Raw genomic sequence first — 127,614 nt, forward strand, 5'->3', positions numbered from 1 at the left:
ATTGTAATCGTTCAAAATATTTTGTATAAACATTAGGAAAGCGTATAATTTATCGAACAGACTATAACCTACATACCGTTTGTTACATGACGAAATCGGTAAATTTCTCTTAGGTATCATTAAACGCGTTTCGTCACTAATATCTTGTGAACGTATACTTATGGGTATATATTATAATTTATAATCGATAATATAATGGCTATAACTTATAGAGCTCAGAAATTGAAATATTTTTGTAGGATCCCTATGCAAATAGACTTTTACAAGCATATCATATATTATTCAAGGTAGTAATATATTAAGACATTCCTTCTACATTTTTTGTTATACTTTTAATTTTTTAATTTTCAATGATATTTGCTGTGATGAATAATTATACTTTCAAATTCGATGTTATAATACAAATATTATCAACTTGATATAGTCAACTCTTGAATTTCACCTCATACATTTTTATGATTTTTGTAAAAAAAGAACTAGTTTGTGATTAATTATACTAGATGAACCCAAATTCATAGAAATAATAAAAAATACTTCTACCCAAGGTAAAAGCTAAGAAATCAAAAAATAAAAGTCAATAAAAATTGAATATAATATGTATATAATATATTCAATTTTTTTTTTTTTTTTGATACGAGCTATCCAAAAAATTTTTTTGAGAATACCCCCTGCATATATTCATGATTAATTATCAGCCATACTAAACAACCAACGAAGATGATATTTCTTTATGTAATATTTGTAATGCTTTTAATGTAAAATAGTAAACAAATTAAGTACGTTGACAAAATTAAAAAATATGTAAATATTCTTACACAGTAGTACAGTACGCACTTTAGTTACTTAAAAGGGATGCATATTTCAGTAGTTTTTTTTATATTTGGTAGACTTTTGAGTCCAAAGAGCTATTGGAGTATTATAAATTAAAGCGCCTATACGCAAATAGTACCATAATATGCACTGTACTGTGAAAGAAGCAAGTACATTTACGTCCCAATATGAAATAAAAAATATATTAATATTTAATATAATATTTTTCGAATCTACGTGCGTTCTTTTTCAACACTTTTCTCTCCTTCGTATAATCATACAATTCAAGCGAGCGCAAACAGTAATAATTTACGTTCAAATACCGAACCGTTATATATTTTTACCGTTGTCTATAAAACCCATAACGTTATTATTAAGTGTACGATAAAATGTACAGTTGATATTGCATGATGTTATTATTATACGCATAACGCATATATTCACATTTATCGATCTAAAGTAGACAGGCATATACAGTTTTGGTGCGCTTATATTAAAATCGGATCGGTCCATCCGTTTATGTGACGGTGCGCGGTTAACAATAATATAGGTATTTAATAGGCATTACCATATCATTAATGTATACATAACATTTTAATATTTAACAGATTATATTACAATACGACTTTATTCAATGTTAATAGACGAAAACGATACAATAAACTATTATTATTGTTATTGAACGATCTTCTTACTGTGTGTAGTTATTTGTTCGTTTATACGTCAATTTATTATTATAAAAACAATAATTACAGTTGCTGCAAAATAAAATAATAGTGTATACTGTTATAGGGCGCAAACAGCTGAACAGTTAACACTGTATACGAATATAATAAATACGATTATAGATTAAAATATCGTTTCATTTCATAAGTTTATGATGATTAATTTTGTTAATCAAACTAAAGTTCTGATAGACAGATTTTTCAATAGCTGAAGTTTATTTTTATTTTTTATACGTACTGCATATAGTTAACACATAAATTACTATACATTATTATACCAAAAATGTTAATTTTGCAAAAATATTTAAATATAAAATGTACTTTTTAGTTTTAAATTATTGTAGTCGTAATTAGGTTAATGGTGTATATCATTACATAATAACCAACCTATCAATATTTGTGTGGTCAGTGGGGTCAATTCACTGGTAATTACGCAACTGCAGAACAAATATTTTCATTACCCCCAATAAAAAATAAAAAATTCCCGAGATATCTTGTGTGCATAAATTGTTCAGTGGTTGTAAAATAACCCTATAAACCTCCAATAATAATATTTTAGATAATTCATACCTCCAATGAAAGGGATAAATACTCGTATATGAGAGAGGTACAACTCTATTGCTATTATGTGGTGTTTCTCGCATTGTTTACACGATCATTAGGTATTAATATTATATATTGTATGCAAAAACTAATCAGGTGAAAATAAAATTTGCATGGCATTACTACGTTAAAAACATTTAGATAACGATTACCAATAAATAAAAAAACAAATTGCAACTGCACACGATTTATGTTTGTATATTCCATGAGATATTGTTTAAAATATGTGTACCTGTATATTTCAAACTTAAGTACGACTTGACTCTCACAATACTTTACACGCAAAGCTAGTTAAATTTTTTTCTATAAAGGTCATAATAAACACCGACATGTATGGGTTTAATTAACAATTTAAATATAACATAACATAATAAAGTACCTATGTGGCTACTGGCTATGTATAATGCATATTATATATTAGGTATGTTGACAGTTATTATGGAAAAATATAAATATTTATTATTTCTGTATTTATACTACCTACCGTAGAAATAAAAAAAATATAATAACATAACGTTAATTATATTTTAAAACTATTTTTATCATAATATAACCTTTACAATTGTATACTCGTATTCGGTAGCAACTTATTCAACTAATATAATATGCGGTAGAAAAAAAAACCATATATTTTAATTTAATAAAATAACTCTAAAAAACTCGTGATACATAAGTCTAATCCATAACTTATAAAGCATATTTTTCAATTTTTTCATAATATGATTTATTTAAATTGCTTCATATTTTAAGTAGTAACTTTCAAAATATATTAGAGTCTGGAATCGCCTTCAATAGTTATAATTAATCAATTTCTATTCCAAATTACAAACATTAATTTTTTAAACTATTATCACATTTAATAAATAAAAATAATGCGTAATATTATATACATAAAAATACATAAATAATTAATCGATCTTAGTAAAAATGTCGGTTAATAAATAATAATTAATAATTATACACCTATTAATAAAATGTCGTGTCTTAATGTACCCGAGGTTTAAATTTATTTATAAATACTTTTAAATATTTAAATTTTAAAATTTAATTATAGTTTAATATCTTAATTAAATTAAATTTTAGTCTCACGGTTGACCTAAATTTTTTTGGTTTTCGTTATTATTATTTTATCCTGTCTAGGAAATACTTAAATTAAATTTTTGTACATTACGGAAATTGTTATAATAATAATTACTAAAATATATACTATCAATAATTAATAATCTAGATATATTATGGAGACAATTCAAGTAGACTGTTGGTTATACTAGAAATACCTTCGACAACGGTTGGGGAAAATTTGAGTGAAAAATGGTCACCTATCTGTACTTAAGAGGCAATTTGAGAGTAACCAATTCTAAGAGCGGAATTATTTTTATTATTATTATTATTATTTTTTTATGTGAATTTATTTGATCTTTACCACATTATCTGCGTTCAAGTCTCCTGGTCGAGTGTCTAGGTAAAACGTATTACTTTATTAAGTAGAATGCTGAAATTAGATGGAAATAAATGGATTGAAATGGGATGGAAAATAATATTATGAGCGAAACCTCTTACAGATAGGCTGTTTCAGTTATAGTACTGATGTGTTCTGATTTGAGTAAAGGGTTTTATAGATACATATTAAATGCATTTGAGTAAGTTGTTGTATAACTTGGCTTGCGACTTTAACTAATATTCTGTAATGGTTTGTAATATTTTATGTACGATTAAATTAATAAAATATTTAGAATAATAGCTTTATAAATACCCTCCTAAATATAGGATTATGATTATAAATATTATCATTATATTTTTATTTTGTAGATATATTTTTTAATAAATGTATATCATCTGATTTATAGGTGTGTAAATTGTGTTCATGATATATTTTATTGTTAGGTAAATAGCTATTCTTGAGTTAATATTTCCAAAAATATTAGTTACATAATTAAATCAAATGTAAATGTGTAAGTTAAGAAGAAAATAGGGTAAACACAGACCAAATCGATAAGTTGTATTTAGACTGGCGGAGTCGATATTGGCGCAATCAAAAGGCTTTTTTTAGACTTCTGTACTGGCAGATATATTGGCGAAATCAAATAAGTTTGGTATTTATGTATTGATACCAAATTAGTATTTTGTCCAGAGTAAGACAAAAGTATTAAATTGTCGTTGAGAAAAACAGGAAGAAAGAAACTTTATAGCCTAAAGTAAACGTGATATAGGATGATTTATCGTTGTTGACTTTAATTCTCCACTTTGCGTACCAGGCTGACATGAGGTCAAAGTGATTCTGAAAATTGTCACTTGCTATGGATGTTCAGCGTTGGTAGTATAGATAACTTATCATACTAGGATTCAGTTACAGATATATTTAGGTATATAGATCGTTCGGCAGAATTCATTTAAAAAATATTGAGGTATACAATATGAATTCAATAAAAAATATTATTTATTAATTTATTTTAAAACTTCTATTTAATGTGTTGCCACGTATGAAAGTACATATTATTATATTAAATATAATTCATTCTAAAACTATTCAACAATGCTATCATCTGATAACGGTAAAAAAAAATATTCACTTTTTACATTTTGTACTTTGCAAGAATTTTAATTGTATTATTACTTGTCAGTTGTAATTTATAAATTCAAGACTACTAAATATTTATTTAAGTACACACTCGGTAGTACAGTGAGTAGCAAAACTTCTCAGACTCGCGACATAGCTGATGATCTCTTACAGTAAATATATTGCTGTTATTAATTATTCGGACAAAATTCGAGCACAGGCAATCATCTACGTCGACTGTAGAAAACAAAAACAATCCAAAAATCGTAGCGTATAAAAACTTAAATCACGTTACGTGCGCAGTTGACAGCGGTAGAGAAGCGGCGCATCTGAACCATTTTTGTATACAGCTTCGACACACGATTCTGTTTTATATTTATTTTATGTGTTAGGTCCTTGTTTATCGGCATGAGATTTAAAAACATCCTCCGGCGGAGACGTGATATTCGACTCAAACGCGAGCCGCTTTCAGCCTGGAGCATCGGAAAATTGCATTTAGTTAAAATATATCAATATTATTGTATATCATTCATGTTAATAGTTATTTTCTCTTTATTTTTTTACATTTCGGTATTATAACCGTATTGCCCGATAGACGCCACCGACGTACAGGTTTGAGTGAAGTAAATCTTTGTAATAGACAAATTATGATATGTGTGCACCGCAGCACAGTACAAACTGCTAGTTTGGGTCGTGGACATACTGTATTTTAATTCTGTATAGATATGTACCTACGTGTATTCCGTGTGTTATTTTGTTTGGGTGAAAACATATTATTTAAATTTAGTGATTTATGTGATGTGGTATACGTTTGTTCATGTCTCTGTGTGTATGCGTGTATGTGTGTGATGGGGATGCTGACACGGTCTGTCAATTTTCGACCGGATATTGTACTTTGGACATTAGTATAGGATTTCCGGAGCATGCGCGCAAACCCTTCGACGGTACTTACTATGCTACTATTATTATTTTTTATTCATTTTTATTATTATTATAATGTAACAAGTCGTGTATTATAATGGCCATGCGTATTAGTAGGTAGTGTATAATACTGCAGCTTATATACACTGTAATACGTTGATAATAATTTTGAGCGATGACTAACTAACGGCGACGTGGTCGAATCTGATGTGGGTAGATGACTGTGTTATTATCAATGGCACGGTGGTTCGTTTAATTCTTTCACAGCGACACATATACAATACAGACTTCGAGTTCACGCACTGTGACAGCTCGAGTATGGTAGATAGGCAGTTGATTGTACATTAAAACACTAGTACGCACTGATTTTTTCTGAAAAAAAAAAACTTAGACAGAATATTAAAACCCTCGGTAAATAGCTTTGTCCTTGGAACGTGAAACATAAATTTAATATATATAATGACACATTTGTCACACGAATATAATGTATTACGTTGTTATACTTCTATCAGTATTGTTGCATATATACGCGTTTTACTTAGATTAACAGATTACTTTTATGAAAACTAATAAGTACTAGCTTTTATTACATTTTTAAAATAGTATTTATTATATTATGATATATTATTTAAGTTCTTTAAATCCATTGCTAGTAATAGTTGTAAATAAATAATGTGTATACAAATATTGAGTTTGAGTAAATAGTGTAAATATATATAAAACGTATTAATTAGAAAACTCGTAAATAATATTATGCATAAAATTATTTTTTATTTTTTATTTTTTTACCCAACTGATGCAGCTAAACAATACAATATTTTTAATACATACGTTCCATGATCTACAAGACCACAACTCTTCGTTTGATTACGGTATTTATGAATCCAACATTTTGACCATACTTTATACGTATACTTACATTTAAAGACCCCCTTTGAGCTAGCTCTAATTTTATACCAACGTTTTCGTGCCTGACTTGTAAATCATTCAAATCTCTTAATCTCTCAGCAAAACCCAGACGACAGTAATAAGATAAAATATTTCTGTATTAAAATAATTCAAATAAAAATAACTGAGGTAAAAGTCTTAAAAACAGAAATTAGAATATTTAGTTAGAGAATATTAATAATAATAAAATTATCTTATAGTTAAAATACTAAAAATAACCTTATTCGTTTTTTTTAAATTATCCGTAAAAAAAAAATTAATTAAGGGAATTTCAAAATAAATATAATATAAGATACCATATATTAAATTTTTCTTTTAAAAAATTAGAAAACAAATTAATGCACAATTGTATTAAGAGTATTCAAAGTTAACTGTTGGTAAAATAAAAAATATATAATGGCTACAAATTATCTCAGTGTCTATTTATAACTAACTTATAAATTTAAGTGTTAAAAATTATAATAAAATGTAGTTGTTTTTAAAATTCGTTGCTTTTGTTGTCTACCAAAATATTTAAAAATATACCCATGATAGTTTTAATCCAATATATTTAGAGTATTAAATTTATAGTTTAATGACTGATAATAATATGAGTATACAAATAATTAATATTATTATTTCACTAAATATTTATTATAGTTATTATAAAAATATTTATCGATCTATTAATGATGACCTATATTGGTATAAACGAAATGTGTCATTATAAAACAGTCAATAATGAGATGTGTCACGAAAATAGAGGACACGGCACGCCCATAATATATTTCAAATTGATTGGAATCATTTAATTTTAGATTTCATTAAATGTATAATATGGCAACTTTACAAAGTAGTTCGAAAAAGATCAGCATTCCCAATTTAGAATTTGCAGAGTGGAACAATGAATATGTATTGGCTTCACAATAAATCATGCATTATTTTTACCCGTTGAAAATTTTTTAATCAGTAAAATTACTTCAATCTTCAACATAAGGTGTTTTCTGGTACCTAAACAATTTGATCTTGTTGGAAATTTTAGGGATTAAAAATAGGTATTTTTCAGTACTCTTTAAAATAATTGAAAAAGTTTTTGTTATTTTGTTGTAATTATTATATTTGATGAAGTTCCTTAAACTCCGCGTTATTTTAGATCTTTTACACTCTTGTATTTGTGTCAACGTATAATACAAAAGTCGATCTAAGAATTTTTCTTTCAAATATTAAAAAATGCTTCTATTGTAGGTACCTTATGGAGCGTCCATATTTTGCATCCATACATCACCACTGATCGAATCAAAGCTCTATATGATTGTACCTTTAAGCTCTTAGACAACAATTTTGATTTAAATATTTTATTCAATCTTCCTATATATAATCATCCTAATTTTTGTTTCCTATTGTAATTCATTGTTCTGAATTATAAGTGCGCCTAGATACTTGATTTTTTAAATTTTTTAAATGTGTACGCACTGACTGCCAAATAACTTTAATAATAATAATAAATGTATTTATTTACTTTAAATTAAGTGACCTACTAAATAACGTGGTTCACTCAAAATCGAGATCACAGTAATTCGAGTTCCTTTGTTTTGTAATCAAATTATTCATATATTAAAATACTAATTGTTGGTATTTAAGGAATAGTTAAAACACCATATAGTTTATACTTTTATTGCTTATTTTCTACTTAAAATTATAAAGATATTTTTAAAATTATATTTGGTTATGGTAATGGATTTTTACAAATGTTTATATATAGAAATCAAAATTCGAAAGATCATAGATTCTAAATTATTAAACTTTGTTTTATAAATAGTATAGATAAATGATAATCCATAATACTCGATTTAGAAGATTATGGAGACTTTGATAATTTGAAAATATTATAGTAAATATTAATTGATATTAATCTATTAACATTATATATTTTATATAACGCGCCTAATACTGAAATGCATAGACAATCACTAAACATTTGATAAATATTGATATAGTGAACTAATGGTCAATTAAACAGGATTTAGTGGCCCATGATAAGTCATTGGTTCATTAAATTTTAGTGAACCATAAAATAGTACAATTTTATTTTTTTGCAACTCGACATAATTGTAGTAATTTAGTAATTACTAGACTAAATATTACCCTATTTTTAAATTTTATATTAAGCCATATAATTAAGGGATATTTATACACAGTATTTAATAAGTTACAACTACTTTTATATTTTTGATTTAAATGTATCAAAACTTATCAAACCGCATGCAAACAATATTTACAGTAAAACAGGGCGGTTATAGTTTTGATAAAATAAATGTGCAACGTTACAGCTAGAACACTTTAAAATGATATAAAATATCTAATATTATTTGAAAATATGAGCTTTAAATAAAAAAAATATACCAAAGAATTCCGATGATTAGAACTCGAGTAAATGCACTATTAAACAGTTAAAGCATAAAAGGGTAATGGCAAATGGTAAATTATCAAAGATCATAAATAACGAATCACCCTGTGTACCACACATAATTGTTAAATGTTCCTCATGAGGAATGAACACACACAAGGTGTTCTATCGTTGTTATACTTTATATTTACGTTTAAATATTTTTTTACGTCACATAATATCTTGCGACGAGTAAACGAGCAGCTACCACGCAGCTATGCGCATCTCTAGCTACCTGCTTTACCTCCCATATTTCGATATAACTTCGTTACAATACATATATCATCTGCGTAATAATACCTGTCGAAGACTGCCGTAATATTGATAATGTTCGATATATTATAATAGAAAGAGACAACCCCCGCGTTCGGACACGGTCATGTGAACTAAACGGCCGATTAAATCCGTTTCCAATTCGCTGCCGTCGACACCTGCATATTATTATTATTATTATCATCAGGAGCGAAAGGGTAACCAATATATATATATACTATATTGTAAAGGGTTAATGAGAATAAAATTATATCATATCGTACGGCACACATGTGGGCGTTCCATGCGTGTGCGCGTGCGGTTTACAAATATTAGCCCGTCACCGAGCACGTTCTGGCTGGTTTTTATTATTACCTTATGATTCTTATTATTCTCGTTCTACCGATACCGTCGCGGTCATCAGGCATGCGTATAAGAGGCGCCGACAGGTGAATATTACAGAGCGCGTCCCGGCAGACGGACCCGATGTACGCAGAGTACTCACGCATAATACTATTATCTGTGGGCACCATATACCACCCGTCCACACTAGTACGTGGTAAGGGACTACGATACCGACAAGTCAATGCGGCAGGTAATAGCGCTCAAACCGCCCGTGATTTCGTCTGTGTACAACGTGTAACATAATATTATGTAAGTAGTAATAAGTGTCTGACCATAGAGGGATGCTAGTCTGGCGCTGAGTAGGGTGTGTATAATGTAGATGGACACGTGAAACGCCAGTTAATCGAGTTCGTCCGCACTGTTTTCCTCCCGCTGGACCATGATGGGCTTGGCGTGCGGCGCGCGCGTACACGACGATGACGACGACGACGACGACGCTGACCGATGGACCGGAAAATAAAATCCACGGCTCACGATTGGAGTGTCATTGATACATAATAGACAACGATGATAACGAAAAAAAAAACAGATTGTCGGCTGATTAAAGAAAAAAAAATCTTCTAAAGAAAATGGCGTTTTACTACACGCGCGCGGTAGTGGCAGGTGTGCGCAGCATCCCAAGCGTATTAGACGCCGTATTAAATATATTTATACATACCCCCACGTTATTGAATCGTCGCCGTCGAACAGATCAAAAAGAAGACGCGTGTATAAAAAACAATTAATCTCGTCCGTAACAGCTTTTACTTCGGGGCCATATAGCCTTTACATGACTACAATGTTACACTATTACCGGACCGAGAGAATCGCTTTTCACACAGCTGCATCCGCGGAAATTACGTCCATAACGGTCGTGAAGTTTGATTATCATGCGATCATAATAACTGCAGTATGATAAAAATATTAACATTAATTATTTAATACGCTTAAGTAAATCCTGCGTAGCCATTCCGTGATAAGTAGGACAAAGATATTTCCACACTCTGGGGAATTGCCAGGTTGATGGTTCACGGAGTATTATCAGTGTTTAAATTGGGATAAAATTAGAAAAGAGATGCAAGAGTCTTAAAAAAATGTGCGTATCTGAATAGTTAAATATCTTGTTGATTAAGATATGTCTAGAAGGAGTACAGATAAATATTTTTTTTTAAATGAAAAGAAACTTCTTCCCTCGTATTTCCCTTCAAATCAATTACTGAATATTATTGTAAATAAATTTCAAAAAAAAAAAATAAGTAATAGCAACAGTTAGTGATAATTTTGTTTTTCATGTTAGTAAATCTTATTATCTAAGTACTTACTATTTTTTCCCTTCTTTACTGTGTTTGATGATGATATTATTATTTTGTTATTACTTATCATACTTTATAGTATTCATTAATTTTAAATTTATAAATATTATTGTTATAATAATAACTATAGGTTATTGTAGACAAAATATACATACAGTGATACATTTAAAAGTATTGTAAGTTTTTCATTAAATTTGTGTTTGTTTTAAAATATACACAAAAATTATAAATCTAATCTGAAAGGAAAATTATTTAAAAACTCTTATAGTTGTATACAATTTCGCCAAAATTATTTTATATTTTAAATTCTAATATTAATCATTATAATAAATATAATTTTACTATTTATAAATTATAAATATGAAAAATATTTAATAAATAGTATTGTCTAAATACACCGACAATGTGTATTGTTAAATAAACAAATTTAAAAACATCTTTTATAATAATATTAAACTACTCAAACATTTCAAATTCAATAGCTTCTAGATTATTATTTTATTAGCATTAAGGGCCATCACATCAATATATATTTTCTCTTTCCATCATACGCTTAATATAGGAACAAAATATATTTTTACGATTACAACTCTCTGGTCAGGGCAAAGGCACCTACTTCATAATGAAGAATTTATTTCTTGTGCAATGACTAGATAGTTTTTAATATTTTAATTTTTTTTATAAATATAAGCAAATTTTAATTTAAATGAATACATTTTGATTATTTTAACTATTAATAACTTATTCAAAAATGAAAATATTAAAAATCTACCCGGTAAATGCACAGAAAATATTCTTTTTTATAAAATATAAAATATTTAATAGGCGCATTTGTCCTAAATTGAACCAAACAGTTGTAATCGTGGAATTACGGAATATCTTTGTTCCTATATTATGTGTGAGATATACAAAAAAAAAAAAAAATTTGTTGTGGCGGTCCCACTATTAAAGCATAATTTAAAAATGAAATAAAATTTTTATAAAAAACTTTATAAATGAATAAAAATCATATTTTTTAAAATAATTAAGTTAAATGGCATACCGCAAAATCTACGATATTATAATAGTATAATACTAGTAAGTACAGTAAAACTACCAACACATAAATATAATCTTTAAATAACATTTACACAATAAAAATATTATACAAATTAAAACACTAAAATGTATTTTGTAATGAAAAACAAATACATACAATTATAAAAATCCAACAAAATAAACTCTAAGCACTTAATAACTTAAGCGCCAATAATATATAATGATACAATATATGCATGTACAATACGTAATTTATAGTGTACCTATACATGCATCGGTGGCGTATATGGGTAGGGTGACCATCTGGACAACGACCCACCCTGAAATGTCAGGTTCAATTAAAATATTTAATACTGTAATACTAAATCATTATTATATTTATCATTAATATTTATAAATATTCTATTTGTTTAGATGTTCGTGATGGTTATAAATTCATTTTACGAAAATACCAGATAATAGTGCGGTATTCCTAACTTTTTTTTTATTTTAAATGCAAATTCAATTCAATTTTTTATCACCCGCAATATTAATAAATGGTAACATTATCGTATAATACATTGATATAATTATTATTCTAATAATCTATTTTACGTAATACGTATATTTACAACAGTATATTCTGTGTAAGAATAAAAACTCTTACGGCACCATGTCCATGATCACCAACTGTATTTGAACCAAAACGACTACGTATGTCACTACCGATGCTATTATCTGAAAACACGATAGTTGATAATTATTATTATAATTCTGCAAAAAATGAATCATATCATGTAACTATATTAGTATGGTGTATAATTCGCAACCCTCAATAGTTATAAGCTTATCAATCGCATAGACATAAATATGATACGTCGCGTTAGGTCTAACAAAAGCCATATGTGCGTAACAAACGTTAATCACATCGTATACTTATTTGGGAAAAATATTTATTTAAAACTTCCTGTAAGAGGTTAAATACTACCATCCCAGTCCACGACGCATAATCTTGTACGTTATGAATAATACAAAATTAATTATCAATTAGGCAATGCATACCTGTATGAATAAGTAAAATCAACTCTTATGAGGATACGCGTGATATTGTGAATTATGGTAGTGATGATGTAAAGTGTTGTATAATTATTATTATTGTCTTTTACTTATTTTTACTATAAATAAAATATAAAATAGTTTATTAAAAATAGGCATGTCGTAGGGCACAAAACTATAACGCAATACTAATACACCTAGTAATAACAGCTCATATTTTTAGTTCCATTGAATTATTTTTCAATCATAACTAGCTCCGACGCTCCCTGTTATGTACTTAATTATTAATTATTATAATATAGCACTGGACAATTTAATCGTATATGCTATACTTCATTATTAAATCTTTATTTGAAGAGTTAATTTTTTTTTTTTTTTTAATATTTTAACTTATGCGTATTTAGTTAACGACAATAGTTAAAGCAACAGATGTATTCTTAAAAATAAATACATACCGATTGAAGAAGTTTGTAATCCAAATCGAAAAAATCGAGTACATCAAATACAACCGGATGATTCCAACAGTTTAGTATAATTATTTCAAACTAAAAAATTATAAATATAAATATTTTAATATGTAAGTATTTGAATTAATAATTTACGTGTTTCACAGTTGTGATGTCTGATGTGATATTCAATGCTTCGTGACCAATTAAAGCAGTATTTTTTGTCTGTGTGAAATAATTTTTTTTAGCATACACAATGCACACACACTATTATAGTACTATGTATACTGTATACTGTATAGTTGGAATTGCAATTGTTTTATACGTTTTTCAATTCAATAAATATTTGTTTTTTTATAGAAATATTAATAATTATTATTTAAGATATGGTTGTGATCCAGCTAATGATATTTATTGATAATAAAATATGATGGAATCTGTAAAAGTACTGAATTAATTATAATATAAGAAAGCCCGTAAATCCACTGGATCATAGATAGTATTGTTTAATTTAAAATAATCTATCGATAAATGTAAATCATTATTTTATTGTACTAATATAGTCTAAAACTGTAATTTATTATATATAAGCTAGGTACAAAATGTAATGTACTTACTTCGAGGATAGTATGATGGGTTTCTCGAACTAAATAAAACAAAAGCAAAAATCTCAAGGAACAGTGCCCAATGAAGTATCCGTTATGGACGAACTCGGTATCCAACCCGTTAAGGTAGTTGACTGTTAATGACGTTACACTCGATACAAGTATGATAACCGTTTCGATGATGATAATTATTGCGTGATAAGCGTAATAGGTTTTTACTTCCTCCGTCAGTTCACGAAGTTCAGTAAACAAATTGTTAATTTCTTTGGGATAAATGTATTTTGTATCAGAAAAAGAATTATTTAACATACCTGTACAATCAATATCAATTAGTGTACACTTGTAAATATATTTATATTAAAATCATAAAAAATAGTTTTATAATTTATTGACTATACACATATTATTATATTATTCTATCATACTATTATCTTTTGGACGTTGGACTATAATAATATCTAAGAAGATCAGTTGATTTTTCGATAATGCTTTGAGTTGACATTGAGGAAAAAAATTTTTGAAGAATAAATAATCACAGGACACTTCTTAAGTAAAACAACAAATTAAAATAGTATGATAATCCATAATAATATTTAGAAATTCCAAAAAGATTTTGTTAAATAAATAAATAACAAGAGTGAGCATCTTTGGCGAATCACTCAATATAATTAATAGAAATATTGATAAAAATATTTTTTAAATTTAATTTTCAATAAATAATTTAAATAGATTGATGAACTTTTATAATTTTAGCAGGAAATTAGTACATATTAATTATATAACCACCAAATAATTATATATTATTATCTGTGGGTGTTTTGAAGTTATCCTACAGTATTTACTATAAAATTAAGCAATATCAAATTCCGATTTAGCGTGTACATACCAACTATGCCTATGCTGAGCTAACCAGAACTCGAGGACAATGGATGTATAAACTATTAATTTGTATATTACTATATTATAGTTGTTTTCAAACAATTAAATATGAGTTTACTTTTTTTGAAAATTCTGTTGGCCAACTCGTACCTCTCCCTTAACATCCGGATATATATCATGAACTGAACGATTACCAGTGTTGTCGATGAACAAAACAGATTCCACGCCAACAATACGTACATAGGTATGCTCGTGTAATTAAGACTGCAAACGACATTGTGGGTACCGATGAATAAAATGTACAACAAGTAAAATACTTGAATATGCACATCCGGCGGGCATGGAATCCTCGACACCGAATCGTCGAATTTGTAGAATTTTTCCAGGAGCCGGAAATAGCGTTGGCTCCTATGCACTGAAATCGATATGCTGAAAATGGTCATGATGAGCTTGGTAATCACCTCAATAAAAATCACCTGAAACCGTGTTTGCAGTTATCTTGTCAACGAAATGTTTCAAACCTTAACAATGTCACTTAACACAACCAATGAAATGCACTTTTTAAAGTCATTGAATCAAACGAAATATAATTGTTTTAAGTGAAATAGTTATTATAGATATAATTCCAAAAATATTACTCAAAGAACAACCCGCAAATATTCCGATAATTGCATTTTAGATAATTATAAAAATAAAAAATAAAAGACTTTTGAAATATATCGATACTTAATCTATTCTAATAAATTAATGACTTTGTTTTAAATATTAAAGTTATTTGAAAATAGTATTCTTTGAAAATTCAAATTTCAAGTTATAACTTTATAAGTTGACAAATATTTGCAAGTTGTTGCAAATTTATAATATACATTAATATACCCGATGAAACGAAAATAGGAAATTAAAATTATCATATATGTTTTGTAGTATATTAGGTAGGCGTATATTTTATAAAATGAAACTAAATTTAAAAACATATCTTGTCTATAGTGTTGTACTCGTAATATATAAATACCACTAGAATTTAATACGAAATAAAAAAAATAAACGTGTTATAATGTAGATACAAGTGTACAAGTGTACAAGTATTACAATCAATAATATTTATAATTTATGTCTTTAGTTAGTGAATTTCGCCAGATAAAAAATAGTTCTTCGTGAGTATATAGAACTAGGTTATGCTGTCGCTGTTATATAATATTATAACTATTATAAGTAATATGATAAGAATTAAAAAGGGTTGACTGTAGAGAATAGAGATCGATTTTTGTGATTTGCGACAATCGTAGCTATATGAAAGTGTTTTTAAATAAAGAAAGAATATTGTTTATTTTCAGTTTCAATAAGTTTTCAAAAAATACAAAACAAAATATTACTAATAAGTAATAAATATTCATATTTCCAGATAAGTCAGCTCATTCACGTTTAGAGTCGTAGTAGAGAGTCACTACTCACTTTGTTTGTTATTTAGAACAACGATGAACATACCTTCGTTAGCATATTAAATCGTGGCAATACGTTTTGGTTTTTTTTGAAATGGTAAATGTTCACGTAAATCCCAGACAAGGCCAGACATATCCACAATAGCAAAGAGTACAACGATGCTATGATAACTCTCCTGCTTCCGGCGAATGGCAGAAGCCCGAAAACTTTGAACACGTAATACGTAACTTTGGGGTTGACAATCCACGGCGAGTCCATAAATCCTCTACGTAGATATAATATTTGAATATAAAATACTGCTACAACGGCAGTACACAATATGATATTGTACTAGCCCGTCGTCCCTTTCAAAAAAGAAAAAAAATAATATGATTAAAAACACTCTAGGGGACTGTTACGCGAACACTCGAAAAATACTCGACTGAAGTTAACATTGAGTATTGTCCCGTTGTTTTGGACAATAGAATGCAACTTTTGATATCGAGTACCTAGTCTAAGACCAGTTTTCTCACTTTTTATTTTTTACAATACACTTCCATTAATACTCAATATCTCTTTTTCATCGAAAACCATCGATCTCAATTATCGATTAAAAGGTATTCCAAGGGCCACACCTGTTGACAACGGTTGCGGCATCTTCAACACTTATCTTTTACCTATTGTTCCGTAATACCACAACAACCCTTAACCCTTTTGATCGGTTTTAGCTTGTAAAACAAAATTATTAAACTAACAACATAATAACGATAATTATATAATATAAATCATATTTTAGGTTACAAATAAAAAAAACCTTGTACCTTTCGGCTTTCTTTAAAATCGCATTTGGATGAATATGATCGGCGTTGAACAGTGTTGTGTTTATTATAAAGAAAAATCAGATTTTTGTAATATTTTATTGTAAAGGACCTAAATTAATTAGTTATATAAATCGTGATTGTATTAAAATAGCCTCAAACTAACAGTTTTATTTCTTATTTTTAATATTTCATTTTTTATCACAAATTGGACTTTTAAAAAAAAACTATCTGTGTTCGATAGCACAATTCATACATAGTCTGTGTTATAGACCACGATGAAAGTGAATTAGTATAAATGTATTATTAAAGATTACATTTTCTTTTTAAACACTGTAATGATGTAATTTGATATATTACATTACACAGTAACATATATTGTCTAATATTTAATCATATATTTTTTTTTTACTGTTTTGAGTTTTATTTCTCAACTAGAATCTATATTATAATTCAGTGCCGGGGAAGTGGTAGAAACTCTTGTAAAGTGTTGTAGGCCAGAAGAAGAACAATCAATAATAAAGTAATAAATAATATTATCTTTATTAAAATTGTTACCTCCGTACCAATTTAATACTTATGCTTAATTTAATATAATTATGTAACCGATGATTAAATTGTATATAATGCAAATAATATAAACCCTAATGGGAAAGAAAAAAGCAAAATACGTTTAGAAAAAATTATAAAATTTATCAACTAAAATGAAATCCAAAATGTTTAACTAAAAAAAAAAAAAAAAAAAAAAATAGGAAGTACGGTTTATATTGAAATGAATAACTAACGCCATCTGTTGTCGTTGTGTTCAAGCAATAGATCCGTTCTAAAGAACTATGCATCGAAAATGTGTAGACTGTAGATACAAGAGTCCTATTTAGTATAAAATAATTGTAGTATAAAAACAAATAACCAACAGCTATTGCATACAATATGATTACATTATAATATTTATTGTATTTTTTTAGTAAACCCATTTAGATGATTTTATTTAAAATTAAATTCACCTATATTTATTCTGTGACTATAATGAATAAGGATCAATCAATACAATATTTAATGTATAAACAAATGCAATGAAAACAGGTATATGTCACCTCCTATGGCCTTAACCACCGAAGAAGCAGATGATAAACAAACGCAGGTAGGTGTTACAGAATTTTTTCAAAATGCGTTAAAGAAATTGAAACTAAAACAATTTTTTAGGGAATAGATGATTATAGGTATATGTTGTGTAAAATGATTATCATCGCAAATTGAAATAAGTAATAGTAATATTACAATAAATTAATAATTATCAAAAAATGTTTGATTGACAAATAACTATTTTTGAAGAAAAACTAAATTTTTAATTTTCTTCAAAACATTGAAGATATTATGATATTAATTATTGTTATACCAGTTAGGTATCTACAAACTTTTCTCTAACAAGATTATTTTTCATACTTAATGTTATAAAAATAATTTACCTACTTTATAAGCGCTATTATTTTGGATGACCTCTTCAATATATTATTAATATAACTAAAATAACTTAATATCATATTCTGAATACTAGTATTTATAAATAATTACTGGAACTACTGTTGTCTATTAGTAAGGTGTGTGCATGTTTAAAACAGGTATAATACTTTTTAGTTTGACGTGTTAAATAAATAAATAATACATCAATCGATTAATACATTTCCATTTAAAATATGTATATATGTATAATAAGTATATATTATAGAATTTATCAAAAACATTGTAGAAACTTAAAAAAAAAATCGTGACAAAACATATCTTTTGTAGAATTACAGATATAAGGACTTGTCATTTTTTTTGTAAAATATAGAAAATTCCTCTTCAAAAATCAAAATAATTACTTATGTAAACTCTTTTTAGTACTTAAGTCAAGAACCATATTTATGTGTGTATATGCCAGATAAAAAGGGTGAAAAAGGAGGTTAATATTTACTAGGTCAAAATATGTGCATTTTAAATTTTACGTTGAATTAAAATATTTAACAAAAGTTTTATAAAATTTATACGGTGATTCAATAAAACTTTAATTCGTCCGTGTAAATGTATACAATTTGTCTTTATGTACTCGTTTGTTCAATGTATAGTCATTAAAAAATATTTGAAACTAATTATAATTAGGAATATTTTGGTACTATACTCGAATATTTTATAATAATTTAATAATCATTTATACGGAAGAGTGTCAACGTGAAAATGGCTATTTTTAAAGTAACACGATTTGAATGGATTCCGTTCAAAAAGTAGTCTCTCAAATATTTTTTTTTAAGTTTTCAATCTGTTCATATTTTTATATTCAGATGCAGAAACCTATAATAACATTATTATAGTATATAATATTTTGAAAACGAGTACTTATAATTTATATTTATTTATATAAATACTGCGCATAGGTACATTGCTTTAATAGTATAATGTATCGATTATTATTGTGATAACTGTGGACTGTAGTGCACCGGTGCCGTTAGCTACGTATACCTACCTATGTATATTGTACATGAACTATATTAATATCGTATTACACAATCTACAAATATAATGTTCGAGATATTTATAACCATAATTTTCCAGTTTGTTTCTATATTTATTTTCATGCGATTTAGAATGGAGAAAGTCAGTCGCTGTTTCTGGGAATATTTTATAACGATGTTGATAATATTACCGTATATTATTATTTTGTTTTTATTAGTTAAATGGTAGGTTGTACTGATAATTTACAAAATTTAAGTTACAATAAAGAAATACAAATCGTTATTTTCAATCAAATATTTCGTCAAAATTTAAACTTAAAAGTTGAAAGATATAAAAAAAAAAAAATACAATAAAAGATTCAAACAATTTTTTTAAGTATATTATATTCATAAAATTATAATATATTTGGTGAAAATTTATAGTTATTATTTTAAGTATTACAATAAAAAAACAAGATCAATTATGTTAAAAACTGGTATTACAAAAAAACATAATTCTGTTTATCCAATATTTTTTTTTAATTATTAAAAAAATACCTGCCAATTTTCTATATCTAATCCCTTATTTTTTAACCTTCAGAAAATTTAGTATAGTTGGTATACTCTATACTAAATTTGATGCCAGGAATATTAAAGATTGATTTTTTTGATTCGAAAAAGTTTCAACGGTAAAAAAAAACATAATTTAATGTAAATCTAATTTATTCCTTACTCTATTCACAATTAAAAATGCATAAGGTCCTTCATTTTGATCTACATTTTATATACAGACTTAAAGAATTTATTTTTGTATTTGAATATGGATTGTTTTACTACTTATCATTATTTTAATTTTAATAATTTAATACGCGTTTTAATTGTTTCAATAATGATTATAATATAGTAAAAAAACGCGTGTATAAGTATAACATTAAACAACGTAGAAAGATCTAAAGATTCAAAGTGACGCCTAGAAGCCTAGGAAACTGTAATCTTTAATTTAGTTACATCATTGATTATAGCATAGTCTATTATATATAATCAATAATTATAATATGCTAAATTGTACAACGTATTGATCGAATCAGTTTTTTGTTTAACGAAAAAAAAAAAATAGTTTAAAATCAAAATAAGAATGGAAAATGTTTTGAATTAATTTTAGATAAACTTTGCAAGTAAATTAAATTTATTTTATGCACATAAAACTGAATAACTATAATATTTATTATTTTTTAAATTGTTGTCGGGCCTGTGTAACTGCTTTTTGCTCATAAATAAATTGATATTGCATTTTGGCTTTAAAAAATAACATATTATATCTATACGCATTTAGAATATTTTATGACATGTTAACAAATCAGGATCGATCTAGGCATCTTGCCCATGGAATGAAAATTTGTCAACCTTCTTGTAATCTTCTTATTATACAGCAATTTATTTTTTAGATGTGGATTATGACACACTCTAGTGATAATTTATTACTTGCAAGTATAAAAAAAAAAAAATTGACCATGTATAACTTCAAAAACTATGTAATGCAAAGATCTTAATAGAAACTATTGTATGCATTAAGCGTTATTAATTATAACTTGATTATAAACTTAGTATTTTATAAATATATAATATTTTATTGGATTTCAAGTCATATGCGTAATTCGACTTATATTAAAATTATAGTTATAGGTGTTCAGAAATGAGAAATAACATCATACCTATACCTATGTTTGGTTATATAAAAATGATTATGCTGGTTATTAACACATTACATATTATTATGTATAATATACATTTTACCATATAATATTAGTCTTCACATGAAAAATTAATCGTTTAAAAAAAATATCCTCAATTAATTAATACATTTAATTTAGCGGTAAGGTGTTTTGTTCCCACGTCGTCCTTTAATTTTAATTTGATGAGCTACATACATCAGAATATTTATCAATTTTAATTATTGTCTTCTCGTCTTTTAGAACAAACATGTATACGTAGTTTTCTTTTTTGTAGCTGTCTCGTGATAACTTATCAATATATTATATCCAAATACACAACATTCATAACAAATTATTATCATACATCGATGTATGAGATATTAATACCATAAAATATTTTGTAGACAATTTTTTTTAAAAATAATACTGTTTTTTACTTTGTAAAAAAATCATAAACAGGGTATTGTTTTATTATGCGTTATAATTCGAAAAAAATAGGGGTACGACAAAATAACTGAAAATGTCCTCATCGCCACGAGTCAAGCACTATGTACACCTAAACAATCAGTATCCAGATAAATTTAATATAATTGCAGAGATGTTTTCATAAAGTTCCTAAAGAGTATAATAAGCCATAAAATGTGTCTGTTTATGTTTATTTTATAGGTGCTTTAATATGGTTAAGAGGGAGGAGAGGTATCAATGAGCCGTGAAAACTATCATATAGTATCAACATCACTCATTACTATGAGTATAATTTTATTATGATAATTGATAACTTATATAATTGTCGATTATTTGTGAGAAAAAAAATCTTTCTAAAAATGTATAAAATTAATTGAACACACATTTATTTATTTTCATCTAATTATTTTTTTATGTACGTGTTACCTTATTATAAAAATCCATTTTATACGAAAACAAATATATTTATTCTAATAATATAGTTATATTTTGGTTACATAAGTATATACTTTCCTTTAATTTTTTAGTGGAGTTATTGTAGATTATAATTAATTAATCAGCTAATAACAACATCAATTTAAAATCAATTATTGATTATGATAACTGATAAGAAAAACCTACTTAAAATTATTTTATATAATAACCATAAACAATGGTTTGTAAAAAAAAATTGTTTGCCTGATATTTTATTTGAGTTAATAATATCTGATCCAACCTAACCAGTGAATCGCGCACTTTTATTTTATTCGAAATATGCTATTTTTCTGTAGTTTAGCTCAGACTATTGCAATCACTATAAATCAAACACATTATAGACGAAATAATGATAATATGTATTAACATTTTTATAGATATTTTAATTTTTTTTTCTGTTTATTTTAAAAATACTGACAATTATCTATTTTTACTACCCGAAACTATTATTTGGATTATATTTCCTGTTGGAAGCGCTCTCCATCGAAGTTTGTGATCAGAGTATTTTTTCTACAAGAAAAAATATGTGGACATAAAAATGAAAAAACCTGTATGATGTTCATTATATAAAATTAATATCGCTTAATTCAAAATCTAAAATAAAATAGTTATTTTGAAAACATTAAATTATATTTTATAAAAATAAATAATAATAAGTTATGATCAATTTTATTAAAAACAAGAATCTTGTGATACTTATTATGAATTTTAGTTAACAAATGTTTCAGCAACATTTCATAATATTCTGTAACATTAAATTGTATTTATATTAAATTACTTATGTTTTATATCATATTTTAAATGTTGTATTAGTCACTAATAATTAGTGTTTTTTCATTTTTTTGACAATTATTTATGTACTATAGTCTATACACCAAAATACAAAATAAATTATACCTTTTAATTAATATTTATCAAGTTATGACCCAATATTGTGTTCATGTATTTTTTCCTACTGAATAGTATTCACTATATGCACAATGTACATGAGAGTAGACAAAAAAATGTCGATTTTTAAATTAATTGTTTTCGAATGATTGTTTCGGTTAATATAAATAGGAAAGTACCTACCCCTCTTATTATTTAGAAATAATATCGATTTCGTCGCATGCAATAAGGTAACATTTTAATCGCACCACAAATCCATGGCGCATACTCGGTTTGGTTGAATCCTGAAACTCAAATGTTTTATTCAATAAACCCGTGGAAGTTGATAGTTGATTATATATATATATATATATAAATCCACCTTGATATATGCACTATAATAAACTTACGCCATTGTAGTACATTGATTGGTTGATCAAACGTATTATCTTGTATTTCGTAATTGTTGGAGTAGGTTATAAAAATAAAGAAAAATTTCACTACCTATGTACACAGTATTATGCATTTTTTTTTCAATTTCTGGAGACTAGAAATACTCTATCGTATCGCTGTTAGAACCGATGTTTTTATTGATTATCCATAGAAAGGTTTTTATTTTTTATATCTTTTTTTTATGGTTGATGTGCGCAAAATATTAGTAAATAGCACATTGGGATATATCGTGATAAAAACAAACGCCGTAAATCGATATTCTACTTATCGCATACGTAACTCGCAAGCGTATCGTAACAAACGATAATTTATTTTTTTCAATAAACCAACATAACAATAAAATGTACTATTGCGCGTGTAGTGTACGTTTTACCGCATAATATGTCCATTAAATTATACAATACCACTGCTTATTTTAATACAGCCTTTTTCGCGTTATATAATTTTGCAACTTTTAACGAGTTTTGTATCATATACACGACGAGATTAATTTATTTCTATTCACCCATTTGTATGAATAATAATAATAATAATAATAATAATAAGTAATAAGATATTCAAAGTACCTACTATATACTATATAGTATGTTATGAATTTATAATATCATACATGGAATGTGCGGGTTTTTATTTTGTACTTTATGTAATTATCTGTATATATTGTATATTTTATAGATTACAATTTAAAATATTATTATACAGGGTCGTGGGTTAATTTAATTATTAATATAGATTATTTGCATATTGGGTTTTGTTATAGTTTCCTTATGAACCAAACATAAATCATTTTTATTGGATGACTAAATAATTTACTTAACGTCTGAAAAATTGAATACGGTTTTCATATACAATGTATTGGTAATTTCCTATGCACATTATTGGATCATATAGGTATCCTAGTTATATACTGATTATTAAACTACAAGAAAAGGTTATCGGTTGCCGTAAGGGTTTGATGGAGTATCTTTAATATTTTTTTTTCTTTTCTCAAAGCGTAAGTACATTATATAATATAATGTGAGTTTATCATGAAAAGGAGGAATGTTGTTCAATATTAATATGTAATCTGAAATATATCAAAAAGTTACTAAGTATTAAATTGTTTTCTTTTTTATGTGTGTGTGTGTGTATTTAAAATACGTATAGATATGGATTTTACCACTAAATCATATTTTTTATAGATTATATTTTTACTGATAACTTTTTACATTGAAATGTTGTATCATACTATTATAGGTTAAACTACGGTTTAAGATATTTTATTTCATCATGTTATGTCTCTTCAAAATATTGTTACAATCCAACTGTTATTTATTCTTCCGCAAACCATGACGAGACAATGAATTCTGTTAATTTTTGCTAACGTGCGCATGAAAAAGAGAGAGAGAGAGAGATAGATAGATAGAGAGAGAAAGTGTGTACATCGTATTAATTTATAATATACATAAAAAGGAAAAAATAGTTTAGCAAAACTGCGAAATTGGTCACCATGAAATCTTTGGTAGGGACAGGTGTAGAGTAATATTCCGGAAAAAAGACGACTTCGTGTGTCGCCACCAGTAATGAAATTCCTCGCTCAAGACCATCACAACAGCCACGGCGCGGCGGCGGCGGTGGTGGTGGTGGTGGTGGTGGTAATGCTGCAGGCAATAATATTTATATATATTTAAATAATATATTTATTATGTACAGTGTACACAGTTAAAAAACGAAGTCTCGGACGACACAGACGAACAAATTGACAAACCGACTTACAACTATGTTATTACAGAGCAGTATTATAGTAGTCTATGATATTATAAATATATAACATAATATATATATATATATATTATATTATATATATAGTGCTGACAATACTGTGTATTTTTTTGGTTATAACTCTGGCAGTCCAACGGGCAGCGAAAACAGCAGTGGAAAAAATAATTTTTTTACATACATTTTTTGTTGTTTTGTTTTTTTTTTTGTTCTCGTCCTCTTTCACATAAAGGTCTCGCGAATTCTTATGTACTGTTGGCTGCTTATACATATATGTATAGTCGTAGCCGTGCGAAGAAACTGACTATTTTCTGGCGTTGTTATTGCAGAATTCGGGCTTTAACCCCTCGTCTACTCTGCCCTCTTCCGGGCGCGTCTATAGGGAGATTATACTGCCATTTTTTTCTCTTCCGTAGATCGTGTAGACGTTATAACGGCGTTGATAATATTATATTCATCCGTCCGGCCGCGTAAACGCCATCCGTCTACGGAAATTTACGAAAGCACCAAAACACTATTCCTACGTTTATGTAAGTTAATATAATATTACCAACCTAACAACACTTGCTCTTTAAAAACACCTTTATAACACTATAGTCGTCGCCACAATCACTTTAAAATCTCGTCTTGCTTTTTATTTTAACCAACCGTTATTGCTTGTTCTATTTATCATAGTCCAAAAGGTTACCGGGACAAAAGTCCAATGAACAAAGTGTAAAAGTTTACTAGACGGTCAATTAAAATACCCATAATTTAAATCAGTCAGTAACGCACTAACGCTGCGTGTATTTAAAAATAAGTACAAACCATAATATTATTATATGTGTACCTATATACTATATTGCCATTGATATTAGAAAATCATAGATGTAAATACTCAGATAAATTATAATTAATTATTAATTTACTTTTAATTATATTTTCAATATTTAGATAGAATATAATATTACTTAATTACTAAAAAATTAAAAGCATAGTTACAATATTTATTAAAAGAAAATCGTTTTTGTTATTACATTTTTTTTTTCTATCCATATGTCTAATAATTTTAAGGTTTTAATATTTTTTATTCAAATATCAATTACTTTTTATTTGAAATTGTATGGAAAAGGGGTACCGAAAGAAAAATTCATTATCGTACCCCAATGGATTGTAATTTTAGACCTTTAATGTTTTATCGTTTTATAAAGAAACAAATTGTAAATATCTAAAAAAATACGTGTCAAGTGCAAAGTTTTTCCGTTCCTTTATGTCAGTTGTTTGATGTCCCATTTTCAGATTTCTGCACTGGTGCTATATTGGCACTTTGTTAAGTAATAATTTCATTCTCATACAAACAATACATAAGAAAACTTCTAAGATAAAATTCACGAGAATGTTCAACCTTTAATAAAATATTATTATATTATATTATATTTCTATCACTATAGGTCTAGACATAGATAAAAGTGAAAACCATAATAAAATATATTATTTGATTAATTTATTGTGTTTTAAAAAATACATAATAGTGTTATCAAACAAATGGTTTTTTACACTGATTTACTACAATTTTCAAAATTATTTTATAACTTAGGTTAGTTACTGTTGGGGATAACGTTAAAAATATACGCTACAATATACAAAGTTTCAATATATTTATTGATTTATAATTTAACTTTGCATATCACTAATTGACCAGCATTTTTTTAATTGAAATAAATATAGCAGAACAAAATTAGTAGGTAAAAAGCATATAATTTTAAAGTTCAAATTAAATCTCTCGATACTATAACTTTATCTATTTTATTGTTCACGTGATTGTTTTAGACTGTCCTATAGAATGACAACATGAAAGACCGATAAGATAATAAAGTGAAAAGAGACCTTTAATGTAATTGGAGAACTATATCAAGCGTGTTTGTGAAACTTCAAAGAAGGAGTAAATATATTGTATGATCATCAACTTTTCGGATAAATAGATAAAATATCAATGGTAAATATAATATAGTGTTTGTGTATACAAGAGTTACAGTAGAGATCAATATCATTATTGAGTTAACATTTTAACATGGTTACGATTTATATTGTGCATTAATTAGGTGTATTGATCGAATTATTAGCGTGTAATTTGTAGGTTAGTTTTCGAAATAATTAAAATGTAATACAATTATTGTAATTGACGAATAAAATTGATGAAATAAAAAAAATAAAACATTTTAATAGACAAGAAAAACTTTTTTGGAAATAACAAAATATATACGGTATACTCACCTTTGTTTTTTTTTTCAAATAATAAATTTATTCAAATTCTGATTGGGGCCACGCTAATAGTTTGCATATTGTGGTGATTTATATTAATCTATAGATCTTTTATAATTTGAAAAAATGGTTTGAATATAAAAGGTACTATACGATTAGAGTTATCGTTGTATACATTTTATATTTTATTAGCTTATTCTGCGTAGTGTTGCCTGTGACAAATTTAATGCTCACGGATTTACCCTGTCTTAAATTACGTTAAATGTAAATGACGCGGGTTTTTGAATATGATCATTTGGATGGTTTTGACCAAATATAAAATATAGGTCTAGAATTATATTCAATCATAATCACTGTTTTATTTTTTGTATATACCCTCTGTTGATCCTATATATTTGTATAAAAAAATATATTTGTTTTTCAAGACCCAATAAATCGCTGTACTTAAAAAAAAAAATTCAAAAAAATCCTTTCTCAGTGCACTTCTATATAGTGACACGATGGTAATATGAAAATGTCAAGTCGATATCAAGAGACTAGAAATAGTTTTGGTTTTATTTCTACTATGAATTAGTCATTCAGGATTTCTTATTTTATATAATAGGTTTAAAATCATTATAAGAACTTGTATCCTTTGTACATTCATGTTAATACCTAACTCAGAAACTATTCGTGCAGATTTGTAATGATACACCCAAATTTCCAAAAAAATAAATAAATATAAACTTCTTGATAATTTACCTTAATAGTGATTTTTATTTGAAAATAAAATGTTTGTATCTCTACAGTACTATTTTTCAGTGATACATTTCAATAATTTTAGTATATGGTCCCTATAAGTAATAAGTTCACTTAAAAATTTTAAAAATCAAAAGTTTAATAAATGCTTTATTAGAGGATGAAAGGAGACGGAGAGATTCACCCTGTATATTATATATATGACGGAAAAAAATGTTTCATGAAAAGTTTTCGTAGAAGTTTCGAACTATCTATGTACACCGCTGTATACGACGACCGCTTTATCCAATAAATCTTTCATAAAAAACAATAACAATAATAATACTAATATTTTATAATATACCTTCTAAATGATCGTTTTACCCGCATAATATAATAATATACACACGAGACGTATTACACCGCGCGTGACGGTGGCAATATTGTTGTGATAACATTATACAGCGATGTTTCAAAAATTGATGGACGACGGTTATTTGAGTCGGTTCAAATCCGATAAATTATCGGAGAATTTCGTCAACGGCGTTGTAACATAATGTACGGCGTGGTGCAATAAAAAAATCATGTTCGCGATTATTTTGGTTTTTTTCTCGCCGCGAAAAAAATCTTCGGGGGGAGACCACGCGCGTTCACACACACACACACACACACACACACACACATATATATAAGTATAAAACTCTCTAAACCTCGCCGCCGATGATGTATTCCCCAGGGCCACCTATACCTCTATACATACCTATAATAATGTTATACATGCCGCCCGGCCGAAAAGTAGCTCGTTAGAGCCGGCGGCGGGGAAGGGTTGAGTGAACCTAAAAGGCACCTGTGTCACCCGCACACCGCCGCGCGGTACGTACCTATGTAATATATTATACACTGTAACACCTCCCCCGCACGCCACTATATCGTAAACCATGGGCCCATCGCTCCCCCTCACGCACCCCCCCCCCTCCCCTTATTACGCACAGTACCCTCCGCGAATCGCCGCCGTCCATAGGTCGTCTTCGTCGCCGCCGTCGTTCCCCCCCCTTTCGCGTTCGCGGCGAGGAAGGGTCAGAGAGGGCGCGGTCCCAGGGTTTTGGCGGCGGCGGCGGCTATCGGCTATCGATTGCTCGGGACGGGGGCGCGCAGCGACTGTGTGTCAGTGTGCGGTAGTGTGTTGGCGTGCGTGTGTGAGTGTAGTTCCGGAGCAACTCGACGGCGACGCTCGGCTCGGCGCTGGAACGCACCGCCACACGAGCCACCGACGACGCCGACCGACGGCCGCCGCCACCGACGCCGACGCCGACGACGACTACGACTACGACGACGACGACGACGACTACGGCGGTGACTACGATTACGGTGGCTACGACGACGACGAAAACCCCGCTCCGCAGTGGGATGACGTTTACTAGGCGAGCCGGACGACCGATACGCGGCTAATTTTGGAGGGTTTTGCAACAATATTTGTGAAAACTGTTTTTTTTTCTATCACACACACACACACACACACACACACACTCACACTCACCTAAACACACACCTACACACACACACGCACACACCTACACAAACACACAAATACACACATAAACACACACATACAAACAAACAAACACACACACACACCTACACACACCTACACATTTGTATTATATACCCATCCGCTGCCGTTGACGTTTGTTACTTCGCGTGTCTCCTACTCTGTCTTCTAGTTCGCCTGTATCGTGTGGTGTCGGTGTCACTCACTTACGAATCCGCATAATAATATCACACGAATCGATTATCGAGTTCTCTATCCGAATGCGAGTCGCCAACTGATATTTTTTTCAAAAATTCTTTTCGCCTTTTTTTTTTTTTGATTTTTTCCCTCAAACATCATTTTTGCAACACTCCTCGGACACCATATCACACAATCGGACCGACCGCAAATGGAAAGCACCGAACCTGATCGACGACGATCCGGCTCGACAGTGGCGGCTTCTCGTCACCACTGACACGCGCATCGCAGGTAACTAAACAGCACATGTGACGATATAATTGATTGCATGAAATACGATTTGCTTGTGTGGTCAACGCGTGTATACGATCTTGTAACATTACTGCAGTCAATTACGGTTTCGTACCTATGTGTCTACTAAAAATTATAAAACGTTAAGGGGGGTGACGTTTCCGTGTCCACGAGACATTTGTCCAGTGCGTTTACCGTAATCACGGGACAGGTCGCGATGCGGGTCTTCGGTTGAGCGATATCGTTAACGGTTGCTGGGCGAGGGAATGGAATGCTCGGAAGCGGTGTGGAAGTCGTGCTATGAGCGATGGACGGTGGGATCGAATGATACTCGACAGTGTCCGGCGCTCGCGAATTTGTCGTCTCGCGACCGGCGAGAGATTTAAGTTTGTGGATTTGAGGTCACGGGGTTCACACACTATCGGCCTTGGGGACACCCGCGGTACAAATCCGACGCTCGTGACAATGTACCCGGGTCAGTGGTCACTTTATTAACCTCTGAACGATATAATGTATCATAAATAGTGCACTACTGGGTGCACTTAGAGTTCGTTGACTACGCTGTTGTAATTTTAGTGAATACTGTACAGCGTGTCGTGGTCTATTTGGACGCAATTAAAGGTATTCAATAATAATATGATAATGTATATTGTATATACACTCGGATGCCGTTATATCTTATGTTATGATACGCCGTACTCAATTAAATATTTAAAATTTTATGGCTCGCGCGCGCGTGTGTGAGAGAGAATGTGTAAAATTGTACCCTTAAAGTGGACCTTACACGAAAATAATTACAATAGGTTTACCTATAATTGCTTTTTTTTTTAATAATTAAATTTACGATTTAATTAATTAGTAAGAACAACGATATTAAAGTATCATGATAATGTCATAGTATAACGTAGGTAGTTGATATTTTATATTATATGAGTAATTGTATCCAAAAAACAATAACAATAAGATGTTTTAAATAGTTATTTGGGAGTTTTTTTCTGAGTTTATGGCCAGCAATCCGTGTGGAGGACAAACTGGAATATTATAGTTTTTATTATAAGTAGGTATTATTATTGTTTTAATCAAAAGTTCAACACCTTTTTATTGGGTAGATGTTAGTCATCGCTATTTTTATTTAATTGGTGGTGACTGGTTAGCATACCTTAATTTGAATTTTTTTTTATAGCTGATCGCAGTTTGATATATTACTGAAACGTGATTAATTTTTCATTTTACACGTATAATTTATTGTGTTATAAAATAATAGCATTGTAGTACCTACGTACAGGTTTTTGATGCTATTATTATCCGATCGGTTTTGTACACGTCCAATGTTATGCACCAATGCATGTACTAAAAACATTAAAAATGTTATTTAGGACCTAAGTACCTATTTTTTGTATAAATAATTGATTGAACTTCGGTTATTATTTCAACGCTATGTCAAATTATAGTTAAACATATTAAAAACTACGAATTTAATTATTACGTTGTAGCTTGTGTTTGCACATACAACTGGAATGACATTAATATTAATATTTATAGCTACTATATTAATTTATTGGGTTAAGATTGATTATCTTAAATTATGTATTTTTTCTGCAGAAATTGTCATGATATTCATAAATATATTGTATAACTAATTACCACAGAATTACCTTAAAAGTATAATTTATTCCTATGTTATCTAGTTTAAATTATCAGCTATATAAATTCATCTTACTATTAGAAAAAAGTTCTTTCTGTCTATAGCACTGGTATATATTATAATTTCCATTATGAGTGTACGTACGCACATGCTCGTTTTATACAACTAATCACTAAGAATATAAAAATATTTGAAATCATAATTATTTAAGTATTTGATAAATTATATTATATATAGGTACACGTATATCACTTTGAATATTGTGTAACCATAGTAATATACTAAGATGTTGTTCAAGTGTTTGACATGGTATATAATACGTATAATATTTTTAAAATATATTTTCCAAGCACCCTCTGGATAAAAATTGGACTATTTTTTAACCATTTTATTTATAGAATTTATGTGATCTAATGTAATTTAACGAGTCACAGTAAGAATTGATTATCTGAGTGTATCGTTTTTGCTGATTTTTACTAATACTGAAATAGCACGTGTGTCGTTGAACAAAATATAATTCAACGACGACGCAAAATATTTTAGCACGCACAACAGTGGTCAGAGACTATAATATTGGGCAATTTAAATAATTATATTACCATACAACTAGGTAAAAAAAATACCATGTTACTATATTTTCACCTCATTAATGACGTCATTGTATTTTTTTGAACGAAGGCATGAATTTATATTATATAATAAGCTTTACGTCATGGAAGCGTAATTATTTACATTTAGCAAGTCATACCTTCTTGACCTATTATGAAAGTCTTAATACTAATTTTTTTTGTTTATGTATTTATATACATAAATAATTTCAAATTTAATGTTCTAAATGTGAGTAAACACGAACGGCAGGTAGTACAAAATATTTTTCAACCTTATACTTTAGGTATTCGCAAACATTGCGTTTTTTAGTCGACCGACGTTCGTTTACCTTTGTACCATTTCTCTGACAACCGCCTTTTTCTAAAAAGAAAAATAATAATAATCAAGTTACAACTACATTGGACTAATCCATATAATACGAACAATAACCTGGTCATGGAATTATGTCCATAAAGCATTATTTTTTTTTTACTTCTTAGTGTTGTAGTTAAAACGCATACGAATAGAATGTCATACACCCATATATTCTCTTTGGAGGATATGGAGTTTATGATGTAACTACTAACAATATATTATTGTTCACCACGTTTTGGCAATTATTAAGTTTGTGACGCTATCTATCTTAAGTAATGGCCTCTTCAAACCAACTAACCATCATGACGTGTCCTATTGTTATATGTTCGTATATACATATTACAAATTGTGTATCGTGTTCCTTATGAGAATAGATATTACTACATTTCACGAACTGTTTAAAAAAAAATTCATTGCATGTTTCTTTAACGAAAACGTACACTATAATTTAACATTAAATAAAAATATTATAAACAAAGTTGTATCTACTAAGTTTAACAGATATAATAATTTATTCGTTTACTGACGTATGCGGTTGAGCGTTTTGAGGTAGGTAGATATTTTAAGGTGTATGATATTATTATATAATATTTCTCAATCTTACTACATAAGCATCCTCGTGTTTTCCATAAATTTTAACGTAAAATCATGTCTACCTTTTGAATATTTTTCATTTATTTGTAAAGATTAATAATTAAATTATGATATGTATATCTATTTTATCAAACCTATTTTTATCGAAAAGCAATGTATAATAAATATTTATTTTGATATTTATAGAATATATTTTTATTTTAGATATACTTTATTATTTCGATACAATATATATATATATATATATATGTATATAATTATCAGCTAATGATAATCAATACTATAATTATGAAAATATTTAATTTTCAGGTCCATAATATAGAGCTTAATTATTGTTAAAGATATAATATAATTAATATTTAATATTATCATTTATAATTATTCCATTTCACTCTGTATTTTTCATCAATGCTGTAATTTTATGTATTTAAACAAATCAATGTAATGGAATGGAATGGATTAAATCCATATAATATCATATGTCTTATGAGATGCGACTTGTAAGTTGTGGTAGACACGACATACCTGTTTTGTAGTTAAATCGCCTATCTAAAACGCCGTGTGATCATAATAATATAATAAATCGAAAAATGTGTATTACAACATGATACGAATTATAATAGGTGCATCCATTAATATAAGACGCCGGGATAATGAATTACTTGGTAGCGATGTCTCAACCAGATGTTTTTATAAACGTAGGTAAATTATTACAAAATTACATCATATTATTTAATTTACAAAAACAATCAATCATTATACAAATTTAAAAAAAAAAAATTATAATTTTATTATTTACTTTTATTATTATTGAAGTTATTAATAGTTTATTGGCGTATAGCTACACTACTAGAGGTAACATATATTATACGATAATTAGATTAAATTAGATAATTTAGAAAATATTTTTTGTTCGTATTTTTTTTTTTTAATGTCCGCATGATGGTAACAGTGGATAATTAGATATTCGACGTGGAAAGCTTTACACTGGTCTGGTTTCACTGTTTCAATATACGTATAGTTATATAATATTATTGTATTCGACGATTATTGATTATAAAAACCTACCTATTTATGATTTATTATCTATTATTTTATAGTCCTACGAATCATATAAATTTAATTCCGTCGTTTTTGCTCGCATTTTATTGAATTTTATATTTATTTGGATATAGTTCAATCAATCGTAAATAATTCACCGTACGAAAATCAATCGCCAACATTTTACCAAAATACGATTGACAGCAATAATCAATATAATATCATACAATTATCGATCCTAAATCTCCAATTATATTTTATCTGAATTTTATTAGTTGCCATCTTTCGCTATCTATGATTAACAAATTAATTTATATAATGTAAATATGTAATGTAATGCGATGATGAAAGGTTTAGACATTATGTATTAATTACTGATTATAATAATAGTAATGCAAATATAGAAGATATTATCCGTGTCTTCGCATACATTTTTCAATATTGCATGTTTAAACATTTTAAGTTTGTATTATAGATAATATCTATAAAAACTAATTTCTTTATTTGTAATATTTATGTATCTAATATAATGATGTAAGTAGGTAGGTTTAGTTGTTTTTACTATTGTAATTATCTAATTTATAATTTTGGCTTGATTTTTAATTATTATTATTTTTGTTAATTATACATATAGCATAATTATATTAATATTAAAACACTGAAATTGATACAGTATTATTTTATGTTGTAGTAAAGTAATCAATTATTATTTATTTAAAATAAATTTTCGTGTGGTAAAGATACCTTTTTATTTAATTAACATAATAAAATTTAATATTTTAGCAATAGTAATAAAATAAATTGAATTGCGTAATTACTTATTCAAAATAATAAAATTATGCGAAATTAAATTATTGTATTTTTTACAATAAACGAAAAATTATTAAAACATAAATGGCGGACATCAAAAATGATATTATTATTATTATTTTTAATTTATACTACGATTTATATTTCGTATAAAAATATAAATTCAATGATATAATATATAATAAAAATAACAGTCAACTAGCGTTAAAAAAATATTTAGTAATAAACTTTTCGAATAGATATTTTTTCATTTATTTGAATTATTAATAATTTATTATAAAATACTTTTATTGTATAATAGTATATTTATTTATTGATTAAATATTAAAATATAATATTTATGTTAAAGAAAAAGTATAATATATTTTTAAACAAAATTGATAAATAAATAATCCGTGAAATAATTCATAAAATTGTAAATTTATTTTCTCTTTATGTGATTCTTATAATTTAAAACACACACCTTCAAATTACCGCAGGAAATTTACTCGTTCCTGGACAATTAGTTTGTAATTTTCAAAATCTAAGATTTATAGGTTAATTGATTGACATGTTCGAACAATGACGACGATAGCAAATTATATGTGTAAATGAATAAGTATTTTTTTCCATCTCCTTGCAGGTAACTCTGTTATTAGTCTGTTTTCCGGTAAATAATTTGCCAAACCCTGTTATTTCGTAAAATGAGATAGCATTTATTCCGTGTGTAAATATGAGACGGCATAGCACAACGGTGTTTGATGTTAGGTAGTACTCTTACGTAGTATTTTTTGACTCGATCTGCTGGATTTATATTTCACAAGAGAACACGAGATGTAATATATTATAGAATAATTGAAAATAATGTACTTGAACGTTATTTTATTTGTATATTTATTTTTCGGTAGAAGTTGTGTAATATAAGAAATCGTTTCACCACCTCATCATCTCACACAGACACCAACCACGGTGCTGCCAAGTAAAATTAATAACAAAAAACGTAAAGGAAAAAGGTTTAAAAAGATTGTAAGAGATACTATTTAAATTCAAAGATATATCTATTCAAGAGATTAAAAAAATCATCTACGGTCTATATTAAAGCAGATGGCTAGGAATTACATGAAGCTTTTAAAATTAAATGAGTGAATCGAGCAGTAATTATTACGAAAACTACACTGTTGTGGAAAATCATAGCGGTAAAAATCTATTTCAGGATATATTTGTATAAATTGTGAACTTATCTCACTATTATGCTTTAGATTGCAATGCGTTTCAAACAAAACATGTATTTTTAAAAACGTTATTTTTAAATAATTTCGTAAAATAAATTAAAATATAAAACAGCCGTTTCGTATTAATTATAATTATATAGTTTATATCTATAATTACTTGAACTTAAAGTTGTTTATTATGTTACTTAAGTAATCTCGAGGCATTGTATCAGCAGTATTATTGGTAAGTAATAGCTAATAAGTATTGTTTTTATTATTTGTGAATACGACAAAATTAAACAATAATACTTTTCTAATTTACTTTGCATTATTATTAAATAAAAGTGTTAATGTCCAGAATCATTAACTTGATCTTCATCATTTAAAATCCATTACAGCTATATTAAGATACTATTAAAATAACATTTTAATTACTATTAGAAATTTTTAACATATTAAAAAAAATAATAATAAATTGTGGAAAATTTCAGGATAATTAATTTGAAAAAATGTACTTGATATTCAATAATACTCATTTGAAAACATTTTTATTAAATTAAATTATTATGTATGCGTCTTAACATAAATTTAATTTAAAGGTTTATATAGTTTATAAACATCAGATATATACGTACAATGTACATAATAAAAAGATTTAGAAACAGTAAAGTATATATATATATATATATATAGTTGATACTTACATAATAACAAAATTGTTTTATTTAAAACATATAAACACGTTATTATTGAACACAAAATGCTCGGAAGACAATTTTTACTTGGCAATAATAATATATATACACACAACTATCATGTATTGGTATGCTATAATAAATATAAAAGCACAGCGGATGTCGTTGAAACGAATGACGGGCTCACAACTTATAAGACTTGACCGAAGAGTATAGTAACATGCTTAGACGAGTATGCTTCAATATAAAAAATCTAATATCAGATTAAGCAAATTTTCATCACGCGTTGTATCTTATTTTCATTATTTTATATATTTTCGTTTGTTCCCCAAAAAAGTTATATAATAATAACATTATAATCGAAGCTGGGGTGCGTGACGTCGTTATAATAGCTGCGGGCTGACAATAATAGTTGGTTTTATTTTTTATGCAATAGGAAAGCGCGAACGCAACTGACGCGGACAGATCAATATTGGTACTGTTATTTTTATGACAGTGTTAGATGATAATAAACGTGAACGTGTGTACGGTAGTATCCTCTGAAATTGTTACACCAACAATGCAACTTTGTAGTCATATACTTACACAGTAGAAATGTGTACACTAACCATGTGGAATTCCCGTCGGACATACCGTGCGTGTGACCGAGTATATATTATATTCGTGTTTGTTTGTGGCCTTTTGTGGTTGTCCCAAAAGGAATTAAGCTCAGTGTCATATGAATTTTAAAGCACGCACGGACCATCACACAAATATATATATTTCAATCCTAATATTGTTCACTAATACCGATTATTGCCTATAGGTTTGGTCTACAACCAATTATTTTACATTTAAAAAATAGAGTATACTGAAAATATATATGTATCCATCTTAAACAAACTATTTCCTTTTCCCTTTCGCTATATTCTATATCAACACTGCTTTGCGAATTTGCGATACGCACATGTACCTAGTTACCTATGGTCCGCACTCGCGCTTGTTTACTTGTGGCGCGTGTATGAGTTGACTCGACGAGACTTAATAGATATTGGTGATTTTGATTTTTTTTTTAATACTCATTTTGATTCAGTCGTTTACAATATCACAGAGTATAACTACATTAGTAAGTTCGTATATTATATTTTAAATATCGTCGCGCCGTTAGTTATCGTTAGTAAAACCGGTTGATTTTTCAAAGGCTTGTACAGTTGCGTTAAACTTCAAACATCTACCAAGCAAAACAGTAAAATTATTAATATTTTTCATGAGTTGTACTTTCAAAATTATTCATGAAAATATTTTTGAAAAACAACTATAGTAATTTTGTTGTAATTAAATATATTATTTGTGGGTATACTTAAAATTTTAAACTTATATTTTATACACACAATGATATTTTTCAATGCAGTGTTTTCGGAAACATTTATTCAACCTGCCCGTATGGCTATATTACTGATAGTAAAATGATTTACTTTAATAGAAATATTAATATAATATCATAAAAATAAATACAATTATAGTAATATAGGCTGACAGACGACTTTCGCTCAAATTTGATTTTCGTACATAATGATTCATTGAATTCAAATTTAACACATATATTATAGTGACTTATCGTTCTGAATGACTAGGTACATTCGAAACTTAGTGTACAGCAGAGCGGTTACCCGCAAAGAGCGGCTCATAGAGGGGTTTGTTGACTCACGAAAAACGAATATTTTTTTGTTTGTATAGGGTTGCCATTGGTTACATAAAATAAAATAGTTATTATAATCGTATATAATTTTAGACTTGTATTTTATATTTGGTCAAAAGCATCTAAATTACTATATTAAAAAACTATGCGTTTACATTTAACGGATTATAAGACATAGTAAATCCGCTGGTGTTATTTAATTTTTCATAGGCAACGTCATGCAGGATCAGCTAGTATATGACATAATATAACTTAATATAGGTAAATGATTATACTTTACGATATGCTCAAAAACGGGTGGTGGCGTTTCATCGTGCCGGAGGTGATATGGAGACTCTCCGGAATTCCGTCACACGATAGGTACTATCTATATACGTTCGTAAATGATATTGCTAAAACGGTTCGATCGAAAATCATCGTAAACCGATTGATGTTGAGACTGACACGGAGAAAACTGATGGCGACGAAAGATAATCATCGAATAAAAATTCTGTTACCTGCTCATCATAAATATACCGTAGATTTGGTTAGTTCTCGTCGAAGCGGTTAACTTGCTGACGTTTGGAAAGACTCGAGTTTATAAAATCTCACTATGGAATCTGTGGACGAGTGAGTTCTAAAAGTTGTTACCAAAACATTTATTGGTGAAACCACTGAAACCCGGTGAGGATCTAAACGTGCACGTTCCGACTGCGATAAACATGATCGAGGCGACCGCTGATCACATTGTTTACGGCACTCGTGGCAAACAAGTATCCGTGATATTTTCCAATGGTCGGTTATAAGTAACGATGGTTGCAGCCGTTTTTTTCTCGACCAACTCGGCCGTTCAATTTTTGATCACACCGTATCGACATTTTTTCTGTTATGCAAAGCGACGAAATTATAGAAATCTTAATATGGACCAAACAGTTTTTGTGTCGTTTTAATATGTAGAAAGTGGGTGCATAATATTATACAAGGAAATTCATTAAGAATGCTCCTTCCTATTTTTTCATATGATAAATGTATTCAAATTTTGATTTTTAAAATCTGTATGTATATTTAGAACATCTTTTAAGTTGTATAGATTTTTGTATTATATGAATTGAGTCAAACATATATGATGCAAACTTTTATTTTTTAAATGAGAACCTCATTTTTTATTGTAAACGGTCAGTATATGTTTTTTTTTAAATATTTATGATGCATCTAAAACAAAATTTGTTTGAGTATTTTTCTATGTTATTAAAAAAAAGTATCAAAACCAGAATAAAAGTCCTTAAAATGGTTTTGAAACAAACATAAAGTGTCTATAAAATTAGGTCTAGATGTTTAGTGTTTATTGTACTTGTACATTACATTATTTACACATTATAAAACGTATTATAATTAATAAAATATTATAACTATTATGGCTTAGATATCTTTCCAACCTTTTATCATTTGTATATGAATTTAAATAGATAAAAAATGACTAGTTTAAATTTCGATTTAGATAAGTATAAAAACATTTTTTTAAATAGTAGGCAGTAGTACGGCTCTGCTATACATTTGGAATCAAGTTATGGGTGTGTTAAGATTGAATTCAATGATATAATATTGTATACAAAAAACAATTGTTAGTGGAGATGGACGGCCAGCTTAAATCACTAAGTATATTTTGTCATAGTTTTTAGATATAGCTATTAAAGTAATTTATTTTACTATTAGTTAGGTTGATACAATTTTTTGCAAAAATATTGCAATTATTATATTATTAGTATTCAATAATTATAGTATATAAGCAATATTATATGCCATATTCTATAGCTCAAAATTTCATAACGTCTTGTTGTGGTAATACCATAAAAAAATAAAAATAGATTCATAGTGTAAATAAATAATAACATCTTAAAAGAAATTAAAAATGTCATTGTGTAAAGTACATTGTATAATACTATAGTAAACGTAAAAGTTTTAAGTTCTTACGAATGTTTTTAAATTATAATAAAATAATTAAGATCAGTTTTTATCTATAAATTAGTAATCTCGATAAAATTTGATCTTAAAATGTTAATAAATACAATTAACTTGATATTTTTTTCAGTATGAACTATACTAGGTAAGTTGTTAGCAATGTTTTGTGATTTTCGCGATTTTCATCAAAATTCTAACTTTCAATGCATAAAAAAAATTGGCCTATGTATTTATAATATTTATATTCAAATTTAAGAAAAAATTATGTGTGATCTTGTAATTCATTTCCAAGAATTTTGACACAGTAAATAACTTTTTATCATTAATTATAGAAAAAACTTAAAAATGTTGAATATATCTTATGTCTATAAATATCTCAAAAAGAGCTGTATAGTTATAGATCTATATACAATCCCCACTTTCGAAAATCGAAGTATTTTTATCCCAAAAGTGTTTAGAGACACATAAAAACGAATCATAAGTACATCATTGTAAAATGAGTAAATTTATCACTCCACTTATAGAATCTAAAATATTCATCTAAGTAACGACAATTAACTGGATAAAATAATGATTTTCATTTAAAAAAAAATGAAGATTATATTGCGATAGGACTCCTCAAATCGTATAGTTAAAAAGTGTTATAAAAATAATTAATAGGTATATTACTTTAAATCAAAAAAATCAATATTTAATCAAATAGTGGTGAACATGGTAATGAATCATTCTGCATAGTTTTGCGTATTGGTAAAACAACTTTTAATCAGGTTTAGCCCAAAGGAACCATTGCAACAGTTTCTTGTTGATTATATACAAGGAAATGTTCGATGTAGGACGCACAAATCCACCTATATTATTCATAGATTCCTTATAAGTGTAGACATTCTCATACATCTCTACGTCCGTTATTTAGAATTTAAAATATATTGTATCGATATTTTAAAATATCAAAGTTAGGAAAATCTGAGTTAAACTCAGATAAAAAAGCACATATAATGCGAACTAATAAAAGTTTATCTTAATCTAAACGGTTTCTACCTGGTCACAAAAATCAATATCTTATTGTTTTTATTTTATTTTAATTTTATACAAGGTTATAAGTTTTTTTAAATTTTCAAAACGTTTAATAGTTGTACAAATTAGTTTAAATTATTAATATTAATACATTTTTTTATTTATTGCAATTAGTTATTTAAACATACAGTGACTTCCAGTAGGCTAGTTTGAGATTATATTTTTTTGAAAAATATCTGTTTTTCGTCGATTTTTAATTTGATAACATAATTAATTTCTTTGATTTTAATTAGAACGTAACATTTATTTTTCATGAACATTTTTTATATTCAATATCAATAAAATATATTCCCACACTAAAATTTATATTCTTTTTTTCTATTTTACATTATTTTAGAACTTTAAAAACATTATTATATTACGTATATTATATAATAAATCGAACACTTTTCACTTTTCAAAATTTACCATGTACGTAAACAAATATTTTCCATGAACGGTTCTATAATAAATTAAGTACAATGTATAGTAAAGTTGAAATTAATTTTAATACATATTATATTATACCTGCTGTTAATTAAATTCAAGAGATGAAATTATATAACTTAGAGTATCGTTCAATCTCAATAAGTTGATTGCATGATAACAATAATATAGATACATTTTTCTTACGAAATTATTCAATTATACTTTCATATTACAATAAAAATAATAATAATTACAATATGAAATTCTAATATCGCATTGTTGCATATTATTTATTTTGTGAATACATTTACATTTCATAACAATGACTAAATAATATTGTTGATCAATATTATTTTATAATTTGAGTATTAAATACGAAATGACAATACAATTATTTATACAAGTGTTTGCAATTTGATAGTGTTTTCCGACAAGATATGGTTCCGTGAAATGGTAGGTGTTAAAATCGATGTAATTCTATATTTAAGTGTTTGAAAAATATTATTGGTCATGTGTTTGTGCGGCACAAACAGACTTTAGTAACTGCTATAAGAAGGGTAAGAAGGGAGTGCTGTCAACGCGTAATCGACACTGATACGAATATAACGTATCGTCTGCATGTATTGTGTTGTCTGACCGACTATCTTTTTTTTTCACAACAGATGGTGGTGAAAGCTTTTGATTGGTACCGACATAATTAAAAACACATCACATACTCGAAATTCTGAAAAATTCAATAATTCAAAATGCGAAAACGCAATAAATTACTTTATTGTATATAAAAAAATAATTAACTTCAGCTATAGATAACAATTAAATAACAACTAATTAATAATTTTTTCAATCGTCAACGTTGCATTTTACTTACAAAGGATGATATTTTTCTACAGAAAAACTATATTTGATTGTTTTAAATATAAAAACGAATAACATTATACAACATTTAGGTCATGTAAACCTAGACTAAATAATACTAATGTAATCCACATTGTACAATAGTCTGAAGAAACGGCTGCAAATATACAGTGGTCAAAATTATATAGATGTAAGTCTCAAATAAATTATTATCATGAATATTATTACAAAGTACTTGTAGTTATTCGATGTATTATTATGACTTTGAACGATTGGAATTGTTTTTGTTGTAATACTTTTATTGTATGGTAATGTTAACACACCTTTTAAGTAGTAAGTATAAAATATCACCTACTATTTAAGACTACTATTAAAACGTTTAAAGTGTAATTTAATGATATAATGCGACAACGTTCAATAATTTCATAACTCGGTTCTTGGGTTTATTTTATTGAATCAATCTTACTTCGATCATTAATGTATAAAAGATTAAAATATTATAATATTTATGTATTATTATGTATTTGATTACTTATCAATCTTTCTAATGGTTATACTAAAGTAAATTGTTGCATATAATATTGTATACTATTATCAAGTCAAATGTTTCGTAATGTATTTAAATATATTTTTGTTAGGTTATTGGTTTGAATTAAATAATTTATTAATGTCATTTAAAGGGATAATATAGGGTGTTTATAGTAAATACACCTACTAAATAGTTAACTACAAAATAATTAATTAAACATACAAACTTAATAGCTTATAGTTTGTAAAAAACTGTGTAATCGCCCTTTTGTATATAATAGGTAGTTGTCGAGTATTCCTCGTCATTATAGGATGTAATGGATGACAATTATGTTGAATCTTAATTCAATAAATGACAAACAATTTTAAGTAGAGTCTGTCAGCTTATATTTATTACAATACTTTATTGTATATTTATTGTTTACATTATTAATAGTTTTGTTTTAAATCAATAATATGGTTGCTCAACTTAAACTATTTTTCGCAAATATAAATCGCATGAAATATTATATAATAATAACAAATATATTATTTAATATAATAATACCAGTTGTTATTATAATGTATAAGTCAATAGCGATGTACAGCTAGGTCAGCAGTGTGAAAAGGTTTGTGACGTAAAATTAATCTAAATACTTTGAAATATTTTCATTGTGTACAGTAAATAATAATAAACAAAATGTTAAAAAGTTTTAAGTCCCTGAGAAAGATATTATTTTCATTTTTTTGTTTTAATAAGCAACAAAACAACTAAAATTTATTTAAATATCGTAAAAAAATAACTTAAAATGTTGATAAACGAGAATATGTACATAATAATATAAATTTTCAATAATTTTTACTTTTCTATAAGAATGACTTATGAGAAACCATAAAATACATATTTAAAATTTTTAAATGAGCTTAAACATTAATAAAAATAAAAAATATAAAAATTAAATTTGAATTTTCAAATGTCTACCCAAAAAAATACTAAAATATTTTTAAAACCGTTCAATTTTAGAACTTTTCAATTGATAATATCTTGTGAAAATAGTAAGTACATATTTACAGTTATTTGTTTTTGAATTACAACATAGTAACGAAATTGACATTATCAAAAGTTATAGTGTATCATAAATACTCAATAGTTTTTTTTTTAAATATTATTTTTAGTTTTGCTCGATTATTAAAAAAAAAATATAGTGCATTTTTCACTTTTGACCTCAAAAAATCAGAAGTATACATCATTTTCTACCAAAAAGCACAGAATCCTACTCCAAAAATTGAAGATTTAAATTAAATTAAATTAAATTTTTTTCATTGGATTTATACAATATATACAATTTTATTATAATAATAATACCTAAGTTATGATACAGAATTCGATTTATAAGATAGACAACTTGGGTGTAAAAGCTGCTCATTGGCAATACCTTGACTTATTTAAATTATAATTTTTTATAAAGAAAAAAAGGACACACACATTATTGTAAATTTAACACGATCATGGATCAATTCAAAACATAAAAATATTCTTATTTATATAGTTTTTCTATTGTTGTTATTTATTTATTTTTAATATTATAAATGTAAAATTGAAATTAGTAAATGACGTTAAATTGGTCATTGTGGTATACTAATTCCCTGTAGTTACAATACATTATTTTTGTTTTATCTAATTATTGATTTCACTTAATTAACTAAAACTTTTTATGGTAGGAGTTTATATATTATATTTTCCTTAACTAAATTATAGTATATTTAATTACCTTAAATTATTTTACTGGTTTTGAATTTTGACAAACAGAACTTCAATAACTAAAGGTAGCTAACCTTTGACATTAATTTAATGGAGTATCTTGATTCATTAAAAAATAATAATAATTAAGGCATTAGTATATACATACATACTATCATACATATTTATATGGCACGCAAGTTTGATTACAAGGAAACGCCCAAATAAAAAACAGTATGACTGGCGTATACGCATTTTGTTAATTGTAATTTGTACGTACTATCAGCTGTATTGAAGAGTATTATTGAAAATGCAGCAAAATAAATTTCTAAAATAAAATTTATTGTGTGTATTTAATTTTAAATTAGAAATTATTTAAAATTATATTTATGTTTATTCACTATTTTGTAGTGTGCATATTTCTATGTCAGACATAATGTATTTAATATTTATAGTATAATAGTAAATCTTAACGATCATTGTTCAGAATTAGGGCCATGTTAAGTACAAAAATAATGTTCATCTACAATTTTTATATTTTAATAAAATATTATCTATCTATTATTACAATATGCACTAACCACCATATAAATACCACTCATTTATAAGATACATGTATTATATTTACCATATTCACAATTTTTCACATTACCATACTATGTTAAAACCTATTTTCAATATATTATTGTATATGTACTGTGCAGAATATTTTAAACAATAAAATATGTAATATGTAAATAAGCCCAAAGTCTAAACCGAAATTTGTGAAGATATAAATAAAATAATAATAATTAACAATGTAAAAATATAAATTTTAATAAACTATTATAATCTTATAGTGGTACTATTAGCGAATATTTTAGTAAGCATATAATTTTATAAGACTAACTATAGGTGATATAGGTCATGATAAATTATCCAAATAACCATATTATACTAGAAATGTCTCTCTATCTCAGCTCCGTAAATATTAACATTTAAGATTTAAAATGCTTAAATATTTTTAAATAAAACTGTTTATAAATTTAAAATAAAGAACCAACTTGTATACACAAATACCATAGATAATTTAAAAATTTAAATTAAATTTAAGCAGCTCATCAACGAAGAATATTTTATTCGTAATGAATTTAATGCTGATTTCGAGTTAAAATTTCAATTCAATTGAAACTAATTTTTCTATTTGGAAATCAATTTATTGATTGTTGTAATATTTTATAGCTATTCAACGATTTAAGAATGTAGAATATTTCTCTTTGGTGAATCTTATTTTGGATTTTATTATTATGTCTGTCTGGAATAGATTATATTATTTTAATTATTTTAAAATATATTTACCAAAATAAAATAAACTATGCTGTTTAAAATTTGACTAAATAAATAATTTAGGAAAATATTTTTGTAAGACTCTATAGTATAAATATATACCAATAATAAATTATATATTTCAAACTTAAAAATTACTGAGTACACATATGATTTGTATGTATAATCATCGCTATATTATATTTGTAACATATAATTTTGATGTTGGATATATTGCGCGAATAAAAAAATACTTTTATTCGTATATATATATATAAGTATATAAACTAGAACTCTAAGAATGAATACATTTTTTTCAATTTCCTGTATACGGATTACGGTGAAATATATATCTTAATTATAATTCAGTTAATTTAAAATTAACAATAATTCATACCAAGTGATAAGCATTTATTAATCACTTAATATTATTAAAGTAATACAATGTACTAGCTATGATATGAGGATAATATATTATGAATATTATCTATGTATAATAGTTGTTTCATAAAAATATTGAAATCTAAATTAAAATAATGGAATTTCCGTAAGTAATCCACAACTAAAATATTTTATTTTATATTGTTGTATTATAAATAAGAAACTATCATTATTAATATTGTTTATATTGTAATGCTTAAATTATTATTAAAACAAAACGAAGAATTTAAAACAAATAATAAAACAATCTAATAAAAAATCCATTTACAGTACTCACATAAAGATACAATATCGATATGAATTCGAATTGTTACACTTTTTAAAACATTTTCAAATAAATTATCATTATTTTGAATACCCATAAGATATAAATAGAAACTTCTGAACATTTTACTGAACATTACCTGCACTAGCCAACATAAATGTATACAACTGAATTTACATAATCCTTATTATTTTTATTTTTTTTCACAGCATTGTTTTATCAACGTGCAATATGGAGTTTTTTTTTGTACATATCTCTTACAAGTTAAACATTTTTTTGATTATAATATCATGTTCATATATTATATTTATTATTTTAATTTAAAAAAAACCCCGTTCGTCTGATTAAAAACTACTAAAATAAATTTAGTGTTTTGCATGTCCGGAAACGTGCACGTATACAGGAAACGATCAATTTTGATTGTTTATCGCACAAAACTTGGGTTACCTACTATCTTTGGAGTGTAAATGTTTTATTCCATTATATCTATATTTTCAGTGTATCATAAAAACTCCCTTAAATACATATATTCACGATTATTATATTAGTATATTATATATAGGTAGTACGTACATAATATTAAATTATATGGAAATTCTAATATACAGTAGAACCTCGATTATCCAAACTAATTGGGACCGCACCTAGTTCGGATATGCAAAAGTTTGGATATTGGAAATAAAAAAAAAAAATTTTTAAAACACAGTTAAATATTTTATAATATGTACATACATATTTATTATCATTAATATTTTATTACATTATTCGAAATACATTACATACATAAGGAACGTATAATGTTTGTAATATTTTTTTGACAAAATCGTCGATTTTTATTTGACGATGAGCTGCGACGCGCTTTTCTGCAGCTAAATCGTGGATACGAGTTTTAATGTTCGGATACGCTAATTGCAGTTCGGATAATAGAGGGTTCGTATAACGGAGGTTCAGGATAATCGAGGTTCTACTGTAAATGATATAGAGGCATTAGATTTTTTTATTTAAATAAATAACGATTTATTTTTTTACGGTACTACCATCCTGCGGTATTTGCCTTTAATTTAGTATCTTAATTATAATGTAGTAATGATAAAATCTATTTACCGACAAATCTTGTAAAGCAAATTAAATTAATTTTTATTCAAGTATTTTTTTTTTTTTGACAGTATTTTTTTCGGGGATTTCAGTCATAAAATTCATTTAACGATTTTAAGTCATCGTTATCGAATACATAGTTAATAAAGGTTATATTAATTTAAATTGTTATTAATACAAATAATTTAATTGCAAATTTGTATTATGTAAGTTTGACATTTTTAATTATAAAACTAATATTATTATCATAAGAAATTTCAATGTAAGATGTTGGGTTGTAGTTAATAAGTATGAGATAACTATCTACTGCTTATAGATTTATAAAAAAATATTGAGGAATATCAACAAAATATTACAATAAAAATTTCCATACCAAGAATTTTCTGTTACACCATATTATTATCTATGATAAGATAAATAGTTTTAATCCGACGAAGAATACTTTAATTTTTTAATCAAAAATATTCACTTTGTTGATATTGAAGATAAATATCAAATGTTCCTCGTCAGCTATAAACATAGAAAATAAAAATAAATAATTTTTTGTTGCTGCTTTTAACTATTCAAGAACTATAGTGAACATTTGGAATTCCGTACTCTATTTTCAACGTAGTAGTACATGGACTCGCCCGTTGAAGTTTATGACTCTCAAAAATATTGATCTGCTCCGGTTGGCCCCTGCGAATTTGGCCGCCGAGTAGTTCATGTCATAGATTTATCCATATGCATACCCTAAAGCTTAAAAAATCCAAACTGCTTGTAAATTGAAATTTCTGTTGGTCGAGTATAAGTAGTATAATATATTTTTACAATTGATCACAGCATATTGTTTGCCATAACATGAGATTCATGCCATGATTAATTTTTAAGTCTATTCCGTCCTCTGATTTATGCTTAAGTCATACAGATATGATAGCCATATAGTATATAAAAAGAAATCTAAGCTATAATAAATTATTATATATATATAATCGTAAAAAAATCATATGTCTTTTTAATTATTTGGGATTCATATTATAATTATCATACAATTATTCAGTTACTATTACAATAATATTATTTAGTTAATATTTGATTGTACACTTGAGTTTCAATACATTTAGAGTTTAGACCCGTATTGAAAATTAAGCATAACCTTTAAAAAACCTTAGACAATTTCAAATTAAATTAAATAAAATGAAAATAATTATAGTTAATATTCTTTACAATGCATAATGTACACTCGAATATTTATCAATAATTTTACGGATCTTTTAAAAAAAATGTTTTTCAAAATAAAAATGAACGGTGTTATAATTAATATTGGTCCGTATTGTTAAATTATTACGGAATAAAATTAACACTTATTATCGAACGTTTTATTTCAAACACTGTTTGGTAAACACCGGACGTTTATCAGAGCGAAAAAGTTATTAATGATTTATAGTCACTGATACGTAATGTAAACCCGATAAGTTTTCCTATTTAGTATTTTACATGTTTTAATCATTACAATATTATTGTGCTAGTCGCAACAATGCTACAACGTATTCGAAGCAGAATTAGAGATAAGAATAAAAACAATTTCCCTTATCGAGTTTTTCTCCTGTAAGCTCTAGCTGATTGTTAGTGATAAGGTGGGTAAGAAATAATATTCCGAAATATAATAGTTTTGACTTTGCCGGTTCGATGGAATTTCACAAGGATAAATATAATATAGAGTTTTGTCGAAAAACAGATAAAATACCTGTGTAGGACGTAAGAATGGTTCGTTCATAGAACCGCGGTGATTGGACAGCAAATGACGATGTGATTTTAGTAAAGGATGAGCGGGCGATACGGTTGTAAAACGGCCCGTTTGTAAAAAAATCCACGTCGTCATTGCGACTCGCGAATGTGAAAATGTCGTCTAATCGTTGGTGGTGGCGGTATACCCCGGTGGTCGGGTTGAGCTAAATTCGTGTCGTCTGTTTGCACGTGCGACAAAAGGAACGCGCGCGCGCGGGGGGGGGGGAGGAGACAAAAAAATACGATTTCATCATTAATACTTTATATCATATTGTCACGCGGATCGTATGTATATATATCGTATCTATTGAAGCTGCACACCATTGTTTGTCGGCGGTGATAGGTCCTATTATATTATGTACACCCGCAGCGGGTTTAAACAATATTTATATTTGCAGTGTCCGTGCATCGCGGGCCAGTCTATTGTTTTGATGGCATAGATACACGTGGATATACTTTCGATGTCGTGCCCCATTCAGTGTCGTACAATACATTCGCGATAAAAGTGTCCCCCACACGGCTCCGGCGCGCGCAATGTCACGCGCGGCATACACTATGTCGCACCCACGTCGCGAATAAATGTATACATTATTATTGCTGTTATACGCCGCAAGTGCGCCGCCTTGTAGAACACAGTGCCGCCGTGTGAAAACCCAATTCAACGTAAAATTATCAAAAATCACTCTCCTTCGCACACACGCGCACACACGCACACTAACACACACGTGCGCACACACGTATACACATACACACATATACATCCCATTTAAAACTCTTATATTGACCTGACGTTTTATGGTAGTAGTGGTATGGGCCAGGCGCCTCGACGCCGCCGTATCGATCACGACTACACACACACGCGTACACAAACGAATATACACACACACGTACACAAACGAATGCACACACACACACACGCTCGCAGACCAACTCGTACACACGTATATACGCGCACACACACACTCGCGCACGCGCTCATACATTCGCGTGGCAAGGGCGTCGTCCGGGCTTGTTTCCCCGCGTGCCGCCCGCCATCGCCCGCCAAACCCCAGCCGTCGCACACCGTTCGTAACCCTCCCCTCAGACTTCCAGCTGCCGACATCACCACCTCTACTGGCACACCACTACTACCACAGCTGTACTATCACTACTACTAAAACTACTACGACTACTACTAATACTACTACATACCGGTGTACTATAGTACTCGCGTACTACCACTGTAACCACTGCCGCCGCCGCCGCCGCCACTTCGACCATGCCTCGTCTTCTTCGCTTCTTTCATGAATACGGTTTGTCCTTTTGTACCTTTTGTCGTCTTCTCATTTCTTTTTTATTTATTTATTTTATTATATATTTTTTTCGTATTTTCGGGCACCGTCTACACTACCACCATTTGGGAATAGAACGCGCACACACGCGCGCGCGCGCACACATCGCGTCCTATAACCCACCTACCTGAGACTATAAAATGTACCTATGAAAATGTGTGTTTTTGTGCGCGCAAACACGTTGTGTGTGTGTGTGTGTGTGTGTGTATGGCTACACGGTATCAGAATACAAATCTACCGTCGGCTGCCCGTTTATACCATTACCACGTATAAACTAGCATGTCGCTGGAAAGAGGCGTCTGATTTTTATTTTTCCCCAACGTCCGCAGAATCTATGTGTGAAGCGCATAAATCGTTTCTACAACCACATCGCCGTTTTTCAGCCACCCCCTCCCCCGGCACGTAAAGATCGATTTATGGACAGATAGGGTTCTATGTGCACGTACAGAGAGCAAAATTGAGATTTGTTTAGGACTCGTATTGATCATCGCGCCATTAAAACAATCTTCAAAATCGATTTCACGGCTTATAACATCTCGATAGTTTCTAACGAACCAATATTTTCTTTTTGAAATTGTCGAGTAAATGCACGATGGGGTGTTTTGAACACCTATACTCTTTTCGCGCGAATCTTACCAAGAATAGTTGGTAAGTTCGATTAACTCGGGAGAATATCTGTGCCTCGAAAATAACGCAATATCTTTATATGAGATACGATATTATTTAATAACGAGATACACCGTCAGCGAGCGGGGTTATTATTGGCAAAAACCGACTGGTCTAATACAAATAAATCGCTCGTATGTAAGTGTCTGATATAGTATTCTGTTCGTTAGTTCTGTAAATATCTATTATTAATAAAACACTCTCTTATTGGACAACGTCTGTCGACGATACGATAATTTATAACTGCAGAAATATAATACCGGACGTGACAAAAACGTGAAAAACAAGAGCAGTCAATAAAATCGGTATTCGTTATTTTTATTAATAAAATAATAATAATTTTATGACGTTTCCATCACCGCAATATAAGGTATATTCTATATTATTACTATATTAATGCGAAGTTATTTACTCGTGATAGTATTTTAAATTTTGAGCCAATTCATTTTGTGCCTGCTCTCGCAATTTAGAATTGAATTAATCTTAAATTTTAAAAATAGTTTATTATGGAAAATTTGATTTAATTGATACTTTAGAAATAAGCCTAGATACTAGGTCAAAAATATAAATTTCTAAGAAATGTTTTTAATAAATTGGAAAAGCACTGGAGGAACGACAATACTCTGTATGTTTTTTTTTTTTATACATATTGTAGTTTAGAAAGGAAAATTTAAAATATAAACCGAGTCTTTTCGAGCTATTTTATATTTACAGATATTTCAAATGTTCAATCTTTTATAGACAGTATTTGCCTACCTATTCATACCGTAAGATTTATTATGGTATTTTGGCATCAAATTAATGTACAGTACGAGTATAATAAGCAATGTTTTTGAAAAAAAATAAATGGTTAAAATTATTGAAAAAAATATTTTCTATCAGTTTTATTTGTTAAAGATAGTATTTTCATATACAATGACTAATCATTGAATATAAATTTAATTACACTTGAAACCAACTATATACGTCAGATGCGAATTATCTGGCGTTTTCCTTTTGAACCGACGAAAAATAAGTTTGTTGAACCATTTCCATCATTTCCACCAAAGAACGTATAGTAAATAGTAGAAATTATTATTAGATTACTACATACGCGATTTCTATCAAATAATAATACCACTGTTTTCTTTTTTCCACCGTCACGAGTTAGCTAAACATATTACACACAAGCAGTGCATTGTAATTTATAATATGACATTGACGTAACATATTTTATTGTCGCTATAATCTGTTACGGGATCATCACTATAGCAAAACAAATATTAATTGTTCTCAATTAATAGGCAAATTACTTTAATTAATTAAGCGTAATTACTAATTATATAAAATCACAAAACTTACTTTGAACGTTTTAATAATTTACTAGTTTAGTTGTGCAAAAGATTTTAATAGGTACTTAAATTGTTAATGAAAGTAACAATATTAATTCAATTTTTTTTTCAGTAACTTTAATTGTTATGTTTTTATTATTTAAAAATAATATTATTGAAAAAAATGTAATATCGAAAATCACAATAGTTATAAATTAATAACTCTTCAGTAGATGTTGTAATTGTATAATAGGTGTCTATAACACGAAATGAGAAATGCAAGTAGACATTTCGCTCCAGTTTGTATGTGTTATATTCGTACAAGGTTAATTGATATTACGCTAAATCCATTTTAAACGACAATATTGCATTATATTATTTTATTGCACGTAGACGATAAATCAAGGAAAAGTAATAAGTGTATTCACCGTTTCCACATACGTCATGCAACGAAAACCATGTATCCGTTGTCATCGATATAAATACGAAACAGCAAAGTTCACGAAGTTCTATGTGTTGTTTTATAATATTCTTAATATGTTCTCAAACAAGAATTATTTTAATTTTCCGCCATATTTGAACGTAAATAAATTAACTTAAAAGTTCAATCATCTTGTATATGACTGATTAACGCTTATGAATATATTGACGTCTTAAGATTAATCGATTTATAAATAGGTGCTTGAATGCTTTACCGCACTTCTAAAGCATAAACATTTAACTACCATAAATAGTTAGGATTATATTATTCATTCTACTATTATATAGTTTCAATGCAGAGAGACCGTCGACTACTTTAATACTGGTTAATTTGATTAACACCATGACATAATTGCACTTATGGTAATCTTGTTATTTAATTAAATTATGCGTTATTATCCATAATCCTCCTAAAATAAAATTTATTACACGCTAGAATGTATGATTAAACATAGAAAAAAAGAAACCAAGTAATAATAGATAATTTATTTTTTTTGTTAGGCCTAAAATGTTCACTTTATTCTGTGCCAAATACAAAACGTGTTAAGGCCAGCGGGACTAAGACTCCATAACACGTGACTCGTGGGACAAATAGTTTTTTTCGATCTATATATTAGTTATCTTTTAAAACATACAATTTTCTATAATCAGTCTCAAAAATAAAAATTATTCTCTCAATAAACATTAAAATTTAATAAATGTTGCGTTAGGTTGTAAAATATTATTACGTGCTTTAAAATATATTAAAATGTTTTGTCTTAAGTAAAATTTAAATTGAATCAAAAATTAAGTTTTATATTTTCAATGTTTATAACCAATTACATCATACCTACAGATGTTGGTTATTTATATTACACCCGGGCATTGGGGAATACATTCCATTATATATATATATGTATAAGGATAAGTAATAGCATACAATTATTATAATATTATCATTTATGTATTTTTGTAATGTATATCAAAAACTAAAGATTTATAGAGTTGTACCACATAATAGATTAAGTCAGAACAAAATCTCTGGCCACCGAAATTTTAGTTCACCAAATTGAAATTGCTTATAACTGAACGTATTCTAACCCGTTTTGTAAAAACATTAAAAAATTAAACAGTTATAGCATTTAGAATCAACCCCCTCTCGAACTAACCATCTCTAATTTTATTTGTTATCATCATTGGACCACAAAATACGTTTTTGGCAAACTTGTGGTTTTTATGGTTATTTAATTATTTCTTATCAAATTTCTGGTCAATACCACCGAACTGATAAGTCTTTTTAATATGGTTGACTATAATTGTTGGTGGCCATAATAGCTGTATTCCCTTATCAGATTTAATCTATTCTGTAGATGTACCTATACATTTTACTTTTAAACACTTAAAAAATCCATAAATTAATGTATTTTAAACCAAATTTAGCAAGTCTATTTATGAACATAACAATTCGCAATAAAATAATAATTTGTGTAATATATCATTATTAAGGCAGAATATTACATCAAATCCACTGACAAAATGTCATGGATCGTAACGTAATGACAATATTATTATAAACCCGAGGTTTAAACGTATAAATGTCAGTTAAAGCAAAGGTCAAGTATTTTGTTTTATATTTGTGTAATTAAAACAATGGTTCACTAATGAAAACATTGTATAAAAACGTAATAATTGTAACTTAGAATTTTATCCAATAAAATCTTCAATACAAAGTTTTATTTTATGAAATGATAATTTTATTCAATTATATTAAAAAGTTCCAATATGAAATATACTGTGAAGCTACTAAAGTTTCATTTATCTCCATTTAAAATATTCTAAACATGAAACTTTTTTGTATTGAATGTTTCATTAAAAAATATTTTAAAGTTATTAAATTAGGTAATTCAAATTATTTATATTACCAAAAATTATTATTTTAAATGCTTATTATTTTTTTATTGTTTTAACTGAGTTTTAAAGTGAATATGCTCCAAGTGAAACATACTTTTTTTTACCTTTAATATTAAGGTAATCATAAACGATAAGCATTTTTAAAATTAAAATCATTAACTAAATAATTATAATTATGGAAAAAAAACAATAAAAAAACTAAAAACGTTGACTTCAAATTATCAGTATTTTAAATATTTTGGTATCCAATACAATCAAAATAATATTTAGATTATTATTGTAAGAAAATAAAAATAAATATGGATTTATTTAAAAACTGAACTTCTAGGATCAAGATTGTTAGATATTTTAAAATAATATAATAATTTACTTTCAATTTCTATTTAAATCTTTTCATCTAAAAAAAATAATAATAAATGTTTATTTTAAAACTATTTGTTTTTTTATTACTTTATATTCCCCTAGATCAGATGCAGTTAGTATAGATAATACTTAAATCTACATATTATAATATGTGGATAATATTGGGAAAACACTCGATACGTTGATGGTTTTTTTACTTCACTAAAATCTCACGTTATATTAGAACAGGACAATATATTGTGCTGATATTTAAGTTACACACAATTAAATATGCATGAAAAATTCGTTTCTTTTCCAGATGAATGTGAATAAAAAATTATATGAGAAACAGTATATATTATTCAAATGAATGAAATCAATCATTTTACTTACTGCATTGACATATAATTATATAAATATTAATATATAGCGATAATAATGTAAGACTTATGGCCTATATAGCATTAAGCAAAAGCAATATCAGTAACTAATGGATTTGTATGGCCTTTTGTAACCTTATTTTTTTAGTCCAATGTGCTTAACCAATCCACTTTTAATCCACTAAATTTAAATTATAAATATAAATTTATATATATTATTTATGAATATATGTATAACGAATATATAATAACTCGTACATTATAGTAATTAACAAATAAAACTGCATAATTATGTGCATATATTTTACATATTGTTATATATTACATATTTATTTTATAATGTAAGGGAACCCTGCAGGTCACACAATGCTTAGTGTAAATTAATATTTTTTGACTGACTATTCTACTGGCGTGACGTTCGCTTTCCGAGTTCGTGAGCAACTAAAATTAGCTAGGTACACATAAACACAAATATAACCACAGGTATTGATCCTCCAGGTCACTGTTATTGAACAATATGTACGTGTATTTATGTATTAATGTATATACTATACATACTAAATGTGTATCTAGAAAGAAAATTATATAAATATATAAATAAAAAAAATATATGAAGACAAATTAAAAGAAAACCTTCATTCTCCTACCATTCTCCCGAGCCGTTATAATATAAGTAGCCTTAAAAATTAATAAGGATAATTAGAGAAAAAATTCCCTAAGACAAAAATTTATTTTTTATTGTTATTTTTGACTAATATTTCTTAATGCATCGACTTCATTTCGTTAAGCTTTAAGAAATATAATGATTTAGGAATATATATCAGTGGTGACATTAGGGATAAGGCAAGTGGAGCGCATGTAGAACCTTGTCTAGAATTTGCGATTAATAGTTTTAATGAAGATATAGTATGATGTGAATAATACGTATTTTGTATCACCACTTCAATAAAAAAAAAAATAGGAAGAATTTTCAATAGTTCAGATCTATGCATCAGAGTGTACTATTGTGTAAAGCTTAAAAATCAATAGTTATTTTTTTAATCTTTTTTTCAGTTAATAGTGAGAACTTTAGAAATCAAGCATACATGAATTAATTTCTTTTTTTTAAACTGAGGGTGATTAAATACTTATAAAACAGTGCAGTAAATACCAAAATATATGTATTTTTATAAGTATTTCAATTCCTTTATTATTATTTTATTCAAACAGTGAAAACCAAGTAAAGGCTTATTTAATTCATTTTAAATTATTTATTTCTATGTATATGTTTATGTTCAGAAAGACAATGATAAATATTTTACCTCATTGAAAAAAAAATACTACTCGAAACGAGACACAACTGATATATTACCTGAATAGTCTAAGGAAATTGTAATTGTCGACATAAGAAGTATTTCAATCACGAAATTAGACTTTCGTTGCACATAACGAAAACCGTGATTAATGTTTTTGTTATTGTCGTCAATCGGATGAATATCTAAAATTTGATGAAAAAAAAAAAACAATTTAATGAGTTTTAACTTGATCCATCATCTCATGCTCATTATATTAATATAAAGCGTTATATATGCATAGATTTGGTGAACTACTGAAATTATAATTGTTCCAAGAATGATAATATTATAAATATTTTCTTGTGATACCTACGAATTCGTTAAATCGTTAAAACAATAATTTACGATTGAGATCTATTTACGCTTTTTATGTGGTGTAATTGTTCTGTACAATCTTTTGTCCCGCTCATCATTGAATATTGTAATTTTTTTCCAAAAAAATGTCATCTCCACGTAAACTTAAAATTACTGTTTTTTTATATAGAATAATGAAACTTTTAAACGTATTAAATACTTTAGAAAACATAAGAATATTATAACGATCGTTTTATTAATGGATTCGTCGAAATAATAACCAAATAGGTAATAAGAATATTTAATTGGTAAAATATAACTGTCGTAAGTGTTTTCATCATTAATTATTTTATGACATCGTAATCATTATAAATTTTATGTAAACATGTTTTACTTATGTCAAAAATAATATTAATAATAAAAAGTTTACAGTATTATTGTATATAAAAAACTTACACATTAGTACAATGTATTTTATTTTAATTAGACTCGAGTTAGATTGTGAGTGTTGTGACTATTGATAATAAAACGCATAATACGTCATTTTTATTGTTTCTTTATCTTAATTATTTTTTTAAAGCTTTGTCCGTTTTCTTGAAAAAAAAACCTAACTGAATCAATATACAATAAGTCATTCAACTAAATATAATTTATTGATCAGAAAAAAAAATATATCACCGCAACTAAATTGTATAATATCGAAAGGTACTTAATAATTAATGTCACTCGTTATACTTCATTGCACGGCTCACTTATCTCCGTTATTTCGCAATAAACTATAAAGTCAAACCATGACACAGTATGGCGGATAAACATTCTAAAACCGTCCCCACGTTAATAATACAAAAGTCTCGTCTACAGTGTTTGTCAAAGCACACTTCCATTTTATATATAAGAGTTTTGAATGTTTCATTTTGCGCATCCAATCACCCAACATTGAAACACAGCTGTTCATAACAACAAAGAAAATACTTATGTCTCAAAAAATCACGTATCATTGTTTTTAAATTATCTCGACACACCAGAAAATCCTGTTTACTGAACTGACAACATAGAATAGAGTCCAAACGAAGTGGAAATATTTTCGCATAAAAATCACTTCTCCAATCTTCATTCACGTAGTCATTGACTTAAATTATATCATTTATATCTTTAATTCTATCAAAAATGACTTCAGATTAAACATAACTAAAAGTGAAGATTTATTGTTTAGTTTAAATCTTTACCAGTTCAGCAAAGTTCAGCAAAGTTTTAATGCTTAATTATTACTTATACATTGCATTCAATTTAGGAAAGCTACCTTTCACACTTTTCAATAAAAATGACAAATCATATCGTGTGGTACTTAGAATTCTTACCACATTGCCCCTATAGAGAAATCGAATGAATAACTCTTAAATAATCACATCTCCAAAAATATAACAAATGTTTTCCGATTAACAACCAAAGTTGAAAGTTTTTGTTTATTTATAGCTTACCCTTAACAACATAATTAGATAGGATTTTAATCATTTTTTTTTCACAACACAAAAATAAAAAGCGAAGAAATTCACGTCAATAAATAAACAAAAAAGATCTCTATTATAAAATGTTTTTTGTCATCAAATCTTCATACATAGTGTCAATAGTGTCATAGTTGGCATCATAATATTATTACACCAGCGGTATCATTGATTTAAAATATTCGTATTAAATCGAGAAGTTTTAATTGTGGCTTTCTTACTATTTTGGTTTAATAATATGTTGAACGTTACAACATTTTCCTTATAGGTCTCTTTTATCATTATTTTTATCATAAAAGAATACTATTAATATCAGATAACATGTTTGATGTGCGAAATAATTTTTTCATTGACGAACAGTACAGTTTAACTAATAAAATATAATACTACATAATTGGTTGTTCTTTGAAAAAAATTTTTCGTAAATATAACATAAAATTATTAATATAATATAAAATAATTTACAAATTCAGACAACTCACTCTGAAAAACTATTGAAAAAAATTTAAACTAAAAATATACAATTTGTCTCATCAGATATGTCCATGACTAACTTAAAAAATATAAACCTATTTCCCTTTTATCCAAAAAAGTCATTTTTTATTTTACTTTATATTTTTAATAAATTGGTCAACGTTTATTAACTATAGTTTTAGATTACTTTAGCAACATACTCTTCACATCGATATTCCTCAACATTTCTTCTCTCTATTAATTATCGTTCACAATATAAAAGTCCACTTTAACACTATAGATCATCCAAATCACCTTATACCTAATACTTTTTTATTATTTGGCCACGTGTTATCTTAAATAATTAAAAATACAAATATATTTATAAACAAATAAATTACAAATAAATTATAGCCCCAACCAAGTTAAAGTAGTGGCACTGGAATATCGAATATCCTATCTTGATTTTCAGTTTTTTTTATTACTATAAACGTACACAAAATAATATACCTATTTAATTTACTATTTTGTTGCATATTTTATTTAAAATTAGGTTATTTAGAGGTTTATTATACGATAACTGTTTTTTAATAACATCCAAATCAACTTTCAACATTTTAAATATTATATTTTTATTGTTAATTTAATATTAATAACTGAAAGCAATTGACAAAATGTATTTGAAACATTTTAACACTCAAACGATTGTCATTTATTGATTAACTTTTTCCAAATATGTTTATTGCTTATCGTTATAGTTGTACGAGTTACTTAAGATTGATAATACGCACCATGAAAATAAGGCTAAATTGATGAAAGAAAGTGATGGTTATAAATTCGATGGTACTGAACGCATGTATATAATTATGAAACATTGAAACGGATTATAAGTAACGAGTTTTTCGATAAAATTATTACGATTCAATAGACGATTATTTTTCTTTTCGGAATACGCAAATGCGCAGCACTGATCTCGACGTCTGTAGTGGATATTTCTATTATCTTTTACGCGGCGAGTTTCAACATTGTCGATTTATATTTATTTTCTACGGTTTAGTTGAGCTCCATGCTCCATTAGTTAGATTAATTTTTATTTTTTAAAAGATGAACAAAAATGAATACACAGTTTCGGGACTAAATTCAGTTTGGTCTACAGTGTACACTAATATTCTAAATAATTATTAATTACATTATAAATCGTACATACGAATCATACGATCATGCTGTTAATATATAATGTGCAATAATGGTTTCTTATCGTGCAAACTACTATTAGTGAATTCTATTATAGCCTGTAAACAGTCAAACTTATTTAAAACTCAATGACCACGTGCGTTTATAAGAAAACAAGGCAGGTGTATGCGTTTATAATATGTGTACTTACACTATACGATGGTGGTGACAGCGACATGTCAAAATGTATTTGTGAGAATAACTGAAAAAAATTAAGTAAAAGGATAGAATGTCGTCGTCTTGTATACAGCCCCTATATAATGTAATGTAATTACAGGGAGAATGTAGGGGAAAAGTGATATGAAATATACGTCAGCCATAAAAAGCCAAAAAAGGTCGAAAACGTTATAAAAACGCTTTTATACTTTTCATATACACACATACATGTACACTGTATGTTCAACGGCAATCACGTTTCTGTGTATCGCGCAGACATAAATTCAGCTTTATAAAACTTTCATGATACGGTGGTGGCAGAAACCCTCACGTCAATATTTTATCAACACCGCTGCCAACGTAGGTTCGACAGGTATTGTATATGAATATGTATATGTTGCGATTCTCACGCCTAATCTTTCCTTCAATAATGAATTTATTACAATTCTGATGTTTGTAATTTTTAAATATGCTTAAAGGTATTTTAAATAATTAGATTTTGTATAGTATTTGAGAAACGTGTATTGGCGATACCAACTTCTTTTAGATTCTGAACTGTTCAATGAATGTATTCATTTTACAATAATGTTTATTTTTTCTGTCTCTCGTCATCTTATAATATATGGGGCATTAAAAATGTTTCGATTTTAAGCTCTAGAGGTAGTATCTGGTAGAAAATTAAATTTATTTAGTACTTTAGGAATTAAAAGTAAAAAATTCTTAGTACTTTTCAAAATAACTGGGAAAAACACAATTATTTTTTATAGACATTTAATGTTTAAATTTGAACGAAATTACATACATATTTTAACAATGAATAATGGATTTAATTATTCTATTGAGATTCAAAACCATTATTGGTGGGTACTTATAACTTTTACGTATATCGTGAAATTTATAATACACAATAACATTTTTAAAATATGAAGATTAATTTTAAGATATTATTTATTATTTTATACCATTAATCTATATACATTGTCTTACGGTAAGATACAAAGTTGTATTGACATAAAAATTAATCATAGTAATGTTATATAATAATATATTTGTATAAAATAATATATAATTTAATTTAAGCTTAACACGACTAATAACAGTGGCCGGTTAAACACCTACTGTACCCACTTTACTGCTGTTTTTGCAATAAAAAATCATTCATTTTTTTTTATAAATTATTAATCAGATGACTTATTTTTTAATCTTTATGTACCTAAATTGCTAGTTGGACGGGTAGTTTTTGAGTTATTTAAGAATAATATAACCACATATTAATGGATTAGGAAGATACACGGGCTAGGATCTATGATGATTTGAATATTTTACGATTTTTAAAAATTGTAAAATAATAAGTAAAGTAATTAAAAATATAATGATTTTAATAGATTCATTATGAAAGAAAAAAAAGAAAGTAAGCATGATTAGTGAATCGCTCTGTATTATATCTGTCAGTAAAACGAGGAAATTGGGTTTATACGTTTCGCTCATCTCATATTCTTAAGAAACATGTGTCATGTGCACATGCCAATGGACCACTACAAAAAAAAATAAAAAACGATAGTGAGTGTTTTGTGTGTATCTATGTACCCTAAAATTGTATTTTTGTATAGGTACCACACGGAGAATCCCAAGTACTCGGGAAAATGATTTTTAAATGGCCTTACGATTTTTCAAATAGTAATAAATCAATAAATCTAACTATACATTATATTATACATTATTACTATCTGTTTGTCTTGGGGTCGTTTAAAGGGCCAAACCGCGTTTTCTGAGTCGTTTCAACTTCTTGAAGTCCACACGTGTTACATTACACACTTGCAATCAAAACACTTTACCTAGCAAACTTTTTTAATGTAAACTTTTGAAACATGCATCTGTATTATACATATTGTTATGCAATGTGTCATAGTTTATATTGACACTACATAACTCTTTATAACATTTATCATCGTAGAAGATTTCTGTATGGACAAATGCAGTGTAAAATACTAAAATTGTATTACACCAAATATAGTCGTCAGCACATTTACTGAATGATTTTGATTTGTTGAATTTTATTTCATTGAAAAATATGTCTCCATAATAGCTTATTTTAAATTTTAATTGTCAATACTAATGATTTTATACCAAATCTACTAAAATGAATTACGGTAAGTATTGAATATAGATACTCTATGTCATAAACACAATTTATTAAAGGCGTTGTATAGACGTGTTTTATATAAAATTAATGTACTCACAAACAAAATAAACAAATTTGAACTTTGAAAATAAAACTATTCAAAACAAATTTGAAACAGTTTTAGTCTAAATGGATGGGTTTTGGTTTTTTTTACATGAAATATTAAAATTTAGTCTGTTAACCTTTTAAAGAAATATTCTTTTACTTAAAACAACATTACATAAGTCACTAGTTATTGAATTGTATAGTCTATTAATGTAAATACTAATTAGTCGATAGTCAATGTACGATTAAAATACTACAAATGATTTCAAACACAATTTTTTAAAATGTAATAACTTGATTTGGCCGATTAATGATCTACAGATATATGAACAGTATATAAAAGTATATCTTATAATTATTTGGCACAGTATATTTCAGTTAAAACGTAAATTATAATTTCTCACTTTTTCTTATTTGTTTATTTATAGTAAATTTCATTATTATTTTAGGCAGAATAAATTTCCCCATTTATTTACAATTAACCACTTACTACTAAATATAGTATAATATCATAATATTCACCCTAGTAAAATTAAATTTTATCACCGCTTGCATTTAATTAAGTGTTATACCAATAATGAACAACATTTTATAAATCCATAACAAGTACAGTACCTAGTAGATATTTTCATATTGTGACCTAATACTTCTAGGGTTTATAAATTAATTATACATACATAATTGAAAAAAATTGATTTTTCGAGTACTGTATTTTTATTTTAAACTTATAGGTAATTAAAAAATTTAAATAATCTGTTTTTGTACCCATAAAGCTTGCATTAATTATTATAAATAACACTTAATAATTGAGCCAATTGTTATTGTTTTAAAGGAATTGGAAATTGTGTTTTATTGGATCAGTCTAAAAAAATACAATTATATACTATCCCAGGTTACGCATTTTAATGTTTTAAATAAAATAAAATAATTAAAACTCCTATTGAATAAACTATATAGAAGGAATATTGTCGTATACAATTTTCAATTGTCAGTAAATTGTATTTTTAATTTTTGTATTCAATGAATCAATAATATATAAATAGAATTAGCTCAAATAAATTTTGAAATACACAAATTTTACTGCTTTTTCTAAAATTTCGATTTAGTAGTTTTGTTTTTAAGTACAATACAATCTGTTCAGTTGAAAAAAAAATTATATTCTTTTTTAAATCAACATTGAATAACGTTTTTGGAACACTTTTGCTTCAGGCTCTGTTTTCCAATACCATTTTTTTCATGTAATGGTAGAATTAAAATAATACGTATTGGAATCCTATTAAAACTTCTGAAAGTTAGGAGGTTTAGGTAGGTACTGATTCATAAGTAATACACGTAATAACTAATAAGCGCTGTAATGTGTGGCTTCAGTTGAAAAGTTGACTAATGTGCTGAGACGGATAAAGAATGGGGTCCAAGTCAATTTATTGTCAAATTGGTCAACAGAATATTTGCCACAAATAAATTATTGCCGAATAAAGTTAAGAAGCCACTACATCCCTTATTTATGTATAATATATAGAATATTATAATATTATTCGTTATTTTTGATGACGTAAACGATGACTTCATAACGATCGACTTCCGTTACAACTACTTTAATAATACTACCATGACGTTAGACATTCATTTTATACGCTTGTCCATCCCCCCTCCCCTGACCACCTCACTACTACAAACAATAACTCTATATCATTATACACCCATCTGTCGGATATCCATTAAAATTTATTGTTTTCCGAACGGTGGTGGCCGACACTGTGTACACTTACTTTTATTTCGTTTTAATTAAACTTTGACAAATGCGCTTTCTTCAGGTTTCTTTACTTCGCCACCGCCGTCGCGACTTACGCGGTCCCACCCTGACTGCCAACCCCATCGCCGGCAAACAACAATGATTAAAGATTTTCACGGTGGACCTTGACTGTGTGCTCTTTTTTTCACCCTTTTCCGACGACATGGCCAACGAGCGCCAACACCCTACACACACACAAACATTATTCGAATCCATTAAGCTAACCTTAGTTATATACTTGATATATATATATATATATATATCAGGCAGTGAACTAGTCTATGGTTTATTAAATTGTATACTTGTAATAGTAATTAATCACTGCGACCAACTCCGTGTGCGCATTATCTGACTGTTTAATTGTATACCGAATCAATACATTATTTCGATACAAACGATAAAATAAAATGTATTCGCATTAATATAATCGTATGATATGAATTATTTGAGATGAAAAGTATTGTGTATATAATATATACACACAGATATGTTACACTTTACAAAGTAAAGGGGTTTTTTTTTAATCATAATTCACTACAACGTAAAAATATATAATGAGCTTTAAAATCATTGGTACTTACGTACCACTCATCTGAGTTAAGAGAGCAAAAGTGGCGGATGTGTCAATTTATTTAAGTCAAAGTGCTTTAGGAGCCATTACAGTGTTGACACTAAAAGTACGGTACTTTTAAATTACTCGTTGAATTAAGAAGAGATTGAATGATAGGATAAGAATAGCCCACTGCTTACAATAATAATTATTTTAAGGTCCATTATTCGTAATCCGTAGAACTTTAATTTTATATTTTCCCACGATGAAAGTAACTTTAAACCTTATGCAAATAGTCAAAAACCTAACACTCTATTGTTTCCAATTTATTTTATAAAATAAATATGTATATACATTTTTAATGTTATTTAATGAAAAGTTATGTTTCAATTAATTTAAAATATCGATAAGTTATTAATTAATTTAAAAACTGTTAATCATTTAATTCACCAAAAAATAGATTTTAATATTTAGGTATACAATTTACAATCTTATAGCAATGTATATTAATTAGCTATAAAAAATTAGAGTTTAAAATAATGGATTCGATGAATAACTAAATTAATAACATACATATAATAGTGAAGCGATTAAATGTATTGGTTTTATATTATTTTTTTTGTTTTTGTTGTTGTTGAACCCGTCACTACCTTTTGAAGTGGTTAACATTTTTAATATCAATTTACTTTTTTAGTAGGTACCCAATAACTTTTCTTAATACTTTGGGGGAAAAAAGTAAATAAAGAAAACCTGGTTGTTGAGCTATTTATATACACTTAAAATTTTAGATTTTTGGGTTTTTTTTTTTAAAAAAACAATCAATAAGAAAATACGCAATTCCTTAAATTTGATTAAACTAGAATTATCTTTAACTATTTAATTGCTAAAAGAATAAAAATCTACAGATCGAAATCACGTCTTCCATGGCATGTCTTTCTATTTCCATAACCAATATCTAGATCATCATTTGAACATGAACTCTAGTAAACACTCATTAATTACTAAATAAACTATATAAAGTTATTCGAGCGGTTATTTTAGTTATTTTATATTAATATACCTTATATTCTAATGTAAACTACACCTGTAATTTATAACTTGTATTTGTTTAAATCACCGTAAAAACAAAAAAAAAAAAATTGTTGAAACAATAAAACTAATGAAAAAAAAAACTAAAATTATTAAAATAGAAAATTGAATATCGTAAACCTATAGTAATATTTTATGAGATCATAAAATTAGAATTTCAGTTCATAATCACAAAAATTCATTCATTTTCATTATAGTTGAATATACATACAATTTTTAAAATATTCATACCTAAGATTGACAATATAATTTAAGTTTTTATATAAGTCTTGTTTACAAGAATTTAAAAAAAAATTGAGTGTAACTCCATAAATATTTTTTATGCAAAACTTAAGATTTTCAATAAACTTGGATATTTGGTGTAAAAAACAAAAGTTTTTTTTATATATAATTCAATAAGCATTAATCGTAGAATCTTAAAACATTCCGCTGTCAACAACATTTTTTAAATATTCAGATTAAATTTAAGCCAAATTAATTTATTTTTTTTCTCATTTTAAATTGTGTAACTTTTTATAGTAATTTTTTTTTTCTAAAAGGATTGATAAAAAAATATAGACTTAGTCAAAACTTAAAAATATTGAGTTATTCTGAATAAATAAATTATTGAAAAAGCAAATAATGGGCGTGAATGGTCCTATAATTTATATAACATTAGTTAATTTCCTAAGATTTAGTTTGATTGATTAACACCTTTTTAATTACTTATATAAAATTCAAAATATTTTAATTAGAGATCAAACTTAATTTTACACACCTTTATATTAAAATGATAAATGAATAGTTTATAAGAAAAACAAGCCGGTATTTTATTTCTACTATATAGTAGATTTTAAATGTATCTCACGAACAAATAACTGTAACAAATGTATTGATCTAAATTTAATTTTTTTGTTATAAAATGTGAAAACAGACAAAAAATAATAAAAATTAAATTAAATACACATTGTAATACAAATACTTTTTCATTCTGCTTAGAATCTATAAACTTTACATTCGCACATTCATATTTTCAGAAAAATATTCAGCTAGAATACTAAGTTAAAAATATAATAACCCATTTTAAAAATCTAAAAATAAACAATGAAAAAAGATAGCAATGTAGATATGTGTTTTTTATATTTTATTGCAAAGATAAGTTTATAGATTTTTCACATTAATATAGTCCTTTAAAGCAATATACAATATATATTATGGTTATCGATCACTTTGTCGACAAGGAATAAAAAGTGGGTAGTATATTTCATCAATAAACTCATAGTTTTTTTAAAAAATACACCATAAACAAATTAGTAAACTTATGCGAATAAAATATTTAAAGGTTGTGGATTATAAAACATAGTAAATATAAACTGTATAATATATAAATGGACTAAAATTATTAAAATCTTGAACCGACATGACGTATTGTAAAATCATCAATACGCATTGGAATCATAAAATATAAGTAATATACTGTGTAAATAATTTATTTTATTTGATAAAATTTAGCTATAATACATAACAAAACTTTTAAATTACATAAATATGTTAAATTTTACTGAGTATAATAATAATGTATAATATATTTTCGTGTATATTACTTTTTTATTTTGTCGATTTTACTTATTTTGTGACTGCTTTTGTGTAGATATCGTGTTAACTAGTTCAGTTACGTATAAGTATTATAAATATTTATGACCATAGAATAACGTGTATTTTATAAATTAAAATAAAAATATATAATTACTTACAGTTTTTGATAACTGTACAATATATATTGTATTCGTTTATAGAAAGCATAATGTGTGACAAACCCAAAGTCAAAGTATTAAAAATAGTTTATAAACATAAATATATACATATTTAAAATTTGTTTGAATTGCATTTGCAACCATATCAATTTTTTTCTTAAATATTAAATTAGTATATTTATTTAAAAGTAGCTTATGTTTATAATTTATATATTATATTAAACAATTTTATAATATGGTTTAGATATAAATAGTACATTTTTATTTAAAAATAATTTATTACATATCAATAGATAAGTATACCTACTAAAATAATTATGAACTTCTTATTTTTCTATAAAAATAAATGTTGTTCCTAGCTTACAAATTTGCAAAATATTTTTTTTGTTTCTTAAATTGACTAAAGTATCAACATCAAAATATAATTCTTGATGATTAATTTTTCTCGTGCTATTTATATACTTTTTAAGTTTATTCATAGAAGTTAAAATCGTGGAATATTTAAATAATACCAAGGAAAAAAACATAAAAAATCTTTTGAACTTTGATCTTTTTTAACATATTCTGATTTTTTTTTGTATCATTATAATTCTTATACGCATAATTTCAAAAAAAAAAAAAATAATAATAAAAATAACAAAAGCTACTTCTTAAAACGCAGCTTTTTTTGGCTTATTTAAGACTGTATTAATACTACTTTTATTGCTCTTATAGGAATTGTATCATATTATAAAAAACAAAATTACTAAGAATTTTCAATTTATTTTGCAAATATTAACGAAAAATAATAATAATAAAATATAAAACATAAAACTTAATTACAGTAAACTAATTTTCCATTGGGTGAGTTGTTCTTTTTATTTTATTAAAATGTATTTTTTTCGTACGTGCGCGCAACAGCAATACGTAGTTGAGGTAAATAAGTTTTTTTTCATGTAGGGTGAGGTGAATACATTTCATAAATAACGTTGACAGAATGTAATGATCCAGCAACAGACTATTTTATACCTATCCATTTTTCAAAAAACAAAATGAGGTCATCGAAGGAAACAATGTAAAAACAAAATGTGTACCTACTGTACACGGTATACATAGATTTTGGTAGTCTTTTTTTATTTTTGGTTTTTTTTTTTTCATAAGAGTTGATAAAATTAAATTTACATACACGGACAAACTTCTACGCTATTCCTACATTTAGCGGCACAAAATACCTACCCACATATCAAATTCACTAAAAGCTTTACATTTGTTCAGAACCCATGCTCACATACAAGAACTTTGTTATTAACACCACACATACATACATACATACATTCATACATACGTAAAATGTATTATGTATTTTTTACGTCATTATTGTGATATTTTTTTTCTTACCTTTTTGCTCTACACACAAAATACACATACGTCAGCTGAATGGTACCCCATTATTATTGTCGTCGTAGTGATGAACTTTTATGCAATTCCGCCAGTTTAGATACACGAGCACGCGATGCACGTATAATGAAATATATTCGGCGCGTTATTGAAGTTAAATACGACGGTGGTATAAAAATAATTCGTGGTGCCATAGTACATAGAATATATAGATATTGTATGCTAAATATATATGTGTATATTATATATATATATATACACATACCTATATAACACACACACACGCACATATATATATATATATATATATATATATATATATATACATCAAGAGGGGAAGAGAAATAGTGTATTTAAATGTTTCACCCCATCTATATAATTTTAATCGCATGGTAAAAATAACTTTCTTGGTGCGTTTTTATTTTCGTTAAAAACAAAGAAAAAATCGTCAAATCGTGCATGCCTCATTTGGAAAGTTGGGAGAAGCTGCAATGCGACGACCATAGTGGTTTGCGTGACCTGTACCATATAATGTTACTATAATACAATTGGGGTTCATGAGGTTTTCGTAAGAAACACGTTGCCTTGTGTGCAATAAAGCTGCTAGGTATTCGCAGTAACTTCACCCGCTATTAGTTCTTTATGTTTTCAAACGACTCCATCGACGTGTCGTAGAATTTTTACAATGACATAATATTTTATCGGAAAACTCGACATATTATTAAGCAACCCGATATTATTTTGGATACAATGGATAAACCACCACAGTGCGTCTGGGATAACTATATAATATTAAAACTAATAAGTCTTCGCTGTGGCGAAAGAAATGGTTCTAAGACGAATGGCAACCCTGTTCGGTTTATATATTTTAATTAAACAATGAGAATCAGATTTCTACTGTAAACATTTTTCGTAAATATTACTATTTGAAAAATAATAATAGATTTTTAATTTAATTCCGTCGTAGGCTGTCGATGTATACAGTACTTATAGGGTGCGTGCTATTGATACATTATAATACCGACAAAAGTCGCATTTTATAAATCCAGTTATATACCATTGTAATTTTAGTTTGAAAAGTCATGTTTTTCATTAATTTTTATACGTAGGAAAATTGGACAATCAATTTAGTGTTAAGTGTATAAGTAACTTCGGGAATAGGTAATTGAAATATTTTTTGCTGAAATATCGTTCACCATACCATACATTATTTTAATCATACACTGGAATTTTGACAACAGATTATGAGTCAAAGGTGATTCACGTATATCCAAATTTCTCAAACATCCTGAAAATTTGTCATTCATAAGCACTATTATTTTGAATAGTTTAATTTACGTGTACACAATAATTTATATACTATAAATAACATAAATACGTAAGCATTTATATCACTTAGATAGCAATAAGTGAGGGAAAAAGACAAGCAATAATAATATATAAAAATTGAAATAATTTCTGAAAATCGTCAAAATACAAAAGTTCAAAAAGTTTTAAGGTCTCTGTCTACCTTGACCGTATGTAAAACGTACATTAGAATAGACGCTTTCGATAATGTGTAGCTGAATTCATACTTGACACGAAACTTTTTTTTCACCACCCACGATCAATAATATACTATTATAATGTCGATTGAACGTTGTTTTTTTTTACTCTAATCCGGGTGTGGTTAAGATATAATACCGAGTCAGAAATGTTCATTCAAATAGTAATAAATATTTAAATTTTTCAAAACACTCAGAACTTACTTAAAAAATGAAATATCATATATTCATATAGAGACCCTAGATAATATTCTTATATTAAAATTTGATAATATATCAATTAATTTAATATGGAAATAATAAATTAAATATTTATATTATACAATCTTACAATTTAGTAAAGTGAAGACAACATTTTATGTGGGTATGATCACCTCGAAATTCAAATAATTAAAATACAAACGTCGTTACATGGTCAATAATATGGTATAAACATGTTTTGTTCTCACTGTATGAGTTTATTTTGAAGTTAATTTAATTTCTAAAACAATTCTATTTCAACAATATCTAACACAATTTTTATAATGCTTGTAGTTGATGTTACGTTAAATTCCAACAAAATTAAAAATATCTTGTTCTAGACATCACCTATAATATTATAACACCCTAATATTAAAATTATTATTTATTAGTAAAAATAATAATAAAAAAAAAAAAATGGGCAAGTAGATATATGCTTTTTTGAGCAAAAAGTGTCAAGTGTATCTCATCATTAAATAGGTTATTGTAATGGATGTGTTAAATTTGAATCCAATGATAAATCATTGCATACGAAAATCGATTTTGAGCGGAGATGGTCTGTCAGCCAATATTACTATGTATATTTTATTATAATATATTCATATTGCTATTATATAGATTGAGAGGAAGACCAAAAAAAAGATGGATAGACAGAATAGAAAATGACACGAAAATAGCTAGTGTGAGTAAAGTAAAAGTGAGAGCAAAGCCCTATGTAGTGTAGGACCAGTGTAACCGACCCCCGAAAGTCAAGAAGGACGAAAAAAAAGAAGATATTGCTATTATAACTTAAATTTATTTTACTATTAATAATATGGCAAGCGTTATTCGGTATAAACAGGAAATAGTTTAAAATTATACTAAATATTTAAAAATGCTTTTGCGTACAATAAATATTTGAATGCGACAAATAATATTTTTGAACAAAAAAATCTGTATAATTATTCTTTATTTAAATATCGAATTTTCATAAAATTTATATTTAATATCTATAAAAAAATTATTTTTTGTTTCAATAACAACTTCGTAACTATTCATTTTTTAGACTTAACTATACAAATATTAAAAATATTATTTTTTAACTAGGTACATAATAATTGTGATTTTGATAAATTTTTTCAACATTTGAATTACATATAATTGTAAAAAAATTCATTCATATTATGTATGTTTAAATATACCAATAAAAAACAACTTATTTAAGATTTTTTACTATATTTTCAAGTTTTTGTCAAGTTTATATATTTTTAGCAACATATTATAAATAGTTCCAAAAAAGTCGAGGTTTTTAATGTAATACTGTGTGCAGAATAATGTTATTCCAATTGTTATAAAAAGTATTGGAAAACTTTGTGATTTTAATATCTCCGTATTCACTTTTTTATTAGAAGATATATTGAGTTAGAGATTGAGTAATTTTCACTGTTACATAAGGTGATGACAGACATTAAAAAACACAAATCATCGTAAAATGAATACATTCATCGCTCTACTCTGAATATAAAATGTTCTGGAATAATTTAACAATGCATATATATAAAAAAATTAATATTTTCTTATAAAAATTATCTTGTTGTACTGTATGAAATAAAACTCATCATTAGATCATAAATTGTATTGAAAATATATTGCCATAATGTGCTTTTAGTTTTGAATTTAGTAGCCTGTGGAAATACGATGTATGATATACATATATACATTGTACTCATTTTCCTCTGTAGTTTATGTAATAATTCATCTGTTGTATTAACGATTTTTCTTTTACTCGTGAAAAACTTTACAATAGAAAAATAATAAGAACACACTTCGTTATATTGTATATTTGTCCTAAAAACTATTATTATTGCTATTTCTTTTTTTTTTTTTTGTTTTATGTTTATATTATATCCCATAGTTGATATTTATACTAATGCATTTATGCAATAGTTTTTTACATTATTTGTGTGTTCAATCAATAATATAATTTATAAGTTTTAAACATATCTCCAGCCGTACTTCTTACAGAAATATTATATCAATACTATCAAATTATAGTGGTTTGGATTTATTAAGAGCATCGCATATGTTGTGTATTTAGCATGAACACATTCGATATTGAATGGATTGTACAAAAAAGGTAAAAATAAAAAAAAACACATGTGTAGTCGTCCCATATCAATATGTTTTATATCCTCTCAAAACAAATGATAAAGCTCGCAATGAAATATTCACTTAGCATAACACTTTTGTAACGCATAATTCGAGTGCGCAGGGACAAAGCCAATTGTTTATACCCGCAAGTACTCACGCCCTCTTCAACTAACCTTAGAAATGTAATAAAACTGTAAGAAATAATCAATAAACATTTTAGAAAATACATAATATTAAATTCGCTCCAGAGTAGATGCATACATGTATATATGTATATATACATTTATAAATAACGTACCTCTAAATGTATTGTTATGATGTACATACGAGAGTATATTTTATCCGTACAATTCTTGAGCTAGGAGAAGTACTTTATTGTTATCGGTTCGTTTGTCGTACACCTAGAGCATACAGAGTTGTTTTCATGAAAGTGACAACGATTCCTATGGGTACATTTAGACCGACAAATATTATGGAACTATACGTTTGCTACGAGATCGATTAAATGTTTAATAATTATTATTATTAGTAGTATGATAATTGATTTTGTCTTTTGATGTATAATATTCGTAGTAAAAGCATATACAATACTGTGCGTCTATAAAAACTACGATAATAAGATACATTTCTTTACTATATTATTATAATAATATTAGATCCTTAACCTACTCAGTAATAATAATAATTTGAGGAAATTCCGTTTGTGAAATTATATTTTAGTTTTTTGTCTGCATTGTATTACATTTTGCAAAAAAAATTATTGTTATTGCAAATAATTACTCTTACTCAATATAATTACCTATGTATATTAGTTATAAAGTATACACGTATATATTAACCTTAACCTATAGACATTTCAAAGATATGCTAAACAGCTAGTGATCATTTTTTACTCGCTCACTTCAACAGACAAGACATTATTCTCAAGACTTTCGAACGACATCATGTCATAAAATTTAAAATTGGGTGTTGTGACGTTTTTTGTATATAACACAATAATTACGTATGCGGATAAAGTACTTGGTTTAGGCGAGACCTTGGAGAGTTTCAGGTCAACAGCCTCTTTCTCTCTCTTTCTTTTTAAATTTGACTGTATATCTCTCCTTTTCCGCCACCAACACTTCTCTCTTCCTCTATGGCTTCCCTTATAATTCTCTCTACTTTTTCTTTCACGGTTTCCTTTTTTTTACTCGGTATACTATCGTCGTTTTATATTCCTTCTGCTACTGTTATGATACTGCAGGGTTCAGCCGAATAGAAATCGATGTTATTTGCTACGTTTTGCCAGAACTTATGCAATTGAACACAGCCCGCTCCTATATTTGTCATCTTATAATGTGTTATTTTTGAAATATATAACATTAAGTAAAAGCATTTTAACGGATTTAATTTAAATGTTTGTGTTTAATAACCATTATTAAACCAAAATCTATGGTATACTTTTACAAAGTTTAAATGTTACTATGATTCGTTACAAATAATATATCAAAAATATTATATAGTGTACTACTATATAATTTATAGTAAAACATTAAACCCCTAATGTTATACTTAACTTTTAAATAATAATTTCAGTTAAATCCTCGTAAATCATATAATACATTATATTATGATTTAATTTAAATTTGTTGGTATTTTCAGATTATTAAGTGTACAAACCCTGCTCAAACTGTCTTGTTTAAGGGATGTATCCAAAATAGAGCGCCACAGGTGCCATTTTCCGGATGGACGAGAGGTAAATATTATAATATCCTATAATAACAATGCAAAAAGGAAAATTAAAGAAATATAACTTATGCATTGATTAAACACTATTTTCATAATTAATGACAGATAACTAGTTTGTATTTGGGTCGTAAACTATATATTTTACTACACAATTAAAACATTGTCAGTTAAGTATTGATTTAATCACTTTGTATTATAATTTTAGAGGGTTAACGTGCTTGAGCCCTCTCCAGCAGTCCGGAGGGGGCAGGCCGACGAGGGTATAAGAGGTGCACTCGACCATGTCCATTGCTGACACCGATTCTTCATTCTCCAGTGAAGAAAAAAGCCTATTCCGTCCGTTCACCCGCGAATCACTGAGGGCCATCGAACAGCGTATAGCTGAAGATCATGCTAAACAGAAAGAACTTGAGGAAAAAAGAGCTGAAGGGGAGGTGAGTTTGGTTGAACTCTGGCCAAATCGGCCGGAGTCCATCCCACGTTCTCGTCGTTAAATTTTAACCCTACTACCATATTTTTGGAAGCATAATTTATAGCCGAACACTTTTTGACGTCCAAAATAAAACTACAATTAGCTTTAAATGTGATTTAAATGTGGAATTTAAGACGGAACTAGTGTTTATCTGTGCCAAGTTCTGGAAACGATCTAATATTAATGTTGTTTGTTTTATTATTTGACAACAGCCCTTGCCATGGAAGAGAAATAAAAATAAAGACGTAAGCAAGTAGAAAAAAAAAATAGAGGAAATATATTTATAATTAGGCCACAAACTAGGGTAGAATTCATACATTATTCATATCTTATGATACATAATATGTACATATTATATACATTATACATATTATTATTATATTATTACCATGTACATAATACGTACCAATTTATTCGCTACCTACTTAATATTTTTAGCAAATGTACAAAAGCATGTTATCACACGAATTCTTAGTATCACATACCATATAATGTCAAAGTAATAATTATACATAGCATCATGAGTCATGACCATGAGCTTAACAAACAAAAATTTTTTTATAAAAGATTTATACATTTAAATATATTGATACATGCCTATATTATACTGTAATGTACATTTAGTTAGGTCTGTAATATAATATTAAAGTAGTTATTGTAATTTATTAAGGTGCGCATATATATATATATATATATATATACATAGTTATAGTAGTTTCTAGAATAGTTTTCGCTAGACTAAACGCAAGTTAGCACTTTCGAAATAAAAGGAATGAGCTGTATTATTATATAGTAACATTACACTAAAACGCCGTAATAATTATCATTAATTCAGCTGATTAATTAAACTTGATTAATAAAATGATCAAGGAATAACCATAAATGCGTTCTGGTTGGACCATATTAAATGTTTATTATCGGAATACCTAATCATCTGACTAAGAAAAGTATCAAAACATTTAAAAGCAAATAGTAACTACCTATAAACTTAATAATAGATACCTACTAATTTAATTTACTTTTTAAGGTCTTTGAACAAATGTCGAAATTCCCTGCCATTTCAAAACCATATTACAGTCATAATCAATTGAATTGCATAAAATATATATACATTATGTTTTATTCGTACACATATTTATAGGTTTTATTTTCGTTTGCTAAATAATATCGACTAACACATTTTAACGATAATCATAAAATTATAGGTATTTAATTTATTTTCTCTGTAAATAAACATTATAATAAACATTGAACAGAGTTACATACTTTGATAACAAATATAACTCACATGAAATGAATGCATGATTGATTCTATCTCCATACTCATATTACTGTTGCAATTAAATTCATCTTTAAAGAGTTTTTATAGCTAACTAATACATAAGAAAAACTAATAACAACATAAGTTTACTGTACAATGTACACGAATAATATGACTTTTGTTTAAATTATTTTCATTAACTTTCATAATACAACTTAATGTAAAGATTTATGCAGATAATTTGACGGTTAAACAGACTTCTTGATGTTTTGTTTTTTGTATGAAAACAAAACATTTTGTTACTTATCATTCGTTCTAGGAAAAATGTTGGTTTTTTTTTTTAATTTTCTGTATTACAAAATAATGCTAACCTTTCCGAAAAATTTTACAACGAATAAAAAACACGTTTAATTAATAGTTACATTAAATCGATTGACTAATTCACGATGGAAAAATGTTCACGACCTTTAATAACTTAAATGCGTGGACTACGATTGTGGTCTGTGCCGTAATAATAGAAACGCATTGTATTGTATGCCGATCCGGTGTACTATGGTGTACCAGGTGATGACGTGACAATTTGCGTTCACATTGTGGTCGAACACAATGTAGTGCAACTTAACATGATAAAACTTTGTCGTATCGAATCGGTAAAATCATTTGAAATATATGCCACCAACACGATGCACGTAATTATAACGTCAAAATGCATTGTGAATTGCGATCGTTGGACTGTCCATATTCACATACACGCGCGTGCTTAGAAAATATAATTAATACCATACCTACCACCAAGTTATTTACATCGTTTTTAAATGTTAAACGTTACAAAATATTCTATAAAAAAAACCCCGTGTACCTATGAACTATGCCAATACACAAGCGATTGTCGTTTTGATAGAGACGTTTGCGTAGATAATACTATTAAACAATTGTTGACATAATATAATAAACTATAGAGTAATTATCGATTATAATAATCGTGCAAAATTATACTTAACAGAGAAACACATTAAAATTATATTTAAAAAAAATGTACACTTAATTAGGTGGATAATACATCGTCCAAGAAACATTATACGTTAAAACACATCATAGTCTATATCAATGGTTGTTGTAGTTAACAAATATTATAATATTACGCATATTAAGGCAAGAGAGTAGGTGGCGTCTAGAATTTTGACGTCGTCAAGTGTATAAAGTATACAGAATAATTATAATTATTTTTAGGTGGTTGCAAAAATTAAATTCGGTGGCATGGGACCACCCAGACGAACCCTAAACACCCCATCCCCAGTTTTTTAGCCTTTGATCTGTAACATAAGTGTCCACAATACTTATCATTAAATATTATAATATAACACGCTAAAACAACAAATAGTATATAATAGCTGCTTCATCGTCGTATAATTTGTAATCTTATAGTATGATTTTGTTTTCATCATAAATAGTATCATACTATATTATAATATCGATATAGTCGTGTATGCGAACATCGTTTGATCGAGTTTCACTGACGAAACTCGCCGATGATTTCGCGTAAACTCGGTTAGTCGTACAACTCTATTGTTAACAGGTTCGGTATGAGGACGAGGACGAAGATGAAGGTCCCCAGCCGGACGCGACTCTGGAACAAGGAGCTCCACTGCCGGTCCGTTTGGTCGGCACGTTCCCACCGGAATTAGCGTCCGTACCGCTCGAGGATATCGACCCTTACTATCACAATCAAAAAGTAAGCACGGCCCGGGTTTACGCCACCATGGTCTTCACCGCTGCGGAAGTCCATTCGCGGTCTCGGGCAGCGGTGGTGACGACAGTGGCAGAGCGGACGCTCGTCCTTACATAATATACATATATATGATGTCATGAACATTTAATAATACTATTATGGTGTTGCCTATGACATGGCAAAAACAACCGTCCATCATTTTGTTGTTTTTGTTTTCGCAGACTTTTGTAGTAATTAGCAAAGGAAAAGATATCTTCAGGTTCAGCGCCACCGATGGCCTCTGGGCTCTCGATCCCTTCAACCCTATCCGCCGGGTGGCTATTTACATATTAGTCCACCCGATATTTTCTGTAACAATCATCACTACTATACTTACAAACTGTGTGTTCATGATAATGCCCCCAACTCCGACTATTGAAGCGTCTGAGTAAGTCGATCAATAATAATAAAACATTTTTTTTTTTTTGTAAATTTTACTGTCTATTTGTTAAAATTTTGTTTTTGTTTTTATTTTATTTGTATTATTACTGTTATTGTTATTGTCATTATTATTATTATTATTGTTATTATTACTATTATTGTTATTGTTATTATATCCTATAATAATATCTATAACGTTCACACATTATATTATGTTCCAATTTATATTCTTATTCAACCTTAGGTTTATATTATATTTTATTAGAACTTACCAAAATTTATATAACTAATGATTATTATTATTATTATTATTATTATTATTATTATTATTATACGTTAGTGAGTCTTAGCTTATACATACTAGATCGCTAGCGAACTTGGTAAATTGTTGAGGATAGTGTTATTATGTGTATGTAGAGTTAGGATGATTATTGATTTTTATAATTTATGTTTCATATTGTAATCTAATCGTTTCCAGAGTAATATTTACCGGCATCTACACATTCGAATCGGCTGTGAAAGTAATGGCCCGAGGTTTCATATTAGAACACTTCACCTATCTTAGAGATGCATGGAATTGGCTAGACTTCATTGTTATTGCATTAGCGTGAGTAGTAGAAGTAGATTTGTAGATACCTACCGTTATTAGGGCGATATAACCACAATTGAAGACATAATGTATTTTGTTTTGATGGTGGAAGAGGGAAAGGGTTAAGGTTAGCAGGGTGCTATAAAATCAAATTTGGGTTTATTCACTTTCAAAAAAAAAAAAATAATAATAATAAAATTATCGTAAATGGGAAATTACTTTTTTGTTTTATTTTACGTACCTACCTATGTTATTGATGTTAATAGACGTATTTATCGGTACATTATTATTGTTTTTGTATCGAATTTCAAAATATATATATATTTTGTTTATAGTTTAGTGTAATCGTTTTTACTCGGAATTTAGACCTATAGCTGATACTATTTAGAATCGGGTTTTAAATTAAACATAGCCATATTAAAATATATATGTTTATATATATATTATATTTACATACATATAGTATATATTATTATTTAACTAGTATACTTAGTGTATAGCCCTTTGTTTTAGAAGGTAGGTTTAAATATTTTGTGGACTATCGGTATCCAAATATTAACTAGTACATTATAATAACTTAATTATAGCATGTGTAGTTAAATATTGTAATTTTCAGTTACGTTACTATGGGTATAGAACTTGGAAATTTAGCGGTTCTTCGAACATTTCGAGTACTGCGAGCGCTCAAAACTGTAGCCATTGTGCCTGGTAAATATAAAACGATATAATTATATGCTATACTAATATGTTTTTTGGCCTTATATTGATATTGTTAACATTGGTTTTTATTAAGAGATAAATATGTAAAATTTGGATGATTTATTTTTTTTAGGATTAAAGACTATCGTTGGAGCTGTGATAGAATCCGTGAAAAACCTCAGGGATGTCATAATATTAACAATATTTTCACTATCTGTGTTCGCATTACTGGGATTACAAATTTATATGGGCGTGTTAACACAAAAATGTATAAAATATTTTCCTACTGACGGCTCAGCCGGAAATTTAACCAATGAAAATTGGTTTGCGTTCATGTCGAATTCATGTATGTAAACATATTTTCGTTATTTATATAAGTACAATGTAATAACTATAACTGTATTCGTGTAATACAGCGAATTGGCAACCTGGTGAAGAAGAACCAGATGAGTATCCATTATGCGGGAATGGTACAGGCGCTGGGTGAGTATACGTTATAATAGATATGTATGTTTTGATTACAATTATAATTTATTTATTTTTTGTTTTAGTCAATGCAAGGAAGGTTATATGTGTATCCAAGGCTTTGGAATAAATCCTAATTATGGATACACAAGTTTTGATACATTTGCATGGGCTTTACTATCGGCTTTTAGATTAATGACTCAAGACAACTGGGAAGCATTATACCAACAGGTACTTGATGTTGGCAGACTATATATATTTGTTCATATATGACTCGTATTATAATTTAAAAGTTAAAATTAATATTTGTTTATACTATACATTTTATGTAAATATTTATGATTATTATTATGATTATATCATACTTGGTTTGTTTTGTCTAAAAAGTTGTATAATGTTCATATCTAGGTGTTAAGAGCAGCCGGGCCATGGCATATGTTCTTCTTCATTGTGATTATATTTCTCGGTTCGTTTTATCTTGTCAATTTGATATTAGCCATCGTAGCAATGTCATACGACGAGTTGCAGAAAAAAGCTGAAGAAGAAGAGGCAGCCGAAGAAGAAGCGATCAGGGTGAGTTGTTCACGATCGAACTGAACGCCCTAACGTGTAATAATTAACGAGTTTTGTATAACGTGCAGGAAGCGGAACAAGCGGCTAAAGACAGGGAGGTCCGGAGGCAAGCTCACGAGGAAAGAGTGGCGGAACGTGCGGAGAGAGCGCGGCACGTCACCCAACATCCGAAATCGCCTTCGGACTTTTCGTGCCAAAGCTACGACAATATGTTTGCCGATGGCCAAGACCGAGGGATTGGCAACGATCATCATAGAGAGAAAATGAGTCTGCGGTCGGTGTCGATCACGAGCCACGACAAACATTCGGACACCGGGAGTGTGGACAGGCAGAGTGGCAAAACAAGAAAAGTACGCCTCGTGCACGACTCAGGGTCGTGTTGGGAAAAAACTCAATTACGAAATTTAAATCACTATTACTTACAAGTATTTTTTCTTAAATGTCTAAATGTCCAACGTTATTTAATTTAACAAAAATAATATAAGTACAGGTAGGTATAGTCTTATAAATTATAAGTCATAATCCTTTAGTAACGACACGAGAAATAAATGTTAAATATTAATAATATATACAACCGACATATTATTTGTTGAAATCCATTATTTTTAAATAATATGTACATCTAATCTTCATAAACTCTGTTCATCTTTTAACAATAGAGTTTTTTCCCAGCACTACAGTTATGTACGGTCGCAATTTTTTTCCGGAACATCTGTCACGTTTCGTTTTGATTCCAGGCAAGTCTCAGCCTGCCGGGATCGCCGTTCAACATCCGACGGGCGTCGCGGGGCAGTCACCAACTGTCACACCGGAACGGTAGACCAAGGTTCACCGGAGCGGATACCAAGCCGTTGGTCTTAAACACGTTACTCGACGCGGAGGTAAGTGCGAAAGATAGTCTCAAACTCTAGCACGTCGTCTCGAACCTGCGTTGTCTGAACACACACACAAAACGAATTAGGCCCCATGATACACCTGCGCGGACAAAGTCCCCTTACACTTATTGTCACAAATATATTACAAGAATAATGTTTTTATTCTCCTAATCGTGTTACTCGATTTTATACAGATTATAAATTGTAAATGATTGGGGCAATCGCCGATCGATTATTTCATTAAACATTATTTTTAGATTTATAAACTAGCGGTTAGGTAATTAAGTCGGATGGTCGTAAACCGTCTCCTTTGATCGGTAATATCTAAATAATTGACAACTATCGATGTCGTTAAAGTTGAATTAGTGGTAATTGCGTATTAGTGTGTAAGGAACAATATGGAAATTTGTAAGCTTCCCCCCCTCCCCCGAACAAAAATTCTAAACACGTGCTTGAAACTTTCAGGAACATTTACCGTATGCTGACGACTCAAACGCAGTGACGCCCATGAGCGAGGAGAATGGAGCCATCATCGTACCCGTGTCATACGCGAACTTCGGTTCGAGGCACAGCAGTTACACGTCACACACGTCCCGAATTACGTATACGTCGCATGCGGATCTGTTCAAACCACCCATGACCAAAGAGAGGCAGCTGAGGTCGAGGTCAGCCAGAAACTATTTCAATCCATCTGATCAAAGATACCACCGAGACGTAAGGCATCCAGACAGTAGTAATAGTGATACGCAGACATACGTATCCATGTCCCATACCCACTATTATTTAGATACTAACTGATCGCACTGGGATTTCAGGATGATTACGATTCGAGTTCCATGTCCAAATCGAAACAAAAAGTGGACGAGTGCGGTTATAACGATTCACAAAAACACACGGTTGTCGACATGAGAGGTAAACCGATTGCGTCCAAATATCTATGTGCTGTATATTATTATTATTATTATTATTACGTGGATATTAAATTATTCATCTAATGACGACCACACAAAGCCGTTAAATCGTTAGATAATGTGTCATAACCTGTTGTGTTATAGTCTATTATCAAACCGTAAATATTATGTTTTAAATGTTTATTTGTGGTTTATCTTTTTTTTTAAACTATATACATATTTGATTAATGCTTCTACGACTTATAAATTATATATTTAAAGTTAAGCTCTCTTTTCGTTCATTCCTAGACCCACCGCTGTACGGAGATGATAGCGGTGCAATAATCAAAATAATATGCTTAAATTATATGCAATATTGTTTTAGACGTGATGGTGTTGAACGATATCATCGAACAGGCAGCCGGACGTCAGAGTAGGGGTAGTGAAAAAGCAGGTATGTGCTTAACTAATAAATTCGTATCTATACATACTTCTTGTTGTTTTTGTTGTCGTTGTTGAATGTGTGTAATAATAATAATAATGTAATTACTTGTGTCTTATGTTTATGTCCTACGCGTCATATTTGTGATAACGTAATACATCTCTCAAGACAATAAAAAAAAAAAAAAAAAAACGCTGTATAAACAATACATTGCTATCACCCTGTATAGATTTGCATGTTAAATGTGCTCATATAGTCTCATACACCATAATATCTGTGTTGACACGATTAATTGTCTTTCATTAGACGTAGTACACTTCATTCTGTATTGGTTCTTCTTGTTTTAGGAATGGACATGTTACTTTAATAAAATATAAACATTCCTACAATATATTAAATACTTACAACAGTATTTACTATGATAGGATAGATAGGTTATATGTATACTGCATCTAAGATACAATATAATTTTTTTTTCTTTTTTTAGTAAGTAAAATTTCTAAAATCATTAGAATTTAGCTTAGTTATTTATACTTACTTATATTATACAAGTGATTATGTATAATATTTTAAATATTTTAATATCTTTGTCAAAAATCTAGATAGTGAAACCAATTACCAATACGTAAATTGCCTACAAATAACCAATATATTTACGTTCAATAATATTAATTTTTTTTCTACATAATAAGTACTTTACACTTCAAAGTTCCAATGTTTTTAAACCTGTTTTAAAATCTGCAATAAAATAACATGCAACAAATGAAAAACTTATTTTTTATTAAACATTCATATTTTTGCTTAATTCAAAAGTAGTTTCATTTAAATCAAGTAATTTGGCACAGTAAAAATATTTAGTTTAAGATACCTAATACCGTTAAAAAATATTTAAAATACAAGTTACAGGAAAAAAACATAATATCTAAGATACATATCATGGATACAATTAGATACCTAAAATGATACAGCGCCTAACCGTCCCTGAACATCTATGTATCCTTTTCGTGCCCAAAATAGGAAAAAAAACACGAACATGTGTGCAGTACAATATAATCATTATTATTATTATTATTATTATTATTATTATTAGACAAAATGTGTTTCTACTATTTATTACTCTTAATATAACTATAATTGCTAATCAGTACTTTTGTCTATGCATGACAGTATAATATGGCGTTTAATTCTTCTCCTTCTCGAAATGAAACATAAAGATCCAAGAGTCTGCGACCATAATAATATTTATGTGAATGTGAAATTATTATTGTTAGTTTATATCGTGAACGATAAATATAATAACCGCCATATTTTTAATATTTAACGTATTATTACGTTCGATTTGTTTTAATTATCAAGGAGTATTATATGGTGTGGATTGGTATTTTTTTTTAAATATAAATATCATTTTGGTAGTACTTATAGTTTGTACATTTTAATTTTATTTGGGTACATCTAGCTTACTAATTTAGCTATTTATCAAGCTTCGTAATATATTTGATTTTACTTATTTTATGTATTATAATATATTATTAATCACATTTGATATGTAGATTGCAAATAACAATAGTTATCACTAGAAAAATTGAATTGTTGTTAAAAGTACTTAGATATTTGTATTGTAGTTAGAAACAATTATATATACAATTAGGATAAATAACATAAGCAACGTATAAATTATTATATTTTTACAAATGATTTTAAAAGCCAAGTTCAGCTATCTAAAACTTTTACTTTTAATATATTTAATATCAATACGAAGCAGTAAATCACTGAACATTTTCAAATGTTTAATGATTAAATCCACATTTACCTTTTTATTTTATGACGTAATAAAACGTATACAAAATAATTATATACTATACCCATATATGTATTCGTGAATTTGAATATAGGTCATAAAATCTTCAATATATATTAAGCATGATGAATACTATGAATTAATTTTCATAATATAATTGTTCATACATATATATCGTAATTTATTATGGGTAATTTAAGTTAGTGTTTTAAAATTAATAAATAAATTCATATTAATTTGTTTATCATACACTCAAAATTTAAATCAGAGCACAAACATATTTACAGATAATTACATTATGAATAACTTAATTTTAATTTCTTACAATTGTAACCTAAATGCTTAATAAAATACTTTGCACTTAAACAAATTGAAAGAATCAATAGTTTTTTCTTCTTTTTTTTATATACTTATACTACATTTTAAAACTTTTGTAAAATATATATTATAGCTCCTCTAAAGATAATTTTATTAAAAATACTATTTATAAATATAAGATACTACATGAGTTTATGTCATTTTACTAATAGAAATACGAACCGACAATCCAAGGACAAAATGTAACCTTTATTTCATAATTCCATTATAAAATACTAAATAATTTTATTATTAAATATATAGTTATATTTTAATATACACCATTATGCAACCAAACATGTTTACTTCCTAAGTAAATATAAATTCGCTTGGAGGTTATAATATTATATATGTTTAATATTGCACTAATGTCAATTTATTAACATTTTATTAGCTTATATTTTTTAAATTACAATAATAATCTTGTAGATTAAATAAGTTTATCAAGCGGACTTAATTCAATATTAATTAAATACTTTTTTTTTATACTTTACACGTATTTTTGACCAATATTTATCACTAGAAGGAAAATTAATTTTTCAAATTGTATTTAATGTTATTTTAATAATTCGCTTGTATATAAACGATTTTAAGAATAAAATTTGTCTCACATTTTTAGAATACCTTTTAAGAATAAGAAAAGTTTTGATATACAAAAAAACTGCTACATTGATTTCATAATATCTTATTCTGACAATGGGTCTTCTAAATTTAAAGTATTTTATAAGCGTAACCATAGGCGTGACTACGGTGAAGCAGAGGCTGCATGTGCCTCCTCTGCCATTTTCTAAAAGCGCTGCCACGTGATCGACAGTCACGAAAAAATTTGCATATTTTTCAATAACTATTAGGTAATATAATATGTTCTACATTTTCACTATCTGTTTTGGTATTAAAAATTTTAATATAAATTGGGTGGTACTACTGATTAAGTAATACATTCGACATTTTTTTCACTGACAATTATTACACGAAAGCCTTATGTAAAAAAAAAATACATATTTATAATAAAATTATTGTTACTAATTCACCTTCCAGCTTGAGGATAAATAATTCTCTCTCACATCTTCTGCCCATACTGATTTTAAAAATTAAGACAGTGAACATTTTAATGGCAGTGGACATTAAATGCTGCCTCTGCGAAAAAAGCCTAGTCATATTGTCTATGAACGTAAAATAGATGCATTTTTATTATAATTATAATATTATAAAAATTACAATAGAATTTTTTTGAATTTATATCACCTTTTCTGATTATTTATTATTTTATATTCTTAAATGAAAAATTATGTATAAATTATTATGTTATAAAGCCTTTAGATTAGAGTTCAAAGAAAACACAATCATAGTTGTTTTCGGAGGTTTTCAAATAAAATTTGAATTTGGTTACTTTTATAATTTTAAAAGATAGTGTGGATTTAATACATTTTTTTTTTTTACAGACTCTTGAATAAAATATGTAAATATGAAAATGGTAAAATAAATTATTATACTTTGAATTATGATGGATTAATATTTTATAAACATTTAAAACAAAAAAGTGCTGAGATAGTAAATGTATGTTATATTAATAGTAATACGGGGGGTACTCTCGTGGGTGCATGGGGTACAGTGTCCACGGTGTACGTGTTTCCAACAGATGAAGATGCGGTAGATGGAGAAGATGAAGAGGAAGAAGACGAGGAACCCACTTTTCGTGAAAAGTTCCAAGTATGGTTATTGAAATTCATCGACACATTCTGTGTGTGGGACTGTGGATGGCCGTGGCTCAAGTTTCAACAAGGACTCGCGTTCATAGTGTTCGACCCATTCGTCGAACTCTACATCACCCTGTGTATTGTAGTGAACACGTTATTCATGGCGCTCGATCATCATGAAATGGATCCGAAATTGGATTTCATCCTCAATAAGGCTAACGTTGTAAGTATGACAACATGGCATTAATAATACAATACCTACCTATGGTTGAAAATTAACATTAAACGGCCGAAAAATATATTGTATTTACTTAATTTTATATTGAATTTTCTACTATTACCGAATGCGCTTACAGTTTTTTAGCGCGACATTCGGCGTCGAAGCAGCACTGAAACTGATGGCTATGAGTCCTAAATATTACTTCCAAATGGGCTGGAACATTTTCGACTTCATCATCGTAATTCTTTCCGTAGTAGAACTGCTCTCCGCGGGTTACCAAGGATTATCCGTATTACGTTCATTTCGTTTGGTGAGTATTTGTTAACTCCTAATGGTCACTATGCGGTAAAATAAAGTCGCATTTAACTAATTATTTGAAATATTTAACTATAGCTTCGAGTATTTAAGTTGGCGAAATCTTGGCCCACACTGAATCTTTTAATATCAATTATGGGCCGAACCATTGGTGCTTTGGGTAACCTTACGTTTGTGTTGTGCATAATCATATTTATATTTGCCGTTATGGGTATGCAGTTATTTGGAAAAAACTACACAGGTAATCTACAATGTTATCAAACACACAAATAAAAAAAAAAATACGAATTAAATTATATTTTTTCACAGAAAAAATGTATCTATTCAAAGACCACGAGCTTCCCCGGTGGAACTTCACCGATTTTTTGCACTCGTTTATGATAGTATTTCGCGTGTTATGTGGTGAATGGATCGAATCTATGTGGGACTGCTTACACGTCGGAGAACCAACCTGTATACCATTCTTCTTGGCTACCGTTGTTATCGGTAACCTTGTGGTATGTATAATTACTTACAAAACATAAATATGTTTTACTCAGGGGAAGTATTTAAAGTAACATTAAGATACAAATGGCGAGGTAGGTAGTAATTTTTTTAGGATTTTAAGGGTGTTATCATTACTCTCTAGAGTCTACAACCATCATCCATTCTCATTCGTCAACCGTGTTATGTCTCTAATGTGCATATTTTTATTACCGTCCCAATTATATGTAAAATTGAAAATCATTTTTGATCGTTATAAAAATTTAATAAATTATATTTGTAAGATAATCGTATAAAATAAATATTCATAATTTAATTTTTCCCATTATACTTTGCAAAATATTATTGATATTATATTAATATATTAATATTACTAGTATATATAGCCATAGGTACAATATACCAATACTATAAAATTATTATATATATATGAGGAATCTTTAATATGGTTAATATTACCGTTTAAAAATCAAAAAATATAACATAATTAATTGCAATTATAATCTAATATACTATTAGTTATTGCTTAGTTATTTTAAATTTCAATCATATGCTTTATAAATATAGCTATTAATTTTTATATTCATTATTTTGGTCACTTTTAGACTTAAGCTTGATAATTTTTTGAAAAACATCAGTATATTAAAATGATAAGTAAAAAAAAATTATGATGTGCAGGTTTTAAAAAATTAGCAATAAAAAAATTGAAAAATGCATTTGTTATAACATTTATAATTTCTTAAAAAAATGTTGGTATCCAAATAGTTGTCAGTAACAATCTTTTTTTAAATGGGGATTATAGGGATTTTAATTAGGGTGCAAAAACTCAAATTATATTTCTAATACTAGTGATACTATGACTAAAACATTAACTAAAATACCTACTATAGTACTATCTGTATCTAAAATATTTACTAGAATATTTCAAAATATAAATGTCCATTGCTTAGATAAATTATTAATTTCAGGTACTTAATCTCTTCTTGGCGTTGTTGTTGAGTAACTTTGGTTCGTCTAATTTATCGGTGCCTACGGCTGATAGTGACACAAACAAGATCACAGAAGCATTTGAACGTATAGGCCGATTCAATAAATGGATGAAAATGCATATAATGAACTTCCTCAAAGCACTCAGGGCGAAAATCACCAATCAGATATCGGTTCAAGCATCAGGTGAGAATTGCTTAAGCTAAATTCTAGCCTAAGGTCAACTTTCAATCCCAATTGAGTCACGAAATCACAATTATTTTTTTTTTTTTAATTTTCTTAACAAAACAGCAGAACCACATACATCCAATTTTTACTTTGAAAATAGTACTTAATATTTTTTGTTAAATAAATAATTATGAAAATACGGAACGATAGTTGTAAAGTCAACAAAATAATAATTATAATAACATGTGTATCTACTATTAATAACGAATAAACGAATAAACGCGTAAGTAGTAGGCACTAACAAAATAGATTTAAACGCGGTTTCTTGTAACCTATAGCATAATGTTTATATCATATATAGGATTCTATACCTACACATAACACGTAATGTAATACTGTAATATCTGTATAGTAGTATTATCAATAAAAAATGTGATTACTTATTTGTTACGTATGTGTATTCATCGCTTATAGGTCGAGATAGAGATATAGACTTGCCTGTTGATGAAACAATTGTAGACGTTATTGCGCCATTTAAAGACACCAAGGAGCCAGTGGAGATGACAATTGGTGACGGGATGGAATTCACGATTCCTGGTAATTTCATATAATTAAAATATAGAATCAGTAAGCCTGTATTATTTAAATATTTTTATTCTGTGTATATAGGTGATGTAAAACAAAAAATAAAAAAGAACCAAGTTGGGAATTCGATTGGTAATCATCAAGGGAACAAAGTTGGAAACGATTACAAAAAGGAAAGTTTCGACCTGGATAGTTTAAAGTAATAATAAATCGTGAATTTATAAAATTTAATAGTTTTGCTGTTTTAAAAATGAAATTTTTATTTAAATTATTAGCTATTAATACAATTAAAAGAGAACACATATTAATTTGTTTAATACAGTGCAATTAAAAATCAGGAACTCGCTCTGCTGTATAGGTATTGAGTGAAATCGAGTAGATAACTTTAAAAGATGTGTTAATCTTATAACTTCTATTTTAAGCAATAAAATTAAATTTTATATCAGAAATCATTCTCAAATTTAAAAATCAAAGCGTTTTTACTGCTCAAAAAAGCGATGACATAAATAAAGCACATACAAATTATTGTTAAATCAATACATTCATCACTCCACTCAAAATCTAAAATATTAATAATAATAATAAGTATGAGTTTTATTTTCAAACAGTTCTGAAAATTAAAACACTTAACTGAGAAATAAATAATATTTATTACTTAATGTTTTTTACATTTCAGATGCTAGCATATAATTAACTCGGCTGTTAGAACCGCTTCAGCCGGCTACACACCACGCTGTTTAGGGAAACAGCTCACTTTCTCTCTTTATTTCTTATGAAAATAATGAACAGATAAAAGAGAACCGAAACAAAGCACTGAGAATTTAAATTACTACATTTGTTCTGTAAGAAATACCATAAATGAATTACACGTGCACTGTTATTGGATGAAAAATAACGATGTTTTTCACCATGACTACTAGGGATCGAATTATTACATTTTTTTCGTGTGAATTTCAGTGGTTATTATTTTCTTTGCATTTAACGTGAATAATTTATATGTCTGTAAGCGTTTAATGAATTGAAAACACAATCAAAAAAAAAATGATTCGATAATCTAACGTTTCGATCCCTACCGTGTCAGATGTGATTTTTTTTACGCATGTTTGAATATTTCCATTGCACATGCACTTACAAAAGCCTGTGGTGTTGTTTTAGGTAGGTCTGTGAAAATGACACTGAAGAGCTTAAGTTATACTCGCTAAAGTATATTCACACTTAACTTATTGTATACATTATACTGAACGTCATTTTGGTAACCTAAACGATAAAAACAACTTATTTAGTATTTAAGCTCGACACGCTTTTCAATATTGTAACACTATACAGTTTTACTGGTAAAACAGTTTTGGCTAATAGATTGTAAAGTATAATACAATCAAAAATAATTATCTAAACACATAAAAACAATTCAGCAAACCAGGCTTTATTTGACAGACCTTTAACAAAAAAAAAAAAAAATATTATCTACATATAAATATATATATATATATATATATATATATAAATAATATAAACAATAATAATAAATACGCAGTTTAAAATAAAATGATCTGTGATATTTCTATATACGTCGTATCTGTGATTGAATTTTTATTTTATTTTCGCCCGTTTTTGTTTTGTTTGTATTTTGTTTTTTTTTTGTCTACGGACGAACACTTTTTCAAGAGAAAGTAAAATAATGTACATAACAAACGAATTTATTTGTAAAAATGTTTATTGATAATAATAATAAAAATAATTAAACTTGTATTAATGATTTATAATAAAATAATCTACTATGTAGAGAATATTCATTTTCGTTTTGGCTTGACCTTGTATTGCTTTATTTGGTCCTATATGTATAAATATATATATATATATATATATTTATTAATTTATTTATTTATATATACATACGTGTTTAAAATATGGGATTTAACATTGAACAAGCGATAACACCAAAATGAAAAGAAAGAAATAACATCAAGCGCTTTAGATAAATTTAATTTATAAATAATGAATAGATTTTAACATAGTTTTTAGATAAATTTGTTATAATCTGTTAAGTTTTTAGTTCAAGATTAAATGTGTTAGGTAGATTAGAGTTACCAAAATGACGTCGCTTTCGCTTTAAAAGCATTAAATAAATATCAGTTTTTGGAGAGAAAATAATATTTAAAAAAAATGAAGCGTAAATACTTAATAATATGACCTTTTTTTCTTAAAGAACAAAAGAACAAAAAAAAAAACGCTTGACTCAATCACTCGAAAAACGCACAAATTTTGTAACGATGCATTTTTATTGGAAAACAACCAATTAAACTCGTCCTAAACGCACTGTTATTTTTAGATTCAAAATTTGTACTACTGAAAAAATATTGAAAAATCGTTTTGTTACACTTTTGAATATTGTTGAAAGTTTTAAGATTTAGAAAATATTGTAAAAAATTGTTAATTGATGGATGATAAGTATTGTGTAAACACCCTCTTACCTATAATTTTTGCTTAAAGGGTTAACAAAATTATTGTTTTTACGCATACTTTTTAAGAGACGTTATTATTATTGTTTCGGGGTAAATTTATACTAAACAAATTAATAACCAAATTAATTTAATTATATTGTTATCTGCTGTATCTGAGACAAGGACAACGCTGAATAATGTAAACAAAATATGTATGCGACGTTTTTCGCACCGGCATGTCCTTCCCTCTTTGGCGGTACGAAAATTGTCGGATAATATTGCCTACCTACGGATATTTTTTAATAATGTACATTTCATATTTTGCAATAATTTGTTTGTCTCTTTAATAAAAAAAATTGAGAAAAAAAAGTGTTTTCCTTTAAACCCTCTATTTGAACCATACGTGGATTTTCATATATTATATTTACATGCATTATATGCGTTATGTATAATGTATAACATTTCCAATTTAGTGTCTATTTACAACCAATGTTGTTTATTTACGTATAGGAACTTCTAAACACGATAAAAATCACGAAACATTTGAATATTATACTCGCTACTCAGTGACATATAAACAATATTTATTGTTAATATTATAATTAAACGATATTCATGATACAATTAAATTATTATTAAACTGTTCGTCATTACAAACCATCATTAATTTAATGATTACAATTACCCAATTCTCTTTCCTATTTTTAACTTCAGATGTATACATTTGAAGCTCTTCTGTACTTCTGTAGCAAATCCTTGATATTCTGTTTTTGTTAACTATCGTATAAATTGCAATCACTATTTATAAATAATAAATATTAAATTTTTTTTTTTTAGATAATTTTAATATAAACTATACATAGTACAATAAGCAAAAGAATATTTTTATTTATATACAATGGTTTGTTGACGTGGGTGATGAATCATCCAGTTATGACACTTCAACGTAAGTTTATAAGTTATAGTGATTTAGAGGTTGGCGTATCTTTTGTCAATTTATGTTTCAAATTTGGCTAGAAATGTAATAAAAAGAGAAAGAAATGGATCTATGAGATCATGGAAGTTAATAATGATTTTTTTATATTAAAATACTTGTAATCTGTGTTTATTTAATTATTGTTTGACACTGGAGGTTCATACTAACAATTTAAATGGATAAATAATGAAAACAAAAATCAAGTCGCTATAGTTACATTATATGAATGTTATACATCAAACAAATATTTGTAATAGGTAACTAGTAATAGTCGCTACAGATTATTACAAACTTTTATTCTTATAAGCATCATTAAGAATTAACGAAATAAAAATCATCGATCATTTAGAGTATACTCGTATTTTCTATTTAGTATTGACCATGTTATCGTCCGATGATATCAAATGTTCTCTATGTCAAAATAAAAATAAAATGAAATGTAATAACTCAAAAAAACAGCAACAAACTTCTTCATTTGTGGCCAATTATGACTACAGTATGGCGTCTACTTCTACTGTTCAATATGAACGACCGCCCAGTCCAGAAGATACCAGTTGTACTCATATCAGGTAGGTAATAATAATTAGCGATAGTGCTTAATTGAATAGATAAAATTATACTATACATTTGGTTTTAGAAACATGACTTTTTTGAAAAATTCATATAAAAATGTTCCCGCGCCATCGAAACAGTTTCTTAGGGGGGTAAATTGTGCAGTAATCAAACTATTGAAAGAAATCGAAGAAAACCACAAATTATGTATTAAAAAAAGTCCAAATAGACAAGCTTCAAAACGACGACAACATAAATCATAATTGAAACATGACATTTTTCACATGTCATAAACATAATACATTAGTGAAATTTTTGAACAAACGAATACACCATTTTTTTTTTTAACAATGTTTATCATGTGAAAATGTTTCAATTAGTTTTTTCTTCAATAAAAAAAAAGAAGTTGAGTGTATTCACTCATTCAACAAATATTTTTACTAGCTGATTCTGAACTGTATTATTTGAGACAAATTAAATGCCTGTAGATTTATCCCCTCTTAAACTTCGTTAATATATGTAACACGCACATTTTTTTAGGTAGTTTTGACCGTATAAAAAACTGGTCAAAATTTATATCCAATCATAATAACATTTTATTTACTATAATCAATACACAATTAAAAAAATAATAATTTTTATTGAGTAAACTATATTATTTAAAATGTATGTGTTGAAAATAAAAAATACGTAATAAAATATAGAAAAGACACTACAAGGATCTTACTGAATTTATCGATGATTATTTTATGAAAATTGGTTGAAAACTGGTATATTTTAGAATTGTGTTATAATAATATATTATCCATTTTAAGATTTAATTTTACATAATAGATAATTATTAGTTATAGCTAATCGTGCATTACAGTTTCCGTGACAAATGAAATAATGCCAGTGTATTTATCTTTTCCCAAGCTTTATTAAATGTAAACCACACATATATACAATAATATTAGTTCTTCGACCAAATATAAAATATAAATCTATTATCAGTGGCGTATATAGAAATTAGAAATTAATTTCAGAGAAGAGTTAAAAAAAATCCATAATTAAATCCCAATTAATTATACAACAAAAATCAATGCCTATACCAACCATACATTTCACGGGTGGGGTTTAACCCTTTTTACGCCACTATCTATTATTATTTACAATTTTAATAACTATTATGATTTATGTGACCTATTGGTCACAACCATACATATTCAAAAAAATATTCGTTTTTCGTTAACAAATAAACCCCTTAGTGAGCCCTTGTTAAAAATGCAAAATTTAAAATTAGCTTATAGAGGTGCACACCCTCATCGATGTGCTAAATTTTGGAATCATTAGTGTAAGGTGTAACAAATTTGGCTGTGGATTGCTTAAACATACGCACATCGAAATGACCTATTATTATTAATATATAATATAGACAAATCACCAATTGAATATTATAATCAATTATAATGAATATGCACGCATAAAATAGAGTTTTCTCATTACTTTTGGTTTGTTTGTTACGATTCAAAAAGTATTAACTACAAAAAAATAAAACATCGTATTATTACTTTAATTATTATTTATATACTCAACGAGCATGTCTAAATATTTAGACTTTTTAAGCTATTTGTAGGTATTTAAAAAAATGTTATTAATTTATTAAAAAAAAATTGATACTTGTTTGTTATCGCTCCGCCACCGCGCCATATAATATTTATTACCTCTCCATCGGATGACCGTGCTTTGTATTATTATATCACTATACAACATGGTAAATAATAATAATAATAATAATACATTAAACATTATAAGTGAAACACTTATATATTATTCTTAACACATATCCAAAATTAAACAAGAAGTTAGAAATGACATCATATACAGAGTGTCCCGCGAGGATTTACCCGTTGCGATATCTCCTGAAATAATGGAGATATCATAATTCTGTTTTTTTAATAATAATCACAGGAACAAGAACTACAAATATTTCATGTTTAAATTTATTTTTATGTTTTGGCAAAAAAGTTAAAAAATGTATTTTTTTATTTAATTATTTAAAAAAAATTTAAGATAGCCATTTTGTAGAGTTTTTTTTCTGATATATTTTTAATATATGTATATTTGTTTATACTTTTAAACTATAGTTTAAAAAAAATTGAATTTAAGTCTGATTGATTACCATTAACTATTTATTAGTAATGAATCCAATAATAAATTTTAAAATTTTAATTTAAAAGTATGGTTATATTATTATCAGTTCGTATAACTAAAATATTACCAATATATATATAATTATACTCCCTGCAGATATAAAATAATATCATAGTAAATTATATAAGCCATGTAAGGTACTCTATAAAAAAACGGAGCTTTTTAAGCTTATTTTTACTACCTATTACATTTGAATATTTAAAGAACAAAAATCTAGAAAATCATATATTATTTAAAATATAATATAAATATAATTTTATATTATTCTGTTCAGTACTGATAACAAACTAAAAAGTTAGAAGCTTAGAAATCAGTTAACGATCGATTAATGTTAGCAAATATAATTATTAAAACAAATACGGATATCCCAAAAGTCCTTGATAGACCAATGAAACCACATAAATGATAAATAATTGTTTTTAGTGACAATGTATCCAAGTATCAATGCTTTTAACAAAATAAATTTATTTTATTATTTTTTTTTAACTGTTATAATTGTTTGAACATATTCATGTGAAAATATAATAGTATTCGTGTATTTTATATTAAAAACTTTACATTAATAAAATTACGAAATTTCAAAAATTATAAACATAATAGTAACAATAATACAAGTATTTTAACCTGGTGTGTATAAGCCGTGAAGTTTTGTTTAAGTAATTTAACTTCATTACTGGCTACAAAACACTATGCATAGGAAAAAAAATAACATCGTTAATAAACGCATAATATCACTTAATAATCGTTTTAAGCTCTCGTGTAAACCTTAAACACTACAAATTATTAAATATTTTTTAATATTTATATATCACAGCAGTTGGCCAATAGTAGTATTATAAGAGTGTTAAAAATGTTAAGTGAAAATCAAGAATATAACAATATTATTATTTAATAATATAAAGCCTCAATCGTAAATTTTGCCATATTAATCGTAATAAATATATTATAAATAATATCAATAATAATAATAACGTACAAAATACATTGTTTTCGCAATACGGACGTATCGTGTCGTGGATTAGACATCGGCGAGTCTTGAGCTTTTTGACGACGACCTCGAGTGAATGACAACCTTGTGACCGTTTTTGGTGACAAACCCATCGCTCTCGACCAACACGGCGGTTTCACGACCGTCTGGCGAAGCGGCCCCATCGCTCCGCTCGTCGTCCGCCGTCTGCTGTTTGGCGGCCGCCCTGTACTTGCGCCACGAGTTCTGTATGATTATTGCGCAATAAACCTCGCGCATGCGCCACAGAGATGAGCTGATGGGCTCGTACCCAGCCTCTTCGGGTCGCGTTTGCATCTCTCCGATCTCGGCTACGGTCTCGATGATGGGATTGCCTTTTCTCGCGAAGAAGTCCTTGGTCAACGCGTCTAGTATGTCTACACAATAGATTAGGTCTCCTTTGCATATGGGTATATCCATGGACACGATCTTGTACTTGTTTGGTTTGTGGATCTTCAATGGCGGTTCCAGAATGTCTAGGAAGTCTGACAGCTGGTCGTATCGAATGTACCTGGTACCATTGGGGTCGAAATGCTGCCATATCTCATAGTACATGTCGTAATCGTCGTCCGTGAGACCTTCCTGCACGTCCTCTGTGGCTTGTGAATAGTTTTCCAGGATGACCGCAATGTACATGTTTATGACAATGAGGAAGTTGATCACCAGGTACGAAAGCAAAAATGCCGTGCCCACAGCACTACTACCACAACTGCCCGTGATACCCATCTCTAAATTTGGCTTTTGGCAGTTTTCCTCGTTCGTAATACCATCCAGTACTGCGTCCCAACCGGACGACGTAGACAGCTGAAAGTATTGATTTAACCGATAAGCAACCTGATAGACTAGGTTTTGTCATTGTATACTAAAATATTATAGAAGCACTGGTTTTTTTTTTCTTTTTTTTTTTTTTTATCAAACACAGCATTGATAGTAGCTTACCATGAAAAGAAGTATCATCGATTGCCCGAAAGTACGGAAATTGTAATCTTCATCCAACCCTCCGTGGCTATCTACGTTCATAAAAAACGACATGCCAAATATAGCAAATATGAACATGACGAGAAACAGTAACAAACATATGTTGAATAACGCTGGAAGTGACATAGCTAAAGCGAACAATAGAGTCCTAATGCCTTTCGCTCCTTTTACCAAACGTAACACTCGGCCCACCTTAGCTACTCTGACCACTCGAAGGAGCGTTGGTGATACGAAATATTTGGATATCAAATCACTTAACACCAAACCTGTAAAAGTCCAACTATGTATTATAATAAGAAAAATACATGTAATGTAACATTATTTCAATACATAGTACATACCCGCTAAGGAAAGTATAACGACCACGAAGTCGAATAAGTTCCATGGCTCTTTAAAATAATAATATCGCAATGCGAATATTTTTAGTAGACATTCGGTTGAAAATATAGCGATAAATATTTGGTTAAGACGTTCTAATACATCTGTAAAAAGTTTGGTCTGTTGGTAATGGTCAAGTGTCATAGTCAACATGTTAAATCCGATGAACAACATGATTAGCATGTCGAACTTTTTGTCTGTTACGATTTGGAAGACGATGGATTGTGGCCTCCACTAAAATATATTTAAAAAATTGTATTTTAACTATTGTTATAGGTATGTAAAAACAATAAATTTATTATACAAATAGTGGAACTAACCCTAGGTCTTGGAATTGCTTTAAGTGGCTTTTTGGAACTCATTTTTTTCATAGCATTGTAATATTTCTTTTGGTCCTCCGTCATAAACATTTCAAGAGAAGCACCTGAAATCACATAATTCCATTCTAGATTAATTATATCTTATCACAGACAGTAGCTAAATGAAAGTAGGCTACTAAATTAATCATTATTAGCGTTAAAATATAGACATTAATTATAAAAAAAAAAAAATACACACAGTTATATATTATGAAATGTATAGTTATTTTAACCTGAACCAAACATATCGAACAACTTTGGTATTATTTTATAATTAATTCTATTTAAAAGTGAATAAGTTATAATTACATATTTTTTAACATTTTTTTTTTTTTATGTCCATAATTTGGAAAATAAATATATAAGAATTTATTGTTTTTTAAATGGTAACCCATACAATTATGAACTCTTCCCGATATTTCTTGGGTTACTTAAAAAAAATAACTAATACCAACATATTCTGTACATTTAAAATAATATAGTACCTGTTTTTTTCTTCTGTTCGTTGAAATTGTCGATGATCACACCAATAAATAAATTAAGAGTGAAAAATGAACCAAAAATAATAAAAAACACGAAATAAAAATACATATAATTATTGATTTCACGGATTGGCTGTTTCCCGTGCGTCTAAAAAAAAAAAAATTAATAATCGAGTTTTTTTAGACATTTATTATATCACAAATTAACAATAATATATATAAATATATGTGCGTGTGAGTGTGTGTGTGTGTTTGTGTATTTTATTATTTATTTATGTATTTTTATGCTCTTACGTCTCTAGAATCTACGGCATCTCTCATTATTTCCATCCATCCATTAAAAGTAGCCACTTGGAAAAGGCAAAGATACGCGTTCCCCACGTGATCGAAGTTCATTTTAGAATTTTCCCATTTGTACATCTCAGCTATACAGACGTTTTTGTCTGGTATAATCTCGTGATTCAAAGTTTTCCCGTCTTTTGGGTCGACACACTACAAAAACATAATATGGTGGGTGTTAAAAATATATACAAGAGTATTTTTTTTTTTTTTTTTTTAATAAAAAGACAACTTTTGTAATACCTTGTAATATTTTCCGGCGAAAAGTTGTACACCCATTATAGCAAAAATCAGCCAAAATATCAGACACACAAGTAACACGTTGAAAATACTAGGAATCGCCTGTACTAACGCGTTAACCACCACCTGGTATAATACAATAATGTAAATATAAATACGATAATAGTATATTATTAAAAGAGAAAAAAAGCTAATTAGAATAAAATGTTAGAATAGTAATGATCAAACATGCTTTACATAGTAATAAAATATAGTATAAACCGTAGTACCATGCATAGGATGTAAATCACACAGCATAAACTCGCAAGCCAAACGGTGCGAAACTACAATTAATAGCGCTAAGGGTATGCGGGTCTTCATCTAAGTAGAATGACAGCCAAGTTTATACAAGTAAATATAATCGTTTTCAATATCTGCGCACATCAAAATAACTATACCTAAATAATTCGTAATGGGCGCAGACCATATACACAATATAACTAGCTATACGTATACAAAACAACATAATAATATGTTGCCATACCTAATAATGATTTATGATCAAGAGTTCGTTAAAAATATGGTTTATATTATTACAAATTGATAAAAAAAAAAAAAAATAATAACAATGATATATATTCAACCTATTAATAATGTTTAAAAAAAATAAAATTAATTAATTTTTTCGAGCACTACAGTGTTGCGAAAATTTTACGAATTTTATAATAAAATATAACAGTATCACATCTAAATGTTCTAGTATAGCGTTTGGAGAAAAATACCGAAACTAAAATGTATAATTATATAATATTGTATAGATATAAACAATAAAAATAATACTGGAGTTTAAAACTGTATTTCATTATTATATATTGTCGATCACGTACCCTCATACCCTGCATTCTAGCCATAGCTCGCAGTGGCCGCAAAGCTCTTAGAGTTCGCATAGTTTTGAAAGCTTGGATTCCACTGGCTCCCAACAAGGCAGCAACAAAATTTATCAGAGAAACCTGTGTGAAGTAGAGCCATAGAATACGCATTACGACGGTAGAGCAAAAAAAAAAAAAAAAAAATTATTTAGCTGTGATTTCTTTGTATATAAGTATGTACGGGCATAGAAATAATAAGGTTTCTATATAATATTGAACATAGGGCATCCTCCAGTCGGCCTTTGTCGGTGATTTATAATAACTATTTGTTTAATAACACTCATAAACGAATCCAACGAGTCTTTATGGTATTATTACTGATTCGTTTAATAACAGCTATAGGAAGATCCCGACGGCCGATTTCGCAACGAAACAAATGCACACGCATACGCACACAAAATCGCATCCCAGGCAAAAAATCACTGCAAGTCAAATATTAATTTAACATCGTGTAGCAGCTGTTATGGCTTTGTATTTAGTTATTGTGGCCATATAAGAAAAAGTAGAACAAACGCATTATATATACATATATATATATATATTATATGTTTATGTTATATATATATATATATATTTATACACAATGAAAGAAAATAACACAGATAGTGAGTATATAAATATCCACATCACAAATTTTCCGACAGCTCGTACTTACTCTCATACCCTCCCAACGAGATACCGCTCTCAGGGGTCTTAAAGCCCGAAGAGTCCTCATTGACCTGAACGCTGGTATATCTGCCGCCCCAAACCATATCGCTGCCAAGTTAACTAATGACAACTACAAGATAATATTATAGTGTCCAATGAGTACGAAAACCATGGCGCAGAACGACGACGACAGTAATAATTTTCCTCTCGAAAATATGGCTCGAAGTTATTACACATTTTTTTTTTTTTTTTTCAAATCAATTTCGAAGAATATTAAAATATTAGTTGAAGTTTAGCGAGTACCTATGATAACTGCAATAAATCAATAAAAACGTTTTGTTTTACCATAACAATTATGAAGTCCAGCCAACACCAGGCGTTTGTAAAATAATTGCGGAAACCCAACGCCAACCATTTGATCAACATCTCCAAAAAAAATATAACTGTGAATATCCGATCCATGTAGTACAAAATGTCTTGTAGAACCGGACGATGCTGGAGGTGTACATCTTCTAGCGCCTACGGACATATTTTTTATACAAAAACAAATATATTTATTATAATTTAATTAACTGACATTTTTTCCGAATTCTAAATGCTCAATAAATAGTTTTTAAATAGAATAAATATTAAGTAATTGTTTTGAAAACATTTAAAAAAAATGTTAATTACTCAAACCAGTAAATTATTAAGCCCGATATCCAGTAAGTATTATGAGACTACTATCCCATTTAATTGGAATCAATAATGAAGATTTTATTATAATCGTAAGAATCATTTTTAAAAATGTTATTTGGTGTTAAAAAAAATGGATAACAAATTTTAATGCTTTGGGTGAATAAATTTAATCTACAAAAAATTAAATGAAAGATATGACAATGTTTACTGGAAAAATAATGAAAATATTGATTCTTGAACAAATAAATATATAATTTAATAAATTAACAATAAATATTTTATTATTGTTATTATTACTATTATAATATTACGATTATTAATTAAACTGTCAATAAAAGTAATTGATATAAATAAACATTTTTAGTTGTTTTTGTTATTAACTTAAAAATAAAGTATGAAATCTTTATTGCAATTTCAATTAATTAAATTTATACTAATATCGATCATATTTAAGTATATTCTTGTTCCAACTTTTTAATTTTTTAAGAATATTAGTTGAATTGATTTGTTCATGGTATAGAATTCGTCAAACCGTATTGATATACCGATAGAGTATTATTATGTATTATATCTAGTAAACAACGTGACATAGTAAATTTGTTTGTGTATTGTCAATTCCCTTTATTCCCATTGGTATTAAAATTATTAGTGTTATTTGTTGTATCGATTACAAAAATTAGGTCTCCCTGGACTATTTAAATAAGGTAATGTGCCAAATATGTCATTTTTATAATACATTCATGAGAAAGATTAAGCGTCTGCAGTATTCATATTATTTTATAGTAGTATTCTGTGTACTTACCAGCGCCAAACTGCTAAGCAAAATCATAGTAATCACAGCGGTTTCGAAATATTTGTTTTCTATAAGTTGAAATGTTTTCAGTCTGAGCTGTCCCCACCCTAACCAAAATGGCGTTTCATCATCGCCAGCCAGGAAGGGAAATTTTTTATAACAGTTCGGCGGAAAACAGTCTTCAGGATATTCTTCTTCCTCGAATACGTCTTCTACCATTTCGACAGGACCTTGTTCTTTGTATTCGTCGCCATTAATTTCTTCTGCGGCAATTCCGTCATTACCGCCTAAAACTAAAACAATATCGACTTTATTTCTAATACAATGTTTTAAGAGCCAAACACTACACACTGTTTTGGTTGATTTCGACGTCTTCTTTGCTAGGATCTTTTTTCTCTTCGGCATTGTGTAAGCTTCTTTTACTTCCTCTATGGCTCTCACTATCGTAAGGATCGTGCTCATGACTTCCGTAAGATTTAGTACTATTAAAACAATAAAGAAATTTTTATCCAATGTCTTTTTAAAAAAAAAAAACGTATATATAATGTCATTAGATTATTGTAGAGCTATATACATTTAAATTGTAAACATTTGGTAAATAATAACTTTTAACCTATTATAGAACACAGTAGAAGTTTTAACCATATTCAAAAAGAAAGTATGTTATGGAAATTAAATTTATTTTATTGATTTTTTTATTCTGTAAAATCTGTATAGCTGTATAATAAAAATTAGAATATTACCTTCTAGTGTCATATTCATATTTATCCTTTAGGTAATAATTCTCGTCAGTACTGCTTTGGTGCATTCCAAACGAATTATATGAACTACTCGTCGGTGGCTTTTTTTTCTTATTTTTTTCCCCGCGTATGAGTAACTCCATTCCATCGCCTATAGTCACATCTAGTTGTTCTTTTTTATTCCGATAAATGATTCCAGCATCCAGGAGTTCCTCTAAACGCAAAAATGAATATTTATGATTTTACACCGTACAAATAACACACGTTTAATATAAATAAGTATTTACCACTACTGTACACACTCATCTCCAACTAAATTATGTTGACCACTCTACTATACTATATTAATAACTTAAACGATTACATTACTTTTTTGATTGGTAAACAAATTAAAATATCATGTGTTAGACATAACGTAAATAGCACGAGAGTTAACCTACATTGTAATCCGAACTGGAGTCCATGTTATTGATTTTATCGTTACTCAAAGAGGTCGCGGGAGCGCTCATGGGACACGTCAACTTCCTTTAAATATAATAATATTAATAATAATATAATGTTTATATTTTGTTTCGTTTTTGACTTTTTTTTTAATAATCAAAAATGTACGTATAAATATTTTGGAAATTCACAAGGCAAATTTTTAGTAAAAATAAAACCTATACATTTTATATTTTATCCAGAGACATGCAGTGCATGTCTATATTCCATTTCTAAAAATCAGTTTTACCGTACCTACATTCAAAATACCACAGTATTACTAAAAGTCTACGGTAATTTTTTAAATTATAATTAAACTATTCTTCGTATTAAAAACAAGTCGATCTGTATTCACAATAATGTAAAATAATTTATTGTAAAACGTTTTAATAAATGTTTTTTTTAGTATATTATACATTATACGTATACACAAATATTAAATTATAAAACATAATAACTGTCCAACAATTTTAAGGTTTATATGTCCAATATAATTGAATTATTTTGAAATTGATAGTTGTCGATAGCAATAATTATTATAACATACGTAACAGTATTACTATTATAATTATAATTACAATACACCTATAACTAGGTTATATTATAATATTAAATACACTTTTTTCTTATCAAATTGATGTAAGAAAATAGCCTATATTTTATAGATCAATATCACTAATGATGAATGATAATAATGAATCAGTAAGGACCGACAATTAATTTTTGGTGTGTATGAATAAGCAAAAAATGAAATACTAATAAAAACCAATTATCATGGTTTGTTAAGCGTTTTTAGTATTTTATGTTATTTAAGTATTTAAAAATTTTTGTTTTATGTAAATGTAATACAGACACATAAAATGAAATATGTCAAATCATCAGATATTTAAAATTGAAATTCTGATCTTTTATTTTATTTTCTCTCGATTACTCGATCCGGAGCTTCAGTCAAAAAGTTTTCGATAGCATGTGCTTACTATGAGATTAAAAACAAAATATTATTGGCTTATTTCACAGTAAAGTTTACGTTGCGAAAACCGTATCGCAAAAAGTAAAACGATGTAGTTGCAATTAAAATAACGTAACTTAAATAATGACCGGTTGAAAATTTGAAATATTTAAAACTTTTGGTTGAAGTATTTTCATTTTTCAAGCATTTGTGCATTAAAAATATAAAACTTCAAAAGTTTCAAAATCCTTACAGTATAGAATGTATTTAGCTCTGTCGACCGTGACGCGAATCTAATCGAGACATATAAATCGATATTATATTATTACGTATAAGTAGGTGTATAAAACGTCATTATAAATATTCTAATAGGTGGGACTACCTTTCTCGCACTTTATTCATAAAAATACTGTTATTGAAACCGTTTTCCCTTTATTCTATTGAATTCTCTACAGACGTTTACTCAGAATAGTTTTTTCTAATTGATTTTTCACCAGCAGTACGCAATTTTTATTATTATTGTAACAATTATTCTGCCATCAGTGTGTCGTCCATTAAGAGAAAATGTCGCCGATAATTGCCATTATGGGCATAAAACACGCCAAATACGGTTTTCAATAAATCCACCGCCGCCGGTTCGGCCGCGCGACGATAAACATTACGGGGGGGAAAAAAAAACCTAAAGGACGAAACGGACGCTGTGGCAGGACGCTCGCCCACAACGTCGTTGACAATATCGCGTCAAACGAAAACAACCGGCGCGATAATCGAGACGACGACGGCGGCGATGACGGCCGAACCGGCATGAGCATGGCAACGTTGCGCGGACGCCTGAACACCGCGATGAACGTCTGCCGCCTGTTCGCGCTGGGACTGGAGCCGAACGGTGCGGTGGCCGTCGTCGCGGACGCGCTGATCTTACTGGCCAACCTGGCGTACAGCGCGTACGGATATCACCACGTGACGTTCATAGTGCAGCAGCGGATGCCGTTCATATGGGACATCACGACGGTGATGAGCGTGGCCAAGGTGTTCACGTACCTGCTGACGCCGCCGGTGATGTTGATCATGTGGGAGTACAACAAGCGGTCGCTGTCGGACGTGATGCGCGCGCTGGACAGCGCCATGACCGAGACGGCCGCGGCCGCGCCGTTGACGCCGTTCGTCAGGTACTCGGCCGAGTGGATGTGCGTGTCCATACTGATCGAGTACGCCGCGTACACCATGTTCCACGTGGACACCGACTTCGCGTATTTCACGACCACCGAATACGCAATGATAGCCGTGTACAACGTGTGGACGATGGTGCCGCTGCTGATGTACACGTTCCTGCTGGACACGATCCGGACGGCCGTCCGGGACATCAACGGCCGGCTGACCACCGTGGCCGATTGGCGGACGTACCGCGGCCGGTGGGACGACCTCAGGCGCGCGGCCGTCCATCTGGCCCGCGACCTGTTCGGCGTCACCATCGTCGTGTTCATCGTGCGCACGATCGCCGAGATCGTGTTCTTCGGGTTCTCGCTGTACATGTTCGGCGTGAAGAACGACGACCGGCACGCGGTTCGTATAATCGTTGATTCCCTCAACGGGTACGTTCAGCGTCACCTGGATGTACGAGATCATCCGCATGACGAAAAACTGCAAACTAGAGGTGAGAACGGTTCCGGTGTCACTGACGATACGACACCACCCGTATGACGCGTCGGTCATTGTGTCGGGTTCGATAAATTCGACAATCGACCATGTCGATGGCGGACTCGTGAAACCGCCGCGGAGTCTAGTACTTCTCGGCTACTACCGGTAACGCATTATAGCCGAGTGCTGTGGCGGGTTTATAGAACGTAATTCCTTGTTTTCTGATGCCGTTAAAACGTTTTTTTAGTAAACGAGACGCACAGTGGTCGAGTTTTTCAATACACACAATACGGGTTGTATTGTAGTGAACCGTTCTTCCGGAAATACGTACAAGACGCGTAATCTTATAAAACAATAATACTCATTGTACACAATACCCTATCGCGGTTTGTTTAATTCAAAAACTGACGATCAAAAATATCTGGTTGAGCTACTGATCGCCGTGCATTTTTGTTGTCTTGCTGATTACGCGACCCACCCCACTATAAAAAATGTGATTGTATAGTGTGATTATATATATTTAGCGACCCGTAGGTTGAGAAACACTGTTGCGGCCATTACCCTTATTCTTTCCATAGGGCATTTTCGAATGCTTGAAATAATTTATAACTAAATTTATTCCCATAATATCACATACCGGAGATCAGTCGATCAAAATTATTTTCTATTCACCAAACAATTTTTTAAATAAATAATATAATTTTGAATACATAATAATTGAAAAGGATGATAATTAATCATAACTAAAAATCGTATTAAACATTTATTGCTAACACTACGATCGATATGTTTTATTTTATAAGTTATTATATTTTATATCAGAATATTATTTTCCATGCACTCTTTAGGAACTGGATATTGTTTACAACATGTGTATTATTCACAGTGTACAACTATAGTTTTAGATTATATATAATACTTATTGTTTGATCATAATCATTTATTTGTTTTATCTATTTCTTAGCTACTGAGAACAAAAAAGGTCTTGAATTCAATTAGCATTAACTTCGATTCGGATAGCAAACAGGTAGATAAAAATACAAAGTAAGATGAACAACCGTTTACATTTTATATTATTTAATTAACACGTTTTAAGTTATTGTCCCTTATTTGAGCTTTGAATTATATGTATTCACAAATAATAAGGGGTTCGATATTCGGTTTCAAACGTCCCGTGAACTGTTCGTTATGGACCACGTATTCCCATTGATAGTTAGATTGAATTATTGAATATACCATTGTAATACAATGATTCGCAATCTGAATCAAAGTACTTTTTTGAAAATGTTCATGTACATTGTATACAATTAATATTGAACAGTTAGCTGATGTTTTTCATTTATAAGAGTTTTATATTTATCAGTTTAGATAATACTAAGGAATGACACTTGTATTCTACAGAAGTCGTAATGCTTATATTACATTAATACGTTCAATATTTTATATTTTTAGAAAAGTATTTCAGATTAATAAATTAATAATATGAGTTTCCATAATATTTAAAAGATTACCTGTTGTGTCTTCAACAACAAATATTAAAGTGAATTTAAAATGTTTGAATTTCTGTTATCTTATATTATTAAAAAAAAAAATGCCTGTATAACGATGTACATTGCAGTATTCATATTTCGTATTTAAAATCATCAATAACAACACCTAAAAATTAAAAATAAATTTAATATATAGTGTAAAACGTAGTTGTCTATAGTTACTTAAACCTATAATCGTTATATTATATTTTACAATCAAAATATTAAACTTGTACCTAATGTACCTATTAAATAAATGTATCTCAGTTAGTTATTGTTATTATAACAATAACAAAACACATTGAATTTATAAATAACTATATATTTTAATTTTTAGTTTAAAAGATATTTATTATTTTCAGATAAAATATGCATATTTATACATGTTACACGCAGATTTAAATTTCATGCCATGCAATATTTTTGAAATGAATTACAGAAGTCTGAAATCAGTATAATATTACAAATTATTTAAATCAACCATAATGATTATTTAAATTTAAATATATTTGTTTTTTTTTTTTTAGATTGTCACATTAGTTGCAGCATTTCTGATTTTTCAAGTTCAAATGAAATTAACCTGAAAAATATGAGATCCCATATAATTATATTAAATCAAAATTACTATAAAATATTATGTGTAAGTTCCTATATAAATTATTTAATATAGCAAATAAACATTATCAATAAATCTATACTTATCGATTATAATATACAGTATTTTTTTTTAACTAATCATAGGATATAAAATTAAAAGTTAATTAAATTCAACAAATATTTAAATAAATCTATGGTATTACAAAGAAAATATTACCTATTCGTGTATTATAATAATCCAAAAATGATCTTAATAACTTTCTTTAATTCACTATATCACAAAAAAAAGTTAGTAAGTACATACATTTAATATTATTAGCTAAGTATATATAAATAACAAAGATGATTAAAATTAGGCATTTAATAAGACAATTTAACTGCATGAATAGTGTAATTTTAAATTCTAGGTGATCGATGAATAAAGTATATTGATTTAATTGTGTTTTTTTTAATCTGATGATGCAAACTTTTCGAAAAAATAATAATAATCAATATACTGAGAATTAACTACACCCAATAATACACTCATATACGACTATCTAATGAGAAACTAAGACACGAAAACTATCATGTAGAGTTCACAAATGGTGGACCTTACTAAGAAGCAACACTCAAGCACATCGATTCAAATCTTAATGAAGTCATATCTTAAACAGCCTTATTTCCTTCCTCGGAGAAACCGGACTGGAATTCTAATAATATTTTACTTCAATGTACATGTATAACAAATAAATTTAAAAAAAATGTATTTAATTTAATGTTGTATACAAATAAATTAAAATGAATTAATTGACTGAGTTGTAATCGAATAATAGAAAAAATACATTACAAGTTATCACAATCAGTTTTGAACATAATACAATAATATGTTATGTTTTTGAGCTTAAACTAAATCAACCTATCTTATTATAAAATAAAAATAAACAACTTAAACTAATTTAAATATATTATAAAATATAATTAGAAATATAGATTCGAATTGTTTATCATATACAATAATTTATCACAGAATATTGAATGTATCTGTTACGGCTAAAGTCCGAATTAAGCTAATGTGCACATTATCCGGATAATGTGCATTATTATCCAATTTCGGATTTTAGCCGTGAATAAAAACTGTTAGGAAATGAGTTATGTATACATTACCCTGGCTAAAGTAACTTAAGCCATCGTATTATGGTTAATGTAAAATATTATTAATAAATTCATAATGTATAATATTTTATTTCAATAAAATTAATTAATATATATAAGTTAACAATTAAATATTAAACTATATTTGATGCAATATTAACTTTATTTCTATTTACTAGATAACATTATTTTTATTATTTATTTAAACATGGTAAACTTTGATGACATTTAAAATTGCATAAAATCAGTGGCGTCATTATAATTTTTTTTTAATATTACGCATGGCATATATATAGCAGGCCACTTAAGTGCAAGCCACTATCAATTATACAGGCCAATTATTAATTTATAAACATGGACCAAATCACTACAATGTTTGATTTTAAATACGCATATGTATAACCCGCATTTGCGGTCCAAATAACGCCACTGCATAAAATTCCAGATGCTTTGCATTTGCATTTATTTGTTTTGCAATTTGATTTATATGCACAACATTGATAACCCTGATCGCCTAACAATGACATATTTTTTGCGATTGCTCTTAACAATTTGTTTGTATTTGACACCTCGTCTACTGTAATGAATGGATAAGAAAAAACATCAAATTGAGACCTAGTGTAATGTTTTTCTATCGTTCCCTCGTTATTACCTAGTTCATAGTATTTATTTATATTTATATTTAGAATACAAAATACATTTAGTGCCGTTGAAAATATAATTTTATAATAATATATTTTTTTGTACATTTTTTCTATCCAGTTACTTCATCCATCAACCAATGGCTAATGTACAAAATATCCGGTTAATATACGAAACTATGATTCTAAATGTTAAGTGTTTACTTTATCCATCTAATATGGATTATGTGCGCATTATCCGGATAATGTACACTTTAGCCGTGTTTCGGACTTTAGCCGTAACATATCCATTACAATAGCCAATTTAATGACGAGGTACACTCAAAGCCTGCTATACTATAAAACTTTTTTAATTTTTATATTATCTTAGTAACAGATAATAGTTGTAAATTTTATATAATGAGTGTTTATTAGTTCAGTGAAAACAACTAAAAACTCACTGATGGAAATAGATAAATTAATAACATCACTGTTCTAAACTTAAACAGACTGAATAAAAAATTATTTCGAAAATTTTGACGAGCAATTACAGCTGGCATAATCGGAATAAACAGAGTAACTGGAACTACTAAAATCCTGTTTATTAAAATACACATTAATGCATAGAAGAATTTTGATTATCTGTCAGTCTCGGGACCATAGCCTCGACGTATCATCGAAAAAACGAGAAACAAACATTTTTTTAAAGTTACAACATACACGTTATTTATTATTTTTTTAACTTACTATACATTTATTTACTACCCATACATTTCACAATATATATATTTATATTTGAAAATTCTTTATTATTGTTATTTTTTTTAAGTCGGTTAATGTTTTTTGCTTGACTATATTACATTTCGGATAAACCAATCTCCACATAAAACAATATGATTTTACTGCTACTTCGGGATATGGATAATCGAGGTTCTACTATACTAAAAGTTCTTACTATCAATCTAAAAAAATGCAAAGTTTGTATTGGTTCTTAATTATTTACTTTATAATTCACTGTATTGCTATCAACTAAAACAAATTTTCAACACTAGCAAACAGTTTTAAATACATCATTATAGTTTTTTTAACGTTTAAAATATTTGTATCTTGATAACTTTTTTTAAATAGAACATATTCAATATTGGTAATATTACAATAGATTAGTAATACAAATAATAAAAACTTATTCGAATAATTCGTATGTAACAAATGCTTACACACTTGTATTATTTGAAGTATTTACTTTTAGAATATATACAATAAAAAAACCATTATTATAATGGTATCATTTAAAACTAAAAGTGAATATAAATTATATTGTTTCAATATTCAAAATTAGATAATAAAAATAATAACGATAACTTTAATATGATAATAATATGTATTCTAGTACCTAATCAATATTTTTTTTGTATTATAATACCTATTTTAATAGTTTAATAAGCAGCTTAAATTCTTCTTAAGTATTATGCAATCTTTTATTTTTTCATATAGAGCCACTCTTGAAGCTTAGGTCAGACGTTAATTCAGCTGTTTCCGAACAGTTTATAAACGTTATAAGCGTATAACTTTAAACTTAAACTTTTTGGTTTTATTTAAATTTAAAAAAATGTTTTTTAAATTAATATTTATTTCGATTTTTATAACATATACTACCGGGCAGGGCACTAAGACAAACTACCAATATAATGAAAACGACCATGTTAAGGTTTGCACTTACACTACAAATACAAAAAATATTATTAAAAACATTTCACAATAACGATGCACACTTTGAATAGCCTATTTCAGAGCCAGCGCTTTATAACAGAGATGACGCAAAGTTGAATTGGTATGGAGGAGGCAATAGTGTTTATTTTACGAATGGGCTGCCAGTAAATTTCGACTCAAGAAAAAAATGGACAAATTGCCCATCGATCGGTCATATATATAATCAAGGAAACTGCCGTTCAAGTTATGCCATAGCGGTAGCGTCTGCAGTAACCGATAGAATTTGTATTCATTCAAACGAAACAAAAAATCCTATAATGTCTGCACAGCAGATTATTTCTTGCTGCTATTTGTGTGGATATGGATGTGATGGTGGGTCACAATTCGAGTCTTGGGACTTTTACAGGAGACATGGGTTTGTGTCAGGTGGAGATTACAATTCCAATCAGGTACCTATCATTGTATCGATATATCATTAAATTTACAACAAATCGTTATACATATAATTATTTCATTTTGATTAATTAAAGTATCAAATTTAATCATAAAATCTATTGGGTCAATTTCAATAATTTTTTAATATTTTCATTATTTTATTTATTCAAAAATAACAAAATCATTTTACACTTAATTTTTAATTTTTAGGGTTGTCAGCCATATAAGATTCCACCATGTAAACTAATTAATGAAAAACCACCTGGACACAGTTGTACAACATATCACAGAGAGGAAACACCGACATGTGAAATAAAGTGTTATAACCCAAATTATTACACTTCATTCAGAACTGATATTTATAAAGGTAGATAATACTATAATAACATTATAAAAAAATATATAATCATATATAATTTAGTTTGTGTAATTTCCATATTGATGTTGGAAAGTTCCACATTATTTTTATCTTTCCTAAAAGTGTATATTAGGTATGTTTTAAATAAAAGTCTAAATGACATCTAAAATAATTTAAAACCATTGACCGAGCAATAATGTAATTTATTTTGCATAAAACAAATAAATATATTATGTAAATTGATTGCGTACTAATAGGATAGATATACTTATTTGATCATTAAACTTAAAATGTTGTATTATGACTTAGTTATACATATTAATTATGTATAATTGCTATTATAATTTATATTCAATAAAATTAAAACGAACTACGAAATTTCTGAAATGTATAAGATTTACATTTTAAATTCCTCAATATTATTTCTATATTTAGTGCATTTTGAATATGTTATGTTTTCATACACGATTTCAATCGGAAACCATTTAATTTCTTGAACAATTATAAGAACTATAGGTAGTAAATCCAATTCCGTTCTAATCGTGTTTTCAATACATTTACTTATCATTTCAGTCGAATTTATATAATAATAAAAACACAGTAAATATTTTAGATCCGTTCCATGTAATTTCTATCCATGTTATATCTTGTCGTTAATATTATTAATATTTCAACTATATTTCTAAGACTTAATTATTATTGTCTTTATAAATAAAGGTAAATATTATCGAGTGTACCCTTATATGGCTATGAAAGAAATCTTTGATAACGGTCCGATAACAACCCAGTTCTACATGTATAGAGATTTGATTGATTACAAATCGGGTATGTGAAAATTATATATTTTTGTAGTCGTTAAATTTGACAATACACTTCTTTTTTTTTTTAATTTTCAAGGAGTATATCAGTACGACGAGCAATCAGACGTACCTTTCTTCACCGTACAAACCGTGAAGATTTTCGGCTGGGGTGAAGAAAACGGTGTCCCGTATTGGTTAGTAGCTAATTCGTTTGGTTCAGATTGGGGAGATAACGGAACGTTTAAAATTTCAAGAGGTAACGACGGCTGCTTTTTCCAAGAAAAAATGTTCGCGGGACTACCATTTTAATGAATTGTTTATGATATCATAAAATAATTATAAATAAGCATCATTCAAGTGTTTTCTTGTTAGTACCTACTTTTAATAACGTATTTACCATGTTTGACATGTATAGCATGATGTTAAAATTAAAAAAAAAAACATATCACTTCAAAGACCATGGTTTACATTTTTTTTAAGTACCATTGAAAACTGTTATTAAATTTTTATATACCTAATTATTTGTATTCTTTTTAAATGATCCTCTAGACAAATAAGACTTTTAATACAGTTATTTAAAAGTTATTTTAACAAAATAACAGGGTTGTCGTACAATAGATCAATGGTATAATATTTAACAGCATTACAATAAAAGAACTTAAGTTGAGTTTAAAAATACAATGATAACTGAACGACTACATTTAATAGATTTTAAAATGTTAACTAATAATATCCATAATGGTTAATTAATCATTTACTATATAATATAAGTAAGTTGCGATATCTTCGTATCTTAGAAATAAAATAAAAAAAACAAATTTGAAAACTAAAATAGGTTGATCCGAGCACGAATACTGTAACAAATATATTCACTGTTAATGTAAAACATTAGGTTTTGAAAATATAATAAATCCTCAAACTTGTTCGAAAAATATAAAACAAAATTATTTATCGTACGTTAATATATACGATTATTTACATAATAACCTACCTACATATATTATGTCTATAAAACTTTTATAAAAAAGAACATAACAGTTTGAATTATTTTACTACAGTACAATAAACCATTTCTATATATTTACAACTATATGATAAACTAATTAGCAAAGCACGTAATACATCGTTTATTCAAATATATATTTTTAAAACATATTATCGTTTACCTAACACTTATTATTTTTATTATATGTGGAAGTCCTCAAACTCCTCGATTTTATACAGAGGATTACGTACGACTTTAGATTTCCTATACCGTTGAATTGATAAACCTATAATACACCATAATCCACCAAACTACTGAATATTAATTATTAAGTATTAAGTGTGATCATATTATGATGGTTTTATACTGGTAAGATTAGGTTAGGTTAGGTTAGGTGCTATTAATATAATTGTTGATTATAGAAATTGCGAACCTCTCTATCTATTCAAGAGTTGGACAAAATAGTTAAATAATCTATTTATAATGTAGAATAAAAAATAAATTTAAAATACTATGAGCTATTACATAATTTGTTTTTGAAAAGTTTTTTTAAATTATATTTCAAATACAATACACAAAATGATGTTCACTATTGGCAATACAATATAGCTCATAGTAAGTGCATACATAAGTACATCAAGCATTAAAATAACTTGAAGTAGAAAATGTACTTTATACTATACAATAATTTACAATATAAAATGCAAAACGTATATGGTTTCAATAAAATATAGCATTTATGGAATTGGTGCGTCAGTAGTGAATATATTATTAATACACAGTACCTAGGTATTAAATATTAAAATAGTTAATACATTTCTAGCTAGTAAGTGGTAACTTAAATCAATAAAACATAAGAGTACATGAGTATATCATAACTATTACTACTAAAAATTATGAACACCGTATCATAGTTAATAATCATAAAACTCGATTTTGGACTGATGAGCTTATGTGATGATAAGAATTTATCACATCACTAAATCAATATCGTATTATGAATGTCTAATGTTTCGAATCTATTAGATTCTAAGCAGAACAATGAATAATTTTTCAAAAAAATCGGAAAAAAATATGAAAATCCATCCAAAACAAAAAATGTCATAATTTAACAAAAAATAATAATCATAAAAAATTAAAATTTTACCAAATATTTATATTACAGGCATTACAGCTTATTAGAAATAATATAATTTTCAAAATGTTTTGAGATTTCCTGTTTTTTATGAATATTTGTGATATTTTATACTTTTTTAGTTTTTTTCTGCTTTTTAATTGTTTTTTCATACTAAAACTCCACAATTATACAAATTATTATTTTCTATTTACAATGAAATTTTCAAAATATTTATTTTTATTTAGTTTTATAAAAACATGGCCAGGATTTTAGTTTAGAAAAATTTAAATAAAATCCAACTATAAAAATGTGCAAATTAGTTAAAAATATATAAATTTTTCAATTTTAATAGCAAAAGCTTGAAAATGTAATGAAACGTTCTTTATAATTTGTTTTAATCTTAAGAAATAAATCTTAAAAATACATACACGTAATTTTTGTTTAGTAATTTCTACTTTAAATTTTGACCAAACTTGATAGTTAAACAAAAATTACTATTTTAGTTATTTTGTTAGTATTTAAAAATATTATTTGAAAATAGCTATTTGAAACATTACGCCACTAATTATATTATTGTTTAGTATAGTACGTAATAATGTTCTTTAAATATTTAGATTTTTTTTAATTATTTATTCCACAAACCAATTCACACAGTTCTACGTTGGTATTGACTTATAATCAAAGGTTTACGCAGATTTTAATCACAGATGCAACATTCAAACATACTGAATAAAGCAACTAATGCTGACTTTGACTATAAGCGGTATAACTTTTACCACCACGGGCCACGGGCCATAAGCCAATCTATCGGCACAAAAATGTTGCAGATACAGCTCATGAACCTTCTGTTTCGCCGTTGCGCATATGTTAATGATAATTAATTAGTAACAGATACTTTTATTAACTATTATTAACTAATAACAATTACCTATAAAATATATGTCATTTGATTTTGGCAAAAATGTATTCTACCAATTATATTATTAATAGTATTATAAATAAAAAATAAAATACCCAAGAAATATAGACCAACACATACCTATAAAGGCTATACTTATATACCTTCTAGTAATCATTTTCAATCGTACACTAAATACAATTACCTATTTATCAAGGAATTCAAATTCAACATATTCATTACAGTGACCTACTCAATGACGAATGATACAAAATTTTACTCAATGTCAATAGTGATGGTAGTACTCTTATATTAAAAATTGTCACGTAGGTAATACATATTTTATTATGAAGTATCAGATAATATTTTATCTAAATAGATACAAATACAAAAAAAAACTTGTCTATTTACACAATTTGAAAAAATACAAATTTACTCTTAAACAATATATTATAAGTAAACAATACCATCTTAATTTTTGATAAGTAAATCTGCTTTAAAAATGAACATAACACTTAAAATTAAGTGTTATTTTAAAAGATTATAATATCAGTCTTTATTTAACAATAAATATCTATAAATTATTTTTTAGTATTCACTAACAACAAAAATTACAAATCTCAATCGTCATTATGTTTAGAAATAATAAAATATTATTGTTACTAATATTTTGTAATATCTGGTTGTCAGTGCAATGCAAAATTTAAACTTCAACAAATCGTTGAACACGTAAACCGTGCTAACGTACCATGGGAAGTAAGTAAAACAAAAATTAAAATCAAATGTTATTTAATTCACATTATTCAATATAATATTAATTATTTTTATAATTTCATATATCTAAGTTATATCGTTTTTTTAATTTTTATCACAAACTTTATTATTTTTCAAGGCTTTAAATTACTAAAAATAGATTTATTAAAAACTTTGTAAATTATTAACTATATTATATAATTAACTTAAAATGTATAACTCTTCCAGTCTTAGAACCATATTGGATTTATTTATCTTCATAAAAAAATAGATTATGCATCCTACGGTTTTAATAGATAACTTAGTTCATCTAAAAAATATACTATAGATTTTTTAGTGATTTGAAATTTTAATATTTATAATGATTTATAATTTGTTTACTAACTACAAGTAGAGCTTGAAATAATTTTCAAAAAATGTTTTTATGTTTAATATTGTAAGTGTGGTAAAATACTTATAATATGTACTAATTTTATTTATGTAATTGGGCCTGTGCGCGTTTAATCTAAAATAAATAAATGTAGATAATTTTATGTGACGATTACTTTTTAAATTTATTTTACTTCATTTAATTTGGATGTTTTATGTTTCTATAATAATATTTTATAAAATCAGCTAATATACGGGACTTAGCTTAAATTTGAATACAAAGTTCAACTTCAAAGTAACTAATAATCTGGTTGGCACATTTATTAATTGTAGATTTACATAAATATATACAATTCTTAGAACCATAACCATTAGAAAAATCGTTTTCTATATGCAATAAATTTTCTTTAATTTCAAATTAATAAAAAATAATATAACATTTACTTGCGTATAGTATTGTGTCAATATTAATTGTCAAACTAACAGTTTAGATTTAATACAATTACTCAATAACAATAAAAGATGATTTTCTGAAATCAAAGTCGTTCAAAATTTTTTTTATGTGAATATAATTTTAATATATTGCAACAAGTCAACGGATTAAATAAAAATAAATATGTTGATATATTATTTATTATTATATCATTGATCAACATTCTTAAATACAAAATAAAGGTAATATTAATTTTTTTATAATCATGTCCAATACAATATAAGGTTTATTAAATTCATAAATTTAATTTATATACTTATAGAAAAAAAAGATTAATACAAATTATGATTTTATACTTCATGAACACTAATCACAAGTACTCACAAAATTTTTATTAACTAATAAGTATAATTTGTTTGTAGGTATAGCGTAAAGGCTAGACTAGACCAGCCTAGACCAACTAATAAATATATCATATCATGTTTTTGTATAGGCCGGAATAAATCATCTCAGTACGTCTGACTACAAAAACATAGTTGGAACTTGGGGCAATCAAAAAAATGGTAAAATGATCGATATTATCGGTCATAAGGACGATGAAGACGATGCGAATGGATCGAATGATATTCCAGAAAATTTTGACGCCCGTATTAATTGGTTTGAATGCGTTTCTATTTCACACATATGGAACCAGGGAAACTGTGCTGCTGACTGGGTATGTATTAGACTCATAGTTTTTTCTATTAGGTACAATGTTCTTAAATATCGTAAATATATCATCAAGACTCATAGATGACGAATTATTGAATTATGTTTATGTTCAGGCGATTTCTGTCACTTCAGCTATTAACGACCGCATATGTATTAAGTCAAAGAAAAATATAACGGCATTTTATTCTCCGCAAAAAGTTTTATCTTGTTGTGATGATTGTGGTGACGGGTGCAATGGTGGTTATTCTGGAGCAGCATGGAATTATTGGACAAAAAGAGGAGTGGTCACAGGTGGAGATTACGGTAGCAATGAAGTAATTTGAATTACTGTTAATTTATATTGAACATTAAATACGTGAGATAAATTTTCGAAACTATTCCATATATTTATTCTACTTGTAAATTATTTTAAAATTATACGTAAACTCGACGTTATGTATCATACATTTCCTTATTTTTCCTTCTTTAAAGAAATGTTTACTTTACTTACAATTTTAAAGTTGTATGCATTTAATATTTTTTGAAAAAATCCATTATGTTACCTCCGTTATTTTTAAAACATAAATTTTGTTTTATAAATTTAAATCACTAAATAAAAATACATCATTATAGGGCTGTCAACCATGGTTGATTCCACCATGTAACCATACAGTTTTGGATGAAAGAAGTCCATCATATATGTGCGGAAAATATAAATCAGAAACGCCAAAATGCAATTTAAATTGCTACAACCAAAATTATTCAAAACCCTTCCTAAAAGACATTACAAAGGGTAAGTTAATGGAAAACTCATTAAAAAGGAATAATAATATTTATTATTTTTATTAATGAATTAACTAACCTTGTAAGTATTGAAATATTATCATTTATATTAGGAATGCGAATTGAATGGTATTGTCCGGGAATGATCAGGAAAGAAATGAAAAAATATGGGCCTGCAACTGCTATAATGCGTGTTTATGAAGATTTCTTAACATACAAATCAGGTATGATTAGAAAATCATGTAAGGTAAAAATAAACCTCGCAAATATATTTATCTAATTATTGTATTCTTAGGAGTTTATCAACATGTAACTGGAAAACTACTTGGTCAGATTACGGTAAAGGTCATCGGATGGGGTGTACAGGGAGGTGTTCAATATTGGTTAGCTGCCAATTCATGGGGTACTTCTTGGGGAGACAAAGGATTTTTCAAAATCCGTCGTGGTTTCAATGAATGTTTGTTTGAAGATTATTTTATAACTGGAAAACCACTATTATAATAGTCCTAGTTAATAAAATAAAATAATATTATACTAGAAATAAAAAAACGACATATATGAGATTTCAAATGTATACCCACTTAATAATAATATGTCGTATTTTTCAACAAGCCATTTTGCATTAATTTCAATAAAAATATAACTATTATACTTAAGAATTATTTTAAAATATGATATTTTGTATAAGAACAATGAAAATTAAACCATTACTGCTAAATTATAAAAATAAATCTAATAATTCATATTATTAAATTGTCATTATTATCACTATATGTGTTGTGTGGCTGTCTAGTGACAAACAGGATCCTAAATTGATACATAATATACGTATTACGTCGATAAAAGTATCGATCCCAATCTTCTAGTATTAAAAATTAATATCGATATATTAGTGTGCATATAACCATAGTTTACATGTGATTTACTAATGATTGACAACATATTTTTCATCATACCGTGAACAAACCGTTATCAAAATATCCAATTACGCGTCTGATACTTTATGCCATAACATTTTGCATAATAAAAATGTATTATTAATATTATATATAAATGATAAACTCTATTGGGTAAATTAATTAAAATACACTTTTATATTGTTGAAATATAATAAGTAAATATAAAAACATGATAAAATAGTATACCAATCAAAATATAATAACAACTTTAAAGTTTGTCTATTCGGAAAATTGATAGCTATTATATAATTATTTAAATATTGGATTTAAATTTGTCTACAAATTTTATATTATCAATAAATTTATGTTTTTAGACAAAGCTGTTATCTATAGAACAAAATATTCTAAAAATAAAAGAAATCGATTTTAGTTTAAACACAACAATGTGTTTTTTGCAATTTAATAGCAAGGACTAGTATAAAAAGAAAAATTTATATGTTCTAATAATATTATTATTATATTTGAATTTTTTATCAACTATTTTGTCAAATAATAATTAACACGCATAATCCATACTTCCTTTATAATATATAAGTAAATTATTTATATATTTTTTTATTTTAAAAAATTAAACTACACAATTATACAAGATGAATGAAAATAGTACGCAGTATAATTCAACAAAAAAATAATTGTGTCTTAATTTTTATAGTATTAATATAATGTGAAATATGAATTGTATTCAACCTTCTAGTTTTTAAAATTAAAATCATCAATTTTATACACAAAATAAAACTGGGGAGTCAGTCTACTATCAATTGATTATGAGAACGAGACTATCGAAGTCGCTAATGTAGTTCAAAATAGTCGTCTTTTTGACACTCGACAATACGATCATTAACCTTTGGGCTAAAAACAGATATACAGTCGAACAACGGATGTTATTGTAGACAGGATGAACATTTACGATAGATGCGTTTGGATATACACAAATATTACATAGTATACGTGAATACTAACAGAAACGTTAATAAATTTATTTATAAGTTTTGTATACACTCAAATAAAAATATTTTTAATAAAATATCCGATATTTGAGTGAAATATACAATAATATAATTTATATTATATAAAATATTTGAAAATTCTGAAGCATTTATGCATGGCAAAAATGAATACATAATACGTTATAAATTTTTAAGATGTAATTAATAATAAACTAAAACTATACATTGTTTATAATTTAACTTTAGCGGTATAAGGGCCTTAGATCATATTGTACATTATGGTCTATATAATCTACTACGCTATTGATATTTTATGTTAAACTTAATTAATATATTATGAAATTATCTATAAACTAGCATACCCGTCTCAGCTTCGCCCAAGATTTTAATTAATAATAACTAATTATTTAATATTTTGACACGGCTACGGCGGTAGGGGCTCGGTGAGTCTGCGGTGAGCCGGTCAGTATAAAAAAACAACACGAATTTCACTATTTGTACGGTGTGTTTTTATTGATGATAAACAACGGTACACAATAGCTAGTTGTTAAATGTCACTATGTCAGGTGTTAACGACATAAAAGAGAATACACAATTATGCTTTACGCGGTCTTACGACTAGGCCACGATGTCGCCGTTGTCGATAAGACGGTTCACGCAAGAGAGCGAGACGGCCGGCGACCGGTACTCGTCCGGACCGACTTGTCTTCCCGTCTCACCCTGTACTTTTGCAGCGCGGGTGAAGAGTCGACGGTGTCGTGTCGTCGTTGCCCGTGGTGGCGGTTGATAAGGCATAGACCGGACGTTACGGTGCCTGTACTTTGTACCGGCGACCGTTGCGTACCGTGTTAATTTTTATCGGACTATATTTATGCCTAAAACCTTCTCTGCGACGTCCTCTTAAATTTAAAAAAAACTGCACGACGATTGAATAAGTAGTCTCGGAGTTTATCCCGAACATACAAACACTATCATTATGTACGGTGATGAAGATGGATACTCGATAGATATCCCTCAAGTCGAATCTGTTACTAGAGTTCCTACACAAAAAAAAAGTTTCATGTATGAAGTATTATTGCCATCGCATAATGGAACGCCAGAACAATTCAAATCATTTACTTAAAAATGGCATGTTATTTAACCAATATATAGTTGATCAGTATTCCAAAATTGAATCTGAACTTTAACGTTTATAAAACATAATAAAAAGACACTACGTGCTGAAAGTTATATTAGTATAGATATTAATAATGACAATCATCTTCCACGGAATTTCCAACAGACCTAATTATAGAACATTTTTATATAGTTGGCTTTACAATAAATAAATATTAATCATGAATATTATTATTTCAATTTTTAAAATTACGATGTCTTGGAATTCCCATCGACCGTTGACACACTTAGGCGCCACACATCAAAAACAAAATTATCACAATAAATATTTCATCTCCTACAACCCTTATTAACTTCCAAAAAAATAAAACTACCTAACAAACTATTAATTTATAAACTACTCCTAAGACCCATCTGGCCATTCAATCCAAAATTCTTCAAACAGTTTCAAAAGCTCCATTCTACATCTCCAATAAGTCCCTTCACTCTGATTTAAAAATATCAACTGTCACCGAATTAGCCAATCTACATCACAAGCATTTCAATAGCCGACTAACTCAACACCCAAACCCCAAACCCTTATATTACCCAATTCTCATCCGCAACTGTTCCAGGAAGCCCTCAAAAAAACTAAAAAGACAGTGGTGTCGTGACCTGCTAAGATAAGTTGAAAAAAAAATGTAAAACTGTGTAATATATTCTAACTATTATCTTGACGAAGTACCTCCAATGGGAGGTCACTTCATTTCGTTATTCTAATACTATTTATTATTGTATCAATTATAAGCTTATTGTTCAAATTGTAACAGATTATTAAATAAAAAATTATGTAAAAAAAAAAATTTTAAATAAATGATTTAAAAAAACCCTAGTTTGAAATGTCAAAAAATTGTATTGGATGGGATGTACAGAGGTGATTTTTCAAAATCCGTCGTGGTTTCAATGAATGTTTGCTTGAAGATTATTTTATAACAGGAAACCCAATTTTATAATATAAACGTATAGTTCTCGTTGATTAAACAATATTACCTATACTAGAAATTAAAAAACGGCATATATGGGATTTCAAATGTATATCCACATAATAATAATATGTTGTATTTTTCAACAAACTATTTTGTATTAATTTCATTAAAAATATAATTATAAATAAAATATTTAATTATCCTTTAAAAATATTTTAGAATATAATATTTTGCATAAGAACTATATAAATCAAACAATTACTGCTATGTTATAAAAATAAATTTAAAAATTCATATGTACACAAATTAAAAAAAAAATTGTTTTCATAAAAAAATATTTTTTACTTATCAGTTATCACGTTAATCAAAAAAATTAACTACACAACACAAACTAATAAACTATGATGCAAGATTGGTTGCTGACATGTCATGGAATTGAACCAGGGTCGTCAATTGGGGGGGATCAGGATGTGCGGTTGCACCCCTTACTTTTTAAGGGCGAGGCACGTTTGGGCCAGGGACGTTTAGGTCACTAATAAAAATGCAACCCATTTGGACCAGGATTTTGTGAACCCGTTTGGGCCAATTTTTTTTTAGTGCATTTTTAATAAAGTACTTCTAATTAATTACTAGAAAACCCGATTATGCCCGTTTAACATGGACGCGTATCGTACGCTCGCGCTTTTATTTTACATTGGTTAAGTTCATACGCGCCGTATCGGCGAGCAAAACGCGCTATTGTCGGAGTAATAAGATGTTCAGTTAAACTGTGTAAACTAATTTGTAGTTTGTAGATTATGTGCAGAACAAAATTATTTATAATCGATAATTGACCAAAAACCCACAGTTATATTATACATACGTATAATACAAATATACAATATATATACAAATATGTAATAGATATCTGTTACAAAACAGCCTTATCGGTCGGTGCAATAATACTAATTGGCAATCTTGCGGTTATTCGGTTATACATTATTATCAAAAATTTAAAACACTATGTTCTACGTATGCACAATGGTGACATCGAGGCCCTGTTCCTATAGCTCATACCATACTAGGTTAGTAATAATATTTTCAATTTTGGTTAGTGCACTCTTAATATTCGTGTAATTAAAATGGATATCCAAATCGAAAATGTTTTCCAAACAAAACGAGGTAATACGCGTATAACTGTTGATAATTTTAAACTCAGTAAATGTAATATTTTAATGAATAATAATATTCGTTTTCGGTGTACAAATCGTTCGTGCAACGTGACTATTATCGTTAATGATAAGTTAAATGAAATAATTTAAACCAAAAATTTTCCTCACAATCATCCTCCTCTAAAAGATAATTCGATTAAATTGGACATCATTAGAACAGCTATAAAAAGAAAGAGGACAAAAGACCTGCATACCAAACCAAACAAAATTGTTTTAAAAGAAATACGTCAAAGTGGATTTGATACAGATATTAAATATTCTAATTTAAGGTTAGTGCGTAAATCAATATATTGTGCCCGTAAAAAAATATTTCCGACGTTAACACAAACATTAGAAGATACAATTGATATACTTTCGGTAGAAGGAGACAATATTACAAAATTTAACGATGAAAAATTTTGTCATATTTCTTTGGATCAAAATTTAATTTTATTCACCTGCAAAACAAATCTAAATCTGTAGTGTGATAGCACACATGTTTTTGGAGATGGTGCTTTTCATTATGCACCTAAATTCTTTCTTCAGCTGAATACAATTCATGTGTATGTAAATAAATTTTACATTCCTGTAATTTATTGTTTACTTCCATTCAAAAACTTAGAAATGTACCAATATATGTGGAATGAAATAAAATTATTATGTTAACATTTAACTGGCAAAGAATTAGATATGAAAAATTGCCATACAGATTTCGAAAAACCTACACATTGTGCTGTTTCAAATACATTTCCTAATTGTAAAATTGTGTGCTACTTTTTTCATTTAAGCCAAAGTTTTTATCGCAAAATTCAAAAACATTATTATTTACATAGAAAATACAAAAAAAGAAAACTCAGAAGTTGGAAATTGGTTAAGATATTTTTATGGGTTAGCTTTTTTACCACCATCTGAAGTTGGAGATGGGTATGCTCAATTGATGTCTATTGCTCCCAATATCGAACACGTTACTCACTTTGCTGACTACGTTTTAAATTATTACGTATCAGAAGATGCAGATTTTAATCCTTCTATTTGGGCAGCAGAACCTTCCGATTCACCACGTACAACAAATGGTCCTGAATCGTTTCACTCTCATTATAATTCACAATTGTATACACCCCATCCAAACACTTTCCAAGTAATTGACGTTCTTAAAGTTTTCTAAGTTCAAACTATGCTGAAAATATCATCAATTTTAAATAATAAAATGAATGGTCAAAGAAATGATACACTTAAAAAACACAACATACTACATGCACGATGGGCACAATATAAATATC

General features: G+C 27.8%; 4 protein-coding genes across 10 annotated transcripts; 3 read left to right on the plus strand and 1 right to left on the minus strand.

Annotated features, from left to right (window-relative positions):
* The first annotated feature begins 29,647 nt into the window (after positions 1-29,647).
* Positions 29,648-92,010, plus strand: LOC113549486 (sodium channel protein para-like). 4 transcript variants are annotated; one of them, XM_026950807.1, is made up of 25 exons: positions 29,648-30,350; positions 76,057-76,150; positions 76,349-76,577; positions 76,828-76,860; positions 79,453-79,608; positions 79,827-80,032; positions 80,504-80,632; positions 81,231-81,322; positions 81,447-81,659; positions 81,730-81,796; positions 81,865-82,009; positions 82,187-82,351; positions 82,420-82,701; positions 83,089-83,232; positions 83,692-83,940; positions 84,042-84,138; positions 84,502-84,570; positions 88,326-88,633; positions 88,767-88,940; positions 89,024-89,186; positions 89,255-89,442; positions 90,397-90,601; positions 91,058-91,180; positions 91,253-91,367; positions 91,845-92,010. In XM_026950807.1, exons 3-25 carry the CDS (start codon positions 76,425-76,427, stop codon positions 91,849-91,851), a joined length of 3,483 nt encoding a protein of 1,160 aa, XP_026806608.1. In that variant the 5' UTR covers positions 29,648-30,350; positions 76,057-76,150; positions 76,349-76,424; the 3' UTR covers positions 91,852-92,010. The 4 variants fall into 4 exon arrangements, with proteins under 4 accessions (XP_026806608.1, XP_026806610.1, XP_026806611.1 ...); XM_026950809.1 differs by having other exon boundaries at positions 88,353-88,633; XM_026950810.1 differs by lacking the exons at positions 29,648-30,350; positions 76,057-76,150; positions 76,828-76,860; positions 91,845-92,010 and having other exon boundaries at positions 76,425-76,577; positions 91,253-91,371.
* A 2,956-nt stretch (positions 92,011-94,966) lies between these two features.
* On the plus strand, positions 94,967-95,400 carry LOC113549488. The gene is made up of 2 exons (XM_026950816.1): positions 94,967-95,154; positions 95,223-95,400. Exons 1-2 carry the CDS (start codon positions 94,967-94,969, stop codon positions 95,398-95,400), a joined length of 366 nt encoding a protein of 121 aa, XP_026806617.1.
* A 2,845-nt stretch (positions 95,401-98,245) lies between these two features.
* Positions 98,246-105,326, minus strand: LOC113549487 (sodium channel protein para-like). Of its 4 annotated transcripts, none has more exons than XM_026950813.1 (13): positions 105,167-105,326; positions 104,883-105,093; positions 104,491-104,621; positions 104,149-104,432; positions 103,014-103,187; positions 102,676-102,798; positions 101,116-101,238; positions 100,828-101,025; positions 100,537-100,681; positions 100,013-100,116; positions 99,656-99,926; positions 99,276-99,580; positions 98,246-99,140 (listed from the first exon to the last, which is right to left on the minus strand). In XM_026950813.1, the coding sequence occupies exons 1-13, from the start codon at positions 105,183-105,185 to the stop codon at positions 98,349-98,351; spliced, it is 2,880 nt and encodes a 959-aa protein (XP_026806614.1). In that variant the 5' UTR covers positions 105,186-105,326; the 3' UTR covers positions 98,246-98,348. The 4 variants fall into 4 exon arrangements, with proteins under 4 accessions (XP_026806614.1, XP_026806613.1, XP_026806615.1 ...); XM_026950812.1 differs by lacking the exon at positions 102,676-102,798 and adding an exon at positions 101,979-102,101 and having other exon boundaries at positions 98,349-99,140; XM_026950814.1 differs by lacking the exon at positions 102,676-102,798 and adding an exon at positions 101,979-102,101 and having other exon boundaries at positions 98,349-99,140; positions 104,149-104,426; positions 105,167-105,185.
* Positions 105,327-113,317: 7,991 nt separating this feature from the next.
* LOC113560849 lies at positions 113,318-121,808 on the plus strand. The gene is made up of 11 exons (XM_026966960.1): positions 113,318-113,534; positions 113,608-113,985; positions 114,182-114,338; positions 115,047-115,154; positions 115,227-115,435; positions 118,805-118,885; positions 120,178-120,399; positions 120,509-120,709; positions 121,008-121,167; positions 121,271-121,381; positions 121,453-121,808. The coding sequence occupies exons 1-11, from the start codon at positions 113,436-113,438 to the stop codon at positions 121,656-121,658; spliced, it is 1,932 nt and encodes a 643-aa protein (XP_026822761.1). The 5' UTR covers positions 113,318-113,435; the 3' UTR covers positions 121,659-121,808.
* Positions 121,809-127,614: the final 5,806 nt, after the last annotated feature.

This window comes from Rhopalosiphum maidis, chromosome 1 (genome assembly GCF_003676215.2).
Source record: "Rhopalosiphum maidis isolate BTI-1 chromosome 1, ASM367621v3, whole genome shotgun sequence".
NCBI classification, from domain to species: domain Eukaryota; kingdom Metazoa; phylum Arthropoda; class Insecta; order Hemiptera; family Aphididae; genus Rhopalosiphum; species Rhopalosiphum maidis.

What these genes read in the sequence shown, in the direction of transcription:
- LOC113549486 (XM_026950807.1), top strand. Translation starts at nt 76,425, where the DNA reads ATGTCCATTGCTGACACCGATTCTTCATTCTCCAGTGAAGAAAAAAGC. An exon ending in AGAGAAATAAAAATAAAGAC is followed by an intron (nt 76,861 to 79,452) that starts GTAAGCAAGTAG and finishes TATTGTTAACAG; the next exon opens with GTTCGGTATGAGGACGAGGA. An exon ending in ATTTGGAAAAAACTACACAG is followed by an intron (nt 89,187 to 89,254) that starts GTAATCTACAAT and finishes ATTTTTTCACAG; the next exon opens with AAAAAATGTATCTATTCAAA.
- LOC113549488 (XM_026950816.1), top strand. Translation starts at nt 94,967, where the DNA reads ATGTTATCGTCCGATGATATCAAATGTTCTCTATGTCAAAATAAAAAT. An exon ending in ACCAGTTGTACTCATATCAG is followed by an intron (nt 95,155 to 95,222) that starts GTAGGTAATAAT and finishes ATTTGGTTTTAG; the next exon opens with AAACATGACTTTTTTGAAAA.
- LOC113549487 (XM_026950813.1), bottom strand. An exon ending in TGCTTAGCAGTTTGGCGCTG is followed by an intron (nt 103,188 to 104,148) that starts GTAAGTACACAG and finishes ATATGTCCGTAG; the next exon opens with GCGCTAGAAGATGTACACCT. An exon ending in TCGCCGGAAAATATTACAAG is followed by an intron (nt 101,026 to 101,115) that starts GTATTACAAAAG and finishes ATGTTTTTGTAG; the next exon opens with TGTGTCGACCCAAAAGACGG.
- LOC113560849 (XM_026966960.1), top strand. Translation starts at nt 113,436, where the DNA reads ATGTTTTTTAAATTAATATTTATTTCGATTTTTATAACATATACTACC. An exon ending in GAGATTACAATTCCAATCAG is followed by an intron (nt 113,986 to 114,181) that starts GTACCTATCATT and finishes TTTAATTTTTAG; the next exon opens with GGTTGTCAGCCATATAAGAT. An exon ending in TGTTCGCGGGACTACCATTT is followed by an intron (nt 115,436 to 118,804) that starts TAATGAATTGTT and finishes TAATATTTTGTA; the next exon opens with ATATCTGGTTGTCAGTGCAA.